Source organism: Coloeus monedula (assembly GCF_965178545.1).
Source record: "Coloeus monedula genome assembly, chromosome: Z".
NCBI classification, from domain to species: Eukaryota; Metazoa; Chordata; class Aves; order Passeriformes; family Corvidae; genus Coloeus; species Coloeus monedula.
Window position 1 is genome coordinate 34,732,123 of NC_138822.1, and position 113,379 is coordinate 34,845,501.

Here is a 113,379-nt window from a genome sequence, read left to right on the forward strand (position 1 = left end):
TTGCTTCTGAGAAACGCCCGGAAAATTACTTTAGTTAACAGCGGACCAAATTAATGCTCAATTAATTCTTAATTATATCAGGCACTTATTGTTCTTTTCGAAGAAGGATCTCAGCCTACATTAGGCTTCTGCAGTAGCAGGAAAAGTCAGGGATGTGCTAGGTATAAATATTTTCCCAGAAATTTTCTCCCCGGAGTTAGGTGGCGGTGAAGCGACTACACGAAGGGGGCTGGCGAGGCGAGGCGGAGGAAACAGAGCTGCCCCGCGGGGTGGCCGCTGCCTTGGATGGCCGGGACGAGACGGTGTGGTGGTGTGGGTATGGCGTGAGCTGCCCCTCGGGGAGGCCGCTGCCCCGCGGCTCAAAGAGACGATACAAGAGCCGAACTGAGCCGCGGCCTGTGCCGGAGTCACCAGAAAAGCTGCCCCGAGGGCGAGACGGCGCTAGCAGAGCCGCACTGACGCGGTGGTGCGGTGGGAGCCGCTCTGGCCGCTGCCCAGGCTCTGACAACTGCACCGCGGTGCTGGCGGGGTGGCGGCAGAGGGGCTGCACCGGGGGCTCGCCCTCGCCGCGAGAAGCCGCGCCCGGAGGTGGCTGTCGCCTCTGGCAGGTGTCACCAAAAGGGCTGCACCGAGAGGAGGGCGAAATGTGACTAGAACGTATAGAGCAGAATAAAATAAATAGAAATGAAGCGCCGCAATGGGGATGGCCGCTGAGAGCTGCACCGCGGGACGGGACAGGCGCGGTTCCGTGGGGAGTCGCCGCTAATCGCGCTGCTTGTCTTGTGGGGTTAGGGGGTAGCCGAGGGACGACAGCCAGAGCCGGGGCAGCCGCTTCCAGCGGCGGGGAGGAGCGGGGCGTGCTGTTCCAAATCAAGGCCGCATCGTTTAGGCCCCGGGACAGGTCCGCCACACTGTACCCAGGGACCCGGACGCGTGTATCCCGCTGCCCCCTCGCTCACCTGCTGCCTCCTTCCTGTCCCCGCGGAACCAAGAAATACCTTAAAATCTAGCCTATGCATACACACACGCGCGCAAAAGGAAAGTCGGGGGTGGTTTTGCTATTTTTTTTTAATTAATGACCTACATGGTGAGCAGCAGCACAAGATTGGTCACTAAGTCAAGCAGCCGGGAGGGGAGCTGGATATAAAACTGCTTGTGTCCTAGGAATATGGGCAGCACCTAAGGCTCTGTTTGAGGATGCACAGGTGGCATCTTGCAGAGTCCAGCTACTGTGTCCATGTCCTGCGTCTCCTGGCAATGACCCCCTGACAGCAGCCAGCCGGCTCCTGGCCTCAACGGGGCTCTCTGACCTCATCCTGCTCCTCCTCCTCATTCCACCGCACACTTTTTCTCTCTGCCAAAAGCTGTGGGAGGGGAGTAGTGCCAGTCTCCAGAGTCTTCTTCGCTGTGTGGAGGCCCATGAGGGGATCCATGTCTGGGAGGAAGGAAGAAGGTGGGGAGTGAGTGGGTGCAGAGCCTGCTGCTGCTTTTCCAGTGGACAAGCTCTTCTGCCTCCTGAAATTCTTCTGACTTTTCCCCAGATAACTGAATTATCCCAAAATAACTCTGAATTCCTTCCCCCAATATATCTGAATTATCCCAAATACCTCTGCATTCCTCCCCAAAGCCTCCAAATTCTCCTAAAACACCTCTGAACTCTCCTAAAATGTCAGAATTCTACCTGAATACCTCTGAACCTCTCCAGGGCCTCCCACAGAGCATCACTTTGGCGGCAGCAGGAGCTCAGGCTCCTCTCCAGGTCCTTGGGGAGCCCCGAGAGGAGGTGGAGCCTCATTTCACTCCAACTGGGAAAAGAAACGACAGGGACAGATGTTATGCGACAGGTATATCAGCCAAGCCCCTCTCCGCAGTTGAGGTGACAGGGATGTGAAGCAACCAGTTGCCACATACCTGTTTAGGATGCTCCCAACATCCTAAAAGGAAAAAGGAAGAAAAAAGGGAGTTCAAGACCCCATAGGCAGCACTTTGAGAGAACTTTTGGGTAAGGAGGGCACTCACCGGGGGCAAGCACCTGGCCTCCAGCTGCCCAATGAGTCTGTAGAGTTGTGCAATCCCCTCGGCCACCTGCAATGATTTTTTGGCATGGGTAGCTGTGAGGCTGTCACCCAGCTCAGCCAGCCACCCCAGCACTGTGTGCTCCTGCTCCGCCAGCAGCTGGCACAGCCACTCGAACTCAGCCTCAGTGATGAAGAACCGAGGGGACCCCCTGTACCAGGTAGTCCTGGTGTCTCTTCCCTTTTCTTCACTCTCCAGTCCAGAAACTCTGCCAACACCTTCCTTAGAGATTGCAGGTGAGACTGGATTTTCTCCTGAATACACCAAAAAAAAAAAAAAACCAACCCCAAAAAGAAACAACAACCCCCCCCCCAAAAAAAAAAAATTGAAGTGATCAGCCCAGACTGTTGATATAATCCGGCCTTCAAAATCTTAAATTGTTTGAGGGAGGAAAGCAAATAACCCTCCTAAAAAGTCCCCTCGCTGCCTTCCCTGGAAGGCAGGGATCAACTTGCTTTATGTTTCTCCCACAACTAGGAGCAGGCACTGGAGCTTTGCTTTCCCACAAAGAAATTTAAATATTTTCACTTTGCACCTTTTTTTCAGGGGGAGGGAGAGGAGAAAGGCCTGATGGGTCATAGGAAGCTGATCTCACCTCACAGGTCTTGTCTGGTCCTCCAAAAATCTTCATGACCACAGCCCGTAGTGGCTCAACTATTGCCTCCTGAGGGGTTTTTGCCTCTTCAATACCAAGAGATGAAGCTCTGGCCGGAGTCAGCACAGGGGTTCTGTGCTGCTGCTGCAGCCATGCTGCCCTCCTGGTGGGGAGGAAGGGGTGCTGGAGGTTGACAGTGGCTCAGGGTGAAGCTGCCTGCCCTTCAACCACCTCTGGGTTTTTCATGCTCTCAGTTCCTGGCACAACCTGGCCCAGTTGGAAAAGCAAATTTCATCACCCACAAGTAGTCCTTAAAGATATTTTATCTCCACAAGGTTGTCTTATTTCCAGGCGCTGCTGTCACATTCCTCACCTGGAAGCTGCTCCCAGCTTTGCCTTGTTCAGCTTCATCGCATGTAAGGGGCCAGAGGCAGATTTGGGGAACTAGGGGGGCAAAATTTAACCAATTCCTCCCTTGTGGTGCCATGCAATAATTTTTTTTTTTCTTTTTTTTTGGCGTGCCTTAATTTTCCTCCCTTCCCTCCCCAGTGCCTGTGTTGAGAAAATAAACGGCCCTGAAAGGGGGGGAAAAGGGCAATCAGATGGTGCAATGGGTGTCCAAGCACGTCATGGCCCCATCTGCAGGCGAGAGATTGGAAGGCTCCTCCCTTTTTGGCTGATAAAAGCTGGCAGAGGGTGAGACAGGACTGAGCTTTGGCTGAGCCTGTGCCAGAGAGAGGAAGAAAAAAATCCCAAGAGGAAAAAAACCCAGTGGAGAAGCAGCCAGTGGAAGGAAACCATCTGGAGGGACCCCAAAACGGCACCAGCAACAGCAAGGAAAGCTCCAAGAAGGTTTGAGTGAGGGGGAAAATCCCAGTGCTGATGGGGGGTTACATCACCTTGATGTCTGTAGGGGGGGAAAAGGGGATTTTGAACCCCCTCCCCATCCCATGAACTCAAGAAGGGAAGTGGATTTACCCTTGCTTTGGTCTCAGGATCTCTGTTTCAGATTTAAAGGTGTTTTTGCTGTGGAGAGTCATGGTGATTATTTGCTTCTCATCTACTTGTAACAATCCAGCTGGGGAATTTGGGTGAGAAACAGCATGGCTCCTGCTTTTATCTCCTTTTGGGTGATTTTCTCACCTTTTTCCCACTTTTACTCATCACCTTGCTGCTTTAATCTCCTTATCTGCAGATTCACTGAGGAAAACGCATGGAAAAGAAGCAACCTGTTTATTTTCAACTGTCACAGCATGCTTTATTCAATCGTTTTGGGGCATTATTACTCATTTCCAGGGTCCTTTAGTACGTGCAACCCCTTGTTTGCATGCAAAACCCCACACAGAGTTCCAGAGGATGAATTTGAAGCCATTTGGTGACAGCTCTTATATCCCTCACACACATTTTCTCCAAGGTCAACAGCAAATTTCTTCACAGGATTTCTCTGGACATGAGAGGTGAATGTGGCTTATCTCAATTTAGGGACTTTCCTCACTCAAATAAACTTTGTCAGATTTGATTGATGAATGGTGGAGACAGAGATGGATTTAAGCTGGATAGATTCAGCCTTCAGCCAGCATGAGGAATGGAGATTTGGGGGTATGATAATATCTACAATGGAGATGGGTTCATCCCAATGTGCTCCTCATGTTCCCTTCATAGTCATCAGGGAATTAATTTATTTAATCCATCTCCAAGGGTTTCCCATAAATGAACCAAGCTCTGTTGCAACTGTTGAAGAAAAAAAATGCTATTTTCTTGAAGTATTTTGATTAAATGTGGTGATTAAACCCATTTTTTGACATAGAAAGGGGCAGAAGCTGAGATGTGACCGTTTGAAGGATAATAATTAGATTTTATTCTTTCTTTCCTTTACCTGTGCCTCCAGCCAAGAGGAGAGGACACTGTGGGTGCAATGGCTTTCTTCCTCAAACCACGGCCATGCACATGGGACCTTGCCCTGGACTACCACACCGCCAAACAGTTTGAAGGTAATCAGACGTGGCCAGAGAGGAGCAAAGTACCAGTTCCTGGTGTTTTCTGGGCTGAGATGTTCAATGGAGTTGGAGATTCTCCAGCTCCACCTTCTGTCTCCCCAGGGCCTCCATCTCCAACCTCCATCTCTTTGCTCTCCCATGTCTATCCTCAACTGGATATCCTCCATCTCCAACTTCCACCTCTTCACTCTTACATCTTCAGCCTCACCCTTCCTCTTCCTTTCTCCTTGAAAAGTCATCAGGGAAGGCATTTCAGGGGGTGTGTGTTTTCTAGGCTTAAATTCGGCTTCTAATTTGTTCTCTGGTTTGCTTTTCAGTGGATGTAACCCTGGACCCAGCCACAGTGGGTCCAGAGGTGATCCTCTCTGAGGACCTCAAAGAAGCTACATGGGGTAGACCTCAATGCCAGTGGCCTGAGGGTCCAGGCCGATTCGACACAGATCCGTGCATGCTGGGCAGCAGGGGCTTCACCTCGGGCCGTCACTACTGGGAGGTGGAGGCCAATGGGCGCTTCTGGGCTGTGGGGGTGGCCTGTGAGTCAGTTCAGAGGAAAGGCCGGGTCCTCTTCAAGCCTAACACTGAGATCTGGGGCTTGCAGAAGTATGATGAGCTCTGCGTTGCCCTCACAGCTCCATCCAACACCTCTGTCCCACTCCTCGATGGGGAGATTGGGGTGTACCTGGACTACGAGGTGGGACAGGTCTCTTTCTATGCTGTCAGCAGCCACCAACACATCTTCACTGTCCAGGCCTCCTTCAGTGGGGAGAGGGTCTTCCCCTACTTTTGTGTGCTTCTCTCAACCATTAAACTGTCCCCCAAGGGCTGATGCCCTGGAAGGATCCTCCCAAAAGCTGATTGCATCATGGTGATTGAAAATGCTCAGGTGCTCCTCAACTCTTTTTTTCCAAATCTTGGAGTCACTTCTGGTCCTAACTCCATCCTAGATGTCTCTGTTTTGGGTTATGTCCAGGGGGTTTTGGGTCTGAGCTCAGCACGACTCACATCAAGTTGTTAAGTTTGTCCAAAGTTCATTAACAGAAGCTTGGCTTCCCTATGCTTGTTTTGAGCTGAAAACTTTGCTTTTGCTCCAAATTTCAGCCTCCTTTGAAAGTTTCTTTTTCTGAGCTCAGTGCCTATGATTGGGTGGGTTTCCAGCACAAATTAAAAATCTTAATTTTTGCAGGCTTTGCATTAATACCAGCCACCACCTCATTTTAAAACTGATTTTGTCATCACAAGGATGTGCTCACACCCACTTCTCCCACTCTTTTCCTCTGCTGTTCCCCTCGCTTGAGATTTATTTCCAAGTACTTAGCATGTAAATATACTCAGAATATAATAAATCTTTTCTTCTCTAAGAAGCAGAAGGCATCTTCATTTGACCCATCACCAAGTTGTCCCAAACCCAAAAAGAGCCCCCAAGGCTGCCCTGGCTCCCCCCTGCATTCCCAAGAACTATCCCACATGGGTCCCCAAAGGCTGTCTTGTCCCACCAACACCTTGTTGGTCCCGTGGAAACCCCAGTAACCCCTTGCCCAGGGGGTTCAAAACCTCTTTGAGGTTTTCTTTCATATCCCTAGGGTGCAGCAGATATCTGGGTGTGAGAAGGCCTCCCTGCAGTACCCAAGGAGCTGACACAGAGGTTTGGAGGCCGTCTCATCCTGTTGCCCTTGCCTGAGCTCTGCAGCTCATGTTTATTACAAATCCAGCTCCTCTCAGTGCTGCAGTGGGAGGAGCTGAGCCCATTGTCATCCAGGTAAGCACAGAGCCCACCACCACGGATTTGAAACCTGGAAGGACAGAGGAGACAACCCCCTCAGATGGGGCAGCAGGAAAAAGGAGAAAACTCACTCATAGGCTTTCCTTAGCTTCAGTTCTCAGGCATCCTCATGGGTACCAACATGCCAAAATATCTCTATATATTTCTTTTATAGGAATAGAACTAATTCAACGTCAATATGCCAAGACTGACACTGATTTATTTCTATTTCTAATATGAAACCCAAAGCTTTGCAAGAAAAAAACAAACTTAAAATAAAAAAATCTAAACTTAGGATTTTCTCACCAAATGCACCACTCCCACCTTTTAGGTCAAAGGAGAAAACAAAGATCAGTTCCATGCAAAGTTGCCCTTCCCAAACATTGTCCCATTGCTACCTCTGGATGTACCTCAAGTACAAGAAGAAATGCACAATTTGTGGCTGAGGAAACACCAACCAACAACATAATAATGAAAAACATGGACTCACAGCTGAGATAGAAGTGAGTGGTTCACCCATTGCCACGGCTGCTCCTCATCCTCCCGCAAAAGACCAATCCAGTGCTCTGAGATGCCTTTGTATCTCATGACAAAGCTCTGAAAAAGAGAAAAAGGAAAGATTTTTACCTTCTTCCAACTAAAAATCTCAATTTTATGAGTTGCTCATGCTGCTTTAGGGCTTCTTTGGAGCTTGAACATTTCAATCTGCTACCAAAAAGTGTCATCTAGAAACAAGGATTTATTCCTACAGTTCTTTCAGCAGCTGGCTTTGGTGAGGAATTTAAACAGACCTATGATGACACACCCCCAAGGGCTTTTCCACAGCTTCTCACCCCAGATCTTCCCCAGAAAGATCCTGGAAGAACAGTCAAAGAAACCGAAAGATTTCAAATACATTGGTTTGGGGTTTTTTTCCCCATGCTGAGCATGTCCTCTTGTCTCCTTACCAAGTCCTCCATGCTGTCTAGAATGGCCAAGGAAGCACCTAGGGCTGAGCAGTTGTCCTGGCTGGATGTCCAGTTCCCCTCAACCTCCGAAAAATAGTAGCATTTTCCTCTGTACCTGATCCAGTCGAAGGGACACTGGAAGCAGGGCTGGGCATGAGGCTGAAAAGCCTGCACTGTCATTAAAAATAGAAGAGCGTTAATGAGCATCACCTTCCCCTTGCCTGTCTGGGATGGGGAGATCATTCTCTACCCCATGGCTTCCAAAATTCTTGCATCTGCCTCAGCTGTGGGCAAAGAGAAAAATTAAGATACCAGGAGAAATCCTGTGAGAAAACAAGCTCAAATCATGGCCCAGCTTGTGATGTTGGACAAGAAACATGGGTGCTGCACCTTCAAAGAAAGAAACAGGGTGTTAGACTTCAAAAAACCACATTTTAAAGAGAAATTTCAGAGTAGCCCTATCCCAAAACATGTCCTTGGGTGTTGCTCTCTGTGATTAATGCCAAAGTAGTGAAAATGACAGAAAAAAATTCTCTTATTCCTGCAGACTTCTTGACTTGGTGGGGCTCATGCCAACACCTCCAGGCCCCTTCTTCTTTGAAAACAATACTTTTGTGTGACTGTACTCCTGAAATGGCTCTTCCTGTTGATTTTCTAAGGGTTTCTAGATAACATCAGCTCCTACACCAAGGGGATGGGTTTGATCTGCTGTAGAAAGGATGGTCTGAAATGTCCTTCTCCCAGAGAGAACAAATTCTGGGGTGGGTTTTGTCTTCCCTGGGAACATGGACATAGACCTGTCACAAATGCAACGACCCAAAATATCTCAGAGACATTCCCTGTGAGACTAAAACCTTGACATTCACCTGCAAAAGTGATGGCTGTGATGAACAGAGCCGTGAAAAGCACTGCCAGCATCACCTGGCAGGCAACACGTGCCTCCGGCTTCATCTCCATGCTGTGACCTGCAGAAGAACAGACCTTCAGTGCCTCTGTGAGGGCTCCCAGGGCAGCAACATGCTACAGGTCATGCCAAGGTGATGAAAGGTTGGTGTCATCCCAAAGCCAGTGGCCTTGGTGTCATTTTGGGTGAGAAATACCAAAAATTCTTCTCCATGTGGAATAAAATTATTTATTTTTTTATTGATGGGAACTCTTTGGGGAGCAGGTTCCTCCCCAGCTCCAGATGCAAACTCCTGCAATGCACCATAATTTAAAATTTGCTTTAATTTCTGGGGTTTCCTCATTATTAAAGTTCAGTGGAGTTTTTTTCCACCAAAACTAAGACACTTCGGGTCATGGTGCCTCCATCTCTGGATCCTCTGATCCAGAATATGCACTTTCCCCTTATCATGAGCAAAGAAAATTATGTTTCCTAAGGATTTTACCTAAAAATCTTAGTGTTTTCATCCAGTGGGACTTGCCACATTTTTTGTTTAAGGTTTCCCCTTTTTGTCCCCATCACATGAACCAAATTTCATGGGAAAACCCCTCTTCTCCCCTTTTCTCCCTGGAAAAATATTAGAAAGTAAGTCAGAAGCCAAATATGCTGAATATTAAGAAAAAAGTTATATTAAAAAAATTTTAAACTCAACAAATGAAAAAATCAACAAATAAATTTAAATTTGTTTTTAAAAAATCAATTTTAAAAAAGCCACAAATGTGCTAAAAAAAAAAAAAAAAAAAACACATTCCTCAAAAACTTTAGTCCCCTGGTTGGGTAGAATAAGATGATGGAAAAGGCCCTAAAAGTCCCTTTTTTACCTTATTGTGTGCCAAGGGGATGATAGAGATGGGAGCAAAATCAGGAGAGCTGAAGCAGGGCAAAAGGGAAAGCTGATTTCTCCAGGGAAAGAAGACAATAATAAATACTTTCTGATCTCTCCAAATGAGATTTAAACACCAAATTTATTTCTAGGGCCTTTTACAGTTCAATTCTTAAAAAAAATTCTTTATTCTAATCCAGAATAAATCAGAAAATTGGAATATTCGTAGAGGGGAAAATACCTAAAAGAATCAGTTACTCAAGTGCCTCTGGAAGGGTTAATACTAAATTACAATAACCCATCATGTCTGAAATTTACCTGTTCAGAGCAAAAATTCTATCTGCTGAGTGACAAAAATTTTCCCTCAAGGGAAGTGTCAGAAAAAGCTTTTCCCCCCCGCCCAACCTTACTTCAGCTGGGTTTTATTCTCAAATTACAGAAGTATCAAAAAAACTCCAAACCCAGTGATTCTACAGTTCATTGCCCTGCAGTTACCTGTCCTCTTGCTCCTTTCCATGCCCAAAAATCCAGAATAAATCCTCATTTCCTCCATTTTTGGGGTTCCTCCAAAACAGGTGCTCTCGCCTCACCTGCCAAGCAAAGTTCCATCTCTCAGAGGTGTCATGAAGGCTGTCAGTCCCCAGTTAAAATTTTCTCACCATTTAAAATTTTCTCCCTGCACCATATTTAAACTTTGCTCCCCAGCTGAAGTTCTCTCACACAATTCAAATCTTGTTCCTGCAATTAGAATTTTCTTTCCCCCCAATTAGTTTTATCTCCCTAATGATACATTTCTCCCCTCAGTTAAAATTTTCTCCCTGCAGGTTTTCTCCCTGCAATCAAACTTCCACCCCAAATTAGTTTTCTCCACCAATCAAAATCTTCCCCTATTAAAATCTCCTCAGTTAACATTTTCTCCCTGCAATTAAAAGTTTCTGCCATAATTAAAGTTTCCGTCCTGCAAACCTTTCTCCCCATGAACGTTTTTCCCCCAGTTGATATCTCCTCCCCTCACTTTTCTCCTCAAATAGTATCTTCTCTCCAAAATTAAGGTTTTCTTGCCTAAATTAAATTTTGGGGATTTTTTTGGTTTGGTTTTTTTTTTCTCCTCCCACTTAAAATAATCTTCCCCCTATTAAAATCTCCTCAATTAAAATCTTCTCCCGCAATTAAAAACTTCTCCCTGCAATTGAAATTCTCTCCTCCAGCCAAACTTTAAGACCACCTCAGCCTTCAAGCTCATCCCAAACCCCATCACCTGTATCTGCTCTGTGGGAACAAGTCTGATGCCGAAGCACAACCTTCTCCTGTGAAGAGAAACAAAGTATTTTTTTTTTAATTGTCGTTTTGGTTTATTTTATAGTTTTCTGAGGGATTTTCCTGTGCCTCCTCAAGGGCAATGCAGAAAGGGCTGCCTGCCCAGGGCCACCTGCCCACCCACTGAACCAGGGGTTCCCCTCCAGCTCCACGTGGCATTACTTCACCCTCTTTTCCAGTATTTCCGGATTTTTTTTTCTCAGCTAGGGAGATGGATTCACCAAAAATGATTTTTTTGGTGTGCAGCTGGGGAAAACACTGCTGGGGATTGCTCTGTTCCAGGAAGTAAGGGGCACACCAGAACAGCCCTCAGGGATTCTACAAGGATGAAGTATAGTTCCCTTCAGCCCATTTTTTTTACTATAAAAATATAAAAAAGTAAGTGTTCTTGGAATTAAGCTACCCAGCTGCAGGGGTTTACCCTAAAACCTAATTTATTTTGTGCATTTTGGGGGTTTTTTGTAATCCCTGGTCACACACCACTGGTGCAGCTGCTTTTGCAGAGGGCAGGAAGGCTGGCTGATAGCAGTTCACCACAAAAACCTTCTGTGACAAGGAAAAAAGGCTGTGGGTGGAAAACAAACTAAAAATAAACATGAGATAATAAAAATATAAAAATAAAAATTAAATAAACCCAAATTTAAAACTAAATTTTTTAATTAATTAAAAATTTAAAAATAATTTTAAAATAAAATAATTCTGTGCTTTATTACTGGAACCTTTGGATCTTTGGGTTTATCCTCTTATTTACCTTATCTGTCTGCTAAGTATTGGGGCAAATTTCTGCTTTATTCCTTGCTTTTTTTTTTTTTGGGTGTCTGAGGAAAAAAACATCATTTTTACCTATATAAGAAGGTGTTGCTTTGGGATATTATGTTACTGGCTAAAACCTGGGATTAACGTCAAAAAAAGCCTAAGAAAAGGGAGGGGAAACGGTTATTGTAGTCTGGAAATTGGTGGTCGCTCCATGCAGTTGCCGATGAGTCCCAAACCTGAAGGAAACACAGGTCTAGATGATGTAAAAAGACACATCAGGAGTGGGAGGAAAAACAAAATAAAATAAAGTAACAAAATAAGCTAAAATTCATTAGCAGCTTGAAGGTAATCCAGATTCTCACATTTTCCTGGGCAGGAGCTGGGCAACCCCTGACCACATTGGATCTCTCTGCCTCAGGATAAAATAAGGCCAAATATTGTGTCAAAACCAGCAGAATAAGTCATATGGAACAAAAGACATTTCAAGTCACTCCCAGCCCATATTTTGGGGAAGAAACACCAAATGTCACCTGTCTCCTCCTCACCTGATTACCTGCCTGTGGTCACACTGATCCAACTCCTGACATGCTTCAGCCTCACACTCGAAAACCTTATTTAAAAGATTTTTGAAATTATTATTTTTTAATCTTGTTTTCACAGATGTTTAGCACAGACACAAACCCACAGATGTTTCTACACCTCCAGGTGTGCCACCTCTTCCTGGCTGCAGGACACCCCTTCCCTCACCACCTTCGATTTACAAAGGAAGGCTGTAGAATACATATATTTATATACATATATATTTGCACAAACAAAAAAGCAGATAAAAGCCCCAGCCAACACCATTTCCTGGAGCCGGATGCAGACATGAGTGCATAGCTCACAAGGCAGGAGGTTATCCACGGATGGTGTCACTTTTGGGCTGCTCCTGGGACCTTCTGAGTGACCATGGCTGGGGAAATCGTTTATGCTGATTTAAAGCATCTTGGGGATGTTTCTTCTGCTGAGAAGCATCGTGGTAAGTCCTATTTTGGGGAGGAAATGCTTGTTCCAAGTTTTGGGAAGATTTTCAGATGTTTACTTTTGGGTTTGCTTGCTTCTTCACCTCTGTGTTGAGGTTCCCATGACCATGGAGAACATCTTTGTGGGTTAAATGTCTTCTAAGGTGGAATCCTGGCTTGAAAAGAGGAGGAAAAAGAGAAAGGAAGGGAAGAGAGAGGGTGACAGACATCTGTTTTGCTTCCAGGATTCTTCACCTGGGGGGGCAAAATGGGTGCCAAGAAGCCCAACATGAGCCAACACAGCTGGATGGGAAGGAAAGCTCCTGAGGTAGTGGCTAGAATCCTTGTGGAGATGAGGGCTGGAGAGACCTTTGTCTCACCAACACCCAGCTCTACCAGGAGCTCTAAACTAAGCCAGTTTCAGAAGGTTTCCAATCCTTATTGGATCCCCATGGGCTCCATCACTGGGTGCCCAAGGGTGCTCCTGAGCCTCCTGCAGCCCGTCCACCACCTGAGAAACCACCCTCACTGTAGACCTCATCAGTGGTGATTTACATTTTTGGAGGAAGCAAAGAAGCTGTAAACTTCTGCTCAAACTCACCAGTTTGACAGAGAGGCTTTTTTTTCCCCCTCTAAACCCCCAGCTTTTTCATCTTTCATTTTTTTAAAGCAAATGTGGCCTCTTTCAGCACCTGCCTTGTGTCCATGGTGGCATGGGCTCCTCCTCATAGCCGGTGGGCTGGGGCAACTCATCCTGCTGGTCCTGGTGGTGCTGCTGAATGTGCGGGGTGAGTAGCCAGCTCTTATCTACATCTCACACCCCAGTGAGCAGCCAGGGAGGGGAAACTGGGGTTCGTTTCAGCATTTTCAGCCTTTGGAGGGGACAAGGGGGTCCTGTGCAGATGCAACATCACCCACCATGAATAAACCCCTTCTGAGTAAACTTAGATTATACTCACAGCTATCATACAAGGGTGGAGGATACAAGCCATGTTTTTCAGGCTGGCTTAAGCAACTGTATGAGAAAATGAAACCCAGTTTTGTGGGCTTTGTGGTTTTTATCCCTAAATGGCTGCAGCGTCTCACTCTGGATTACTGCTCCAAGTTTTTCAGTGCTCCCTGCAGCCAGCAGTGACAAGCGTTCCACAGCTAGGCAGTGAGATCCAGGGAAGGAACCAGATGGAGCAGTGCATGTTTTCATCCCTGGTGCAGTATTTCTGCAAGCCCCGAGGTGACAGCCCCACAGGTAATCCCCCTTCCCACCTGTCTCTGCTGGGAGATGCTCAGGTGAGACTTTTGTGGGGGTCTTCTACTGCAAGGACAGAGACCCTTAGACCCTTGGGGTTGTGAGGCCACCAAGGGTTATTTGGCAAAGAGGAATGTTGCAAGGAAGAATCCTCTTTTCCATGCAATTTTTGCTGATCCCTCCCCCATGGAGCAGTGTCAGCCCTAGGGAGGAGGTTCCTCACCACTCTTCCTCCACCTCCACCGGCCAATAACATCCTTGAGGTCACTCAACCTCAGTAACCCTCCTTCTCTCCGGTGGATGTAAAAACCACATCAGTGTAAAAAATTCAACAATGGGGAAAGAGCTGGGGTGTGGGATGGGGAATCCCTCAGTACCTTCAGCTGGTGGCTGGGGAATAACCTGACAACCCTTCAGAGCCTCTCATGGCTTTCTCTCCTCTTCAGCCTATGCTGGCTGCAAGCTGTGTCCCCAGCACTGGCAGCTCCATGGGGAGAGATGCTACTGGCTTTCTGAGGAATTGGGAAACTGGACTCGAGGCATGAAAAGCTGTGAAAATCAGGACTCCCAGCTGGTGGTGCTCCAGGACAAGAAAGAGAAGGTAAATAGGGAGAAGAAGGCTTGAAAAGGACATCAAAGTCCTGATTTTCAGGTGGGCAGGGAAGAAAAAAGTGCCTAGCAACAAGAGGGTTTGGGGAAGCATTCAACATATGGGGGACATTCATGTCTCATCAATTTGGGAGTCAGATTTACCCCATGAATTTGCTTGCCATGAAAGCCTCCATAGAGAGATTTCGGGAGAAACTGGTCACCTCTATTTTCCAGGAGCACATCAAGACTATTGCAGGGAAAAGCCCACCACCGGTGTGGATTGGACTAAGGTCACATCAGAAGGCATGGAGATGGGTGGACAACACACCTTTCAACCCCAAAATGTGAGTGTACCCACAGTCTGTTGGTGTAAACAGCAGCTTTGCTCCATTTCAGACCCAGTTCATGCCCTGACCCATCTCTCCAAGATGTTGGAGTTTATGCAATGGTCTCATATTCCCCCCAACAAAGCTCTATAGACCAAAAGTTGGGGAATTGTACCAGAGCACAGTAACCCCACAGCTCCCACCAGCCCCGTGGAATAACAAGGCTTTTCTTGCTCCACACATGCTCCTCACAGATCTTACTGCAGGCACAGCAACTCTTCTCAAATCTGGTCACCCTCCAGCAAGAATCAATGCATGCACAGTGAGATGGTGCAGTAAAAGGGCAGGGAAACTCACCCCCACTTCTTCTTTTCTGCAAGACTTGGAGTCTCCTCTTCTTCAGCAATACAATTTTTGTTCTACAGGCTTGGCACCTCTCTGCAGGAGATGGGTGAAGGGTGCGGGACCCTGAGAGCCAAGGACTTCGAAGTTTATAGATGTGATGCTGAACACAAATGGGTTTGCAAAAAAAACCCTTTCCTACTCTGCTCTGTTACAGCAGGAGATGAGGAGAAAAGCAATGCCTCCATCTGACCCACCGCAAAACGCCCATCCCACAAGACACTTGCTGCCATTATTTGGGGTGAAATAGCCCCATCCTCACTGTTACAGCTTTGTGGGAGATTAAAGGGTTTGCAAATCCTCTTACCATGAGGATCAAGACCAGTTTTGGGGGCACAGATGAGCTCCTGAGCTGGAGAATCAGAAAGGTCTGTGCCTCAGGCACAGTGTTGATAGAGCTGTGGCATCAATAAAAGCTTATCAAACTGGCTTGCTGCAATTCATTGAAATAACATAGGCAAGAGCACAGATGGCACATCATATATAATATATATATATATCATATGTAAATTATATATATATATCATATATAAACATTGCAAATTTCAACTCAAAACAGCTTTTGTGAGTGACAGATGTTACCCATACGCATCTCTCCAGGTACAGCTGAGAGTGTCAGCACACTGATGCAGGCAGCTGGGTTTTGCCCAAGTTTTGAGGATTTGGAGGGGTTTGTTTTTCTTCTGAGTTGTTTTGTTGTTGTTGTTTTGGGCTTATTTGTTGCACTTGTTTTAGAGAGGGTTTTTTTGTTGTTTTTGTTTGTTTGCTCGTTTTTGGGGTTTTTTGGATGGCAGGTTGGGGTTTTATTTGGTGTGTTTTGTTGTTTTTACCAAATTCCCTCCCCATCCGTTTTATTGATCTCTTTCAAATGGTAGAGGGAGAGGGAGAGGGAGAGGAGAGAAGGTTCTGTGAGATTTGGTTGATACTCAAGGATCACCTTCTACAAGATCAAAAAGCTCCATCACAACAAGTAGGAAATGAAAGGCAGCTGAAGACTGGCACAAGTATGTTGCTCCTAATTGAACTCAAAAGGGAACACACAGGAGTGAAAGCTGGGACAGGTGATGCAGGAGTACAGAGTTGCTGTGATAGCACCAGGAAAGCCAGGAGTTGAATCTAGCAACATTTCTGCACGTGAAGGGGAACAAAAGAGGATTCCATGTGTAGTTGAAGAAAATAGCAAAAGGAACAAAAGGACAACTAGGGAAAATGTAAACTCTTCCTGAATGGGGTAGGGGTGCTGATAACAAAGCACATGGAAAAGTCTGAGTGTCTTGGGGTGACCTTATGATGTGTATCCCATATCGCTGCCTATGCCCAGAAATTAATTCCTGTGCCTTTCTATGCCTCTAAACTGAGCCTGAGAGGGGGAAGGAAAAAACTGAGCAAAACTTTTGCAAAGCAGTTTGCAGCTTGTTCAAGGTCACACACAGATAGCAATTGGTTTTCCCCACTGCGGTAGGGGAGGGAGGAAGCACCCAGCTTGCTGCGCCCAGGACAGTTCTTTTTTTGGCCAGTGGTTCAGCTGCTTTGTTCTCTGGAGAGAGACTGTGAGTTGAGTTTTTCCTTCTCTGGAATTCTGGATTTCTCCCTTTTCTACTGGACTGCTTGATTGCTTTAACATCAGAGCACATCAGGAGGACTTTCCACTGAGCACAGAGGGCCTGGCCCCGGCCCAAGCTCCAGCTCCAAGGAGACGAAAGGGAGGACTTGAACACTTCCCCAGGTTTTTCCTCCACAGCGAGAGATTTTATTATTTAGCATTATTTTCCTTTCCCGTGTGTTTGTTAAATAAATAGTTTTATCTCCTTCACTTTCCTTCAAGGAAAATCTATCTTTTCCCGAACCTGGTGGGGGAGGGGTGGTTGTGCCTTCTCTCAGAGGATATATTTCTAAATTTGGCCAAACCGGAACACTGAGATACTCAATACTTTCTTTGTCTCCATGTTTCCTAGTATAATTGTCCTTTAGGAATCCCAAGCCCAGAAAACTGAGGGAAAGTTTGGAACATGCCTGAACCTCCATGGAAGGTAAATCAGATTAAAGAGATCTTAAACAAACTTTACATACATAAGCTCATGGAGCATAAGATGTTGGACCCACAAGTGCTGAGGAATGCCACTGCAAGTCCACTCTTTATTATCTTTGAAATGCCATGGCAAGTGGGAAAGATTCCTGAAGACTGGAGGAAAAAAATTGTTACTCCTATCTTCAAGAATGGCAGCATGGAAGATCCAGGGTACTATAGGCAGGCCAGCTTCACCACTATCTCTGGGAAGATAAAGGAACAACTAATCCTGGAAGCCGTTTTTCCAAACAGGTGAAGCACAGTATAGTAGTCAGGAATAGTCAACATAGACTTACAAGGAGGAAGCCATGCTTAACTCACCTGATAACTTTCCACAACGCAGATGATGTAACTGTTTTAGTGGATGATGGGAGAACAGTGGAAGTTGTTTACCTCAACTTTAGTAAGAATTGTGCCACTGGCTCCCCTAACAGCCTCACAGAACAGCTAGCAAAATACAGGTTAAATAAGCATACTGTGAGGTGGACTAAAACAGCCTACCTGCCAGGCCCAGAGTGTTGTGGTCACTGGTTTAGAGGCAAGCCATTAGTGGTGCATCCCAGGGGTCAGTGCTGGGGCCAGCATCTTCACCAATGACCTTGAGTACAGCTTCAGCATGTACACAGTACACAGCTAGGAGGACTAGCTGATCTATAAGATGATTGTAAGATCAGAGATAAGATAAGATTCAGAGGATCTTGGACAAACAGAAAAAGGATGTTTGAGAGAAATCTCTTAAAAGTCAACAAGGATGATTGCAGAGGTTGCATCTGAGGAGGAATAACACATGGCACTGTAACATGCTGTGGCCTGACTGACTAAAGAACAGCCCCATAGAGAAGGTCTTGAGAGTCTTGGTGAACAACAAGGTCACCATGAGACAGTGATGCAAGCAGATGGCAAAGGCAGCCAACAGCCTCCTAGACCACATTAGGAAGGGAATTGAAAGCATGTGGAGGGCCGTAGTCTTTTGTCTCTACTCAGCACTGGTAAAGCCACATATGGAGCACTGTGTCCAGCTACAGGTTCCCCAATACAAGAAAGAAAAGGACTTACTGGACCAAGTCCAGTGAAGAACCACAAAGATGACTAGGGGACTGGAGCATTTTCCGTATGAGGAAAGCTTGAAAGAGCTAAGACTGCTCAGCCTGGAAAAGAGAGCCTCGGTGATGTCTTACCCATGTGTTTAAATACCTGATGGGTTGGAATGAAGAGTACAGTGCCAAGCTCTTTTCAGTGGTGCTCAGAGACAAGAGTCAATGGGCACAAGACAAAAACCGTGAAATTCCATCTGAACACAAGAAAACAGTGTTCTACGGTGAGGTTGGTCAAACACATTGCCCAGAAAGGTCAAGATGTTCAATAAGCAACTGGGCATGATCCTGAGGAAACAGTTCCAGCTGACCCTGTGTGAGCAAGGGGGTTGGATTAGATCGTTTCATGAAGTGTTTTCCAACAGAAACAGTTCTGTTATTCTGAGATTGGGTGGTTGTCTATGACTATCTAATATGAGGATATAGGGAAGACTAAGCCAGGCTTTTTTTCAGAGATACTTAGTGGAAGGGTAAGAATAAACGGTGTAACCTTTAATTAGATGGAGGGGAAACTTTTTTTACCATGGTGGTGGTCAGTCCAGAGTGGCTATGAATTCTTTGTCCTTGGAAATATTCAAAACTCAACCACACAAGGTCTCAAGCAGTTTAATCTGACTGGACCTGCTTTAAGCCGGGGTTTGGACAAGGTGGCCTCCAGAGGTCCATCTCAAGCTGAATGATTTCATGATTCTCCATGGCTGGATTTAAAGACTGTAACTCATAACAGCTTAACATATTTGTGGTAACACTTAAAATACACATGACTCTTAAATACAGGGTTGATAAAACATGCATACAAGACCAGGACCTAGGCAAAGCCAAGTTACTCTAGATAGCTATCATTTTAGACTGGAAGTACTGATCACCTGAGATATCTGTCTCTCTATATGGAGATCAGGTAAATAGTCAGAAGAACACTGTCCTGGTAATTTTTAGTGCTTTGAAACATTCAGACATAACACCCCACTGGCTCAACTCAAAGGCTTACTGATGAAACCCCAGAAACATTTTCCGCTAACTTCAATGACTAAAAAAAGCATTTGGTTGATCTAAGTAGAACCAGGGGGACTGATAAACACTGCCATGCCACCAGGTACCTCAGCCTAATTGGCCTGTCAGTAAGAACAAACAGCCCCAGAGATTTTGGAAGGAAGCAGAAGGCCTTGCTCAAAAATATGAAAAAAACTTGCCCATTAAATCCTTACTAAATATTGAAATGTACAGATTGGTTGATGTCCAAAATAAAAGGAAAGGGTTAAAAAGAAATTTATTTTTGTGTCTAAATGTGTCTTTTGAATTTGATATTCAGGAATATCTTTTCCTTTCCTGAATATTCCTAACTCACTAACCTGATTTCCACCAGAAATTTGCCTAAGATACCTAGATACAAATGCAATACTAAAAGTAGATTCAAACAGACTCAGTCAAAGCTTGTAAAAATTGCAACCAGATCTGCATCCTTACCATAAATGCTTACCTAATTTTTTCTTTTGTACTGAAGTGGAAGATCTCTAATAGTTGTCTTTGTGCAGAACTCTATTTTTGGTGCTAATCCCTTGATAATAACAGTTAATCGCTGCATATACATCACTCTTATGATCAGAACACTTCAAGTCCCCCATTGAAACTGCAAAATCAGAAGTGACTAAAGGAGGCACTTCGGCTAAAGAAGACTTGCAGGAAACTCACCAGCAAATAACAGTGGCAAAGGAGTTTTCCTATGAAAAGCAACATTCTGATTTTAGTCTGCTCTCTTAATTGGTATAAACTGTCCCAGAAGGGGAACATGATGCACAGGGCCAGCATGTTCCAAACGTATGCTTGAGGCAGTGACCTAGACACTTGGTACTGACTTTGACACTTCCTCATAAAGCCAGTATTGTGAAGAAAGGTGAGAAGAAACCCTTGATCTACAAAGAAAATATACAGATCTTTACTGTTTAATTAGCAGCTCCTTCTGCACAGTGGTGGACCAGGCTAGCCCAAAGGACACTTTTCTAAAATGATGTGAAAAAGAAATTCAAGTTTGCCTTTCAAGGCAGGTAATGCCATGAAAAATACTGTAAAGACACTAATGATGCCTGTCGACAACAACAACAGCAGTATCTGTTCACTTATCTTAGACTTTGAATTGTGCATTTCTAGCAGTTCCTTTCTTCTACATGAGTGACACAGAAATCACAGTGCAGTACTTTCAAACTACATTTGCCCCTACCCTGATGCAAAGAGGATAAAATATAAGCAGTAGTGATAAAGAAGGAAAGAAATAAGGTACATCTGGAAGGAAATATAATGATGCCATATTAGTAATTTGAGTGCAGCATCTGGCTGGCCCAGATGCAGCTACAGAAATGAGGTGGTGCTGCCATTTCTCTGTCTGGATCCAAGCTAGTCTGAGGGTACCCACAAATCACCTGTTCCTTTACCAATATGTCACCACCTTGTCTTCATCGGGTTCTTAAGGACCAAGTTAAAGAATAGTACAATGTTACACTTAGTTAACCCAAGCATATATTTCTAAATTTCTATTCCAAATGTATAGAAAGTATTCCTGTATTGGGCAGAACTTTCTAACAGATTTTTTTTTTTAAGTCTAGTATTTCTATACTTGCAATTTATACATAATACCTGATTTTTTCATGTGAATAATGGCATTACTAGTTTGTAGAGTAAGCACAAGAACCTTCTGAATGAATCAGTGCAAAAGTGAATCTACAGGAAAGATGACCCTCTCCGTTCATAGCTATTGTATGCTCATATTAATTAAACTGAAGTGAGTTTTATTGCTTCTTTAGCATAATCTAATCCATAATGCAGTGAGAGGGATGAAAATATAATCATTCTAGGCTGCTTTTGCTCCTTCAGGAAACAATGAACCCTAGAAAGAATAGGCAGTGGGAGGCTTTACAAAAATATGAAAATAAAATAACTTCCAAGAGAAGAGAGAGAACAGGCAGAGTGAAAAAAACAAGGTGTGTACGTGAGATAAAGAAAATTGACAGAAATCTGGCATCCCCAAAGGCCACTGGTACAAAGAATCTTGAAAATCTTTTAAGTGACTGGAGTTTTCACACCATCTGTGGATGAAGGTATATAGCTGAACATACGGTTTTGTTATTAGAGCTTCTACCTGCCTACAGTCTCTGACTAACGAATTTACTTGTTAGGATAGACCTACATTTTGTACATTCTCTGAGAACTTCTATATTCAAAAGAGCACAGGAGCATCCCTCTCTGCTCAAGAGGATCAAACTGATAGTCGAACTCCAGTCCTCACAAAATTGCCACTAAGTCGTTGAATTCCTTCCTTCTTCAGACAGGTATGATAAGCACCAGTTACTTACTGGAAAATGAGAAATTGTCACCACTAATTCTCTATCCATCCCACAACAGGCAGGAGTCAGCTTGCATTCTGGGAACAGAAAGTCTCCTGTACTCTCTCCATAAAATGCACAGTCATCCCCTACTGAAAGAAGAAAGAGACGCCCACAAAAAATACTTGTCAGGGTTGTTACACGAAACTGTCATTGCTGTGCAATGAAAACTTTGTAATTTTACAAATGTGAATGAATGAGTGAATGTTCTTGACAGAATGCTGCTTGGCTCATGCATAGGGATGCTTTTAGTAGCAGCTGGTAGTTGGAACATTAGTGGGCCTAGGAAGCATGGTACAGGAATGGCACATATTCAGCATGATTTAGAATTATTTGATGTTGGAAATGTTTAAGACAGAAGCTACTTTTAATATACTGTCCTTCTCTGTTGTCAGAGAACATTTCAGTTTGCATTCCTGAGGGCCACAGCAAACAAAACCACAGAAATACACCAAACCCAAACCATTTGGCCCTGTATTTGTATATAGGAAAGAACATAACAACATCAGGGGGTTTTTTTGCCTGCTTGACTAAAAGAATGACTGCTTTTCCAGAAAATGGCTTATTCACTATATCCCCTGTGCTCTTACTTTGCTTCACCTGATTACTTTGTTTTCTGAACAGGAAATGAAGAGGATGAAAGGTTGGGAAACCATTTATGTTTGCACTGGTTTTGGAAGATTAGGTTTAGCAAACCAGTCCAGGAGTTTGATTTTGTCATTAACTTTCCAAGCATCACAAATGAGTTGCAGTATGTTGGGGATGGACACAACTGCAAGACTTGAAGGCAGACTACTTATTTATGTTGTAGAGAATGTCCAGAGCTGTGATAGAGGATATTATGCTAGTGCATATTTTATAAAATATGTATAATGCACGTGTTTGTACACAGATGGCTAGATCTTGATCAAGTTGATTTCTCAGTGTTTTCAGCACAATCAGGAGTTGCCTCATACAGGGAAAAGAACTAAATATTCTAATCAGCATCCTGCAGGAATAAAATTAAAAATTTTATATTAAATTACAACATTCCAATGTTTGTTCAGCGGATGTGTCATCATAAAGTAGTGTTGAAAGACAATCATCATAATTTTTGAAGTGCATATCCTCCAGAGAGCCAGCATGTAATAAATGAACACTGTGTAACTTGGCCAACAAATCATACAGCATGCAAGCAGTGTCCTACAAACTGAGGGTGTAAGTATCCATGTATTACAAGCAAAAAGGTGATGCCAGTCTCTCAGGGACAAGGCACAACACTCAGCAGCTGAAAGGTTCATCCTTGACTAAAGCATGGCATTACCAGTATACCAACCCTCACCAAATAGGGAGACCAGTGGAACTGCTTGGGAATACAGGTCAAAAGATAGCACTGCAGGGGTGGATAATAAAAATTGCACTGATTAACTGGCTTGCATTACATATATGTGCAAAGTCCTGTTTTGTTCACTAGTGATCTCACTGCTTTTTGTCTGAATTCCAAGACTGGCAGCTGGCCATCACACTGGCACCTGTGCAAAGTTGAGTGCAGATGATGGAGGAAGCAAGCTATTCTGGGTTACTTTCACGAGACAAAACGTGCTTGGGACTCTACATATGTAGATGGGAAGAAGTAAGATACTCCAGGTTACCATGACAAGATATGATGTGCTTGGGGCAGTACGTACTTGGATGAGGGAGATGAACTATCCTAGGTTACCATAGCAAAGTCCTGTTGTCATAGGTTAGCAAGCATAGTCCCGGAAGGGATGTCCTTGCTAAGGGGTGCTTACAGCTTCCTCTGGGAACTGACAGAACCTATCAGCTGGCCAGTTTGAATATGGACAATTCTCTAAGCCACTTAAAGTTGTGACCACCTCTGTGATCCACATTTAAGAATAGGCAAACTCCCCCCCAAGCTCTCTCTCGTTTCTGGCGCTGGCACAGGTGGCTGCGGGGCCCGTGTGGGGGCCAGCGGGCCCGGCCAGGCCCTGCTTGGGCCAGGCCGGGCCGGGCCACGGCCATCCTGGAGCCATGGACCTGTTCCAGCCGTGGAAACCCCCCCCACTGCCTTGCCGTGGGCAGCCGGAGCGGCTCGGCTCTCCCCCCTCTCCACTGCGATAAGAAAAATTCAACATTCCAGCTGCAAAGCTGCAAGGCCGAGGTGAGATTAACCCTTTTATAGCTGTGAAGAGCTGAAAACCTGAGGGAAGAGAGAGAGGAGATGCTTAAAGCTGAAATTCTGTTGTGAAGCTATGATATATCAGAGTATCCCGTTGTAATTTCATGAAGATATGGGGGGTGGAGTGTTCAACTTGTAAGCAAAAGCACCTGCACTGAGATAGGCAGATGCTGACGCAGCTGTAATTTCATGAGAAGTTTGGACAGGGAGAGATGAACCAGATGAGGACTTTTGCTCCAAACGGGAAAGGAGAAAACCTCAGTCCCTAGAGATGAACCAGATGAGGACTTTTGCTCCAAACGGGAAAGGAGAAAACCTCAGTTCCTAGAGATGCTCCCAGAGATAGTCCTAACGATGAAGATGATGAAGACCCTTTGCTCCCAGGGAAGGAGAAGGGTATCTGTTTTTGTTTCTGAACGGCTCAACCTTAAAATTGTACCCCAAAAAACTTCAAGAGTGGACCCTCGAAAGCAGTTGCGGGAAAAGCTGCAAGTCGGGGGAAAGGACTCACACGCAGGCAGAGAGACTCCTCTTCCTAAATGGACTGAACAATATTTGGAAGTGGGCGGCTGTCTCGTTGTGATAATGTTTTCATAGCATGAGCAAGAAGAGACTTCTCTTTCTAAATGGACTGAACAAGGTTATTATGGAAGTGGTAAACAGACTGAACATCTCAAGGGTTTCTTTTTACATTGTCAGTGGGAGAAGGGAGGAAGGTGGGGGAGGAGGAGAGTTCTGAAGGTGGTATAATTTTTTTTCTTCCCTCTTTTAGGTCTGTTAATAAACTTTATATTCTTTCAAGTTTGGTGCCTGCTTTGCATTTCTCCTAATTCTTATCTCACAGCAGATAAACAGCAATGAGTATTTTGGACCAAACCACTACACTAAATTGGTGTTTCCGCCCGGTTACAAACCAAACCCGCGACACCTGTCAAGCCCTACATCATGCTTGTCTTTAGTTCTTTTCTTCCTTCAAAAGCCCATTAACTGTGTTCTGAATAAAGGAGGCCAGCGCTGCTCCATACAGGTGGCACAGCCAGAGTGAGAAGATACTGTCGTGAGCTCCCAGCACAGGAGGCAAGCTCTATGGCACACTGTCAAGTATCTGGCTTAGACACTATAGCAGTGGTTTTGCTGTCCTGAGGTGAGACATTAAGATGACCACAATGGATACGCTGCTATAAAAGCTGCTGCTGCCTTCACTTGGACAGGTTCTGTGTCTTTACAGAAGCAGGGACATGTTCACTTCTAATCAGATGAAAAACAAACCCTGCAAACCATGCTACAAGGTTGTCAATTTTCAGAAGTTGTTAATAATGAGACTACCATGTTTGATCATATTCAAAGTTTCATCTTTTTTAGTCACACTGCTTTTCTGCCTTTCTAATGGATCCCAGCTTTGCAGCAACCAAGAAAAACTTTCGTGAGCTTTCGACACTACGAAAAGAAAGCAGCAGTCAATTTTGCCATATGAGGTCTGATTTCTGATGTAGCAAGGATATAGGTAGGCACTGGTTCCTCTTGTGAGGAATATACTTTGCTTTTCTCAATAAATTTTAAATTCAGAAAGTTGAAAGAAGATAGTATACCCCACAATACAATAAGTAAGCCAAATCTCTAAGCTGCATATTTTTGTGGTGCCCAACAAAAACAAGAAGGAAAACAGCTGAAGTTTGAGGGATGAAGGATATGTAGGTACTATGCAGAATAAAGAATGGATATTCTATAGGGCCAGAATATGCTGATGAGATTATTAAATCCTTTGGCATTACTTAAAACACTCTCACCCCTTTTAGAGTTATTACTGAACAGTTTTTCTGTCCTGACACACAGAAAAAATCTGCTATGCCCAGGGGACAAACAAGACTTATATACTACACCTAGTTACCTGACAGCACGATACCCACAAAGCTCGCATGAAAGTAATCATACAAGAAAATGAGCACTCTGTACTAACCCAGATCACCTTTTTTTTTTTGCCTTGTTTAGGCTTTTATGTAGAGATAATAATAGATTCTCTCAATTTAGTCTTTGCATCCTCCTTTTCCAATACCACTGATGCTTTTGAACCAGGAATGATATCACAAATTATCCTTTAGTATATCAGCAACCCTTAAAAGCATAAAGCAAAGAAGAAAGGGAAAGATGACTATCTGGTGCAAAGTACCTTGAAAAATAAATACCAAATGTACAAGAAATATTTGTTACACAGGGAACATAGAGTATACTTTTAATTTGCCATAACAGAATAATAACCAATTTTAGAAAATTGCCTGCAGTTTTAGAACATACATGAATGCTCCGTAATCAGTGACCTCAACAACAGCACTCATCTGCCACCCAGTGTCCATTTGCCTTTTTCCCATAAGAACACTCAATATGAAGCCTGAAGATGATTATCTAACAAGATGAACTCTACATTATTATTTGTCTTCTAGTTGAATGTAACCATCAAACTAGACTGCTATCAGAAACAAGAAAATTAGGGTGAAGAAACTAAAGCATCATGACTGATTCTAACAAATTATTCAATGAGTGTAATCAGAATTTTTTTTTTTTCTACTCAAGTGTGTACCCACAATATACCAGAAACGATGGAGTAGAAAGAAATAGCAGTGGAGGAGGTCCTTAAATTTATGAGGGAGAGAAACCTGGGGCGCATGACGTAAAACTAACACATACTAATATCCTTTACAGTGTCAAATCAATTAGCATATAGAAAAATATTGACTTGCCTGAAGACACAGGGTGACTTAATCCAAACTTTATTACATTAACTGGGAGACAAAAACCAAACTATAGCAGAGTGGCTAAATAATTAGAATAGATTTACTGTTTACACCTGGGACAGTAATCAAAAGCTACCTTTACAGAAGGAATGGAAGAAGGACAGGCAAAGAAATCAGAAGAGTGGACAAATGATAGATGAGAAAGGAGATAGATGCAAACCTACTTTCTACTTTGGTTCCTTGAGTATTTGTTCTAATATTATTATTCTCAGAACAGAAACACACATGAAAGAAATATCAGGACAATCAGTCTCTGTGATTGACACCTGATGATTTACAATCCATCAGGACAATGGGACAGTAAGAGGCTTCTGCTTGACCTTCTGCTGATTTTACAGGAATGGCTTGCTCCAGAAGGACAAAAACCTGAAACCCAGCTAAGACAAAGGAATTCCAAGTGAATTAAAGCTAAGGGATGAAAATATTTTAACAAAACACGTGCTTCTGTAGGTACAACTGAAGAAGTCTGGCCAAAGCTTATGAGCAATGACAAAACAGAATGTAGACAGGCCATTGTTATAAATAGGTTTTTTTCTCTCCCCCATTCCCCAAAAAGATTTTGGCTTTTAAAAGACTGCCTAATCATTAAATGTGACATGACTTGTCACAGACTTCAAAATACAAAATTGCTAATAGAAGAATAAAAAGCACAGTGTCAGGTTAGCCTAGTGTGTCACACTAGGTGTTAGAATACAGCCTGTCCTATGAATGGACAAATCATGTAATTGATTTGAGGGGAGCTTGCTTATAAAGGCAGACATTCAAATGGCTGAAATTAGAGCAACAGAAAGGGGGACCAGCATGTACCAGGTCATGTACTTTGGAAAGCCAGTCAGAGAAACAGACTCACTATGTGAATACATGGACCTACTTTTTCAGTATTAGTTATTCACCTATTCAAATGTTTTAAAACTCATACTTACTTTCTATATTTTGCTTTCTGCAGCAGATCTATGCCACTTTCAAACACCTTTGGTAAAACAGTAAAAAGTAAATAAATTCATTATAACAGTAATTAAACAAACTAGTATTCACAGGAACCCTTTAATATCTATTCAAAATAATTCCCATATTTTTTGCCAAGCTGCCACTGAGCAAAATCACTTAGCTAATATTATATATTACTGTGTGCTTTAGGATGTGATTTACATTTTAAAAGTTATGCAATGTTTTGGAAAAAAAAAAGCTGAAATTTCATATTCATTCATATCTACATCAACTTCAGAACAGCCTGTACTTTGTGGGGGAAAAAGTATCAGGTTTACAGTACAACGGTAAACTGTAAACCAGCAGAACCACAAGTACAATTAGGAAATATATGTTTGAAAAACACTTGAATTCTTGGACAATCCTATAGGACACATCCCAAAATAAAAGATTAAAAGCTGTAACTCTAAACACCTTAAAGGACAGTAATTTTCCACAGATATTATGGGCAAATGAGAAAATGTAAGGAAGTTTCCTTTATGTTACTGTGTATTATGTAAATGATACTACAATGAATTACGTCTTATTCAAATACTCTTTGCACACCTTGGAGTGAAATTCTGACCCCTTTGAAGTAAATAGGAACTTTACCACCGATTTTATTTGGGCATTAATGCCGGGCATTCTACCTATTTAGAGAAGCTGCACTCAGCTACATTCCACTTGTTTTATTAATATTTACTGGTTTTTTGGTTTTTTTTTTAATGCATCAATATCCTTCTTAAAACGACAGCAGTGTTTTCAGACAATATTTTAGGAATAGTGTTTTTTTAAGAGGGCTGATCTAAGCCATTTTTCTCTAAGAAAATGTGCTGCTTCACTGTTTGTCAACACCTGCTAATGAAGGTCACAGGCACAAAAAAACCTTAATGTGTGGTAAGACAAAAGATGAACTTATCTAACAACATCTACTTCATGTTGATTACTTTAGTCTTAGGGTAAGTAAACAGATGAGAAACTTCTGTTCTGTGGAAGTGGGTTGTATTTCCCACTTCTGGTCATAACATGGCTGTGGGGTTTTATTGCATAGACATCGAAGAGTCACGTATTCAGAGTTGCATTTGCCTTGAGACAGGGAAAAGGCCTTAATGAGAGCTATACTTCATAGCTTCCATGTGTATCAGGAAAACCACAGTCAAGGACAACCACAGGGGAAAGGAAAAGCCATCATGCTATTCAAAGAAAGGCCTCTTGCAAGCCAGATGTAAACAATTTTAGAGAAACACACAGGTAGTGAGAGTAATTTGAAAAACAATCAAGAAGACTTTGGAGCAAATAGATAAGAAATATCCTATTCCTCTGATCCTCTTGCTTTCCTATTTTGCAATGGCTTCAGCATGGGCTTGCTTGTCAGTAGACATGGCCATTCTCTTACACCATTTTTTAAAAAACAATCTTCAAACACAAAATAACATGCATTAACATACAGTAAGATACAGGAAAAACACTAAAGACTCCTGTTCTCATCAGTTTCAGGTGTTAGAGTGACATGTAAAATGGCAGTAAAACCACTTGTCTATCATTTATTTAGATCTTCATTTACATCACGTCTTCTATACAGACAAAAATCTTAACAGATGATAGCCATATTATAATTAGGCTGTCATATTGATCCCAGATCGATCATATCTGAATCAAAATAACTTCAATTACCCTAACATAAACTGTTGCTGTTACTGAGATTAGGTAAAAACTGTCCATGTGGGAGATGATCTCTCATAACCACTTCTGTCAAAGCTCCAGATCATAAAATCTTAAAGAAATATGAAGTTCTGTTTGAGAAATGGCCCTAATAATGCATCTTACTATGTTGAGATACATGTGAAACAAAGAGTAACTTACCACTTGTAAAGAAAAATAAGATTACACCCGAATTACATCTTGTACAAGACTTGAGACATCAGTTTCTAGCCGAAGGCATGCAACAAACCGAAGTCACCTTTACAAAGCACACCTTATGAGACAAGATAGGGAAAACAGGAGGAAGGCATTAATTCTGCCTTTTTGTGTTGATCCAAGATGCACAAACTGAGAAATATGTTGGTTTCTCAGCTAGAAACACACCAGGAAACACAACCTTAGGAAAGAAAAGGGTACGTTCACATGAGACTCCTTGATCCAGTCTAGGCACATGCATCAGTCCAAGTCTGCAGGACCCTATCTCAGACGGGACTCAGTGGCCCTTGGCTTTAATACTGATAACCTCAAAAGGGTGCCAGGTTAAGATCTATAATTGGGAGTTCTTTCGTTTAGTATTTTTGGCTTTTATCATCCCATATAACAGGGACTGATTTCATAGACCTTAGCATAACACAGAAACATTTGATTACTACAAGAAAATGACTGATGAGAACTGTTGTCTGCAACATAGTAGTACTATCCCTTTGGCCACAGCAAGCCCCCTACCTTCCCATTCAACCTAAAATTTTCTTGGCATATTTTTCTAACAGACTTTACACCTGCGACCTCCAAAGAACCAGTCAGTGCCTCCTGTTTGGAGGAAGAGCTAAATAACCAATCCATGGGTAAAACATTAGGACTACATCGAGGGCACGTTTTAATCTTTACAGGGGTATTACCACAAAGGTATGGCCTCATTTTATGCTAACTTCCATTCCCAGATGAGAGCCAAGCTATTAATACACCTCAGGATAGCACCCCAGGAGCTCTTAGGACTGAAGGCTCGTACATACATGCACACACACGCGTGGCTTGCCAGCGCCGCGCTGCAGCCTGCAGGAAGGGGACCAAAGGCACGGAAAAGGCAGGGGCAGGGAAAGGCACAGAGACAGGGAAAGGCGCAGGGACAGGCGCAGGGACAGCGCCAGGGTCAGGGACAGTGGGGCGGGCAGGGACAGGAGCAGCCACAGGACCAGACGCACGGAGACAGATAGCAGCAAGGAAAAGTACAGGCGCAGTCACAGAGTAAGGGCAGGGGCGGGGCAGGGGCAGAGGAGGAGCGGGGCAGAGGCGGAGCCGCGGCAGTGCCCGCCCCCACCCACCGCTGCCTTCATTACCGCCCCTGAGGCGCGCCCGGCACTCGCTCCTCCCGACGCGCCGAGGGCGGGTGCTGCCGGCCGCGCTCCGATCGGCGGAAGTGTCGCTGCCCCAGTTCCGGCGAGCGGGTCGTGCCGCCGGGACGGCACCGGGCATGGCGCTGTGGCTGCCGCGCTCCCACGACGGCGGCGCCCCGGAGGAGGAGGACGACGAGCGGGCGCAGGCTGCCGCCTTCCGGCAGCGCTTGCCGGAGGTGCAGGTACGCCCGTGCCCCCGGCCCCGCTGCCCCGGCCCCTCACACCGCGTCTCGCCCCGGGGGGCGCGGTGTGAGTCGGCGCTGGGGCGGTGCGGCCCGCGGAGGGGCGGCGGGAGGGCGGGCGCCGTGTCGGGACGGGGGCGTGCGGGGGAGCCCGCCGGGGCTCTGAGGGCCGGCGGGGACAGGTGGGGTCTGGCGCCGGCAGCCCTGGGTAGCAGCTCCGCCGCGGGCGGGCGGTGAGGAAGGAGCTGGGTTGGAGTTCTCCCAGCGTCCCCATGCCTGAGGAGCAGATAGGTAGGCGGTGTGTTTTTCTGGTGGCCAGGGCGAGGCGGCGATTTATAAACGCCTTGTAAGGAATTCTGTGTGTTCTCGCAAGAAGCTGCCATTACGGTACTTTTCTAACGTAATTTTCTAACGGTGGAATTTTCTTCTTGTCAGTGCCGGAATAAAAATGCTGTAATTCCCAAACAAAGTTGGGACAATAAGTTTGATTTACCTGCGTTAAAGTTTCCTTCAGATAATCTTTCACAAATTGTCCTTCGTGTGCCCCGCCAGAGATTATCAGCACTGCAGATTTCATAACGTGGCAGTGGAAGGCTGAGGAACTAATGCATATGGATGCTTTTTTTCTTCACTCTTGGTGGGAAACACATGACAAATATTATAGAGGATAATTTCTTGAATTACTGAGTGTGAATTCTGACCACACACCTGGAAGTAATATAAACAGAGTTGCTTACAATGTCCCTTTTCTCTCCCAGCTGTGAGTGGTGACATCTTCAACAGATTTGAGCAAAAGAGCACATGTTTGTGCTGGGCCTTGGCTGCTTTATAACTTAAACCCACACTAGAAGTGTCATATAAGGGAAGATGTTGGCCATCTGTTTAGGTACTAATACTGAAATGCAGCCAGCAGCAGTTACTTTACTGTTGTGATCTGACATCTCAAAACCAGTAATTTCTTATCAGAAGTGTATATTCAGAGTATTCTCACACTTGGGTGCAGCTAATGTTCCAGCCCTAAGATAACCAGACGGGTTTCAGCTGTGTCAAAAGTATTTTTACAGTCTGGAGACTATTACTGATAGCAGCACATGATCCATGATTTTGCAAGTATACTTAAAGTTAAGGTGGCTTGAATGGGAAATCTTTCTGGAAGACATAGTTGTATGTTGCCATGCTTCATCACTCCTGCTGTTATAATGCTGCATATCTAAGGTGCCTTCCAGGTGCATTATTATTATCTTTGGGATTCAGGCTAGTCTGCTTCTATAGAAACTGTAAACCAACAATTTTCTCTCCATAAATAGCATGTCTGATTTTCCTCACAGACATACAGCCAAGGGATTGAATTAGCCTGCCAAAAAGAAAGAGAGTTTGTGAAGCACTCTGTAGAATGCACATGGAACCTAGCAGAAGCCCAGCAAAAATTTGGTAGTTTAGCACTGCATAATTCAGAATCCTGTGATCAGGAATCTGCTCAAGCAAGGACAGAAGCTGCTGAGTTGAGATGGCGAGAGGAAGAATGGAGAAGAAAAGAAGAAGCACTAAACCAGAGGGAACGACAGAATCTATGGAACTCAGATCCTGTTAGTAAAGAAGTTTTTAATAAGGTATGACCTACATCAGTGTGCATGGAAACAAGTGCTAACCTCTTTGGTTCATTCCAGTTCTTACTAGTCTCTGCGTGTCTTCTGTGTCTTGTACAGCACAAAACCATGAGATGTCCCTCATCTCTGTGCCTGGGAAGATCACTGGAAGATCCTCCCAGAAGCTGTGCTAAGGCACACGTAGGACAGGGCGGTGGTTCGGGACAGGCAGCACAGCTGCACCATGGGCAGGTCCTGCCTGACCAATTCAGTGCCCTTCTACAATGGGGTGACTGCATTAGTGGGCAAGAGAAGGGTTACAGATGTCATTTATCTGGACTTCTGTAAAGCCTTTGACATGGTCTCCTACAACATCCTTCTCTCTTAAATTGGAGAGAGAGGGATTCAATGGGTGGACTGTTAGATGGATAAGAAAGTGATTGGTTGGTGGCATATGGCTCAGAGTCCCAATGGACATCAGGGACAAGTGGTGTCGCTCAAGGGTCTGCACTGGGACCAGTGTTATTTAATATCTTCATTAGAGTTAAACAGAGGGATCAAGTGCACTCTCAGCAAGTTTGCAGATGACACCAAGCTGAGTGGTGCAGTTATCAGACCTGAAGAAAGCCTTCCAGAGGCACCTGGAAAAGCTTGAGAAGTGGGTCTGTGGTGATCTCGTGTGTTTTAACAAGGCCATGTGCAAGGTGCTGCACCTGGGTCGGGGCGGTCCCCAGTATCAGCACAGGCTGGGGATGAACAGATCAGAGCAGCCCTGCCCAGAAGGACTTGGGGGATGCTGGTGGGTGAGAGGCTGGACATGACCCAGCCATGGGCACTCACAGCCCAGAAAGCCAAACGTGTCCTGGGCTGCATCCAAAGCAGTGTGGGCAGCAGGGCCAGGGAGGGGATTCTGCCCCCTCTCCTGAGACTCGCCCCCCCCCAAAGTGCTGCACCCAGTTCTCAGGTCCCCAGTACAAGAAAGACTCCTGTTGGAGCGGCTCCAGAGGAGGGCCACAGAAATTATCAGAGGGCTGGAGCACCTTTCCTATGAGGAAAAGCTGGGAGAGCTTAGGTTGTTCAGCTTGAAGAAGAGAAAGCTCTGGGAAGCTCTTACTTACCTTAGTGTGGCCTTTCAGTACATAAAGGGGCCTTACAAGAAAGATAGAGAGAAACATTTTTTATCACAGCTTGTAGTGACAGGATGAGGGGGAGTGGCTTTAAACTGAAAGATGGTAGGTTTAGACTGTCTATAAGGAAGACTTTTTTTTTATTGTTAGGGTGTCAAGACACTGAACAGGTTGCCCAGGGAAGTTAGTTGTGGGTGGCCTCATCCTTAAAGTACCAGAGGTCAGAGTGGATTGGTCTTGAAGCAACCTAATTCAGTGGAAGATGTTCTTGCCTGGGCAGGGAGGGTTGAAATTCCATGATCTTTAAATGTCCCATCCAACCTAGAATATGAAACTTAGTTTGCCTCTAATACTGTCTACTGTAATACAAATTATTTAGCATGAACTTTTTTCTCATCTTTGTTTTCACAATTTAATTTCAGCTGATATTGTTGCCTTTTTCTGAGCCTTAAAATCACAAACCAGACACAGTCAGATGATAAATGCAGTTAAAGCTTTTATGAAAGGTCCCTTCATAAAAATGAAGGGGCACACCAAAATACACACAGAAAATGCACTGAAGGTGGCTACGTGACATAGAGCAAGTACAGTTTTATAAATTTAGCAACTTGACAAGACTCCCCAACTGGAAACACAGATGTTGAAGTAATTCCTCCTCTTGGTTCGACTCTCTGCTGAAGCCCCCCTTCCTCACTAGTTGTTTATGGAAGAGTGTCTTGTCCTTGGTCTCAGAAGAACCAAGATTAGCATTGGGCCTTTAGGAATGTGTTTTGTCTTTCTTGCTAACCGAGTAGGTAAAATGCTAGCTATGGATCTCTACAGTTTGCAGTAATAGGCTACAGAGCTACAAATATACATGAAGAATATGTGAAAGCAAACATTAGTTTGACATCACTATCACATCTCCTAATTTCATTGATTTGTCTGATCCAGGCTGCAATGTACATGATTCTCATGACTAACAGATCAGTAAGTTCCTATCTGAAAACAGAAGTTTTTCATACACTATGATGGGACTTTGAAATTCTGTTGCTAGGTAATGTACTTTCTAAAAGAAAACCTTCTCAAATATGAGATGACTCTAAAATTAGAACATAGCTGTTTAAATAGTAGCATATTAAAATGTTACTCCTTTATATCACTGAACAGTATGTGTGGCATTTATGTGATAGTATAATCTTTCTCTTCCTCAGAGTTTTATTAATCAAAAAAGAAAAGAAATTGAAGATGAAGCTGTGTCTGAACCACTTATGCAAAAACATGAACAAAAGATTAGACACTTTGGTGAGTCTGTTTTTCCAACATCTTGCAGTGCCTACAGAATTTGTGTTGGTTTTCTCCTTCTTGTACAAAATGAATGCTAATAAATGAAAGACCTAGGTGACAGACTGTTCAGTTTTATTTTATCAGGACAGAGGGATATTCCACACCAGTGGGAAAAGGCAAGGACGTTCCTGGAAATATAAGTCACGTATATAAAGGTGCATGGGTTGTCCATGACTCCCTGCTTTTATTAAAGGAGATTAAATGTTTTATTAAATGGGTTTTGGTCACCTGTTAATCTGTAAGGGTAATGGCTGATTAAATGGACATGTTTGTAAACACCTGCACTGAGAGTATGTGTGCTCAGAATTGTGTGTTTAAAACTATACTTAATTATCCACTAGGTGTCACTTTAGCTCTGTCATAATTGTTAAACTTGATTGAGCACAAAGCTAATCTTGTAATGTAATCTGAAATTTTGATGGTTCTCTGAAGTGCTTGCCATTCAGGCTGGTTTCACACGATAGTACAGTGTAGCTGTATTTAGAATTCTGGAACAATCAAGAGTAAGACTAGATTGGCAAAATTCAGTTGTTCTTACAAACTTGTTTTTAATAAGCTATTTGGCTTCTGAGGGTCTTAAAGCTGTTTTAAAGAAAGGGCTTTGAGCTCTGTTAGCCTTAGCAAGCCTTGCAAGTATTAAGTTGAGGTACAATGATGTCAGAGTGTGTAAACAGCAGTAATAGGTACAGGTTCTCTCAAGTACCTTAACTGCTCAGTGTAATGATACTGGAATTAGAAAATATCCCCCTGCTGTGCATTTCAGCAGGTAAAAAAAGAAGAGGCTATCTTGTAGGCTTCCTAGCTGAGAGTTGGACAGAACTACTCTTTGTCTAAATTAAAATTAAACTGTTACAGAAGCAACCTTATTAGAGAAGCTAAATTTTTTTGTACTTTGTAAGTTCAAAGCCATGTTACTATTTTAATTTGAAATGCATAAGTCCACTGTCGAAAACTACAGTACATTAATGCTTTCTGAAGTCACTTGTTCCATGCTAGCTGTGGACTTTGCTATATTGCATGAGTCCTGTTTCTGGATCCTGCTCTGACTTCAATAAAGAATTTACACAGAATAACTCGAAAACAGTCAAAAGAAATATAAACTGTTGCTTTCTCTTTCGCCATTGTTTGCTAGAATTCAGATTAGCTTAGGTCATTACCACTGAATTATCTCTAGCCCAGTTATAATTGTGCTGATAGATGGGTGAAACTGTACATCTGGTACTTGTTGCCAGTAATGACTGTCAGTGATACTTGGAGGGCAGTTTTGAGAAATGCTGTGAGTATTGAGTTCTGATTTTAAATTCAGCTTATTACATGAAGGTATTGCCACGATACCACAATTCAAAGTTCTGATTAACTTTCTGATATTGGTGTAGCTTGTTTTTTGAGATCAAGCTGTTTGTATAATTAATTTGAATTTTTCTAAAAATCTAGCAAATTATGTGTTAGAAGCACTTTAATTTTTGATAGAATACAGGTTCTGTTCTTTGCATTTTTATTTGCAAACATTTAGAGGATTTGTGTTTGTCAGAACCACTTGGTGTAAATCTCTATCCATAAACTTTTTAAGCCAATTGATACTGTAACTAATAGATACCTACACCGCTTTGTGTATGAGGACTGATTAAAAATAACTTATCAGCATTGCTAGAAATGCATAACTGTTATAATCTACTTTTAGTATTTTCAAAGTCTAATTATGTCTTCTGGTAATGCTCTTTCAGCATTGCTTAGATGTATAAATAAACCCCCCAAATTTAGCTGCATGCTGTCATTTTGAGGTTGGTAAATTGCCAAGTTGTTATATACTGGGTATCAGTGCAAGTAATTTCCTTGCTGCATCAAATCATTTATCCATTTAGAGTATCTTAACTGTGTTTCTCTTATTAGGCATGCTGAGCAGATGGGATGATAGTCAAAGGTTTTTGTCTGATCACCCATACCTTGTATGTGAAGAAACATCTAGGTATCTCATGTTGTGGTGTTTTCATCTAGAAGCTGAACAGGTATGAAGATGTTTAAATCTTTGGAAGCACACATTTTCCCACTTGCACAGTAGAATGGTAACCAACTTCGTTAGCTGTTGAACTGTTCTTCCAATCACTTTTTTGATAGTGCATTGTCACATTTATGTTTAGTTATAGCTATTTATGAGTCCTCTTGGTTCTGTAAGCATCAGTTCTCATCTGCTTAGGAATTGGAGCAAAAGGAAATTCTGCTGAATTTTAGAAATATAATCATAGGAACTTCTTTAAATCAGAACTTCAACTCTTTTTTTTTTTGCTCCTTTTTTCAGAAAAGAGCTCTGATGGAGCAAGTAGCACACCAAGCAGTTGTAATGCAGTTTATTATAGAAATTGCCAGAAGTTGCAATGTGGATCCAAGAGGATGTTTTCGTCTCTTTTTCCAAAAAGCCAAAGTAAGTCAACTTGGATAATGATGTGAGAAACTCTTGATGCTTTACAGGAGACCAGTGTTCTAGAGGGGGTTTCTTCCTATGAGGCTAAATAATGTGTTGACTGATTTAGGCTTGTGGGAAAGTGCTTTGTTAGCAATTATTTTCTAGACAGAGTACTTTGTTATAATTGCAGTTCTGAAAATGAAAGTGTCTCAGTTTTGGAGACAAGTTTCAGGAGAAAAATGCCCTGGAATGAGTGTTTCCTCTCCACACTGGAGAGAGAGAGATTGAATAGAGCCTGTGCCTGGGGTTCTCAGGCTCCAGCCCCATCCCCGGGTTCATCTTAGAGATAGCAGAGACATTTTCTAGGCATAAAGCAGATGATCAGGGAATAAAGTAGCATCATAGAATCACCCCAAGCCCTTACTCCATACTGTCAGCTTAATGCCCAAATTAATACATTTCAATTCTAAGCACACACATCTATACATATATACATGTAACTATATACAAGTAGTGGCAGTCACATTCAGCAAACAGTGGTACATAGGTATTCCAACATTACAAGGGGTTCTCACCCAAAAGCAAATCTCCCTGAGGTACACAACGTGTTTCCCCATCCTTCTGCATTACCCACCATGTGCACCCAGGTCCCTGAGCAAAGACAGCCCCACTAATGGGTTTGTCTGTACTCGAGGCAGAATTGACCCAAGCACTTTTGCCCAAAAGTCCCCTGACATGCACTGCTGGAACTTTGTCTCCATGTGCTTCTCACAGGTGCTCAGATTGGGCAGGGCCTGCTTGGTTGGTGGAGCCTTGGGTGTTAACTAACCAGGTGGCCTTTGCTAAAGCATCTCCCAGTTTTTGAAAGTTCCCCTGCCCAGTGCCTTCAAGGTGGTTTTGAGCAGGCTGTTGCACCGCTCTACTTTCCCAGCCTCTGGTGCATAGTAAGGGATGTGGTACACCCACTCAATGCCATGTTCTCTAGCCCAGGTGTTTATAAGGCTGTTCTTGAAATGAGTCCCATTGTCAGACTCGATTCTCTCAGGCATACCATGCCTCCAAAGGACTTGCTTTTCCAGGCCCAGGATGGTGTTCTGGGCAGTAGCGTGAGGCACAGGGTAGGTCTCCAGCCATCCAGTGGTGGCTTCTACCATTGTGAGCACATAGCGCTTGCCTTGGCGGGTTTGAGGCAGTGTGATGTAATCAATCTGCCAGGCCTCCCCATACTTGTATTTGCACCATCGCCCACCATACCACAGAGGCTTCACCCGCTTGGCCTGCTTGATCGCAGCGCATGTCTCACAGTCATGGATAACCTGGGAGATACTGTCCATGGTTAGATCCACCCCTCGGTCTCGTGCCCACTTATAGGTGGCATCTCTGCCCTCATGGCCTGAGGCATCATGGGCCCATTGAGCTAGGAACAACTCTCCTTTGTGTTTCCAATCTATCTGTGACACTTCTGTCTTCTCAGCCTGATCTACCTGCTCATTGTTTTGGTGTTCCCATCAGCCCTACTCTTGGGGACATGGTCATCTACATGGCAGACTTCCACAACTAGCTTTCCTACTTGGGCAGTGATGTCTTTCCACTCCTCAGCAGCCCAGATTGGTTTTCCCCTATGCTACCTGTTGGCCTTTTTCCACCTTTCCAGCCATTCCCACAGAGCATTGGCTACCGTCCGTGAATCAATGTAGAGGTAGAGCTTTGGCCACTTCTCTCTCTTAGCAATGTCCAGGGCCAACTGAATGAGTTCAGCAAGTTGGCTTGATCTACCTTCTCCTTTGGTAGCTTTGGCAACCCGTTGTGTAGGACTCCATACAGCAGCTTTCCACTTCTGGTTCATCCCTACGATGTGACAAGAACTGTCAGTGAAAAGAGTGTAGCGTGTGTCTTCTGATGGCAGTTGGTTGTACAGTGGAGCTTCTTCAGCACGTGTCACTTGTTCCTGCTCCTTGTCATCAGTAAGACCAAAGCTTTCACCATCAGGCCAATTGGTGATTATTTCCAAAATCCCAGGGTGATTCAGGTTTCCAATTCAGGCGTTCTGTGTCATAAGAGAAATCCATTTGCTCCATGTGGCATTGGTGGCACGGTGGGTAGAGGGAACCTTTCCTTTAAACATCTACCCCAGCCATAGTCGGGGTGCCAGGAGGAGTTGTGCCTCTGTGCTGATTACTTCTGAGGCAGCTTAGATTCCTTCATGGGCTGCCAGGATTTCCTTATCTGTGAGAGTGTAGTTGGCTTTGGACCCTCTGTAGCTTCGGCTCCAGAATCCCAGTGGCTGACCCCGAGTCTCCCCAGTCTCCTGCCAGAAGCTCCAGGACAGACCATTGTTCCCAGCTGCAAAGTAGAGCATGTTCTTTACCTGTGATCCTGTCCTGACTGGGCCAAGGGCTACTGTATTAGCAATTTCCTGCTTGATCTTGGCAAAGGCTTGCTGCTGTTCAGGGCCCCAGTGGAAATCGTTCTTTTTGTAGGTGACCATGTAGAGAGGGCTCATGATCTGGCTGTACTCGGGAATGTGCATTCTCCAGAAACCTACGGCACCTAGGAAAGCTTGTGTTTCCTTGTTGTTGGTCGGTGGAGACATCATGGTGATCTTATCGATGACCTCAGTGGGAATCTGATGTCGTCCATTGTAGGTACAAAAATGCTGTTAGCGAGGACTTCTTGTTATTTTCTAAGTCCGTGAGAGATTTGTCTCTCTCACAGAAGAGGTAGCAGGGAATGTAAACAACCAAGCCACCTGCAACCTTGGAAAGTCTTGTTTATGGTATAGTAGAAAATATTTTGATAATGGATGTTTTAGGATTTTGGCCAATCACTCCCAAGGGGTGGCTGGTCCTTTGTCCAATTAGACTATGAAGAAAAAGTCTATAAAAGTGTTTGTAAAATAATAAAATAAATCAATCTTGCTGCACAATTCCTGCCTGCTGGATCTTCTCCTCCTCCTCCTCCCTATGGCTGCGGGACACGGTGATATACCGTAGGAACCAGGCCTGCGGTAATAGTCCATCTTGCCACTTTACTCCCAGGAACTGGATCTCTCGGGCAGGTCCCTTGACTTTGCTCCTTTTGATGGAGAAACCAGCTTCCAGGAGAATTTGGATGATTCTCTCTCCTTTCTCAAATACCTGCAATGCTGTGTTCCCCCACACAATGATGTCATCAATGTACTGCAAATGTTCTGGAGCCTCACCCTTTTCCAGTGCAGTCTGGATCAGTCCATGGCAGATGGTGGGACTGTGCTTCCACCCCTGGGGCAGTCGGTTCCAGGTGTACTGCACGCCCCTCCAGGTGAAGGCAAACTGAGGCCTGCACTCTACTGCCAGAGGAATGGAGAAAAATGCATTGGCAATGTCAATAGTGGTGTACCATTTCACTGCTTTGGACTCCAGCTCGTACTGGAGCTCCAACATGTCCGGCACGGCAGCGCTCAGCGGTGGAGTCACTTCATTCAGGGCACGATAGTCCACAGTCAATCTCCATTCCCCGTCAGACTTGCGCACAGGCCAGATGGGGCTGTTGAAGGGTGAGTGGGTCTTGCTGACCACCCCTTGGCTCTCCAGCTCGCGGATCATCTTGTGGATGGGGATCACAGCATCTCGATTTGTCCGATACTGCCAGCGGTGCACTGTTGAGGTGGCCATTGGCACTCGCTGCTCTTCTCCCTTCAGAAGCCCAGCTGCAGAAGGATTCTTGGTCAGCCCAGGCAAGGTGTTCAATTGCCTAATGCCCTCTGCCTCCACAGCAGCTGTTCCAAAGGCCCACCTGAGTCCCTTCAGGTCTTTGAAATATCCGCTTTGGAGGAAGTCTATGCCCAGAATGCACGGGGCCTCTGGGCCAGTCACAATAGGATGTTTCTTCCACTCATTTCCAGTCAGGCTCACCAACAGGGTTAACTGCTGCAATCCCCCTGTCACCCCAGCAATAGAGACAGGTTCTGCCCCCATATGTCCCTATGGGATCAGGGTGCAGTGTGCACCAGTGTCGACCAAGGCCTCGTATTTTTGTGGTTCTGATGTGCCAGGCCAACGAATCCACACAGTCCAAAAGACCTGATTCTCCCATGCCTCTACCTGGCTAGAGGCAGGGCCCCTCTAGCCTTGGATATTATTCAAGACTAGAGATACTTTCCTTCTGGTGGAACTCCCTCTCTGGTTATTGCCCTCCTTCACTTCACACTCCCATGCTGCCAGGGCAGAAGTGGGTTTTCCATCCCTCCTTTTTATATTTTCCCCATGGTCACACAAGAAAAACCACAGCTCAGCTTGTGGTGTATCCTCTCTCCCTAGCTGGGGGATGTCTGTTTCTGATAGCAGGGCCTCTGGTCTGTACTGATGAGATATGAAGAAGGCCCTCTGTAATCTTATCTCTGAGTTTCTTATGGGTCTCCTCAGTCTTGTTTTCCATTTTCCATATGCGATCTGACAGACTCTTTTCCACAGCTGCAATTCTTGCTTGTGTTGGGCCGTGCACAGTGTCTGCATACGCCCAGAGCCTCCTCACCATAGGACTCACTGTCTCATCCCCATCATTCCATGTCATCATTGCCAAAGCAGGGACATATTCTGGTGGTGCATGTTGTGCAAGTTTCAGCCACATCACTGGTGTGCATTTTACCATGTCAGGGCTCCTAATTGCTTGGTCATCTGAGAATATGATCTTTATCACCGCCAGTTCTCTCAGGCATTGAATCCCTTGTTCCATGGCCTTCCAGGGGTTTTGCTGCAGCTGGAGATCTACTTGGTACAGGTATCTTTCCTTCACGCTTCTTAAGAGCCGTGTCCAGAGACTGAGAGCTTCAGGGCCCCTTGTCATCCCTTGGTCAATACTTAAATCACATGGCAGGGACCCCAAATGCCTCACTTCAGTGCCATCCAGAACTGTACCATCGCCTGCAGCGTCCCAGATTCAGATCATTCAACTTAATACTGTTTCATAAGGCTTTTCTTGGGGTGCAAAGGCTTTCTGTGGACAGACACTCAGTAATGATTTCTGGTTCAGATTCCTCTGCTGGCTGTGAAGGTCCTGGCTGCCCATCATCATCCACTGGGTGAATGGATTTGGCTTTGTGTTTCCTTTTCTGGACAGGAGCAATTGCTATTGGCTTAGGCTACCTATCTGGTTTAGCTGCAGCCAGAGTGACTGGGGTGTCTGCTGATTCATCTTCCTTCCCCTCTGGCTGTATCTTCTGCCCTACGGTGTGCGGTAAGTGTTAGCCAGGACCTAGCACATTGCAGTGAGTTTCTTCTCACTAGAGTTGCTATTGCAGTTCTCTCTCAGATATTTCCCCAACTCAGCTGGATTCTGAATTTGTTCAGGAGGGAAGTTTGGGTCAGAGAATTCCTTCAGGGTTTGGCCTGTGTCCTCCCACATCCCACACCACTCAGACTTTTCCACAACTGGGGTAGGTATCTGTACAACTCTGAAAATCTCAGCCCTCATTTTAGACAAGCCACAGACCATACAGAGGAAACCTACAAGATAATGCAACAGGAGGGTGGTATCTTCAACATCCAGGGGAAACTGAACATTCTCAAAAGGTTACATGCCACATCTGAGGGGAAAAAGGAGATGAAGCACTGGGAAATATTGTCCCCCACTTTTCCCCTAAAAGACTGGTGTAATTACTAAAAAAACCCAAAAGAAGGCTCCTGAGGCCAGGACGGAAAGACAATGGTTCTCAGTGGTTCCCATTATTTCTGTTAAACTTGTGTAAATCACTAGCAGCAGGCATATTAACATGACAATCCTAATTTGTGTTCCTGATTTGTAAAAGGTATATGGCAGGGACCCAATTCCCCATCTCTGCAGACAGGTACACATGCCTAGGTTCCAGAGAAACATTATTAAATCATGCAGCATGGTGACCACTGACTGCTGTGCCCTAATACAAAGTGTTTCAAACCAGAATGTATTTTTTTTTCACTTTCTCTTGCCCTACATTGGGTGCCAAATTTTGTCTCTGTTTTGGAGACAAATTTCAGGAGAAAAATGCCCTGGAATGAGCATTTCCTCTAGAGAGAAAGGACTGCACTAACTCCCTTTTCTTCTGCCCGTGAGAGAAATGGATACCAGGGGATGAAAGTGAAAAAAAAAGGTAAAACTGTTTATTAGCAAAGCAAGATACCCACAAAGCACAGGAAAACAAACCAAAAATTGAACCTTACACCCCACCTCCACCTCACCATGTGGCTGAGCAGCACAGCTGGCTGCTGCCCTTCTTTGTCTTTTGGAAGTGGAGAGAAAACAGTTCACGCAGCAGCTGGGAACCTGTTGGATTTCTGGCATGGGTGTTCCTTGCAGCAGGTGAAGTTGGTGGAGTTTAATGTCCCTTCTTTCACTGGTTCGGTGTTCCTGGGGTTTGGACTGGCTGGGGGTGCCCCATAGGCTCCCTGGGCCAGAGAGAGGGGGAAAAAAAAAAAAAAATCTTGCTGAAAGGATTTGCCTGTGAAAAGCCACCAGGCCAGGGTGAGGAGGTGGGGGGGGGGAAAGGAGAAAAAAACCCAGAAGCTTCTTGCCTAAGTTGTCAAAATTAATTCACTAAAAGGCAATGTAGCCACTGACCACACTGGAGAGAGAGATCGAATAGAGCCTGCACCTGGGGTTCTCAGGCTCTGGCCCCGTCCCCTGGTTCATCTAAAAGATACCAGAGACATTTTTCTGGGCATAAAGCAGATTATTAGGGAATAAAGTAGCATCATAAAATCACTCCAAAACAGAAGGCTTAGTGGATTTTGCTTGTTGCAGCAGGGGGACAAGCAGGTGTGTTACAGACAACAGCAAACACAGATTGGTCTTAAACTGCTCTGACTTTTGACTAATTGCACGTGTTTTCAAAGTGTAGTTACGTATTGTCACAGTTTTTCCATTTCGTCTGCACTTTACAGTGGGGTGGATATATAAATAGTGTCCCTTTCTCATTACTGAAATAGGGCAATCCAGAGCTGTGCAGGAAAAATGTGGGAAAACTGAAACTGTGATTTGCTGTAGGCTGTGTTCAGTTGTTCAAGAGTTTAAGGGATCTTAATAGTGCTTAAATGAGTGTAGTTAAAATGTGAGTCAGTTTGTGCTTTACTTTTGACCAAAGGGCTTCAAAAAGCACCTGTTGTAAGGATACCTTCTGAGTTGGAATAAATGAAAGGCTAAAATTAGATTTAGTTTTACATGTCCTTAGATAAATCAGTTACTTTACTTATACATATAAATGCTACAGGTTGTCTTAAAAAGAAATCTACCTGAAATATAATTTTAAATTGACTGACATTATTCCTGAGTTGTTCCCAGTTGTTATTCCCCAAAATTCCATGTCATTACTGCATGGATTTTTTTCAGCACTGTGTATGCTTACAATTCAAAAGTAAATCTGGATGAAGAGCAAGTATTTCATTTTTTTCTTTGCAGACAGGAGAAGGCTACTTTGAGGCCTTTAAAAATGAACTTGAGGCATTTAAGACAAGAGTGAGAATCTGGTCACAATCACATGGCTTTCAAACTATGTTACTCCATGATCTCAATGTTAATCCTGGTTGCATGGGAGAGTGGACATCTTTCTTACAGGTAGGTTTATTATTTCTAAAGTTTAATTTAACTAAAGCAGGATTAGGTCCTGCCTAGAGAAGCTGTACCTTTCTGAGATGTAAAGAGGAGTATTTCTTGAATTGCTAGTACTTGGGATATATCATGCAGTATTATTAATACACAAGGCATATATGGGCTTTCTTTTTCCTTGCTGGAATTCACACAGCATCAGCATAAGATCAAAAGCATCTATTTGTTCAGTGCCTTTACGTTTTCATGCCTGAAATAAACACTGCATGATAGAACGGATCAGATCCTAGAACTGTATTCCCAGTCATCACCACGAGCAGTGTAAAATCATGGGATCAGTCAAGTAAGTCACAGAATCATAGAATGGTTTGAGTTGGAGGGGCCTTTAAAGATCGTCTAATTCCAAACCCCCTGCCATGGCAGGGACACCTTTCATAGACCAGACTGCTCACAGCCCCATCCACCCTGGCCTTGAACACTGCCAGGTACACCACAACTTCTCTGGGCAAGAGAAGTCAAGCCTAAGGAAAGTCTCCCTTCGTGATGAAAGGAAACTGAACATACTTAGGTGTTTTTTACAGTTCCAGTTATGGCCACATTCTGGATTGAAGAAACAACTTAAAAGATTGTCAAAAAATATGTATTAGGAAAGGAATCACAACTGAAAGTACTTGTTTGAAATAATTGGATTAAAGTACCTCTCAGAGGTAAGATCAAACAGCTGAATTTTATGTAAATGTGCAGTTAGGTACTAGAAATATTAGGACCAAATACAAGCTATGCTAGGAAATTTTAAAAATTCTTGAAACAGTGATGTAATAACTGGTTGATGATGTTTTCAGACCTTATTTCCTTTCTCTTGCAAATTTGTCTCATCATAAGATGGACAATGCAAACAGTCTTCTCTGTTTCTCTCTCACTCTTGTTTCTCCCTCCACGTGTACAGTTACGGAGCATTAAACTGTCGGTTTTTCATCTGTTGCAGAACACAGGAGATCTACAAGGTTCCATAAACACGGATGTCTGCAGTTTTAACTCTGTGATACAAAGAGATGAAGAAGAATCCAAAATGATGGACACATTATAGTACTTTCAAGCCTGAGGCCAAGTACTCTTCTATTTCCCCTTTGGTTTTTTTTTCCCAAAGAAACAAACATGGCTATTTTCTTGACACTTATTTTTCTGGGTACTGCACTTTATTTTTTTGTGTCAGATTTTTGTTGTTTTTATTTCGTTTTGGGGGGGAGGGACTTTGAAGGGTGAGTAATTAAGAAAAACTTGTAATATTGTTTGAAATGTGCTGCTAGGTTTTTAGTTGTCCTTGAAGAGCAGGGTTCTTACATTGCCGAATGTGAAACTGGATGTGTTTTCTGCTACTAACCTTGCCTTTCATGATTTTAGAAATTAAACATCTGCACAAATACAATGTTTACAAGCAGCAGATTCTTGTTAGAATCTGCTATTGTCTTACTACAGATGTGGATATGTTTTGCTCTGAATATTGGAGATTGCAACTGTATTCATGCTACCTTGCTGACAGTATAAGCTCTCAAATTTGGTTATCACTAATAGCAATAAATCAGTATCTGGTATCAGTATTTCTGATCTGAATGGATTAGATTAAAACACTGGCTTTCTACCTCTACTAAGGGGATTTAAATGTTATATTGTACTTTCATTAAACATAACTTGGTTTAATCCTAAGACATAAGCAACACTTGTTTGCAAATGAGTGCTGGGTTGTATGATTTCTGAGAGTCAGACTCTCTTCTTGCTCATCTGGCTGACTTCAGATTCTTCTTTTAAAACCAAATCTTGTGGTAGAAATAATTGATGAAGGGAACGTGAGGTACAAGGGTTAGGCTAAGACCTCAGTTTAAACAAAAAGCTTTGTCACAGGCCGTATAGGATGAGGTATCATGCAGTGTTTGAAAGGTACTTCATATGCTACTAAACCAAAGTGGGGTTTTGACATGGTCAACTCAAGCAAAGTGGAAAATCATTAAAAGCTTCTTGTTTGAGAAGCTGGAAATCCAAATACTTTTTCTAGACAAGGCCTTCCACAGAACGTTGCACTCCAAAACTCTACTGTGCTTTTCTATCTTGCTGCTGTTACAGCAGGTCTGTCTATAAAAATGTATACTGCAATGGGAAGAGTAGTGAAGACAGTTTATGCCTCAGATAATGGTATCAGTAAACACTCTCCAGCCTTTACTGAAATGTTCTGATTTTACCTAAGGTCTAGAAGGCTTACTGATTTCAAAAGTTCAGTGATGACAGCCTACTCCAGTTCTTAGTTCAGGCAAAACAACCCCAGGCAGTGCCACAGGCTGGGGCAGAGTGGCTGCAAAGCTGCCCACAGGAAAAGGACCTGGGGGTGCTGGTGACAGCAGCTGAACATGAGCCAGGGTGTGCCCAGGTGGCCAAGAAGTCCAGTGGCATCCTGGCCTGTACCAGCAACAGTGTGGCCAGCAGGACCAGGGCAGGGATTGTCCCCCTATACTCAGCACTGGTGAGGCCACCAGTGGTCAGTTTTGGGCCCTTTACTCCAAGAAGGACATGGAGGTGCTGGAGGAGCATGTCCAAGAGGGGCAGTGGAGCTGGGAAAGGGTCTGGAGCACAAGTACTGTGAGGAGTGACTGGGGGAGCTGGGGTTGTTTAGCCTGGAGAAAAAGGGGCTCAGGGGGACCTTATCACTCTCTGCAGCTGCCTGAAAGGAAGGTGTAGCCAGGTGGGGGTTGGCCTCCCAGACAACAAGTGACAGGACAAGAAGAAACGGCCTCATGCTGTTCCAGGGGAGGTTCAGGTTGGACATCAGGAGGTCTTTCTTCACTGAAAGGATTGTCAGGCTTTGGAAATGGGCTGCCCATGGAGGTGGTGGAGTAACCATCCCTGGAAGTGTTCAAGAAATGACTGGACATGGCACCTAGTGCTGTGGGTTATTTGACAGGGTGGTGATGGTCAGAGTTTGAACTCAATGATTTTGGAAGTTTTTTCCAACCTTAATGATTCTATGATTCTGTGAAATAGAATCCAGTAATTTTCAGCTTTGCCTACAGCCAAAATATGGAAAAGTCTAAGTCTGGAGAATGTACCAGAGTATTAGTACCAACACAATAGCAGATCCACTCAGAAGTAGTTTTTCATATGACTTCAGCTCTCTAGCCACCTTTTGCAGACAGACTGAAGAGAAGAGAGCAAGGAGCACTTCTGTCCCACAGGCAAAGTGGAGATAAAAATTACAAATTTCTACTGAATCTGGTTAAGTTTGACAGATACTCCAGAAAGGATAAGTAAAAACTGCCTTCTCTTTAATAGTTAACTATTAAGGGAAACTTAAAGGAAAACCAGTAACTTCAGGTTGTTTTTTAACTGAATGTTGTATGCAAGGGTATTTAGGGAAATGTAGTACAGTGACTCGCAACTGCTACCCTTAGCAGTAGAGCCATTGATCTAGCAACTGTTATACAGCAGAAGTTCTTTTTTAAGTTTCTAAGGGGATAAAACTGGATGGTGCAGGTGTCAAATAATGAGATTCCCTCCCCCTGCACCTTCTGGCTCACTGAAATTTATGTATGCTGGCAAAAAAAAAAAATTCACTGTTTTTTATTGAAATCAAAATGCAAAAATACAAGCAGCAAGTCAGGGTTTCTCACTGTAATATATAAACATTTCCTCAAGAGGACAGTAGAAGTGGCCAGCCTTCTTGGCAAGGTTTCTTTAGATGAAAGGAAGACCGGCTGTAGTGATAGCTGCTGCTCATATTGTTCATTTGTAGCAATGGGAAAACTTTACAGTAAATTCTACAGAGACCATCTCTTTTTTAGACTCAAATGTGTCTCAGTATTCATAATGCTAAAACTGGGTGTGCACATGCAGTCCAAGGTAGGTCAACACCCCAGCTCTGTAGCTGTTGACAGTCGCTGCTAAAGAAGATTGAAATCTGCATTACTAGGACACAGCTACTTCAGACATTATCTAGATGTAGTTGTTTGTTCTTCAGGTTTTGCTGACTCTTAAAATTCCCAATCTGATGAACATTAAAAAAAGGCTGGGTGAATTCACTGAAAAATAGCAATGGCTGCAGTACCTGGGCTGTTAAAAAGTGTGGACTGTGGAAGTTTGTCTTTCCAGTTATCTAATGAATAAACACAAGAGCTGATCAAAGACAAGAATCTCATGAAAAACAGTCCAATTGCTACAATAAAAATTGCTACAGGAATATGCCAATGTTAATATTTTGACCACTGCAAGTCCTGGCACTGGCATCAGTGAGCACTTGTTTTCAAAGATAGTAGAGAAGATACATTCGCTGGTCAAGATCATCTAGCTACAGGTTTACTAGATTACACTTAATCTGTTACTGCTGTCTTTTTCCTGATAAAGTCTTACAGGGTCACACAAAGACAGAGGCTTTACCAAACATGTTACACATCATTGAAACTCTGTTTCCATGCCTGCAAGATAGTTGCTCTGAGGGCAAAGTATAAACATACTTGTTTAGGTAATTTTCCCTGGTGCTAAGTGTAATTTAAGGTGAGCAAAATCAACTCACGTCTGTGCAAGCAAACATATAAGAGGCTAACTCTTCCATAAGGTCAATTTCCATACACACCAGCTCTGGTCTGAAATGGCTTTTTGCAGACCAGTGGTCATGGTTCTTCACAGCTTCTGGCTAGCTCCAGCTAGGCACATGTTCAAGAAATGCGCTTTCATGTCCTTATCATTGCTTCATTTACTGACTGAGGAAATAGTCTATGTGCTTTCTAATTAAGCTGTATTTTGAAATGTGTTTCCTTCACCAGTCAATATTTGCAAATGTATTTTCCAAATAAGAGACACAAGAGTACCTGGTTTTGTTAAAGACAGTTATTGTATTTTTAAAATTAGGTATATTTAATATAAAAAAATACAGCATTAAAGTGATAACCACAGGCAACAAAATTTTACCATAATGTAAGTTAAGGACAACATTGGACTTTTAATTATTGATGAGTCTGGTAACTACGTGGGCAAATTCTTGATTGCTGAGTCTCATGTAATCAGTAGTGAGCTATGACAGATGAGCAGAAGTTTGACCTATTTTCACCTGGGAATGGCAGCATCTTTCTGGCTCACATCTGGCAATCTGGTTTGAAGGAAAGCATAGATATGTGGCCAAATCTTATTGGTTTCTGTTCCAGAAAAGGATTTCAATAACCCTTTTTTCCTAAGGAAGAAAAAGAAGAAAATATTACAGTTGTCAAATTGTTTAATTGTTCCTTCACCTCACTTGAAGATTACCCTGTCAGGAGTGTGAAAATGTTCATGTGGTGTAACATCAAGAATGGCTGTGGCATTGGAAATGCAGGCTGGACATTCATTACTCTGTTCCTCAAACAGCTGGCTCTTGGCCACATCAGAACATAAAACTGATATCTGTCTGCAGAGCACTTAATCACAAGTAGGGTAAAGATAAGTAGCAATGTTATCACATAGCACGTGGTGTACAGCTGTCATCCAGATGACTGTGACTAACCCAAGTGTTGTAAAGTTGCACCTCATGGATCAAGGAATGTGCATCAGGACAAGCAAGATAACCAGGCACATGTAAGTTACTCTGAATTAGTTGTAGGAGCTTGTTTTTTTCTGTCAAGTATGTTATTATCAGTAATAACAGCAGCTTAGGCCTCTATCTTGCTGTGGTGCTCTGAGGCATTTTCACCTCAGAAATCTAACAAAATTAGGAATATCGTTGTCAATCTAGAAAAACTTCTTTAAAACCTGACCACACCAAAGATGGAGCTTCTAGTTTTCTGCTCAACAGTCCTGGAAGAATACAATGAAGAGTGGTGAATATGGAAATACAGAAAGGGTGGTCACTTCACTGATGTTGTCAGAGTCTGATTTCTTTGTCTAGGCAAGGTAAAATTAAAGCTCTACATGGTGACCTACTAATATCTGTATATTAGCAGCGTGATACTTGCAGCTTTACCTTAAGAGAACCATTGTGTATAATTTTGAATCTTAAGAAAACTAGTAATTTGTTGTCACTCCACAATGCAAATGATAATTCTGAATTAGCTGCTTATTCCTGAAGAGTCTTGCTAGCTGGGTCCAATCACAGTCCTGTTCTTAGAACAGCCACATTTAAATCCTCATTTACAGCTTCTCCATTTGTGTATCACTTCTTGACCCCTTGCACTTGTTAGTAGGGCTTCTACTTACACATCCAGAAAACAAAATACTGTAAATTCTTTCCAAAAAAAAGGAACTGTCTCTGTTACCTTCCCACTAGAGCTGTTGTTGGTCAGAACAGTGCTATGATGTATTGAACAATGCATAGCATTTTTTATAAAGCTAAATATGGCTGGCTGCAGTAACAGGCTATTTTACCACACAGGGTCCAGAAGGTCTCGTACAACGGTGGAAAACCATACTCATTCTACTGAGCTGATTTCTTACTGAGTTAATGAAAGCTACACAGCTACTCACACCATGCTCACTGTTGTGGTATAATATATTCTGTAACTGGAGAGATCTGTTCTTCACTGTGCTAATGCACAGTAATATTTTAGAATGTGGAAGGACAGATTTTACTACTTACCGATAATATTCTAGAACAGGTTTTGTTTGTGCATCATAAGCCTGCAGCCTCTTGCTGACAGTCTCTGGCTTGTCATCATCACGCTGAACAAGTGGCTCCCCAGTAACATCATCAATGCCCTAATCATGGTTAAAAACAAACACTGGAGTGTATTTCTTACTTCTGTTTAAGCATGTTTTGTGTGATTTTCTATTTAAATTATGGTCAGTTTCCACTTAATCAGGGTGTAGATTTCTGCTTATAAAGAGATAGGCTCCTACCTGTGTTCTTATCTTGAATGTAAGTTCTTGACTTTCCGGTAAAACAGTCTGTAGTTAAAAATATTTTCTCAGTATTGCCAATGACCATTAGATCATAAGTAATGTGACTAATTTGTCCTCTGGAGCATTCGTAGAATATGGGGAATATGTAGAAAAAAACCTCATGTACAAGGGAAAACAATATTGTTGGCAATACATTCCTGTATGACAGGTGGTAAGAGACCAACTGGACCTTCATTTGACAATACTAAAATGGGCAAAGGAGTTAATGGCCTTTGATTTTAAGTTGCGAAATGGAAGAGTTATCATTTAGCAACAGCTGTACAAAAAAATTGCGTAAGAGTCAGCTTGAGCTTTCCCTACAGAGGTAGGGACCTAATTTGTGAAGTTTTGTTCCTACTAAGTAAGTAAACATTTTGCAGGTCTATTAAGACAAAAGAGACAACCATATTTCACCTGTTTAGCTCTATTTCATGTTTTCATTTAAATATTGCAGTCCACTGTGTTGTGGTAAGCCTGCTAATTAGTGAAAGATAAAGCAGTTCCCAGTAGCAAAGCTCTGGCAGCTGAAGCCTACTCTTTGATAAGTCTGATAATTCTTCGTTCCATCTTGCCTGTGCTCTTCTACAATTGAAAATAACCATGATTTTAAACGCTTTGTTTTAAACAAAACAAAGACAATTTTTCAGTTGCGCACTTCCAGTGCTTACCTGGTATTTCAACATTCGCCTCTTTTCCTGCAACACTGAAATCCAAAAACTACAGGGCCTGCTGTGCTTCTGATGTTACTTAATAGAGCTTCCAGGTGAAATGTGATGCCACAACAGCTAAGTTATTTGGACTTAAAGATGAAATCCAGTTTAAGCTGAGTTGCACTAAAGCAAGTTCTTGTTCTTAAAAAAAATTAAGGTAACAATGTACAGTCTTTATCTTCAAATTCCTCTTTAGGAGATCTCAAGCCATAAGCTGTTAAATCTGTTGAAAACCTTCCCTGACTTGAAAGTTTCTACATCAAGTTTTGCAGTACAGCAGCTCTTCCCTTGAAACTATCCATCCTGGTTAAATATAAACACAGGAAAAGCATTCAGTGGATTCCTCTGACTGATGATTTGGTGTTTCCTATATATAAAGCATGACTCCTCTAGAGGAGGGAAAAAAAAGCTGCAATTTGTACTGTACAGGCTGCAAACAGGCTTAGACCATACCCAGATCCTGTGCCAGTGTGCAATGCAGACAGTATTCCAGATCAGTGAACAGCTTTAACAAGAGCTTACAAAACACCATGGCATTCTGCTCTGCAGGGGACAAATATGTTGTCCACCAGCTTGAGGTTCTACCAGGTCACTACCCTCATACCAGCAGCATATTATCAGAAAGATTCTGTGCTCCCAAGAAACAAAATGAGGCTTTTCCTTCTGAGCTGCTGAAACAGTATTTTACTGCAGCTAGCAAAAGCAATGCAGCACTTTTTTAGTGCCAACACCAATGCATATTGCTTACCTGCACTTTGGGAGGACTGAATTCAAGATTGTAGACTCTGCCACTGGCAGGGTGGATCCAGCGTGCTGTGAGCCGACACTTTATGGTCTCAAATGGCACATCTAGGTCAATCACAGTATCTATGTGACATTCTTTGTCAAGGGCTTCTGCCTGAGCAACTGTTCTGGGGAAACCTTTTTAAAAGAAACAACTTCATAAAATTCCAAAAGGAGAGTTATAGCAAAAATTACTTGGATTGAGTCATTAGAGAGAATAATTGTTAGACAGAAAAAAAAAACCCAGAATCATTGTCATATTGTTTAAAGACTGAAGAGAGATCAGATTTTCCAATATTTTTCAGTGTGTCATGGCATTTAAAGTTGTTAAATGTCTCCCAGCTTTCATTTCTTCATTTCAGTTAATCATCTTCACAAAAGTGCAGCAATAATTGCAGAAAGACCCCATATTCATATGTACCACATACCACTACACTGCATAAAAGCACTGTGTACACATTTAGAATAATAAAGGCTCCAGTGAAAAGTTTCACTCAGAAGTCTGAACAACCTAGAAACATTTGTGACATCTCTTACTTTCATAGCTGTGTGGGTCTGGGTTAAGGTGGTGGCCATTACAAACCCCTTCTATTCAGTCACAGTAAGCGAAATGTATTTACCAGAGGCAGTCCAGGACTTAGAAGGGTTCTAAAAGTTTTAGTATACCAAACTGTTCTCAGATATGATGACTGTGAGAATACTCAGGCTGATTAGGAACCTGTCTCTTCACATTAAAGATGCTGCATTTTGCCCCATGAACTCTGTGGCTCCCTACTCTATGGCTTGAACTTAGGAGGGGTGTAGTGGGAACAAAACAAGAAAGCCAAAGTCTCCACAAAGAATTTTAAATGAAAAATTGAGCACAAGACCTTCAGTGGTCAAAGCTCCTGCAGAACATGCTATTGCATCCTATATTCACTAGATCAATGCCTCTCCTCAGAAAGCTCTAGCATAGTTTCGATGTTCTTCAGTAGCTTGTAATTTGCATCATGCTGTACAAGTAAACTTCTGCATAAAGGCAAGTACCAATATGTACAAACTTTAAAAACACTTGCATAACATTGGTTGATCTGTCCATTGCATGAGTAAGGAAAAGTGTTACAAAAAGACAGAGTTAATAAACTCAGACCAAGTGCTTGCTTGTGCGTTAAGTCTCTTGCACCTGGTTTGCATCACAGCCATGAGCTGCCCTCATCCTATTTCTCACACATTCACATTATCTCATAGAAGTGCTTCTAAATGTTAAGAGCAGAGGAAGAGGCAGGTCTTCAACACTGCTTTTGAACACTGTTACTATTAGCAAGCCACCACGCTTGCTATTCAAGAACTGCAATTCTTTCTTACTATTAGCAGCCACCACACTTCTAAGTTATGCAGCTGCAAAATGAGTTTGCTTTGGGACTGAGTAATGAGAAAATTCCTCAACGAATTTAAGTGTCTTTACAAAAGCATTTCATTGAAATTGAACCAGCATTTTCTACATACAGTGTTTTCTCAATACAGAAAAAGATCTGCAAGATGTGTTGAATTATGAAAATTCCAGGAACACAGAGAAAAGTGCCCTAAATTATACAGCACATAAATCTAAATAGATTATACCCACAGACACATACAGCTAAGACTGCTATGTCTGCTATGACTCTAGAAGCCACCAACCTATCTTGAGGCAGTAAACAGGTATTTGGCTAAGTGAACATACCAGCAGTTCAGAATTGAGCTAGCTGACCCCATCTATTTGTTCTGCATTGCAGTTACCAAACAAAAGATTTCAGGTTAACATATTTCAACACAACAGTGTTGTTCCTGCAAAGTCCATTATGCCAGAGCTATCCCCAGTGCAATTCACTGCGTCTCATTACAAATGCTGATGCAGACAAAATTTCTGCTCCAAAAGTTTAAAGGCAGGAGCATGTTAACATGCAACAGAAATTGATCTATTCTCGTATGGTCTCAACACAATCATCCTGCTGAGGGGTGCCAGTGGGCACAGCTGTACTGCTGCACGTCCAGATCCATAAGACTGGAACTATGTGTACGTTGGACCTGGAACTAAAGAAAAAAAAAGTATCTGCAGTTTGTTGCTTTATTGTTTAGGTTTCATTGTGCTGTTCACTGTGGGAATGAAGCCTTTATCTCAGGGAGGAACCCAACTGTGACAAAAGCCACCAGAACAGATCACTGTATGTAGGAGCAGCTATAATAAAGCACTAAGGGACAGAGATCACTGCGGACTTTTCACTCCCTCTAAATAAAAATGCCTCACCAATAACTTTCTAGTTTTAACTACTGAGACAGGTTGGGACTAGAGTCTGATGAAACACGCATCCAGCCTAGATGCTATTTTTGTGGTATGCATCCAACTGTAGTCCCAGGGGCTGGAATAACAAGAGCCATCCAGTTCATGAAGACAGCAGCAAATGCATTTTCTCTCTAACTGTGAATGCTGAAACAATGATCTTACACTGCAGAACTGTGAAACAGTTCACTCTGGAGAACAGAATCAAACAGCAAACGAAGGACACCTTTTAGGGCATTTGAGCAATGGTTTTTATTACACTCCACACTGCTACAGTACTTTTCCATACTTACCCTGTTACTGCATCACATGCCTACCTTCCTATTTAAATAATTCCAAAGCCCCATTCTTCAAAAATTTTCCGTTTCCTACGGACTTTGATAAGAAAAGTCTTTAAAAAAGAAACTTCTCAATGCATATTTCAAAGGGGAAATACCATATAAATTATCATAAAAAATACCAGAATTGCCAGAAATTTTACTGAGGTGTTGAACTATCCTTTTCAACATGAGTTAAATATCGCTGTAATGTTCTGAAGGCAGGATGCACCCAAAGTATATTTCAGCCAAAGAAACTGGGGCAGACTGTCTGCTGAAAGTTTTACAACGAGCTGGCAGCAAGCAACCAAAGCAGTTCCAAGTCTTCCAGAGCAGTTTTTCTCTCCACATGTAGTGACATCCAGCATGCTAACTTACCATCCAATAACCAGTTGTACCGGTCTAGACCTTTTAGCTCATTCAGCATTAGTTGTGTCATGATGTCATCTGGAATAAGCTGCCCTTGATCAATGTAGGACTTGGCAAGGATTCCAACTTCTGCGAAAGTAAGAGAAGTTGCATTACACTATCTCTGACCCCCAGCAAGTGAAAAAAATCCCACAAGCCTGCAAAAAAGTTGTTTTGATCAGGATGACACAGAAAAGTTGTAAAGAAGACAGACAGCGTGCTTGCCTGTCTTTAAAAAATGGACAATCAGCTAGGATCTGACCATGCAAATATTTATCAGATTAATTTGATCCATCTATAGTTTCACAGACCGTAACAGGACAAAACACACCTCTATCCTCACATTCTCTGAGTAAGTTTACTAGTATGTATTCATAATATTAAGTTCCAAAAACTAAAATGAGGAGAGGCACGAATCTTCAAAATAGGAACTATAAAGAATAGAAATTGATTAAGATATCAGCCCTCAGACTTCTGAAAAGAAAGTTATTTTCTCAGCTTAGTGGCTAGTTTCTAACTTATGCTTAGGCTTCATTACAAAGATAAATGCCTTTGGCATTTAAGAAAGCAGTCTGCAGTGGGGCACACTTGCCAGATACGTATTTTTATGATTACTAGAGTTACAAGAGGATGTTTATAGATACTGTACACTATTTATGGGAACACACAGACACTAGTATTTTCCCATTGAACTGCCTAACCTTTCGTACCAGTCATTTATCCCACTGGCTCAGAAAAATTCCATCTATGCATCATAGTTCCAGATATCATGCAACACTACTATGTGGCAGGCAGTAGCGTGCTGTAGTTCACCCAAATCATGGGTATAGCCAGGAAGAAATTCAGTTGCCTGGGTTATGTCCTAGGAACAAAGTTTCCGTATCTTCCATTTATAAAACAATTACCCAGTTATGTTAAGTCACCCAGAAGAGCAGCTAGACTGGTTTCGTTGTGAATCTGCAGAAGCCTTTACTTGCAGTCAGTTCAGATCTAGTTACAGAAAACTAAACAGAAGAGAAAATGGGGTGGGCTGGCACACCCACACAAGATATGACCACTTTCAGCAGAAAGCAATGACAAATGTCAGTCCCATCACTCAGTGCATTGAATGTGCAACAGGACAGAGGCCCTTCCTCAGATGAGGCAACTGAAAAGCAATACTTGTCCTCAAACAATAGCTTTGGTGATGAGAAAAAAAAAGGCACTAAAGGAGCAATTTCCCCTTGCTGCCTGTTCACATCTGTAGTCAGGCTTTGAAAAGTACAAAGACCATTTAGAAATAGGCACTATGCACCTTGGCCAGACTTCAAATAATGCTCACTATGTGGAAAAGAGTCAGTCAGTGGTGTTTGAGTCCTCCAGCACATCACAAACTGGAAAGAAGGTGACCGTCTGCGTGGTTACAAAGTGTCTCTTCTTTTCGCTACCTCTCTTCTTCATACCTCTTCTATTACTCTACTGTGCTTTGAACCATGTACCCTGCAAAAGTAGGTTGGGAGGAGGAATAAATCACATCTAGATAGTTTAATGTGTACTTGATGCTTGGCTCTGCTACTGATTTATGTTGCTCTAGCCACAATGATCTAAAAACCTGCACCAGGCAAGGTTCACAGGGAACGATTCTAACTTTCTTTGGAAAGATTCATGGGTTTCTGGGCCCAGAGAGGTTTAGAATATGGCAAACTATTTTTAGACCAGCAGAGCTTGAAAAATGCTGATTTTTGGCCCTCTCTGCAGAACTCAGGTCAGTTAGAAAGTCACAATTACAGAAGGAAAAAAATAGGCACAACTGTACCCAAATAGTCATATATAAGGACAAAAGGCTGGTATACTAGACCATAACTTTTTTTCACCCCTGCTGTTGGGAGTGGGATTTCATGGGGTTTTGTGTAGGTTTTATTTAGTTCTGGGCTTTTTCACGTTGGGTCTGAAACCACCATGGGCATGGTAGTCTTCAGAATTACAGGTAATACAGATTTCTTTCCAGGTGATGACAGGTATCCATGTTCTACGGTTTTACTGAAGATTGGCACGTTCTAAACATATTACAGCAAATAAGCTCTAGCCATAATCAGACAATAATTACCTTAGCATTAGAGAGGTGGTCACAGACTCTCCACTCTCCCACAGAACATGATAATAACTGCAAATTTTCAACAGGACTTTTCAACAGTGTCCATTTTCACAAGACAGCAAATGCAAAATTTGCACTATATAACTACTATTAACCGTATCTAATTTTCCAAGGGCTTTAACTGCCCATCTTAGTGTAACACATTTCCCAAAGACTTGGAAATTGCAGGACACTTCTATTGTGACCAAAACTCATGAATCTTTGCCTTGACTGAACTTATCAAGGCTCTCTGAGTTGCCTCTCAGTTGTTCTCCTGTTTCCAGTGTACTACCTCGTCCTGCTACCTCATACATCATCTCAACCCTCTGGAAAACATTTCTGCAACTAGTGACTGATTTTCAATGAAATTGCAATAGTTTCGTCTGGGTTTACTTGAGCAAGAAACTCTATAGGAGATTCTGGTAAATTTTGCTCTAGCTAATTTAGAGCAAACTTCACTTCTAAACCGTCCACTGACTTCTTTCCTCATGGTCTGCATTTTAATGTGGCTGCTAAACTTCCATTTCACACCTTTGCTCTCCTTCACAGTCTTTCATCTATCCAACCCACCTAGAATTCTTTGTGTAATCACTTCTCTCTCCATCACTTCAGGCTCCTTTCTCAATTCAAGCAGTATGATATTTCCACTTGCAATTTCCTCTTCTCACACAACCTTCAGCTTGGTTCTGGTGCTCTATGGTCTTGCACAAAACCTAAAGTATTTAGCAAACATTGAAAACCTCAAAGCACTTGGTAAAATAACATATTTCCTTCGTTTTTTGGAATGGCTGTCCACTAGGTCCTACACTGAAAGTTCATAACAGAGGTTTTGTGACCCCCTGCAAATAAAAAATTATGACTGTGCAACCAAATAGAAATAGCATGAATATGATCAGATATGTCTGTGCAGGTGTGCTCCTAGCAAATTCTTAACTTATGGATATCAACTACAGTAAAGTCAGTCACTGTACCAAAGTCATTATCCTTACTGAGTAAACAGAATTTCTGTGAAGACAGATGCAAATCATGTAACAATTTATTTCAAAATAGAGATAAATTTTCACCTTCAAACATGCTTATGAGTATTCCAAAACTAAGACTGCCAGTTACCTAAGCATAATACTACAGTGATACAAGTGAATGTAGAACTTTACAGCTTGAAGTTGCTGGAAATAACACTCTCACTTCATCACATGCAGTCTGAGATGGCTCTTACAAGGTTTTTCACCCCACCACATAGAAAAGCAGATGTGGACATCAGAAGGGAACCTTCCAACATTGCAAAAATCCACCAGAGAGAGGGACTGTGGCATCTCAACTGAGGCTAGAGGACAAGCTAGGACTATACAGCAAGAATAATTAATATCTTTACCTAGTATAAGCACCACTGTATGTAAGCACAGACCACGCTGAAACCTAAGCATGATATGAACTGGTAAGACAATAATAATTTTTTAAGCTATGCAGTTTGAAAATTTTGCCCATTGTTTTTTTTTGAAAGCACCACTATGTTATGCCTACCAGCTCAGGACTAGGCCTAATTTTGGAATTAACAATTAACAATTCTAAGTGCCTCTATTTCTAGCCATCAAATGAATACCTGAAAAGATCTGATTGTCCAAAACCCCTCCTCTTGCCCTGCCTGTTAAAAAATATGAATATTTTTCCCTTTTAAGATGCTTCCAGCTGGAAAAACCATAAGAAACTATCAGAGCTACTAGAAACACCTACAAAAACCACTGGGTGCTTACAAAAAGCAGCAAGACAAGGAAAAAATTAGGTGTAACAAAACACGAATAACGGGATAACTCCAGATAACCCCGTTCACCTTTTTCCTGAAGAGGCTGGCAAGTGACAGCTCGTGGAGGATCCACGGCTGCAGATATGAGGCCCACTTCAGTGGCCTCTGGACTCCAGAAGAGCTCTCTGAAGATATCCAACCTCTGTCTGCGTGGGAGGGGCACACGGAGGTGGGACTGGGAAGCAGCAAACCCCCTCAAAGAAGCGCCCTCTCTTCTTGGAGGGCGAAGGGAGGGAAGGAGGGGTTGGGGGCAGGAGCGTGTGTCCCTTCCCCGGAGCGGGGCTGTGTCCCGCGGGAGCTCCCGCCGGGCTGCGTGGGGACCGTTCTCGCGGGGCAGGGACGGGAACAGGGGTCGTCGTCGCCGCGCACACATCCGCACCCGCGTCCCCATTCCCACCTGTCTTCTTCTGCATATTGTCCCTCAGCAGGTCGCCGCTGGAAAGGTGCTTCATGCCGAAGTGCTTGATAATCCGAGCGGAGACGGTGCCTTTCCCGGAGCCCGGCGGCCCCATGATGACGGCGCGCAGCAGCGGCGGCACCACCATGCTGCTCCCGCTGCTCCTGCCCCTCCTGCCGCGGGAGGAGCGCCGCCTTCCCGGGGAGCGCCGCCTCGCACCGGCGGGGAGCCCCGGCCGGTCCTCCCAGGGAAAGGCAGTGGCAGCTTCTCCGGCTGTCAATCAGAGGCAGGAAGGAAAGATCCTTTACGTAAATGCACGGGAGGAGGGAGGGATAAATGAATAATGATAATAAAAAGATAACTAGAGCAAATTGCATCTCAGAACGTCGCATCAGACCGCGTTCAGACATCACTGTTCAAACCGGCCCTGACCAGCTGCCTCACACCCCTCTGCCCAGGAGGCCCGTTTTTGGCTGCTCCCCGAGCCGTCAGCCCCTGCCGCCCCCTCAGTCATAGAATCGCTTAGTTTGAAAGAGACCTTGAGTGTCACCGAGCCCAATACGTAATCCAACTTTGCCAGTCCACCCCTAAATCATGCCACAAATTGATACAAGTCCACCTTTTAAATATCCCCAGGAATGGTGACTCCACCACTTCCCTGAGCTATCACAAGTATTTCCCAAACCGAGCTGGGACATGGCTCCTTACCTGGCTGTCACCTGATGACGGCTTGACTACTGACACGTCTCATTGCTGCCACTGCCCTGCCCAGGTGCCCTGAGGCTGTAGCTGACTTTGCTGAGCTCATCCACCCCCATGCAGCAGCCCTGCTCTTGCTGATCTCTCACAAACAAGCTCTCACTGCCTGGCAGCAGGCAGCTGCTTTCGTAACGAGCTGTGCCTGAGTTTTGTTTAAGATACTTGAATGCGAACGACTGCAGGTTGTCCTTGTTCTGAGTACTGTTCTCCCAAACACCCAGAGGTCCTTTCCCACAGATACGATTCAGTGATTCTCAGCTACAGCAGAACACAATGTTTTGGCCGAAATAGAAGATTGTCCCATTTTCTGAGTGTTCACTGTCGTGTCCACAGAAGGAGAAGTGAGCCTTCCTCCTAAAGGTTCTGGAGACGCTGATGCATCTCAACCACTGTTCCAGAAGGGCCACAGTGAGCAGAAAGTAGAGCTACAGCCAAAACATTAATGAAATTTAGATTCCTGTTTTTAAACCCCGTTTCATTTCAATAGTTTTACATTGGGACAAGTAAAGCTACTAGAAAATATTCAAACGGTTGTTTGGTACTTTGGAACAGTAAGGAAATGGGAATATAGCCCCAAAACTCCCCAGTCAACAAAATAAATTACCTTAACCATTAAGTATGAAGGCACTTGCTTAGCACATAGAGTTCTATGAGCATAAAGTTCACTACATTGAGAAATGTGAACCTTCATAAATGAACCTAGTAATACCTCTATTCCAGATTGTAGTAGTCAGAAACAGTGAAACATTCAGGGCTCCAGCAGTGTTCCCAGGCAACAACTCAGTCTGCCAAAGCACCACAGTCTTAAACAAAATTTGGCAACAAAAGGCATTTGGATGTTGGAAGCTACACTATTTGTTTTAAGCTCCACAGTTCAGAGATTTCTGAATGGCAGAAGTTCACAAGAAGTGATGATAAATCTTCCTAAAGCAAATACATGGGAAAATGGACGGTATTATATGAAATACATATCCAGCCAATACGACTTTTCAGAGAGATAATTAATCTCCAATGCCACCATGTATAAAAAGCAGCAATGATTTATCTGCCTGTTTAAAGAGAAGCCTAAGGTTCAGCCTCTCTACAGGCACTATTGAGCAGCTCAGAACTCCAGACAGGAATACTAAGACAATCCCTTTGTTAAAGACTGTTTAGAAACCTCTCTGAACTTCATAACAGATTCTTGAAGAAGGGGTGGAAATGGATAGGAAGGCACTTCTCATGCATACACAGGTTCTTACTAGGATACGGCTTTTGTAGAACAGAAGTGGGCACTTAGATTACAAAAAATAGAAAGTAACAGAAATTATTGTTCCCCTTTCCTTGGCTATCTTTGCTGAAGTCCAAACCTTGCCCTAGTAGTTTTGTGCAATAGTTGTAACATACTCAGAAGTGGAAAAGGAAATAATGCGTCAATGATTCACTAGTTTGTATACAAATCTTTACACAGCTATTCTGTGTAAGACAGGCAAGTGCTTTTTTTGGCAGCTCTCATTTTGCTGTTTCGAAAATGACATTTTATCCTCTTTGTTCAGACTTAATTATTCACATCTTAACAGAGTAGTCAATATTTATGTAACACAACTTGCGCTGTATTCTGATTAATCTTTTTGGCACATGTAGCCTACAGTTATAAATTAAAATCCTAACTCTTGCTTAGTGAGTGTAGAATTAACCCTTGTGGTGACTGAACAGTAATCAAAACCTTGTTTCAAACAAATCCAAATGATCTTGCTAATAAATAATCTTTCATATTTCTCAGCATTCTTTTCAAACACTATAAATTCTTTAAAGAGGCTTTTAAAGCCTTAAATTGTCAAGAGAGTTGCTGTCAGGTATGCTCCTTGGAGATCTAAATCCTTTCTTCTGAGTTTGATACAGAATTTCTTTAGTACTATTGGGTAACTACTTCCCAAGTGTAATACTTTGTATCAAAATGAAATGGTTACTCACAAGAGGAAGAAGTTATAGCATGCTGACTTCAGCAGGACATCTGACATGGTCTCCCACAGAATTTTTGTACCTCCTCTGGTATCTCATCTGGTGGATGGGTGGACAATTAGGTGGGTGAAAAACCGGCTGGAATTGAAGTGTAGTGCTCAGTGTTTTGTACCCTACCAAAAGCCATTAAGGAGTGTGTTTTTCCAGGGTCTATCCTGGCGCCTTGTTGTTTCTAGCGTCTGTGAATAACCCTGGTAGCAGAGAGAGTGCACCCTCATCAGTTCTGTGAGTAACAACAAACCGTGTGGCCTGAGTGGATGGCCTTAGGGGCAGGAGGTGGAGTTCTGCAGGAACAGGTGGGGAAAGGGGCTAAGCAGGATGCTGACAAAATTCAGCAAAGGCAGGTACAAAGTCCTGCACCCAGGACACACCAGCTGCTTCCAGTAGTGGAGGCTGGGGACAGACCAGCAAGACAGAAGCTTTGCCAAAGAAGACTGGGAAGAACTGGTCTACAGCTAGCTAAGCACCATCCAGCATGTGGCCACTAACATCCTGAGCCATATTAACAGGACTGTAGCCACTACGTCAGTGAAAACAGTTGTCCCCTTGTATTAGGCACTTCTTAGGCCACATCTGCATACTGTGGCCAGCACTGGCCCTCCAGTACAAAACAGGCATTGATCATTTGGGGCACGCTTAGAAGGGAGTGACCAAGATGATCGGCGGCTGGAGAAGAGACACTGCCACAGGCAGAAGGAATCATGCTTATTCAGACTGGAGAGAGGGTGGTTCAGGAGTACCTACTAGCAGCCTTCTAGCACTCACAAGAAGGTTACTGAGAAGGCAGTGACAGGCTCCTTACTAAGATGAGTGGCAAGACTCAGTAAATCAGGCAGTGGAATCTAAGTATTAGTAGAATCAGCTCTCTGAGGTTTTTAAGATCCAACTGGATAAAGCCCTGAGCAACCCAGTCTGACCTTGCTTTGGTCCACAGATTGGACTGCAGATCTGGATTCCAAACTGGATTAGACTGTGATGTTTGATTTGTTAAACAAGATACCCCATTAATCATGTTTTCTTAAAAAATGCATGAAATACCTATCCAATGAAGTCTAACATAGATACACAACACAGCTGAAAACTCTCCCTCAAAAAAAATGTATACCATCAAGAATATTTGAGGAGGATATTTTTAGTTTTGAAATATATGGAATGAAATGTTGTTGAACTGTTTCCTTTAAAGTAGCAAATACAGAGCTCTTTACAAACCAAACATTTAGAGCTGTGATTCTTTATTTAGATTTAAATAGTGTTTTATTACAAAGAGCGCTATAACAGTATCATTTTTGTGGTGTCACTCCTACCTTAATTAACCAGCCTAATGAATTATTCCTCTCAGATGGCTGAGTATAGCAAATTAACACTTAAACATAACATGGGTTGTTCCGAAACTCCAAGTTTCCTAGTTAATGTGTATTCTTCAGACAGAAATTTATTGCCAGTACACCAAGCTTGTTAAACTTAAAACCTTATTTATGACATAGACGAAAGCACCTTATTTATAAAGTAGAAAATCTACTGTTAACATAACTGAAATCCTAACATTCTCATTCAATAACTATTAATTCAGATGTAATTATTACAGAAACTACATGTTTATGCTGAATTACCATTATTAAGTTTTATTATTTATTATACAAATAATTAATTCCTCCGCACACACGTCTTAGTTTCTACCATTCTCCTGGTATTGTGTCACCTCTCTTCCCTCCTTCCCTAGGCCCCAAGGTCATGGTCTCACTCAGGTGAGGGGGATGGGTTTACAGTGAGTGGTCAGCATCTGGAGTCCCTCACCAGGACGAATGTCATGCTTGTGTTGACAGCTGCTCCTTCACTCCTCTGTGGTTTCCTTGGAGTTATTTTTGTATGCTTGCTAACACAACTTTACACCTTGCTTTTTCTTCACTAATCTGCAGCTCTTACATCTGATTTTACTATATACAGTACCTGCCACATGTATTAGGTAGTCTCTTTGCCTTTTTTGCTAAACCAGTTGTGTCCAGCTCCAGGTCTGCATTTTAGAAAACAATTAATACAAGAAAAATAAATTAGCCATAGGAAACCTGTCAAAACTGCTCTCACAATTAAAGGAAGTGAAGCAAAGCTGCAAGCAGATCAAAGAATATTCAGGCAGTGCAAATCTGATAAGCTTCTGTTCTGATGCCTTGGAAACTTAGTACAAGGCTTATGTCCCATTACTAGCAGTGGCAATACTTTATTGCAGTCACAGATTGATAATAATCAAACACAGAATTTTAATTATTTGAAAAACATTTCTGCTCTCCCAGTGGTTCTTTAGAGCTGTATTTGGACTTCGTAATTGTAGTCCTATAAAAACCACTCAGCACAGATTGTTTAGATCTCCCTCAAAATACACATAAATAGGAAAAAACATTAAGTCACAGTAAAAGAGAAGTTACACATCTGTGTTTCTGAGACTGTGTGAAAACTCTTGGGAGATAATGTAAACTAACAGAAATTCAGAAAACAGTGTTAATTTTTTTGATACTTTGAGCCCTCATACATTAGCAAATGGCAGAGATCTTTTGGAAATTTCTGTAATGACCTTTTCTGTATTATCTATTGCAAGTGATTAAAACACCAGCAGACTGTCATGTTCTCCAACCTTTGATTAAATGAAAATTAACATTTCCCCTGAGTATTAAAGGCAAACCAGTAACAGCTTTACATTTTGAGATTAAATTGTAACAGCTGCCCAGATCATGAAATGTTATGCATCTGTGAGGTGCCACTCAGTCTCTCTGTGCCACCCCTAGGACGTTGATAAAAAGCTTTTTCCTGAGTCCAGAAATCCTTGAACATCTAGGACGGCAAGCTACCAGCACTCCCAGGGAAAGAAAATCCCTCTTCTAAGTCACTGGGTATTTTTACGACAGATAGACTTCTTATTACAAGAATACTTACATTATACCAGCAGAGTAGTGTTTTGCAGTCTATCTACCAGTGATTCTTCACAGAAGTATCTTATTTCAGTTACATAAGAAAATTCTGGAGGGGTTTTGGGCAATCAGACTTTTTCAGGTATTAATTTGATGGCTAGAAGTAGAGGCCATTTTTGGGGAAGAGTGTTTTCCCAATTTTGTTTTCTCATGCCTTGACATAAAGCAAATACTTGCAAATTGTTAACAGATGATAGCAAGTAATTGGAAGTCACAGAAGAAGGACAGGATGGGCAGAACTAAAAATACATGTGTGGGAGAGCAGGGGCGTACACAAAGGAAGAAAAATGAACCACAGCAGAGAGTTCATTTAAAGTAGACATATTTGACTAGATATTTTCAATGCAACTCTAAGATATGGAGTTCAGACAATGCAGTGAAAAATATAGTTCCAGTTGCAGCACCTGAAAGCCTTTTACACAGCCGTCTTCACAGAAGAAGACCCTCTTGATTTCAGTGGGAGTGTTCATTCTCTATCATATCCCATACTGACAACCTTACAGCAAACTGTTCTTTAACTGCTATCCTGTGATTATTCTGAAAGGCCTGTGAATGACTGAAAGGAGACAAAATTGTTCCCTGAAAATAGGAAATGGTAAGTGCCAGATTTCTTCTCCATTAATCATGAAGTTTAGCACTCTTTGTTCTGGAATTCCAAAATACTCTCCAAACTCTGAAACCCAAAGGAATTATGCAGAGACTTGACTGAATTTAATTGTTTGTAAGCAGGAAAAGAAACCACTGATTTATCAAGAAAGTTTTAAGAATTTTTGTGAAGGTTGAACATAGATTTACTAGCTCTTAGAAGATATGTACGTTCTTTACCTTCCTCACACACACAGTTTTCTCTTTGTTCTGCTCAGTGCATTACAGAAAAGAATTTCTGCTGGCCAAGGCCCACCCTCTTTTGTCTTATATCCTAGATCAGGGCTGCAACTGGCAACTACTTCCTTACTCTCAGAAAGCTACATTTCTTTGATTCCACAAAACTCTCCATAATAAAACTCTCTTTTTCTAAAAAGATGGAGAGGTTTATCTGCATACGAATCATTAATAACTCTAGACATTTTTGCCCATATCTCAGAAATCTTGGGTATTGCTTGTGTGAACTAATGCTGTTTAACTGCTGTCATTTTTTGATCCTAACTTTCCACAAGTTTCTCAAACTGCTTCCTTTAAAAAAAATTCTTGGGCTTAGTTTCTGCACAGATGTGGTCTTTTGATTTAGATGTATAATTCTTCTGGATTTGGTTTTTTACCTTAGCACTGTGTCGGGGAAATCCACACCATCTGTACAGGCTGGATGGTAAACGGATTAAGTGGAGAAGAAATTTGGGAAACTGGTATGTGAAAAATTGGACTTGAGCATATAGAGCAGTGTCCCAGCTGATCAAGGGACATGATTGCCCTTTTCTACACCACACTTGTGAGACCCCACCTGGATTTCTGCATCCAGCTCTGGAGTCCTCACTTCAGGAAATACAAGAGGACACAGTCTTAAGTTGTGCCAGGGAAGATTTAGGTTGGACATTAGGAAGAATTTCTTTACAGAAAGGGTGATTGGACACTGGAATTGGCTTCCCAGGGATGTGGTGGAGTCACTGTCCCTGGAGGTGTTTAAGGAAAGACTGGATGTGGCACTCAGTGCCATGGTCAAGTTGACAAGGTGATGTTTGGTCATGGGTTGGACTTGATGATCTCAAAGGTCTTTTCCAACCTAATAAATTCTGTGATTCTGACTCTGTGATTCTGTGACATGGACCTGATTAAGCTAGTCTAGATGTGGGCCACAAACATTATCGATGTGCTGGAATAACTTCTCCTTGAGGAAAGGCTGAAAAAGCTGAGATTGTTCAGCCTGGAGAAGAGAGGGCCTTGGTGAGAGCTCACTGCAGTCTTGCAGTATTTAAGGGGGTTTATCACAGAGACAGAGGGAAAATTTTTGCTAAGAAGTAGTGACAGGACAAAGGGCAAGAGTTTTAAACTGAAAAAGGGTAGATTTAAATTAGACATAAAGAAAAATTTTTCTACAGCGAAGGTGGTGAGGCACAAGTTGGCTACAGAAGTTGTGGATGCCCAATGGGGACCTGTAAGTGTTGAAGGCCAGGTTGGATGGGGCTTTCAGCAATCTGGTAGAGTGGAAGGTGTTCCTGCCCACAGTATGAGGGTTGACTAGATGATATTTAAAGGTCCCTTCCAAACCAAATCATGGTTACTCTGTGATACGAAGCTTGCAGACAGGTTTATCAACATGACAAAAATCCTTATGCATGCTGATCACAAAAGTCAGCAAGCAGCTAATAATAGGTGGTTTACTTCATCCAGTTTCTGTAAAGCGTGCCTATCGTGGATTAAAAAAAAAAAAAAAAGTTTTAGTATCTGAAAGACAATTTAGTAAAATAAAAAATGGTTATTGTTTGTAAGGAAAACAGTCTGACTTCTGCTGTACCAAACTGGAAGGTGCTGTAGACTCTCTTGAGGGACAAGGGTCCTTGCAGAGAGAGGGATCTGGATACAGTGGAGCACTGGGCCATCACCAGTGACATGCAAATGACAAGTCAAAAAGCCAGATTCTGCACCTGGGATAGAGAAATGCCAGACACGAGGCTAAACTGGGAGAGGGGCAGCTCTGGGGCTGCAGAGAGGGCTCTGGGGGTGCTGGCTGGCAGCAGGCTCCGCGGCAGCCAGCAGCGTGCCCTGGCAGCCAGGAGGGCAGCAAACCCATCCTGGGTGCACCAAACTCGGCCTCACCGGCCGTCCAAAGAGGTGACCGGCCCTCCGTGCCCAGCGCTGGGGCAGGGCCTCCCCCTGAGTGCTGGCTGCAGGTCTGGGCTCCACCATTTCAGAATGATGGGAAGGTCCTTGAAGGTGTCTGCAGAAGGCAAGACAGATGGTGGAAGGACTGGACACTGTGAGGAGCTGCTAAGGGCTTTGTGCTTGTCTAGGTTGGAGAAAAGGAGGCTGAGGGGCAACGTCCTTGCTCTCTACAGCTTCCTGAGGAGGAGAAGTGGAGAGGGAGGTGCTGATCTCTCCTCCCTGGGATCCAGTGATAGATGTGTGGCAATGGCTCAAAGCTGTGCCAGGGGAGGTTTGGATCCACCATCAGGAAGCATTTCTTTATAGAGAGCCTGGTCAGGCCTGATGATACTCTGAGCCTGTCAGTGTGTAAGGGGCATCTGTACAGTGCCCCCAACCTGCTTTACCTTTGGGTCAGTCCTGAAGTGCTCAGGCAGCTGGGCTAAACGATTCTTGTAGGTCCCTTCCAACTAGACTATTCCATTCTAAGAAACTTCTTTTTCTGGACACGTAAATATAGCCTAACATTCGACATTGTCACACCTCTACTATAATCCACGTTTCTCTTAACATAAGAGACTGAAAGCATTAGTCAGTCTCCTCCTTAAGGACAGGAGGACCCTGTCACTGTCATTAAGCAAACAGGCCGTCCCAAGGACCGAAAGCAGGACTCATTCCACCGCTCAGTTTTCCTTAAGGTAGACAGGGATGAATTACTGAAAAGTACTGCCTAAGGAACGTGTTCCCAGAAACTGACTCATTTCGATGTGGGGATAGTACCCTCGTGCAGGCCCCACGTTCCGCTCCGGGCCGTCCTTACCCGCCCGCCGAGGGAGAGCCCGCACCGCCCGGAAGAGCAGCGGGCCGGGCACCGGGCTTCGGTCAGACACATTTCCCGACACTTCCACACTCCTTAAGTTTCAACTAAAAACACGCAGGCTGGGAGAGCAGAGGAAAAGGCAGAAGCTACCACCCCTGTCGCGACAATCAGCCCGAGCCTTCTCACCACCGCCCCGCCGCCGAGCGCTCCCGGCCGCGCCGCGGTCCCCGCAGATGCGAAGCACGGGGGCGGTGCGACCACTCCCAGAGCCCGCCCGCCCCCTGCCCTTTGCCCCCGCCGCTGTCCCAGCGCTTCCTGTTCCAACCACGTGGGCGGCGGGATGGCGGGCGGCGCGGCGGGCGAGGCGCAGTGCCTCAGCTACACGGGATGCAACTTCCTGCGGCAGCGCCTGGTGCTGGCCACGCTCAGCGGGCGCCCGCTGAAGATCCGCAAGATCCGCGCCAAGGAGGAGGACCCCGGCCTCCGCGGTGAGCGGCGGCACCGGCGGCCGCGGGGGAGGAGGTCGGGGGGCAGCGGAGCTCCGGTGCCGGCTGTGCCTGGGACCTGCTGCCGAGCAGGGCCAACCCCGCAGCGGGAGCTGGGACAGCCCGGGCTCCATCTCGGCGGGTCCCGCCGAGGAGGGGGCACCCAGCTAAGTACCGGTGTCTCCCCGTGGACGGGCTCTCCCCTGGGCACTCCGCACACCCATCTCCGGTGTAGCTGTCACACGTGGGTCGCGGGGCTTTGGGAGGAGGAGGAGGCCTGGGAGCGGGCAGGGACGGTGAAGGAGGCCAGAGCAGGGGAACTGTCACACACCCGCCGGTCTGTGCCTCGCTGCCCGGCGGGGCGGGCGGGGACGGGGCAGTACCATCCGCGTCCCTCTGATTCGGCTCGGCTCGGCTCGGCAGCCCTGCCTTTCCCGAGGTCACAGCTTTTCTCCAGAGTGGGCCATCAAGGGCCGGTGCGGGCGGCCGGGGCTGTGCTGCCCTGCCGAGCCGTCCCGGTGGGACGGGGCTGGCACTGCCCGTCCGCCTCTCCCGCCCCGCGGGGCAGCGCCGTTCGCTCCGCGCCTGCCGGGGCTCTGACCGGGTCGCTGGGTGTGCGTGAGCCTCGCTCCGGCCCCGGTTCTCGTCCCCGTGACGGTCGCTTCACAGTCGGGATGGCAGAATTAATTCCCTGACTCTCGGGCCGTCGTTTCTGCCACGTGCCTGTGCCCAAGCGTCGTGTGCTCTGTGTGTTTGTGGGAGCTGACGTTCACGCAGTTTTAATAGGTCACATTTTATGCTTTGATTTTTGTCAGGGTTTGCCGAAACAGTAAAGGTGAAAGAGGTGAAATCCATTGATTCTCATTTCTGCAGATTTGTTTCTTAGGGAGGACCCTCGTCATTCTTGTACAAAGCCTTTGGCATACCAGGATGAATTCCATCATAAACTGAAGTAGGAAACAATAGGATAGAGTTTGAGGAAGAAACATTATTGTTCAGTTATTTTTTGGGCAAGGAGCCCTGTTGTGAAGTTCAGAACAGGAGTAGATGCTTCTCTGCCTCCTGAGGAGCCTTCAGTTTGTAGCTAAAAAATCTACTCAGAAACTGCCAAAGCATTCTTGTGTGCTTGACTTAACATTTACCATGACCCAAAGTATTTATTATCACCGTGGAGCATTTGGTGGTGGTGAAGTTTGTAGATATTGGCATGTTTTTTAGAGAGTATTTGAACTGCCTTTTCAAATTGTGGCTTCAAGTGTAAACTGTGACTGTAACAGAAAAATAGTAACAACAAATCCTGGTTTATGTTGATGAACATGCAGTTCTTTTTTACTTTTCATTACTGGAGCATTTGTAAACTCTGCTGCTGGTGTTCTCGAAGAGTGAAACGTGCTCAGAAGGATACACTCTTGCACTGGAAGATGCTCCAGTGCTGTCATATAAACTTTATAAACATATAAGCTGTCATAGTTTAGAAATTGTCATAACAGAGAGCAGAACCAGTATTGGTTCTGAGGCATCAATCATGTTATGCAAATATTGACAATCTGTTAATTCTGCAGGTAGCTCTGTGATTTAAATATCTGTTACATCCTGCAGTCACATATAGAAAGAAAAATCTGATTACTGTGTAAGAAATAACTTGGGGTTATTGTTAAGGGAGTTTTGCAACCTATAAACAATTATGCAGATGCTGTTGGCTCTTAAAATTACCTGTGTTTTGAATTCTGCATATGTTCACCTATCTTCCTTGATATTGGGTCTGTACCATGTTGGGGTGCTGGAATACTAGCATATTCCTCCTGGGATGGCTTTTTTTTAGTGTTGTTGTTGTTTCCTTTTTGGTGTTGGTTGGTTGGTTGGTATTTTTTTAGTTTTGTTTTTGGTTAAATTTGCTTATCCTTTCCATTGCCTCTGAGTAAGAGTCCACACAATCAAGAGAAACTGAGGAATTACTTCCGCAGCAACTGCTACAGTATAGTGAACACAGGAAGCAAGAAAAGAGGCAGTGGGAAGACTTAGTTTCTCTAGCCCTAAGTATGTCCATAACTGTTTCGGAAATGGAAAATTTTAGACTCTGCAGACAATTTTGTGGAACAGCTACGCAGCAGCATCACTTCGCGTCTAAATGTCCCCTTCTTTTAAGCTAAGACTTTTACAGAGAATAATGTGAAGCTGTTATTAGCTTGTCATGCTTCAATATATGGGATCCTGTTTGCTATGATTTGTATGTTTTGCTTTGTGCAGAGCAAAATGTAAATTGTCAAAGATTTTATCCTGGGCAAGAGTGATCTCTCAAGCCGCTGTGGTCAGAAATGTCCACTTGTATTATGTGCTGTGTGCCAGAGAGAGGAGTGTGACTAGTCTAGCTGCCTCATCTGAGGGCATCTCAATTGATTTGAGATGCTTATGAGCGTGGAGGCTCACATTAACATCTCTGTTTTTACAGATGCCTTTTCACATGTGGTAGCATTATACCACAACTTGAAGTTTGAGAGTAGCCTTACTGTCGTGGAAGGCAGGAAAGGGCAAAAATACAAGTAAGGTGATGAACTTTTAAGAAACTTTGTAATTCTGTCTCTGCTCTTACTCCTTAGATTTTGAAGCAAGTTTTATTCGCCTGATTGACAAAGTGACCAATGGCTCACGGATTGAAATAAACCAAACAGGTAAGATCTGGTTTTTTCTGCTTTGTCTGTTCTGGTCTCCAGGATTTATCAGTTTCTGCAGTGGAACCGAAGTCTTGTCTTGACAGAGGTAGGTGTTCAGATATGATTGACTGAGAAGATCAGAAATAACAAAGTTGACAAGTTTTGCAATAACTGGTCAGATGCAAGAACATCAGTGCTCCACCATAATGTAGAGAGCTAAGGAAACTGTACTGCCCGAGAATTAAAATTAGTATTTTGTTAGGCATGCAGAATTTCATAGTGGGGAAAGGTTCCTCTGTACCAGAATCAATTTTTGTAGAAGAAAAAGAAGATTTACCCTCTACAGAGGCAAACTTCTTAGCCAGACTGCTTGCTTATTCATGCTTAGTAAAGGGTTTGATTAGAGTGAGAAGCATCCCACATAAAAACCTCTCCTGGTCTGAGGGGTTTTTTTGTTTTTTTTTTTTAAGCATCCTGATGATTTTCAGTTGGTCGGTAAAGCAAATGAATTACCATCAAATATGCCAAGACACTAATGACCTGATGAACTAATGAAGGTTTAGCTTCTGTGGAGGATAGCAATTGCTTGTATCAGCATCTTGGAGATTGCTAAGAAATCTCTTGGTTTTGGGGGAAGGGAAAGGAGGAAAGTGATGTGCAGGACAGAGAGACACTCATGTGTTGACCCATTTATTAGCTGCAGACATGTAGACAGTGTGCTGGAACTGCAACCATTTTCCATATAGTCTTCTGCCTCCGATTTGCCCACATACATTGTTGCAAAGTGTTTTTATGCTGTAGTAATGGCTGGTGTTGTTACAGTGCCCTCATTTGGTTTGCTTCCCTGGCCTCTTCCCCAGGTACTACCTTGTATTATCAGCCTGGTCTTCTGTATGGAGGCTCGCTGGAACACGACTGCAGCCCCAGTCGTGGTATTGGCTACTATTTGGAGAGTTTGCTCTGCTTGGCACCTTTCATGAAGCACCCATTGAAGATTGTCTTGAGGGGAGTAACAAATGATCAAGTAGATCCTTCGGTAAGTACTAAAGTTTAAGTATCAGAGGAGGATATTTTTTCCCCCTAAAATAACAAGATTAGGAAGAAGTGTCTAAAACATGTTGCATTTTTATCATCTGTCACACCCAGAAGTATCCATTGTTGCAGCATTAGCAAACTCTCCCAGTCAAAGAAGCACCTGCTAAACTGTATCACAGTAAACTTCAGTTTGTAATCGCCCTTATGGTTTTCAGTTCTGTACTGCTCCTGTCTTCTCCCCTGCAAACTCCTTTTAAATGCAGTGTGGGGCCCTGCCACACGTGTGGTTCTCCTCTTCTCTTAGGATTTCAATGGATTATTTCTCTTAACCCACATGTGTATTTACTGTATAAAGAAGAAAGTGTCTTTAAAATTTGAAAAAATGCAAAAAGGAAGGAATCTTTCTTTTCTGTTGGATGTGGACATAGTCATATCACTGCTGCTGTCAAGCCTTCTTTCTATTAGAAATAAAAGTCACATGGTGATCAAGAAATTACAGTAACAAAAGTATGTAATAACTTTCTGGTTCTTCAGAACATGCCAGAGGTGTGGTAGGTCAAATGGCTATGAAATGCTTGCCTTGATTTCTATTACTGATCTGCAGTCCTTTGTTTTGTACCAGTGTTGTTACAAAAACTAATTGTGGGAGACATTCAGAATGCTGAATATGATTAGTGGTTATGCTCTTTATTTATTTTTCTCCAAAAACTCCCAACATAAACTTGTTTTTAGAGAACAGCATTACTCTTTCCTTTTTGACTCGTGATTGGACGTTGTCTGTTTTCCTCTGAGTAGGTTAAGGACACACAGTCATCTGAAAACTTAACCAGTTTAAGTGAATACAAATACCTGTGAAGTATAACTACAATACTACACGAGCCCCTGAGTCCTGCTAGAATTTATGACTTTTCAGCTGTGCTTCCCTGGTCATTTAAAAAACTCACTCTCTCACCTGCGTCTCTGTAAGACATCCATATGAGTCAAAGGATAATCAAAGTGGGTTGTACACAGCACTAAAAGAAAAAAAAGAGGAAGCATTTTTTGCTACCCTTTCAGTCATTGTGATTAAAAGTACTTAATGTAACTGGTAAGTAGTAAGAATCAAAGAAGTCCTTTTTTGTTGACTATTTAATCACAATGGAGAAATTCTTGCATAACCTGGAGATGAAGAGTTGTCCAATTTCATATTGCTTTCAAGGAAGTTCGGACACTCATCTAAGCAACTGAGTCTTGATTCTGGAAATTATCCCCTTTTGGGCATCAGTCACATGGGCCTGAGGTTAAACTATCTTAGTTCAAATCGGTGCAAGAATTAAGGCCAGTTTGTGTTGGAAGGGTGCTCACGCTTGCGAAAGCTCAGACAAGTGGGTTGGCATACATCAGCTGACTCCAAGCTCCTGACACTAATGTAAAAAAAATACATGTAAAGAGTTACATCTTAAGTTCCTTGTGCTGTAGTAGCAACTACACAGTAGTTGTTAGTGACAACATAGTAACAACTTCAGTTACTGTGACTCATACTTCTTAACTTTTTAAGTGGTTATCACAGAACACCAGCTCCTAAAATAGGTTTAAACCTGGTTTGTGTCTATTTAACTTGCCTGAGTAAACATTAATCCTGGTGCACACCAATAAGGACTTTAAGGACTTTTACAAGTTGTTTTGTATAGAATGTGGCTCTGCTGGTTGTTGAGACTAAAAGCACAAATTTAAGTGCTACATTAATTGATTTGTATGCATAAGTAAATGGAAACTGGGTTTTAATTTGATTTGGGCTTTTATTTTTCAGTAGACAGAGGGTGTTTATAAACTGGGTGAACAATTGTTACCTATGCTTGCCCAAAAAGGGATGCTTAAATTTGTTTATCCATCTGTATGCTTTCTGCTTTCCAAGGAGAAGATGGAAAGGCAAACAAATGTGACTACATTGTGGGAGTTTAAAATGAGCTAGGTGTTTTCCCTGCTGCTTTTCATGTAAGAACATCTCTATTTCAACTTGGTGGGTTGTACTGGATTTGCATGGCCAGGTTTTGTTAGCTGGGAGGCTACAGAGGTGGCTTCTGTAAGAAGCTGACAGAAGCTTCCCCCTCATCCAACAGAGGCCAGGTTGGCTGGCTCCAAGACAGACCCACTGCTGGCCAAGGCTGAGCCCATCAGTGATGGTGGTAGCACTGCTGGGGTAACAGCTTTAAGGAGGAAGAGTGGGGGACTGGAACTGTGGAACCCGCCACTGGAGAGAAGAGTGAGAATATGTGAGAGAAACAGCCCTGCAGACAGCAGGGTCAGTGAAAAAAAGGAGGTGTTCCGTGTGCTGGAGCAGAGATTCTCCTGTAGCCCATAATGAAGACCATGGTGAGGCAGCTGTCCTCCTGCAATCCATAAATGTTGACAGTGGAACATATATCCACCTGCAGCCTGTGCAGAACCCCACGCTGGAGCAGGTGGATGCCTGAATGTGGCTGTGAACCCATTCACTGCACTGGAGCAGGGTCCCAGCAGGACCTGCAGGCCCGTGGAGAGGGGAGCCCATGCTGGAGCAGGTTTGCTGGCAGGACTTGTGAACCCGTGGGGAAGTGGAGCAGTTTATGAAGAGCTGTAGCCAGTGGGAGGCATCAATGAGGCAGGTATCAGGAATATGTGTGCAACCAGAGGAGTGTGACCTTTCTCTCAAGGTAGCAGTGGACAGTCGGCTGACCCACTGGGCTTTGTGAAGTCCACTCTCAGCACTGAGATCTTGGCTTTTACACAGCCTCAAAAGTATTTGTGGGATGTGATTGCTGTGTGGTTTGAGGTTGCTCTTTACCAGACACCTCCTTGTCAGGTGGATACAAGGGAGTATTGTGGATCTCCTGCTGTGAGGAGAGTAGAAGAGGTCCAGGTGAGAGGAAGAGTGTTTCTGAAGGACATCTTGTGGAAGGAAAGACTTAGCTGAGTTCAGTGAGGCACAGGTCAGGCTGGGTTCCTGGAGTATGAGTGTGTGTTTACTTTAGTGCTTGTTTACATACATTAATAGCCCACCAATAGGGTGCTACTGGCATAAGTCCAAAAGAATACTGTGGCCACTGAACATGCACTTGTTCCAAGCGGGACTGTGGTGACATTACTACTGATAATATTATACACATTAATGGGAGTGTTATTAGACAGAACAGATCGGCCTGAGAAGTTGTGGATGCCACAACCCTGGCAGTGTTTAAAACTAGGTTGGATGGGGACATGGTCTAGTGAAGGTGTCCCTGCCCTAGGCAGGGGCATGTGGGACTAGATGATCTTTAAGGTCCCTTCCAACCCCAAAACATTCCATGATTCTATGATAATATTGCGCAGTATTATTACTGTGTGAGTGACACATCCTAAATGGGTGAGAGAAATACTACTTTGCTCATGCTTGTCAGGAAGAGATAAGCCTTTGGAATACCAGCCTGAACTGTTCATTGGCATCCTACACTTGCATTATGTTCTCCTGTGCAGTCACTGATGAGATCTGACCCTGGGTAGCTTGTGGAACCAACCATGTGGGACTGGGTTGAGGCACTTAAAAGTTTCTCTGTGTAGTGATTATGTATGCAGGGGGTGTCTTTGTAAAGTGTGTTTTTGAAGGAAATGGAGGTGGCACGCAAATGATAGCTCCTATTTTCCTTTCTGTCTCTGTGTGTTGTTATTCTGACATTTAGATACAGCTGCAGTAACCTGTTTTAGAATAACTGTTCTTAATGTTTGTGTTTCCAAGTATTGAAGGTTTTTTACAGCTATGCCATGGGGCTTTGAGTTCAAATGACTGTCATGCTGACATGAGACTAGCGTATGAAGTTTTACCTTAGGAGCAGTAATCTTCAATCTTAATCAAAATTCAACAGTTGTCTGTAGAAAACAAGTTTTTCCTACTGAGTTTTCTTCTCCCTTCTTTTCTTTTTTCCTTGTGAAACTCTGTTGTTTCTCTTCCCCCTTGTCCCAATGTAGGCCCTTTTTCATGAAACATAACACTTATGTACAGTGGGGCTCAATGATCTGTGCAATGCTAATGGATATGCAGGCCAACTGATGCTTTTCCCTTTCTTAGGTAGCCATGTGCTGTAGTGCTATCTGGGTTTTTTGTTGGTTTTTTTTTAACATCTTTGCACTGGATAAGGGATTCTAAAAGTTACTTTTCTTCCTTTTTCCTAGCTGTTGTAGATTTCTTTAAAGGGAAGTGATTTGCATTTACACAGCTTTGTAAATAAGCAGTATCTATGGGACTTAGCATGTTGTCATTTGTGGTGAGGTATACCCTCAGTTTTACAATCCATCTGTTTTGCTGCAACTTGATGTTATGTTGTCTGTTCTGAAATGGAAAACTGCCCTCCAAGGGGAGCTGAAGGATGGGGTTTATGGCTGAGGATAGGCAAAAGGCTAGAAAAATGGGTTTACAACTCAGTTGAGCTGCTGTTTTCTGATTTTTGGTGAAATACTTCACATCCTGCCCAACTCCCCACTTGTCTGTGAGGCAGAACAGCCCTTTCCTGTTCTTCAAATACTTCTGGTTGCCTCCTCTATTTAGGCTGCAAAATTGGAACAGTCAGTCTTATTATTTGTCTGTCTGGTACCTATAAGTATTATGCCTGGAATTTGAGGACTGAAAACTGTGACAAGTCTTGAAGTTTTTTGAGTTCTTAACCTACACAGTAAAGCTTTTCTTTTTTACTGGTATGTTTTGTTTCATAAGCAGGAGGCAGATATGTTGTGTAATTTTAATTTGAACCAGATCGCTTGTTAAAACTTCTGCCAGTGGTATTCACATGCTTGTGCACATGAATGTTAGTAAAGGCTTTGCTCCAAAAGTCAAATTTGTATAGTTAATGAATACCACTGAAGGGCCAAATCAAGGTGGCCTGGCTGTAAAACACCATAAACGTTGTAAGTATTAAAAGTTAAGCATTAGCTTACAAGTTTGTTTTTTTAAAATGAAGGCATTCAAATACTGATACTACCATTAAAAACACCACCAACTGCCTCTCTGTAAGAAAGGCAGTATGTTGTCCAGCAGGATTTGAAGAACAAGAACTCATAGCTCCTCAGGTACCTCTAACAGAATGTTCACACATTTGTGCTACTATTATGTCAGTGGCTTGCACTCTCTTCTAAGCAGACAAAAGGTAGCTCAAGAATTGTGAATTCTGGCTGAAGGCATGGAAAAGAGGGTGCTTTTTATCTGCCTCCTCAAATGCTGTCTACATCATGACTGTTTCCTTCATCTGTGTTTAGTTTCTTTTTGGTCATGCTGTCCTGATCCTGTCAATCCACAGCTGTTTGTCTTGGGTAACTCCCTGTGCTGTTGCACAGCTAAATAATTTTTATCACTTTTGGCAAAGCTACTGAAGTTTCAGAAGAGGGAAGAAGAGGGCAGTCCCTGTAGTCTTAGGAATTAGGAAGAGCAATGGCAAGGATAATTCTATTCAGACCTAAAACTGGTGAGCACCTGGCTTAAAAGGGAGTACATTGATTATGTGTTGCCCACTTCAGACTCTTTTAAGTGCTTCGATAGAAGCTACCTATAAGCGTCTGTTTCTTAGAAACAGGTAAAAAGAAGTTGTTAACAGAAGATTGAACTTTCTGCCAAATCAAGGGCCTGCTCTTGCAGTGATATTTGAAAAAATGCAGTGGTTCTTGCATTAATTTATTTAGCTATAGGAATTTTGTAGTAATAACAGAAGAATATTATTTTCTCAATAATAGAAATATTTGGAGAAATGTTTCAATGTTCAGAGAAACAAGTAAGCTGTTTTACATAATGGCATTCAAAATCAGGCTGAGGAAGAAAGCCAGAATAGGAAATTCCATCTGTCAGTAATTTGTTCTAGGAAATTGTTTTAGTAACGATGTACTGTGGTAGTCTAACTAGATGAAGCTCTCTGTGCTGCATTCCTATGTCTTCCCATAAAATACCTTCTATGAAGAAGACTTGTCTTTATTAGTTACTTCATAATTTAGTAATTTTTAAAATTACTGACTAACCTAGCATCCAATAGAGAGTCTGTTTACTAAATTCTGTGTTCCATAGGTTGATGTCCTTAAGGCAACAGCTCTACCCCTTCTGAAGAAGTTTGGAATTGATGGTGAAAGTCTGGATATCAAGGTAAGACAGTTTGCTCCTTTCTTTTCAAGCAAGTGTTGAAATGATACTCCCGAAGTAGACAGGGCTATGTGCTTGCTGTGGATTTCTGTCTCTAACAACAGATAATTAGTTGTGGCTACGAGCCACACAGTGATAGAGAGGGTAAGGAGAAAGTAGTGACTTTTCTTAGTCTCCAAAGAAAACTAAGAAACTTTTTGCTTTTTGTTGCTTTTCAGTTCATTTATTATCTTTTTATTTCTACTTGTTCATTCTGCCCCATGCTTGGGGCTAGGGAGTAAATATAGAATTGTTAACCTTTTTCACCTGTAGGAGGGCTGGATCTGTATTTGGGTAGTTGAGGTTTGCTTTCAGTTTGGAAAATACAGCAAAGAAGCTTTTCTTAAAGACTACAGTCTTCAGAGGCCCAGTAAATCCGGATCTAAAACAATGTTCAGGTTTCTTTTAGATTGGAGAAATGTGTGAAAAGCCTGGCTGCACTACTGGGGCCTGCTGGTGCCTTGCTCTGCAAAACCTCACCCAGGGGTGCTTCCCCCCACCCTGCCCATAGCCCAAGTGCCCGTGTCATTGTCCTCACACTGTCAGCCTCTACTCCTGTGACCCTGCAGCAGGGCTGGCCTCCAGCTCCCCACAGCCCTGCCCTGTCTGGCTGAGGGCCTCCTTACCCAGACCCACTCACTGGCCCATGTCTCAGCTCCACCCTTGGCTTGGAATGGTGGGACTGGGTCAGGCTAGACCGACCTGTTAGTGGGAATGATTTCGTTCTAGTCCCTCACATACAGAATATTCTGAGTTGGAAGGGACCTGTAAGGATCATCAGGTCCAACTCTTAAGTGAATGGCCCATATGGGGATCAAAGCCATGACCTTGGCATTATCAACACCATGCTCTAACCAACTGAGCTCAAATCGAGTAGTTCTAGTCTCCTCAGCAGCAAGGTGCAGATTTGCTATAGAGACAAGTCTCAAGCCAAGGTTGTTTCAGTAGAGATGTTTTTGTTTGGTTTTGCACTGTTTCCTTTTGAGAAGCCATGCCTTACTATATGTGAGAGTGAAAAGGAAATCAATGCCTGCTTTTAGTTTTGGTGCGAAATCCATTTTTGCCTATAGGATGTAGTTTTCTTGCCTGTATTCACATAATGTCCCTACAATGTCCCTACTTAAAACATTTTGTATTGTGGATACAAAAATGCTGCTAGCAAGGATTTTCTTGCTATTTTCTAAGCCCGTTAGAGACTTTTCTTTCTCACAGAAGAGGTAACAGAGTTATGTAAACAACCAAACAACTGCAGCCTTGAAAAGTCTTGTTTATAGTATAGTAGAAAAATATTTTGACAATGGACTTTTGACAAAGGACTTTAGCCAATCACCCCCAAAGGGTGGCTGATCCTTTGTCCAATTAGACAATGAAGAAAAAAGTCTATAAAAGAGTTTGTAAAATTATTAAATAAATCAGTCTTGCTGCACAATTCCTGCCTGCTGGATCTTCACCCCTCCTCCTCCTTATGGCTGCAGGACATGGTAATACACCCTAGGGCAATTTTTTTTTTAATATTGTACTATGTGAAATAAAGGTGTAATTTTGGGGTGTGTAGATACATAATTTATACTACTTAATAACTTGCTTTTTTCCCTCTGTTATTTGTTCTAGATCAACCGAAGAGGAATGCCTCCCAAAGGGGGTGGAGAGATACTGTTTGCTTGCCCAGTGAGAAAAGTCTTGCAGCCTGTTCAGTTCACAGACCCTGGAAAAATCAAGCGCATCAGGGGAACTGCGTATCCTTTTTGTTTGTTAGTCAGTTTTTCTACTTTTAAATGAGTTTGCATATTAAAAAAATGTCCCCTAACTTGCAAGTCGCAGAAGTGCACCCATGTTGCTGAGCATGTATCTGGGTAACACAGGGTAACATTACACGGAGGTGTCATACAACTGGATTTCAGAACCATGTCTCAAAACTGCTGTGTTCAAAACATTGCTGTTCAAAAATATCTGTAAGCAAGTAAATAAATTTAAAACTGATTAGCAGTATTTAAAATCTTTTCAATAGCAAGAAAAAGTTAAAATACCATCACATAATGTAGCGGCACTAAAAGAAATTGTACCTTGTGTGTAAATTCAGTAGTAACAAATGTAGTTTAGTTGTGCATTGAATAGGTGACATCTTGGCAGTTAATAGTTTAGCAGAAACTGGATGGGAGTTTAAATCTTAGTTCAGTTTACACCTTGCAGCACACACTGAGCTTTTCGGTGTGTTTTGAAAGGAAGTTCTTTGTCTCTTTGCCTTTGGTAGTACCATTGCAGATGGAAGAGGAGAAGGTTTTACTTCCACGTGAAGATAAGGGCACAAAATACTGTTGTGAACTCCTCACTTTTTCAAACAACTGCAAATCTAGTCAGTTTTGGATGGTTTGTTTCTTTTTGGTTTTATTTTTCTCTTGCAGCCTTTGAATGGTATCTGTCATGAATCTGCTGTCATTTTAGGAAGAAGGTAGAAATCTCTTACACACAACTGTTTTAGGCAGTGGCCAACATGTAATTTAATTTGTGATTGGGAGTCCTAAACATGATCTGGCATTGATTACTCAAAAAGAAAGCAGGAATGAGGTCAATTTTTGTGCCAGAGGTGCAGATTTGCAGCCTGTTTCTTCTTTTACTTTATGGCACACCGTCACAACTGTGTATTTAAATGAGAAGACTGTAGAAAGCACTTATGTGCATATGGTTCTCTAAGTACAGGAACATGGACAAGAGCCCATGAATAGATGTATAAAACACATTTTCTGAAATAATGCACTGGGGTGTCTTCACTTTTGTCAGTCTTTGCTTTCAATTTCTCTGTGACCACAATGGATTTCTTAGCTCAGAAACGTAGATACTCTGTCCGAGTGTCACCACAGATGGCAAACAGAATGGTGGAATCTGCAAGGGGCATCCTGAATAAATTCCTCCCAGACATCTATATCTACACAGATCATATGAAGGGGGTCAGCTCTGGAAAGTGAGTATTCAGAATTTACAGGAAACAGACACGTAATTCTGCATTTGTTCATCTGCTAGGGTGTCCTGATCTAATTTTACTGAGTTTTAGATCACAATCTTCTATTTTGTTGACTTGAAATAAATATTTCTCACAAGGAAAAAAAAAAGGGTGATTCACTAGATACATTTGTTTTATTTATGTAACAGGGATAGAAGTGTGTTTTCTTAAACAAGGAATGCAATATATAATTACTGCCACTAAAGGCAAATTGAGCTCCCTTCATATTTAAATCTGTTGCTTTGAAGAGAGATTAAGATCAAAGGTATGTTGAGGAAACCAACACTCAAAGCTGACTGTACACCTTCTGATGGAAATGGTAATATTAAGGATGGGACCGAGGTGTATTAAGGAAGTGTTAAAGCAGTATGGGTTGTCCTCTGCTGAATGGCTGAAGGAGTGTCTTCTCACTAGTGAGGACTGAAAAATTAATTTACTGTAGTTCCACTGATTTTGTTTTCTGGCAGAAGACAGAAGTGGTGGATGCAGTTCAGACAATTTTGCTGGTATCTGTCATCTCTGTTGTCCTCTTGTCATTCTTCCTTGAGGTTAAAAGATTCTGGATAACTCATTTGTTTGCATTCTGTCTGTATGGTCAAATGCAGGCATGCATGTTTTCTTTCACTGTTTCTGATTTTTGAAATATTACCTTAAAATTTGTTAGATTCAAAAGTTTACAAACCTAGGAATTGTTAAATATTTTTTTAGTATTTTTTGTCTTTTCCAATCCTTCATCATATTTAATATCCCAGGTTTGTAACTAATGGCTCCAGACTGTTTAATAGGATCAGAATTGCAAAAAATTTTTCTGGAAGCTGTGTGGTTTTGGGGTCTCAATTTTTTGTTCATCTGTTTATAAAATTTAAAAAGTCAAATGAATTGGGACAGCAACATTATTTTTACTACATGTAGCTCATGAAGAGGGATAAACAACAGCTTGGGAAGAGGAACTGAATCCATTTCAACATGGCTGGATTTCTGATGCTACTGTGTTGTGACATTCATCTTAAGTATGAGTCCAGTATGACAGCAGTATCCCTGATATTAATTGGTCTAATCTTGCTAAATATTGAGGTTTAAGGAGAAAGAGCTGAAGACTTAAAGGAGGGTCGTTTTGGTTTTGAATGTCACAGAGAAGAAACACCAGATGCCTTTGAAATGTTTATCAAACACAAATAAATGTGAAAGATACCCTCCTTTATTAAAAAAAAAAATAGCATTTCTGAGATGGATGGCTTTTTATTTTCTTTTTAGTTTTTCCTGTTTGAAGAGTTTGGCCCAGGAAAAGCCAGCATAGAGGGCTTTGTGGCAAGTGGTACTGGGTTCGACTTCTAAATACTGCTGTTAATTTTCTTTTTCCAGAGTGAATCTATTCTATCAACCAGGACGTTTGTCATCCTATAGGAGGAGCTGTTTATGACTTGAAGTTCTTGGCTCATTACTTCAGTTTCATCCTTAAATCAAATGCACTTTTTCCCTTTCTTTCAGATCACCAGGTTTTGGCATGTGCCTTACTGCAGAAACCATCAATGGCACTATTCTCAGTGCTGAGCTAGCCTCAAACCCTCAGGGCCAGGGAGCAGCTGTGCTTCCTGAGGAACTGGGCCAGAATTGTGCTAAGCTGCTGCTTGAGGAGGTCTACAGAGTAAGTGGCCAATGTGTTTTGCGTATATAGATGTAAGGGAAGGAGGTGATAAAATTGGTAAAGGGATAGGTGGTTTGGTGGTACCCTCAGACACGCTCAGATCCAAACAGACAAATGATCTGATGCTGCCAGTGTCTTCATCCAGGTAAAAAGCAGTTTTGAATGGTTCCTTTAACAGTGTAATGACTTACTGGGATAAGTTATTTCCAGTGTCTAATATGTGTTATTTTGAAACATGGGACTGGGAAATTCTTCTTCTGTTGCTTTTTGTCTGCAATGGAATTCAGTTAGCTTTGTGTGGGCTGCTAATTTTTTAAATAAGATAGATTGGTAATATAGTCAGTGCTTCTAAACTAGTGGTTGGAATGGGACATTATGAGTAGAAGAACATAGGAGGGAGTAGAAGAACATAGGAGGGAGCAGAAGGGGGAAAAAAAACCAGCAGGCCTCCATGTTGACCACTTTGTGGTGATGATGACAAAGTCAAACATGCTGAGAATTGTTGGTTGTATGAAGAATTGGCTGAATGGGTTGTTGGAAGGGAGCGAGGATGGTGTTTACTTAGGAATTCTAAGTGCATTGCAGTTTTCTTCAGCATAGCTTTTTTCCTTTATTAAAATGATTTTCAGTTGTGGCACGAATTTTACAGATGAGCAGCTTTCAGTCTTGCAAATGACTTGGCAGATAGCACCCTGATGAGTTTCTAATTTAATAAAGAACCTTCCAGCCACTTTGTTTTGTATCTCCACAAATATTAAAATAACTGTTTTTCAGTATTGATAAAATACCTTTGGCCTTTAGGAGGCAGTCATCTACAAATTTTACTCATTATTTTAAAAACCAAGTAGTTACTCTGTACTGTAATAACCTGTTTGACTTTGCAAAGCATTAAGACTGCCATTATTGAGATTCTGTATTAGGGAATGTAGTTAATTACAAAAATGCCCCTCAGCCTCATAAATCACATCCATACCTGTGACAGATTGTTCATCTGTGCCCATATTATTTTTCCCTTTCCCTGCTGCAAATCCTTCATCTGTTTGAATTATCATCAGGTCACTTTTTCCAGTCTTCCATTAATATTTTTTCTTTGTTTATACAGTATATGCACTGTGTTGCTAAAGAACTTTTCTAGCCCAGGTTTCTTATCTCATAGAAATGCCACCAACAGAATCTTCTTCCTGGGTTTCTGGGTACAATCTAGACGCCCGGCATTTGGAAGTCCAGCATGTGTGGAGAATGTAGTCACAACTAGTGACTGAAACATACGTCTGTTTCTGGAATTATGTGGTGTCACGTAGTTGTTTTTATTTCAGGGGTAAATTGTACAAATCTTTTGGTACATCTGTTGCTTCGTGTAAATGTCTCGGAAAATATCTTCAGGTAGTCAGATGTCCAGAGACATCAAAAATCCAGCTTCCACATACTTTCATTAGCAGCAATAGGTATTTTTTTCCCTTTGGAAGCAGTTCAGCACTTGACAGATTAAAACTAGTGGGGGAATTTGTCCAGATATTATGCTTTGCACAGAGTCAGATGTCAGAGAACTTATGAAATGAAGAGGGCTGGAAAGGCCTAAAGCAAGTAACTTTCTCCTTTAGTGTACTGCAGCCATTTCAATATGATGAGTCAAATTCTGCAAAGGGTAGTAAGGCTCTCAAGGCAGCAAGAAAAAAACATTTGAGGAGGAAGCAGGGTCAGGCAAGTCTTTGAATCATAAAGTAATAGGCTACCAGGTTTCGGTGTCTTTGAGGATCAGATTCTGAGTGAGTGGGGTTGTTAGCTGTGGCTTGCTATGATACTGCTGGTGCTTCTGGAAGACTCTTTTATCTGTGGGTGTCTTATGTGTGGGTGACTGAAAAATGCAGTGCAGAGTAGAGACTGTTTGGCCTTCACTACAGCAGCTCACTGTGGAAAAATTCTAGTTTGCTAGCATTTTTGGCTATTGTGCTAGTTATCCATTGGAGTGCTTAGCCGTTATTTAGTGAATTCCCCTCTCCCTCTACCATAGGCAATATGATGGGTTTCGTTACGTAGTTTTCAGAATACACACTTGAATTTATGTATGATATGTAGTCATACAGTGCTAGCCTGAATGTTGAAAGAGAAGGTTACTTTCTCATTTTCTTTCTTTTGTATTTTTGGGGGTTTAGTTTGTTTTTTGTTTTGGGATGGGCTTTTTTAGAGTGTTTGGGTTTTGGACATTTGGTTTTTTGTGGGGGTTTTTTTTGTTTGTTTGTTTTTATTAGGTCAGTTTGATTTAGTGTTGAACCCAGAGAGGATATAAAAACATGCTGCAAAGTGTGCAGTGTTTGTTTAGGTTTAATACACTATTTTTTTAATGTTTGCCTAGATAATATGTTTAATGAAACTAAAAATTTGAGAAAGCAAGAATAGATTGCTCTGAGTGGGCAGTCTCTATATCCCACGTCTTTTTACGCTACCTACTTGTTGAATACAGGGCTCAAGGGAGAATTTATTTTCTTGTGTTTAGATCTTCTCTTTATGAGATTATTTCATCATCTGTGTTTTTGCCAGTAGGTACTACGCTGTGGGAGCCAGGGAGGGTTGACCAGACAAGGGCAGCCTGAGAGCACTGGAGACAATTCTCTTTAAAAGGGATCACCTTTAGGTGTTGGGATCACCTAAATCTGCTGGAGTTCATTACTGTTGAAAGGGGTCCAGGGATGTTTCGTAAAGTGCTTGCTATTGTGTAAACTTTACCACCTAGGAAATCTAAGGATTTGAGTCTTGCTAAATGTTCTTTTATTAAACCTTCAAAAGGAAATTAAATAGGTTGTATGATTCTTGGAATCAGCAGAACTTTTTTGATGCACATTTGTTGATGGAAAGATGTCAGAGCTAATTGACTAATGATAAGTGGCACAGTGCCTTAATTGCAGTGGCTCTGCAAGAGGGGACAATGGAGTGACTGATTAGCATTGTCATTACAAATCCATATGCAGTTCTTTCTGAAGCTTAATTGTGGAAGGCCAGTACGGATTTTAACTCTTGTCTTTGAAAGGCATTGTTTATGGGAGCTTTATGTAGAGAGTAATTGGCAGAATGGAAAGGCCTGGAAGAACTGGAAAAGGATTTAATTTTTATATTCTTTGTAATCATGAAAAATAGGGGAGTTTGTATACCTGTTTGAGGCTGAATTCTTTAATGAAGAAAGGCCGAGTTGCTGGGGGATCTTGGAAGGGCAGGAGGGCTAAGGCTGTTGGATTTATTGAACTAGAGCTAAAATGAGTGAAGGATTTCACTGATGGCGTAATTTTCAAGATGGTCTTACTTCAGTGTAGTAAGGTTCTGCTCCATTATTCTGGAAAAAAACCCCAAATCCCAAAAACCTAAATACAAACCCTCTGCAATAATTTGTTACCCTACACATAACAAATTACTGAGTCCTGCAAATATGTACCGCACAGGTAAAGGGGGAAATTTCATGTATGCCAAAATATAACTAACACTCAATCAAAGACAGGCTCAAGCTCAGAAGAATAAACCTTTTTGAAACACTGTTGTCCAATACACAGAGTTGTGATATTTGTATGTACATGTCAGCTGTAGTATTTGTATAACATGTAAAAATGGATGGGATTTTAAGTGATCTATGTCTAATTGTCACAACTAGCTGGATCTGGCTCTGTAGTCAGTGTAAACAATAATGGAGAAACTGCCATAAACTGAATTAATACAGTCTAGAAGCTGCGTTCTACATTGGTAATGAGTGCCAGCTATTTTGGAACAAATGTTTTTGGCTCCGACATTGCCCATCCCATTTCTTTTGGGAGTGTTGTTTTTAATTTTTCATTCTTGAGTAAGCAGGTGGATTGATAGAAAAAGGCTTGGCCTCCTTGTGAGTGTTAAGTCCTTCATTTGGCAGAAGTTACTGTTCAGTCATTAGATTACAAGTAATCACTTAATGTCACTGTCTAGGAACTGCCTATGTAGGAATGGTGTTACAAATGAGTGGTTTAGATCACTTAAATCACTGGCAAAAGTAGCAACAAAAGCAAGTTTTTGTATAAATTTGTTGACGTGCAACAAAGTTTGATGGCAAGGTTCACTATTGCTTACTATACAGATGAAGCACATAAAGAAAAATTGGATTAGAATGAATCTACAATGATTTATGCAGAGAACGGGAATGCAAAAGGGTAAGGATGGAAAAGGATGATGCTGCAGAAGGGGTAAGGCAGATCCTCCCTTTGGGTCCCAAAAGTGGACCCCTTGCCAAATGTACCCTCAGACTTGATCAACGATTTGTCTAAAGGATGTAGCAGCATTTAATCATTGACTACTGCAATGTTGACACAATCAAATACTTCTGTAAAGTGCATGTGCACCAGTACACACAGTATGGGGAACAAACAAGATGAGCTAGAGACCTGCATGTAGTCACAGGCCTTTGATCTTACTGTGATTACAGAGACATGGTGGGATAGTTCATGTGACTGGAATGTTGTCATAAAGGAGAGACAGTCCAGGAAGACAGGGTGTCAGACTTGTCCCCTGTGTGAGGCAACACCTGGAACGGATCGAGCTCTGTCTTGGGTTGGATGATGAGCTTATGCATCAGGATAAAAGGGCAGACGAGTAAGGGAGACACTGTTGTGGGTGTTTGCTGCCTGATGAGAAGGAGGAAGCAAATGAGGCCTCCTACAGGCACCATGAAGCAGCCTCAACATCACAGGCCCTGGTTCTTTTGGGGGACTTTAACTACCCCGACATCTGCTGCAGAACCAGCACAGTGAAACACAAACAGCCCAGGAGGTTCCAGGAAAGCACTGATGACAATTTCCTGACACAGGCAATGGAGAATCCCACAGGGAATGGTGTGCCGCTCAACTCATACTAACAAACAGGGAAGGCCTTGCTGGAGGTGTGGAGTGTGGAATTCAGTACCTCATCCTCAGCAGGATGAGGGGGAAGCAGGGCAGTAAGTTTACAACCATGGACTTCAGGAGAGCTAACTTTAGCTTCTTCAGGGAGATCTTCATGGATAATGTCATGGAAACAAGCCCCACAGGGTCCAAGAGACCTTGAGGGGTCCAAGAGAGTTGGTTGATATTCAAAGATCACTTTCTCCAGGCTCAAGAACAATGCATCCAAATGTGCAAGATATCAGGCAAAGGGGAAAAGAGACCTGATGGATAAATAAAGAACTCCTCTCATTATCAAGGGTAAGCAGGAAATACACAGGAGCTGTAAGCAGGGTCAGGTCACTTGACATGAATATAGAGAGGTTGTCAGAGTAAGTAGAAATGAGACAAGGAAAGCCAAGGTCCACCTGGAATTAAGTCTGGCAAAGAATGTCAAGGACAACAAGAAGGGCTTTTTCAAATACATCAATAACAAAAGATAAAAGGATAATATGGGCCTGATACTAAAAGGGAGGGGGACTGTGTTAACACAAGACACAGAGGGGGCAGAGTTAGTGAATGCTGCCTTTGTACAAATGCCTCCTCAGTGAGTTCACTGATGACACAAAGCTGGGAGGAGTGGCCGATACCCCAGAGGGCTGTGCAGACCTTCAGAAGGGCCTTGACAGGGTGAAGAGATAGACAGAGAGGAACCTTCTGAAATGCAACAAAGGCAAATTCAGGGTCCTGCATGTGGGGAAGAAAAGCCCTGGGCACCAGCAGAGGCTAGGGGCTGGCCTGCTGGGGAGCAGCTCTGTGGATCCTGATGGACAACAAGCTGTCCGTGAGCCAGCTCTGCATGTCCTGGTGGCCAAGAAAGCCAGTGGTATCCTGGAGGGCATTAGGAAGAGCATTGCCAGGAGGTTGAGGGAGGTGATCCTGCCCCTCTACTCAGCCCTGGGGAGGCCACATCTGGAGATTTGTGCCCGGTTCTGGGCTCCTCAGGACAAGAGAGACATGGAGCTCCTGGAGCAAGTCCAGAGGAGGATGACAAAGATGATTAAAGGACTGGAGCATCTCTCTTATGACAAAAGGCCAAGAGAACTGGGCCTGTTTGGCATGGAGAAGAGATGACTGACAGGGGATCTTTCCAATATATCTAAAGGGAGGATGCCAGGAAGATGGATCCAAGCTCTTCTTGGTGGTGCCAGGCAATAGGGCCAGAGGCAATGGACAGAAACAAATGCACAGGAAGTTCCACCTGTATATGAGGAAGATATTTTTACATATCCTTTACAGTGCAGGTGATTGCACACTGGAACAGATTGCCCAGAGAGGCTGTGGAGTCTCCCTCACTGGAGATATTCAAGAACTGTCTGGATGCAATCCTGTGCCATGTAGCCTGGGGTGATCCTGCTTGAGCATGGAGGTTGGACCAGCTGATCTGTTGTGATCCCTTCCAGTCTTTAACATTCTGTGATTCTGTGACTAACATTTACAAAATGATTCAGTAAGATTTACTATAAGCACAATAGTAACTTAGTTGTAAATTAAGAGATGGCAACGTTCATACCACACTTGCTGTAATGTACTAAGATCAATTCATACATGCACAGACATAGACACAAAGAAGTATATGAAAAGGATAAAAATTCCCCTCAAGTTTAGTAAAATATTTAGGTCAGATGCCTCTGTACCTGTCAACAGGTGAAGGGTTAAGCTTTGAGGGTTGAGTGTATCAGCCCAGGCCCTGTCAACAGCTTTTGGTGATTGTCCTCCAAGATTTGGAGACTTGGGGGTTGTTGAGCTTCAAGAGCCGTACCACTTAGAGGGAGGCGCTGGTGCAGCCTGCTGTGGTCCAGGAGAACTCAAGGACCCTCACTTAGTACTGCTGCCTAAAGGGTTGTGAGATGCTTGGCTTTAGCCTTCTCTCTCCATCCTGGCCGCAATCTGGGTCAGTTGTTACTGAAATTTTCCTCAAAAGGTGCAGTAACAATAGTATTGTTCCACCTGGGCTATGATTTAGGCAAAAATAATGTTCCAAGGCTGTTCATTAGAAAACAGCAGTTCGTTAGGCAGAAGTTCCTAGGAACAGACTGTTTCTGATAAGCTCAAGATGAGCTTAACTGCCCAGGAGCCATTAATCAAGGTCAATGTCTAATGAGAATTCCTGAGGAGATCGTAGAGTGGCCCAAGGGGACAGGGGGGAGTGCACCACCACAAATGGGGATAACAGATTGCTACTGCACAGCAGTACTGGGGATGACTGACTCGCTGCAGCAAGAGAGCTCTTGCTGCATGTAGGACATGGTGGATGCATTGTGTTTTGATATATTGCTTAGGACATGTTTGTCTCCATGCTGACTGAAGCTTTTGTATAAATTTGATTACAAAAACATTTTATAATGTCTTCAGCTGTAGAGAAACAAAAAACCAAGCACAGAAAATGTAAAATTTTCATCCAAATAATGAGCATTTTTGAATTATTAACTGAACTACGAATACAGACAGTCCGGTGTCATGAATACTCCTTACCAAACTCTTACCTGCTTCTTGTACATGTTTCTCATTGGCAAATACAACTGGTGAGATCTGTGGCTCTAGATTGCACCACCAAATTCTGCATATACCCTGTTCACTCAAGATAAAGCACAATTTTTATCGGTCCCATAGAAGGCATTAGGTTGAGTACGTGAACTTCATTTTGATATGGCAAGTTCACACAGTTAAAAGGGCAAGTACTGCTGTAAGAGAATGTTTTGGAGTTGTGTCATGGTAGTGAATGTTATAAAGCTACTTATTTCGCTGTGGTGTAGTCAGTTGTATGAAATGCAGAGACTTTTTCAGAAGAATGGAGCTGAGGCTTGTCACACAGAAGCAAGGCCATCTTGAAAATTCAATCTTCAGTATCTCCCCTTGGAAAGGTTCTCCTTTCTGCCTCTCACTGAGTAAATGTGCCAAGGTTGTCACATTGACTGATTTTCTTAATCTATCTAGTGCAAACTTTATTGACTTTTTGGCTAGTGTTATCTCTTGAAATTATGATAGGTTACCTTCCTTGTCGACAAAGGTAACTGTCAGTTTACCTCATTACAGAACTTGGTTTTAGAAAGATGAGGTTTTAGTTTCATTCTCTTCAGAGACCCTATTCAGAGGACTTAGCATTAGGCCTGATGCAGCAGAAAACTGTTCATAGATTTCATGTGGCTGTGGATCAGTATGAATATAAGGACAGTCCAATATAATCAGGTATTTTTTCTGTTTTCAGTGGTTTTGCATAGCAGTAGTTGGTAAATTCTCTCTACAGCAGTCTTGACTGGAAGTATCCCTTTAAATTTATATTCCAGCTTTGTAAACAATTCTCATTTCTAGTTCTAGTCTTCTGGTTCTAATTAATGTATGCATCATAGTAAACACCTTCCACATACAGTACAATTTACCTTGCATATATGACTTACTACAGTCAAATAAGAGTATGTGTAGTTCTACTTAATTTTATGTATGGCTCGCTCACTTAGCAATAAAAAAAATCTTCCATTTTAATTATGGAGGGGAAATGTTTTACAAATGTAAACCCACAAAAGTTAGCAGCAAGTGTTTTTGTGGATAAGTGCTAAATAACTTTTAACTTGCTTGTTTGCACCTGCTAACACTGAACTATTTGTCCAAAGGTAACTATCATTATCATAAAATGCTGGAATTCATGGTATCTTCAAAGGCATATGAACTAGAGCTAATACCTCTTTTCAATTTACTGCAAAGAAATTCTTCAGTGTCTACACTGGGATGTTAAAACAGGTTAGGAGGGATGTTTAATGTAACCTTCTTACTGGGTTTTGTTTTAGTTCTGTTCCTTTCCCAGCCAGCCATGTGAAATGAATTTGTCATTGTTAAAAAATCTAGATTTTTATCTTCTTGGCCCTTAAAAATTGGGAGTGGTATTTCAGCCTTTTAAGTGTATATTTTGCCTTTGTTACTCTCCTCTCATCTAAATTTCTGATTTGTACAGAGATTAATTATTAAAACATTTTGGTTTGCAGGGAGGCTGTGTAGATTCAACAAATCAGAGCCTTGCTCTGCTCCTTATGACCCTTGGACAGCGGGATGTTTCCAAAGTCCTGTTGGGACCTCTGTCTCCATATACGTAAGTTGTTTTGTTCAGTTAAATTACACAGTTGTGTTTTAATTCACTAGTTTTGTTGCACACAGCTATTTTTATATATGGAAGACTTTGCCTGTGGTTACAAATAGAACAACTTGTACCTGACTTCAAATGAGACAAGTGGTGTAAGTTGCCTCGAGTTTGTTTCTACGTGTTAGATGAGTCCCTTACTGTTCTATATTATTCCTGCTTCTGAGAATTGCAGAGACAGGATTTATTGATGGTTCTTGACCTGGAATGTATGTGTACATCAGTTTGCTTTTTGTTGCCTAGTATACACCACTATGTTTTCCCTAGTACTCTCTCTGTAGCTGTCTCATTAAATGTCGTATTTCAAAGGGCTAGTCAAACTCTAAAGCTGTGATTTTTCCTATGAAACAGCTTAAGACTTCAGTTCATGGAGCTATGTGCTATTTCAAGGTTTTATCGGGCAGCAGGTCCTTCAGTCTCAGTTTTTACTAAAGATTTGTCTGCAGCTGTTAGATGTTCAGAGGATAGAAAGAAATAAATTTCTTATATTGCTAGTTGTAAACACAGGTTACAGAATCACAGAATCATCAAGGCTGGAAGAGATGTCCAAGGTCATCAAGTCCAACTTTTGACTGAACACTATTTCTCAACTAGACCACAGTGCTAGGTCTGGTTGTTTCTTTAACACTTCCGCAGATTGTGACTCCACTACCACCATGGGTGGCCCATTTCAATTCTTAACAACGCTTGCAGTGACAAAACTCTTCCTGATGTCCAATCTGAACCTTCCCTGGTGCAGCTTGAGGCGAATTCCTCTAATCCTGTCACTTGTTGCCTAGGAGAAGAGACTGACCCCCACCTGGGTACACCCTCCTTTCAGGGAGTTGTAGAGAGCAGTAAGGTCTCCTCTGAGCCTCCTTTTCTTCAGGCTAAACACGCCCAGCTCCTTCAGCTGCTCCTCATGGGACTTACTCTCTAGACCCTTCACCAGCTCCATTGCCCTTCTCTGGACACGCTCCAGCACCTCCATGTCTTTCTTAGAGTGGCCCAGAACTGACCACAGGATTCAAGTGTGGCTTCACCAGTGCCGAGTACAGGGGAACAATCCCTGCCCTGGTCCTGCTGGCCACACTGTTGCTGTCAGGATGCCACTGGCCTTCTTGGCCACCTGGGCACACCCTGGCTCATGTTCAGCTGCTGTCACTGATGCCATGAAGATTTTTTGCCTTTTCTTTTATACCCCTGTTATACCTTTTTACAACTTCTGTATTCCTAGTGCTTTTTGCCTACATTTCTTGGATTTGTTTGTCAAGCTAAGAGACTAAACATTTTAGAAGCTTTGTAGCTAGGGATCAATGTGCCCCAGACCCCAAGGTCCTTTCCAGAACACATTCTGTATACCAAGATAGAACCATCCAGGGGAAGGTTCCTTGGGGAGGGGGGCTCACTTGAGCCTCTCATTGGGGAATCTTTGATAGATATGTTAATCAGTTAAACCTATAATGTTATACCCGATCTTTGGGGGCAGACTAGGGCAGGGTGCATCTTGATGCATATGACCTGGACGTGTGCATCTAAGGATCCTTAAAATAAAGGTAAAATCCCTTTTCCACTTCTAACGGTGTATGACTCTTGATTTTAAAACCAGGAAAAGGCATCATCACCAGCACCCCCAGGTCCTTTTCCTGTGGGCAGCTTTGCAGCCACTCTGCCCCAGCCTGTGGCACTGCCTGGGGTTGTTGTGGCCCAAGGGCAGGACCCGGCACGGGGCCTTGTTGAACCTCACACCACTGGCCCTGGCCCTTGATCCAGCCTGTCCAGATCCCTCTGCAGAGCCTTCCTACCCCCCAGCAGGTCAACACTACCACCCATCTTGGTGTCATCTGCAAACTGACTGAGGGGGCACTCAATCCCGTCGTACAGGTCATTGATGAAGAACTGGCCCCAGTACTGAGCCCTGGGGAACACCACAGGTGACCGGCCACCAGCTGGATGTAACTCCATCCACCACCACTATCTGGTCCCAACCATACAGACATACCCAGTGAAGAGGGCACCGATCCAAGCCATGAGCTGTTACTATAGTTCCCTGGGTCCTCCTTCTGACTCTTCTGATAAAAGCACCACACTGGCCAACCTTCAGTCCTCTGGGACCTGCTCATTTAGCCAGGACTGATGCTACATAATGGAGGGCAGCTGGTGAGCGCTTCTGCCAGCTCCCTCAGTACCCTTGAATGAATACCATCCAGCCCCATAGACATGTGAGTGTCTAAGCTGTACAGCCAGCCACTAACTGGATCCTCCTGGGGTACAGGAGATCTATTCTGCTCCCTGTACCCCAGCTCAGGGGGCTGGTTGCCCTGAAGATAACAGTCCTACTGTTAAAGACTGAGGCAAAGAAGACATTAGGATCTCAGCCTTTTCCTCATCCGTGATGACAATGTTCCTCTCCGCGTCCAATAAAGCATGGAGATTTTCCTTGGCCCTCCTTTAGTCTTTATTGTATTTATAAAAAGACTTTTTATTATCTTTCACAGCAGTGGCCAAATTGAGTTCTATGAGAAAATGGTTAGGGAAACAGCAACCATTATCAAAAATTTAATTTATCAGACTTGCAAGTGATTTACTAGATCACAGTTATTTCTAGAGACTGAGCAGTTATTCTTTAATCAAATGAAGGGAGGTTTGTTTATCTGACAATGGCATCAAATAATAAGAGTATGAACTGTCCTTTTTCGGTTATCATGGTACCGGTGCTGTATACGTGAAAGGTACAGTACTGTGATAACTGAAGAATGGTGGTGCCATCACATGAGAGCTAAAAATTACCTAACTGCTCTTCTCAACTCCTGGTACCTTGGAAACAACATTCATCAGATTTTGAGGGGAAGACAGGGAAGTGTCCCATTGCACAGAGGGGAAGTAATCCCCTGTAAAGTAAGTATTCATGTGGAAGGTTTTGGAAGAGTAGATATTAGTGTTTGAAGTGCACAGTTAAGCATATGAGACAATCCACTCACTCGTCATTGTGAGTATTTTAAAATTTTTTTACCCTTTTTTTGTTCTGTGAAAATCAAGCAAATGCACTAGTTTATTTTGTAAGCAGGCAGAGTTCAAGTTGGTGTGTTGTCACGTTTCCCAAGCTAGGTGTATGCAGCAGGGATAAAGGTCAAGAGTACACATACTGAAGCAGCAGGTCATAAAATCTGTCATTCCATGAGAATCTGTGACTCATCAGTCCCATGAGGATCTGTTCAGATAGAATGCAGCTTTTTATGCAGCACCCGCATGCCCTCAACTAGGGCTGCTTATAAAGGACTGGTATATTTGGCTCCCAAGCAACTCATTTGATACACAACCTCATGAAGTAAATTGCAGTACGGTCATGTTCCCCATCCTTGCCTCTTCTTTTCTCTCTCAGAGCTGTGACATCTCTGCATTTAGCACTTACACCCTACAGAATCTGAAGCTATTTAAAAGCTGTGTTATGCTAGATTGGCTTCCCTGTCCAGCATAATATAGGATGAATGTGGCAGTTCAGTTGGCTGCTGAGAACACCAGGGACAAAGTGCTTTGGAGTATCCCATCAGAATGAGGGAATTTCTTTGAGATCTTTGTATTTTCATGGGATACATCTGTTGCCTCAACTAAGGATGGGAGGTGGAAGGGCAGGCAACACCATGAGCAGGGTTGTCCTGAGTGGCATTGGGGCTACCAGTCTGTATGACCAGCAGCTATCTGCATTACCCCTTTCTTAGCATCCATATTTCACAGAAGTGAGTGCCTTTCTGTCAAGCTGGGCTTAAAACTGCATGCAGGGTGCTGGCCATGCCACTAACTCACAGAGGTCAGTCTGGCAGGACAGACCTGTCTGCATGCACGTGGATCAGCATGAGCCAGGGTTACGGGAAGGACAGCAACAGGAAAGCCTGAGTGTCCCAACCCTTGGCTTTGCAAGGGTTTAGGAGTTTCAAGAGGTGGGGTTAGGGTGCCTCTGCCCAGCCAAGGTGATGGTTTTAGTTGTTCCTCTGACTGGGGGTGCCCAGTCAGTTCCTCAATCTGTGTCCGCCTTGGAAGGTCTCTGGCAGGACTCAGGAGAGCAGTGCTGGGGCTGCCAGTGCTGCCAGGCAAAGCCCTGTGCAGGCCCCAGGGCAACTGAGCCAAGAATGCACTGCTGGTGCACAGGTCTTCTCTCACATTGGTCTGTTAGTTGGTTGCGTTGCCCAATACATGAAGTTCTTGTGTACTTTTGGGTAATCCTTAGCAGGCTTTGGGGAAAAGACAGCACTTAGATAAACAGGCTTTTTACACTTCTTGTTGTTGGCTGTAAGACCTCCAGTGTGGCTCATGTAGCTGTCTGTGCACCTAAGGAGCAGTGTTCAGCTCTGCCTTGTTCTTGCCTGAACACACAGCGTAAATTTTCAGCAAAATAAACCTTCTTTGTACTTTCCACCCCCTCTCTCATTCCTCCAGCCTGTGCCTGTGTGGTTGGTACAGCCTGCACTATTATTTGAGGTGCTCACCTGTGACCCAGACCAACCTCAGAGCTAATACAGACTTGCCTTCCGTCACATACCCCTACCTTCCCGCCTCTTTCTCTCCTATTTTCAGGGCTCATACCACTTGTGTTTCTACTGCTACAAGACAAAGCTGGCCTTTTGCTGGTTCTACATTCTCCCCTGATGTCCCCAGGCAGCCTCCCCTTCGCTTGCACTCCAATGTACATGGGGGCTGATACTTTTCTCACTCTGCCTTTATTCAAAAGGGAGAAGAGGCAGAGATGCAGGGTAGCCCAGCTATGTGCAAAGAGAGGTATGGACTGAACTGATCCCACAAACATGTTGCAGAGTTTGCTGATCACTGTTAAGGATTATTCTCTGAGTCTCTGGCTCCACACTGTCTCTAGGATTTGTATAGTTTATTCTGTGCCCTCCTTGCAGTTCAGCATTCCACTCCTGCTGTTTTGGGCTTGGCTGCTTTCTTGTCACGCTGCCAGAGCCCTGTGAGAGGACCCAGCTAAGGAGAAGGCTGATACAGAGTTTGTTGCCTGTCAGCTTTATTGAAGCAATTATGCCAGCATATGCCCATTTGCCTATTACAGCTGCAACCAGAAACCTTGCAATTGGGGAGGCATGGAAGAAAAGGCATTTTTCAGTTCTTCCTTTCAACTGTTAATCCGTTTGAGAAATGAGAGAGCTGGTGTCTGTGCTGAGGCAAGTTATCAGTCCAGAAGGTGCAGTAGAAAGTATACATAGCATTGGGAGCAATGTTCCCACATTCACCCCGCAGAGGAATTCAGCAGATTGCCCCAGAGATGTCAGATCATCCGAAGCACACACCAGTATAGGTAAAGCATCCTCTCTTTTTCTGGGTCCTGCCATTTTCCTCTCTTCCTGTGCATATATCTGATTGCAGGAGCAGCAGCATGCCCAGCTGAAGTGTATAAAGCAATTTTGCTCCTGCAATTTCCATTGTACTTCTTCACAATTTCTGTGAATAGGAGCTGCCAGGAGGCTTTCAGAGGTCGCATGATGTCATAGTGCGGACAGGCCTACGCTTTTGGTCTCCTGCTTCCCATTTTGTGGGTACTTTCTCTTGATTTGTTGTAATGATATATGTGTGATTAGCTTGCAATTATGCTTTCAGCATGTAGAGCAGACAAGCCAATGTGTGAACTGGATGTCCACATTCCCTTTCTTTAAACTAAGAAAAGCACATACCAATTGCTTTAGGAGATTAAATCTTTGTTCAGAACTGCAGACTTGCTTGTGGCCATGACTGGAAGAGTCCAAACTTCTGTCTGGAGCAATTACAAATTTTCTTCTGTAATCTTTTGGTGTAATTGTTTGTTCCCTCTTTTGGAGAAGCCAGTAAAAATGTTTTCTTGGCTGTTTTTGGATTTGTTCTTTTTTTATAGTTTTTTGTGTTACTCACCCTCCAGTCAGTGTTTGTTTAGGATCAGTGTGATTGTTTAGTTTCTTCGTGCCTTTCTTTCTGAAATGATGGAAGGAATTTTTTTTCCTGAAAATGAGAAAACAGGAAGAATTCTGAGTCTCAGTATAATTCTAATGAAACATTTAACTAAGAAGTGGAGAAGTTAGTAATACAAATCAAACATATGCATTAGGATCTCTCCTAAAGTATGCACCCAGCCTTTTGGCTATCCCTGTTTAAGTTTTGTTTCTGCTTTAAACATTTGGCAGGGGAAAGGAGGAGAGTCACAGGTTGGCATGGGGTTCACATAGCCCTGATGAAGAGTCAGCATCAGGAGTAAATGACCTTGCCCGGGTACATTTCTCTCCTTTCTTTGTTCTTCCCTCACCATTTTGTCTTGCTGTATTACCAGCCATTCCTCTCTCTGCTTATACAGAGAGTGCAGAGGTTTCAGTAGGGGTCACTAGCCACTTCTACAACACATGTGAGAAGAGTGTTTGGAGCTTGTAGCCTTGTTTCTCCAATTGAACTAAGCAATATTTTTGTATTTCATTCACCATGCTTATTGCTGGAATCTGTATTAGTACATAATGCTAAAAGGCTTTCTGGTTTTTTTCTTAAACTGTGTCATTTTCTCTCCCTCAGAATTGAGTTTCTGCGACACCTAAGAAGCTTCTTCCAGATCATGTTTAAAATTGAAACAAAGACCCCTGAGGAAGAGCACGTGGGGGGGGAGAAAGTCTTAATGACGTGTGTTGGCATTGGATTTTGCAACCTCAGTAAAACTATAAGATAAAAAACATCTACAGACTTCAAGAAAGACAGAAAATGCTCCAAAGATCTAATAAAATCTACCAGTGTCTACTTATTCTGGCATAGGGAGACCTGTGATGATTCCAGTGCGGGGGTACCCAAGCTCACTGCATGTAAACAATAAAGCTGATTTCAGACTATTTAGATCTGTGCTATTTATAAATGCAATGCCAGTATTCTGTGCTGCTTGGAATGGCTCTCTGGAGTCTCAGCTGACTTGGGACTCTTTGCACTGTATTCCACTGAATGGGACACAAGTGCCTCATGTCACTGTGCTCTCAAGCCTTAATGAGGTGAGTGCTCTGGTTTAATGTATTTACTGATTTCATTTGTAGCTTCTTCTGAAAGGTTTAGATAGAGAGGGAAAAAAAATTGATCAAAACAAGCTTTGCATTTCAAAACAAGTGATCACAACGGAAATATTAGATTCTTTAGGTAATTGTGGAGATAATATTGGCATGAAAATAAAAGTAAAGGTATGACAGTAATTTGCATGTGTGTAGAATTTGGCAGATGCTCCACTCCTGTTTTCATTTACTAAATTCACAGAATCACAAAATAGTCTGAGTTGGAAAGGACCCAGAAGGTTCATTGAGTCCAACTCTTAAGTGAATGGCCTATAGTGGGATCAAACCCATGATCTTAGCATTATTAGCACCATGCTTTAACCAGCTGAGCTCATCTCAGGGTTGCAGTTTCACAGGAAGAATAAAATATCTGTCTGTTATTTTTCCTAATGTTTGAATATTGCAGAAGAGATCACAGCCTATACTGACTTATTTTAGCCTCTTTTGCGAAGATGGGCATGGGAGATGGGCACCCTCCATGACAGCTTTTGACTTACCACCTACATTCTTTTTAGGTTTGTTTGGCATGCTATACATGTGGTTCACAATTAGTTGTGAAAAGTAGCAAAAATAACTGTAGGCTTTGAGGGAGAAAAATGTATTCTGTTACACCATCATATTCTGTGTATCTGCTCCCTTTTTAAAGTGCTGATAGTGCTGTATGGGCACTACTTGGATTGATAGATACAAAAAAGTTTCTACTAAATAAATATTTACCCATGAAAGGCTTTTGGTAGATTCCAGGCAAACCTGTTTAAAGTTAAGGCGGAAGTCCTGACACAAGGGAAGAAATTTATATTTGACTCCAGACTATGTGTGTCTGGAGGAAAATAAAGCTGTGTCAAAAGCTGGTACATAGAGCAGATACTAGTGACTGTGTTATAATGGTTTTACGAACTTTATCTGATGCCACTGTAAAGTGGGCATTACCTCTGTAGTATGAAGAATGTATATTGGACCCAAAAAGGACTTTGACAAAGGTCTGATATTTGCTTAGTGTTTTGTTAACTATTGCAGGCCGTGTGAGTCATTTTTTTGCTGTACTTTGTTCTTGTTGCAATCTGTCAGACATCTTTTGGAAAAATAAAGTATTTTTTTCCTAAATAAGGTTTTATTTCCCTTTAAAGCAAAACAGACAACAACTGGAAAAAAGAAAGCCTGGAAGGCTCTTTTCTGAGCCTTTCATAAGATAAATGGCTATCTTGAACTGACTCATTAAAAAAAAAAACAGGTTTGGGAGTTGCCAGAGAGGGACGCAGGGAAAGGGCAAAGCCATTCTTATAATTTACTAGCTTTCCAAAATTTGACTTGCAGCTGAGGAAACCCTAAATAAAACAACAGGATGTGAAATAAAATAACTTGACTATATTTTTTACATTGCAAGTTAGAAAAAGATAGGTAGTATGAAAGAATTTACCTTGCTCTCTTCAGTCACTATGTAATGAAAAAACTAGAAATTATGAATTAGAATTACCCAAAATACAAAGAGCCACTGATCCAAAAGGTGAAATGTACACGCTAAAATTAATTGCCACTAGAATAAAAATATTAAGCCTACATTAATTAAAGACTCGAGTTTGTGCCACAGCTCAGATTTCTGAAATTGGCGTAAATAAAATTTGGAAGTATTGTCACAACTTCAAAAATGAAAAGCTTTATTGTTTTTAAGCTTAACTATGAAGCTGTGAGAGTTTTTCCAAATGTTTCCCATTGCACCAGACATAGAGAAGGCAATAAGTTGCCCAGGCAGCAGATTTTTCAGCAATAATTACGTCACACAATTACCTGTACTTAACCTCAGTGTTAAAGTTAGGCTGGTAACCATTAGCCCTGCTGCAAATTGCATAGCTCTGCAGCACAATGCTTGCTGCAACTCTGAATTTGCTTGTTGCTTTACAGAGATTTTATTTATGAAATAATATGTTTTTCCAGAACAGTCACTCTCTGGAGAAATATTAACAATTCCGGAGGAGGTTTTAAGCACTTTCTTAAAATTATTTGGCCTTCTTATCCTGGGAAAAGTACTTATTAGAAGGAAATCCTGCAGATAAAAGCTGTTTGTTTATCAGCAAAACAGCAATTAACATCTGTTTTGGTGGTCTGATCATAAAAGCAGTAAGATAGTTAATTTTAGAGCTGGACTGAGGAAATTTTTGGTGAAAAATAGTGTTGGTAGCCACAGACTTTTTGGTAAAGATGATAGTTACTAGGAGACACATCTTTCATCTCAGTCCATCCATGGCAGAGTAATACTCAGTTAACTTAAATTTGAAGTCATTAGCTGTACATGAATAATCCTGTACTCTTTGAAAAATCCATCAGCAATTTAGTTTATCCCTCTGTGTGAACAGCTCTGATCATAGAATCAGAATGGTTTGGTTTGGAAGATACCTTAAAAATCATCTGGTTCCACCATGCCCCAACCAGGTTGCTCAAAGATCCATTCAGTCTGGCCTTGAACACTTACAGGGATTGGGCATCCACGACTACTCTGGGCAACTTGTTAGAGCAGCTCACCACCCTTACAGTACAGAATTTCTTCCTACTATCTAATCTAAGTATACCCTCTTTCAGCTTAAAGCCATCACCCCATGTCCTGTCACTACATGCCCTTTTAAAAAGTTCCTTTCCAGCCTTTAGGTTCCACAGGTACTGACTGAAAGGTGCTATAAGGTCTCCACAGAGTCTTCTCCAGGCTGTACAAACCCAAATCTCTCAGCCTGTCCTCATAAGGAGGAGAGGTGCTCCAAACCTTGGATCATCACTATGCCCCTCCTCTGGACTTTCTCCAAGAGGTCCAGGTCTTATGTTGGGGTCCCCAGAGCTGGATGCAGCACTGCAGGTGCAGTCCCACAAGAATGGCAGTCATAGTGGTGATGTGAAAAGTATTTGTAAAATATGCTTTTACGTTGCATCTCCTGCCAATTTTGTAATACCTGTTGTCAAACTTTCTTCTATGGTGCTGTGATTGTAGTTTAACTTCGGTGTTTATGTCAGAAAATTCATGCTAACTTGCTGTAGGGCAGCTTCTGGAGTCAAAGAGATTATACTGGAAGCAAAATTGTTTCATTCCAAGCCAGTGCACTTTCCCAAAGGCATATGGGTAGAAGCCAGTGCAATAACTCTCTGGGGAAGTACACAGTAGGTAAATTATCTAGGCCAAAACAGTAAGTACATGGCTGTCCTGGGTAATGTTTTCAAAATCATGTTTATGTTACTGCCAGAGCATAGATATTTTCTCTCTTCTTCTTCTTCCCCATGGGTGATACGGATTTTGTTTCAATCCACAGAGGCGTAATTCTCTGCTTGAAAACTCTGACATTCACTTCCCTATTTCTCTCAATCATATTCTTGAGACAGAAACCAGAGGAAAAAAAAGACAAACAAGAAAAGAATGAGTTTTCAGGATGCATAATTTTATCTATGAGTTTATTTCCTTTTTTTTTTTTAATATTGTATGGCCATCTCCACACTTTTATTTTGTATGTCTGATGTATGTCCACTTCTATTTAATCTGGCTCCTGAGGGATCCCAAGTGAGACACACAACTGTGTCAGGGCAACTCTAAACAAAAGAAAAATGTGGAAGGAGTATTGCAGTTACTGCTTAGGTCTTGGTAAGCTATATCTTAAAAGATCACTCATGATGGGATATATAGAGTCTTCCTTATGCCTGATCTATGAGCAACACTGAAAAGCTCTGAAAAACACCTATAACCTGTTGTCAGTGAGAGGGATAAAAAGACAGAAAGTCCTTCAGGGAAGATAGCGTGTGGGCTGAATTGCACAGTGACAGCATTGTATGAGTAACAGGAGTAAGTCATGCACTGTGTCAGAGCATCACAATGTCCAAATAGCCCTTGGACTAGATATAAATTGAGTTGTGACATTGTTACAAGACAGATCTATTAGGATGATTTGTAGTAAATCTGTAGCAATAGATGTCAGGTATTAGTGCTAATCTCTTTCCTGGAACAGTAAGATTATGTATATGCAATAAGAATAGTGCCCAGAGCTGTATTCCCTGTGTGCTAGAGAGTATAGAAATAACTGTGTGTGTATGTAGCAATAAGGACACCCGCAGAGAAAACCTGGTTTAAAGTGGTATTGATCGAAGATGTAGCCACAAGAAAACAAAGGCCAAGATAAGCTCTACTTGAGGGTGAGCAGTGGCTGGGTGCCCATGGAAATGAAGTAGCAACCGCTCTCCACAACTGAGCACAGAGGTAGGCCATGTCTTTGCACATTTGTTGCTTTAGCAACTTTTTGCATAAATGTAGATATATTTTCTAAACTTTTGATGAATGTGGATATATTCTGTTCATTAAGACTATGGTTCTGAATGGTCATCCCTCAGCACATCAGGACAGAATTTTCTTTCATGTCTGGAAATACAGTTTTGATTCCGTATAATGCACTAAACATCTGCAAGATACATCTAGATCAAAATATGCCTGAGTTTTGATTATTTACTCTTTTTTTTTTTAACGTCATGAAAATGAGAAAAAAGGAAGAAAACCCCAGCCATATTGGTTTGTGTGTCAGCATTCAGAAGGTGCCTGAAGCAGCAAGGCTTCCTGAGATATTTGTTAAAGTATTTGTATTTAGAAATACATGTAAACATTCAGAATGTGACTTAGGGAAAGAATTTCTACTGCAGAATGTTTTTGACCATTGATTGTAAAAATCTACTTCATAATTCATGCCACAAGTTTATATCCACTATTTTCACTTGATTTTTAGGACATAAGTAATCTACATAATATGTTTTCAAAGAACACATCCACAATGAATCAGGGCTAAATAAGACAGACTAGGAAATGGCATTGCTATTTCTTTTGGAAATGTGTTTGCCAGGTTGTTAGCAAAAATACTGTTTCTTCATCCTTCACCATTAATGTTAGCAGCAAGTTTTGCCTTGAAATAGTGTCAAGATCTTGTTCTAGAATTTTCTAAGCAATGATGTATGAATTCAAAGTGAAGAGAGATTTTGAAAGATCAGTCTTTTTCTGTGCTATGTAGAGCATCTTAGAAGAATAGGGTGTTAGACAAGCACAGGCTTCTTAACAGTTTCTTACTCAACAAGAAAGTGAGGGGGGCTAGTCCAAAGCTATATCACCAGAGGCTGGATGTGGCAGCTGCCTAAAAAGGTTTTCTTAATTTTAGTTTAAAGTAAAAATAAAGAATGAACATCTGTTTCAGTTTGCAGATTTAAATAAGCATTGTTAGCAGATTTTTTTAGAACATGAAATTTACAGTAAGAAGCAAAAAGAGAGTGCAACTAATAGCCAAGGAGAAGGATATTGCAGAATCTTATTATCCTTCTTTTCCCTCCTCAGTCTCACAAGTTTGCACAGAAGAGAGCAATTTTTGTCAGAAAATGTTGAATAGCTATTGAGACATTGTAAGGAAAACACAAGAAATTACCAAAATCCTCACTTGCCTGACTGACACATGGAGTGAAAACTTAACTATATTTATGTTCATGGCATTTTCTTCACTGAACCACTTTCAAAGAAAGAGCTGCTATGAGAAAATTTGTCTGAAACTTCTCTTTTCACACCTTTCCAGATTTCAGTGAAGTCTCTCACTGATTTCGTCTGCCTTACGTCTTCTCCAGACAATAACAATGCTATTAATACGATTTGAATTGTTATTGATAAATCATAGGCATATAAATATAAAAAGGTACATTGTTTGCATTCCTGTAATGTAATTTTTGGCTTCATGCATTTATATCCTCTGTTCCAGAGTCTGTGTTTTGGAGAACTGCTTTTGAGCCAGTGGTAGAGAAGAATGAAGTGACTCATTTGTATCCCACAGGGAGCTGGACTAGAAAATACCAAGATTTACAGAACCTCAGGTCTGTGCAAACATTTGCCTCACTTTATGATGGCTATAACCTTGTCTGGGTTCTACAAGCCTGAATCTCCCTGGCTTATTTTTGCTCTTTTTTAATGTTGGTTTTGGCTTGAGGGTGGTGGGGTTTTTTGTTTGTTTTGGTGAAGTTTAGGTTTTTTCCTTTGTTATGTTCACAGAATTTGTTTGGTTTATTTTTTCTACCTCTAAAGACTAAATTCTGCTAGTTTTACTTGAGAAAGCTTTCCACTGTGGTACATCCCTTCCTCTGCTGATCCCTTCTCACTCCTTCTGTTAGATCCATGGTCTTTGCTCTATTGTATAAGCTGGAAGAACAGCCTCCACCATGCTGCAGTGGGACTCCGAGTTGCTACATTATTTTACTTCTCTGTTCCCTGTATGTACAGAATCCTCTGCAGGCTGTTCTCCTGGCCACTCACCCAGACAGCTTCCTCTCTTTTTTCCACTGGTCACTTATCTGCCTTACTACAGGGATTTTCACCACGGTTTCTGAAATGGAAGAGTGAAGAGACAGACTGGATTTCTTCTAACTAACTCTAGTAGTTCCTGCTGTAGAAACAAAGCATTGTCCTCATCTCTTCCATCTCAGAGGTCTCCTTGAAGGCTTGTCATCTTGAAAAGCAGTGGTCTTCTGGCTGAATCCTCAGAGTTTTAAAGTGGAGCAAGAAAGCAAACTAAGTCTAACAATCAAAATCAAAGTTTTGATTTTGATCCCACTAATATATATGGGCTGCCTTAAAACCGGTGGAATACTATGCTATTAAATTGACAACACATTCTTATAAAGTCCTGAGTCTCTAAATTGCACTAGATAAAATCTTGATATAAAGCTTCAGTCTTATTGAATTGAAAGACTTAATTCTTTTAGGACCTTCTGTTAAGGAAGCCAACCTAATATTGTGTTTGCTCATCAGTACTGTGGGGGTTTCTCTCATTACCTTTCCACTGGTGAAAACCCTTATGGCATTTCATCACATAAGGTATCTACCACTGCTACTGCAAAGACTATCTCCAACACAAAGTCAAGGTTAGCTAAAGAGAAGGAGTTCTGAGGACTAGATACTACTTTTTACCTTCTTGCTTTTCAATGAAGCAGCGTGGGGAATAGAAGTCATGAAGATATAAAAACACAAAATTGAAGAAACTGATGTAACTGTGCTACTCTTTCAATTATCTGTTTATATTTAAAATGTTTAAGGCTATTTTTAAATATTGTTCTTTAGTCCACTAGCCTTTTATAGGGAATAAAAAAAAATCCCAACCCTTGCCAGCATATTTTTGCAGCACTAGCTCATGTAACAAATCAAGAAACACAGATGCTAAGGGTAGTAGTTCAGTAGCTGTATCTCACTCACCATTCTCATGACAATCCACTTCTGCTGTTACTGCAGCTGCTAGCCAAATATTAAACTCAACAAGCTCTGTGTGGGGCTTGTTAGTTTCACTTGGTTAGTTTTGGGGGTAAGCAGAACAGTGGCAGTTCCAAGTAAAAGCAGTTCCCTTTGCAATCTTTTTGATTTGCTTCCTCTGCCATTTACTGAAGGGTAACCTCTCCATAGATCAGTATTTATTTCTGTTGCCTGCTGCAGCATCTCTTAAGCACAAACTGGGTCCTGTTGTCAAAATTTCTGCTAACCAAAAATATCTCTGTCTGGGTTTGCTGGTAGCTTTAGGCTTTCCGTCTATGGCTGACTCAATTCTGTAGCAGCAGAGGAAGCAGAATAGAAGACATCCAAAACCAGGAGGGTTGGACACTTGTGACTCATCTCAGAGAACTGGGATTCCTCCCCAGGTCTAGCTGTGTTGAAGGCAGTGCCAAGGCTGCAGAGTAGTCTTGTAGCTTCTCTGGTCCTGGGAATGTGAGATTCAAAATTGCTCGGCATTGAGCGAAAACCATGACAAATAGCTTTCCTTCATTTCTGTGGGCGAGAACTAGTTGTACTCTTTGAAGCAACTAGATAAACACACCTAATTGCTTTGGTCCTTCACATGAAAGCTATCTTGGGAATGACGCACTCTGAAGCTACTACCTGGGAAGATCAAGTTAGCTCCTGTTTCTGCCTTAGGTACAACTACCTTGACAGTATCTTTTATAACCTCACCTTTGAGGAAGCTTAATGGCAAGTGATACATGTTCTTTGCCCTAGGGAGAGCTTTTGTGCTTTATTCTGTATGTGTGCCTCAGTGTCAGGGAATACTTACCGGAACTGCTTATCTAAAAATCTCCCTCCTCCAAGAAAACAAGTTTGTGGAAGCTATTTCTAGATCCTGCAATGTTCTCCCAGAGAGCTCCAATATGTGGTTTATTTCCATTACGTTATAAAGAGTGGAACAAGGAATCAATGTTTTCAAATTTAATAGTTGCTGGGTGCTTTTTTTTAATATAGGAAATTAAAACAGCTGAATTTGATTTATTGTTTTAATTACAAGGAAAGATCTTTAACTGATCTGACTGGAATTCAAAAATAAGGGAGGAGAAAAAAAGAGTAATTTGACATGTATTTGATGTTGTTTGTACCAATGTAACTACAAAGCAAGAGTGAAAATTAGAAGTTAATTTAAATTATGTGGAGTCTGATCCCACAATTAATTAATGAAAACTGTGTTACCCAAGTAGTGGCCTGTAGGACAGGCCTCTCTCTCAGAAGTGCCTCTTAGCTGGTTTGCAGAGGTCCATAGCAGGGTATCTTCTTGAATCCAGACCAGGAATTTACTTCTTTATGAAACCCTTATGCTCCTCCTAGTTTTAACTGAAATTGGTCGAAAGATTCAAAAGCAAAACAGCTATGCTAAAGATACCTAATAATTTATTTTTAACACAAAATGTTTTAATGTTACAGTTTTGCCAGTGTGCACATTTGATACCAACACTGATATTTAGCTTTTTCCTGAGGTAACTGTTTCAGAAATATTGATAAAGCAAAGGGCGTCATATCCATTTTCATTTGAGCAACCATTACTTAGCACATTTGAAGAATCAGCAGACTGCATATTTTTATAATTTTATTTCAAACTGGAATGGGTTTCTGATTTTAAACTCTGCTCATCCTTTTCCAGGACTGTGAATCAAAACACAACTTGCTGCTACTGTGTACTATCAACCAGAAGGAAAACTGAGTAGAAACAAAAGTGAAATTCAGTGTCTTTGCTTCATTTTGAAATATTAACATGAGAATACCATGTGGAAAAACTAACTACAAACAAATTAAATCTTTGAGTTTACTGTAAGGAGTTTAGAGACTTCTAGAATCAGTTTGTAAAAGTTTCTTGTTTGTATATTTGTGTGTGTATATTAAAAGTTCTTGCTCTTACAGAATCACAGAATGGTTTGGGTTGGAAGAGACATAAAAAATCATCTAGTTCCAATGCCCCTGACATCTTTCACTATACCAGGTTGCTCAGAGTCCCATCCAACCTGACCTTGAACCCTTCCAGGGATGGAACATCTGCAATTTCTTTGGGAGACCTGTTCCAGCACCTCAGTATTCTCATGGTAAAGAATTTCTTCTCAGTATCTAATCTAAACCTACTTTCTTCAGTTTAAAGCCATTCTGTCCTGTCACTACATGCCCATGTAAAAAGTCTCTCTCCACTCTTCCTGTAAGACTCCTTTACAGGAAGGTTGCTAAAACTGGAAGGCTGCTATAAAGTCTCCCTGAAGACTTCTCCCTGAAGCCTTCTCTTCTCCATGCTGAACTCAAGAGCCTTCATTAAGGTCTCTGGTGATTGATGTGAGTACAGTAGGCAGTTAGGAAAATGTGCAAGATACATTTGGTTCAGTATTATGACATTGACTTCTGTATTGCATCCAAGTAGCTTAGTAGTTGTATTTTACATGCGTTTCAAAATGAAAAAAAAAAAAAAATTAAAAATATCGTAAAGGTTGAGCTCTCCAGTGCGGAAATTCCAAAACTTCAACAGTTGACCTTAACAGCATTTTTGTTACCCCATTGTGTTGTCTTTTGTCCTTTTAGTTTTTAGCTGTATCACACTCACATCCTGCTACACTAAAGCAGATTAAATTACACAACAGATTAAATAACACAAAAAGAACCCCAAACTCAACAGGATGAAACATTACTGATGGAAGTGAATTTACATAAACATTAACTTTTGAGGCTTCCTGACTTTCACAGATAAGTGTTGCCAAACAAGCTCAGGAAGGTTAACTTTCCATAATAATTCATGGTAAAAGAATCTGGACAGAGCTGCAGTTCATTGCATTTAAAATCAGGTATTATTAATCAGTACATATTCAGTTTCTATTTTAAATAGAAACATTAATTTTAAAAATCCATAACAGATGTTCTCATCTAAATCTCCATATACGTCTTGAAATGTAGGAAAAAATTCTAATACATGCACACGTGTGAAAACACTATTCAAAGAACAATCTTACTTTCCACAAACTGATACCAGGTTATTATGCAGTTCTGAACACTGTACACAACGAAGTCCTGCAGAAGGTATTCACATGAACTGGGCTGGAAACATGTCATTTTGCATTAGAGTACTTCTGGTCAATTTCTGAGTCCCTTAAATATCTGTAAACTCCAAGAATGAAGAGAGAAATATTAGTTTATGTATATGAGGGAAGCAGGCTGTTTCCCATATTTGACTAAGATAAGAAAGGCTGAGGTGATTTTGCTCTGATTTTTCAAAAGAAAAAATGGACCCTGGTCCCTCCAAAACCTGTTATGAGAGGTTTTCAATCTAGCAGACTTCCCTACTCCCATGGGATTTTCAGGACAATTTCTTTGTCATAAGTTATTTTCCTAGTGATAGGTGGACCTGGAAGGCACCTAATTTGTCCTTATTATGAATATGAATACAATTTGTGTAACAGTAGAACTGAAAACCTTTTGAATTCTGTGGAGGGTTGATCCTGGCTGGATACCAGGTACCCACCAAAGCTGCTCTAACACTCCCCTCCTCAACTGGACATGGAAGAGAAAATATAGTGAAAGGCTCATGATTAGAGATAAAGTCAGTGAGAGATCACAAACAATTACCATCTCAGACAAAACAGACTGAATTTGGGGATTAATTGAATTTATTGCCAAGAAAATCAGAGCAGGATAATGAGAATTAAACCAAACCTTAAAACCACTTTCCCCCACCTCTCCTCCTTCCTAGCTCTACTTCCTCCCCCAGAGGAGGGAGAAGAAGGGCAGAAGGGGAATGGGGATTATGGTCAGTTCATCACACATTTTTTTCTCCCAGTTCTCAGGGACAGAAGTCCTTCCCCTGCTCCAGCGTGGGGTTCCTCTCACAGGAGACAGTTCTTTCTTAATTTCTGCAGTGTGAGCTCATCCCACAGGCAACAACAGTTCTCCATGAACTGCTGCAATGTGTGTCACTGTCCCATAGATGCAATCCATCAGGCACAGCCTGCTCCAGCATGAGATCTCACAGGGTCTCAAGTCCTACCAGGAAACCTGCTCCAATGTGGACTTCTCTCTCCTTGGGTCTGCAGGTCCCTGCCAGGCCTCCCACAGGGTCACAGCCTCTTTTGGGCATCCACCTGCTCTGGTGTGGGTCTCCTCCAGGAGCTGCAGGTGGATTTCTGCATCCATATGGTCCTCCATGGGCTGCAGGGTCACAGCTGTCTTACCAAGGTCTGCACCATGGGCTTCAGGGGAAGCCCAGCTGCTGTGTCTGGAGCACCTCTTCCCTCTCCTTCTTCACTGACCTTCGTGTCTGCAGAGCTGTTCCTCTTACAAATTCGCACTCTGCTTTTCTCTGGCTGCAATTACATCTGCCCAATAACTTTTTTCCTTCTTAAATATGTTATCAAAAGGTGTTACTACCATTTCTGGTTGGTCCAGACTTGGCCAGCAGCATGTCCATCCTGAAGCCAGCTGACACTGGCTCTACCAGACATGGAGGAACCTTCCGGCACATTCTGACAGAAGCCAGTAGCTTCCCCACTACCAAAACCTGGCCATGGAAACCCAAGAAAAATTCACATATTATTGTATTTAGATATCAGTTAAGCACAGAAGATAGCCTGCTTTAAAAATTAAAGAGAGAACAAAGAAAAACAAAACCCATGCAAGCAGAAGTTGTTTAGGAAACAAACTGTTACTTGATGGAGGCCTGGCATACTGATGGACTCCTGAAGCATTTGTATTGCAAAGGACTTTTGACAGCAGAGCCACCAACAAACACTGCAAGCTGAGTCTGCAGTGTCTATGCTTGAAGGTTCTCCTTCAGCCTCAGGCTGCAGTTTCATTAATTTTGTTTTATTTCATTCTGTTAGCACGTTTTGAGGAGAAATACAGACTTACTGACTCTTTTCCTCACTATGTGGCACTAGTATACCTAAATGTTTACTCTGACATAAGTAAAAAGTCACAGAGTGATAGTAAATTTGTGGTTCCCTGTAATGTCATTTATACCAAGCCATTTCCCATCAGTGGACTGCATTTCAAAAGTTTATTTTGAAGTTCTACAGTTAAACCAATTGCTTGCACTTAGTTGCCTGCCTGCTTCTTCCAGCCGCATAACTGTTGGCTGTACACTGGATTTTATCCTCTAATAAGAGAAAGGCACATGCTCCTTAAAAGGAAATCCCATGCTGCTGCTCCATTGTGACTCAACTAACTTGGCAAGAAATTAATTTACTCCATTTCCATATCAGATCCACACCAACCTGTGCTGAGCCACATGGATTACAGTGTTCAAAGGATTGGAACATTTAATAGAGCCACAAGTGGTGTGGAGATCAGTGCAGGCCTTACTATTCACATGAGGCAATCAGCTTCATTAAACAGTAAATAAGCAAATAATTTAATCTTTATTTGCAGAAAACCTATCAGAAACTACTGAAACCCACAAAACTGGAACAATTCAATTTGAAAGGTACAGATGAAAATCTCATGCACTAC

General features: G+C 42.5%; 7 protein-coding genes across 7 annotated transcripts; 4 read left to right on the plus strand and 3 right to left on the minus strand.

Annotated features, from left to right (window-relative positions):
* Positions 1 to 1,237: 1,237 nt before the first annotated feature.
* On the minus strand, positions 1,238 to 3,129 carry LOC309584949 (uncharacterized protein). Its single transcript, XM_082301310.1, has 6 exons — positions 3,045 to 3,129; positions 2,672 to 2,938; positions 2,020 to 2,085; positions 1,912 to 1,934; positions 1,690 to 1,805; positions 1,238 to 1,435 (listed from the first exon to the last, which is right to left on the minus strand). Exons 2-6 carry the CDS (start codon positions 2,705 to 2,707, stop codon positions 1,293 to 1,295), a joined length of 384 nt encoding a protein of 127 aa, XP_082157436.1. The 5' UTR covers positions 2,708 to 2,938; positions 3,045 to 3,129; the 3' UTR covers positions 1,238 to 1,292.
* Positions 3,130 to 3,406: 277 nt separating this feature from the next.
* Positions 3,407 to 5,818, plus strand: LOC309584947 (E3 ubiquitin-protein ligase TRIM7-like). Its single transcript, XM_082301308.1, has 3 exons — positions 3,407 to 3,523; positions 4,560 to 4,662; positions 4,986 to 5,818. Exons 2-3 carry the CDS (start codon positions 4,587 to 4,589, stop codon positions 5,492 to 5,494), a joined length of 585 nt encoding a protein of 194 aa, XP_082157434.1. The 5' UTR covers positions 3,407 to 3,523; positions 4,560 to 4,586; the 3' UTR covers positions 5,495 to 5,818.
* Positions 5,819 to 6,244: 426 nt separating this feature from the next.
* LOC309585421 (C-type lectin domain family 2 member B-like) lies at positions 6,245 to 9,693 on the minus strand (the record flags this gene model as incomplete). The annotated part of the gene is made up of 5 exons (XM_082302126.1): positions 6,245 to 6,458; positions 6,918 to 7,024; positions 7,375 to 7,547; positions 8,241 to 8,339; positions 9,636 to 9,693. The coding sequence occupies 5 exons, from the start codon at positions 9,691 to 9,693 to the stop codon at positions 6,245 to 6,247; spliced, it is 651 nt and encodes a 216-aa protein (XP_082158252.1).
* Positions 9,694 to 12,161: 2,468 nt separating this feature from the next.
* Positions 12,162 to 14,971, plus strand: LOC309585333 (killer cell lectin-like receptor subfamily G member 1; the record flags this gene model as incomplete). The annotated part of the gene is made up of 6 exons (XM_082301991.1): positions 12,162 to 12,231; positions 12,904 to 13,002; positions 13,320 to 13,460; positions 13,907 to 14,061; positions 14,286 to 14,395; positions 14,803 to 14,971. The coding sequence occupies 6 exons, from the start codon at positions 12,162 to 12,164 to the stop codon at positions 14,969 to 14,971; spliced, it is 744 nt and encodes a 247-aa protein (XP_082158117.1).
* Positions 14,972 to 30,313: 15,342 nt separating this feature from the next.
* CDC37L1 (cell division cycle 37 like 1, HSP90 cochaperone) lies at positions 30,314 to 46,708 on the plus strand. Its single transcript, XM_082301492.1, has 7 exons — positions 30,314 to 30,508; positions 31,837 to 32,118; positions 34,415 to 34,505; positions 36,438 to 36,553; positions 36,844 to 36,966; positions 44,359 to 44,514; positions 45,491 to 46,708. The coding sequence occupies exons 1-7, from the start codon at positions 30,404 to 30,406 to the stop codon at positions 45,590 to 45,592; spliced, it is 975 nt and encodes a 324-aa protein (XP_082157618.1). The 5' UTR covers positions 30,314 to 30,403; the 3' UTR covers positions 45,593 to 46,708.
* Positions 46,709 to 49,434: 2,726 nt separating this feature from the next.
* AK3 (adenylate kinase 3) lies at positions 49,435 to 60,377 on the minus strand. The gene is made up of 5 exons (XM_082302112.1): positions 60,219 to 60,377; positions 55,878 to 55,997; positions 52,852 to 53,024; positions 51,092 to 51,210; positions 49,435 to 49,714 (listed from the first exon to the last, which is right to left on the minus strand). The coding sequence occupies exons 1-5, from the start codon at positions 60,364 to 60,366 to the stop codon at positions 49,591 to 49,593; spliced, it is 684 nt and encodes a 227-aa protein (XP_082158238.1). The 5' UTR covers positions 60,367 to 60,377; the 3' UTR covers positions 49,435 to 49,590.
* A 9,517-nt stretch (positions 60,378 to 69,894) lies between these two features.
* RCL1 (RNA terminal phosphate cyclase like 1) lies at positions 69,895 to 101,332 on the plus strand (the record flags this gene model as incomplete). Its single annotated transcript, XM_082301160.1, has 9 exons — positions 69,895 to 70,042; positions 72,637 to 72,708; positions 73,551 to 73,726; positions 79,763 to 79,837; positions 81,485 to 81,609; positions 82,707 to 82,832; positions 84,360 to 84,516; positions 93,425 to 93,528; positions 100,096 to 101,332. The coding sequence occupies 9 exons, from the start codon at positions 69,895 to 69,897 to the stop codon at positions 100,244 to 100,246; spliced, it is 1,134 nt and encodes a 377-aa protein (XP_082157286.1). The 3' UTR covers positions 100,247 to 101,332.
* Positions 101,333 to 113,379: the final 12,047 nt, after the last annotated feature.

What these genes read in the sequence shown, in the direction of transcription:
- LOC309584949 (XM_082301310.1), bottom strand. Translation starts at nt 2,707, where the DNA reads ATGAAGATTTTTGGAGGACCAGACAAGACCTGTGAG. An exon ending in GACCAGACAAGACCTGTGAG is followed by an intron (nt 2,086 to 2,671) that starts GTGAGATCAGCT and finishes AAATCATTGCAG; the next exon opens with GTGGCCGAGGGGATTGCACA. An exon ending in GTTGGGAGCATCCTAAACAG is followed by an intron (nt 1,806 to 1,911) that starts GTATGTGGCAAC and finishes TTCTTTTCCCAG; the next exon opens with TTGGAGTGAAATGAGGCTCC.
- LOC309584947 (XM_082301308.1), top strand. Translation starts at nt 4,587, where the DNA reads ATGGCTTTCTTCCTCAAACCACGGCCATGCACATGGGACCTTGCCCTG. An exon ending in CACCGCCAAACAGTTTGAAG is followed by an intron (nt 4,663 to 4,985) that starts GTAATCAGACGT and finishes TTTGCTTTTCAG; the next exon opens with TGGATGTAACCCTGGACCCA.
- CDC37L1 (XM_082301492.1), top strand. Translation starts at nt 30,404, where the DNA reads ATGGCGCTGTGGCTGCCGCGCTCCCACGACGGCGGCGCCCCGGAGGAG. An exon ending in ACAAAAGATTAGACACTTTG is followed by an intron (nt 34,506 to 36,437) that starts GTGAGTCTGTTT and finishes TTCTCTTATTAG; the next exon opens with GCATGCTGAGCAGATGGGAT. An exon ending in AGTGGACATCTTTCTTACAG is followed by an intron (nt 44,515 to 45,490) that starts GTAGGTTTATTA and finishes CATCTGTTGCAG; the next exon opens with AACACAGGAGATCTACAAGG.
- AK3 (XM_082302112.1), bottom strand. Translation starts at nt 60,366, where the DNA reads ATGGTGGTGCCGCCGCTGCTGCGCGCCGTCATCATGGGGCCGCCGGGC. An exon ending in GTACAACTGGTTATTGGATG is followed by an intron (nt 53,025 to 55,877) that starts GTAAGTTAGCAT and finishes TCTTTTAAAAAG; the next exon opens with GTTTCCCCAGAACAGTTGCT. An exon ending in TCAGTCCTCCCAAAGTGCAG is followed by an intron (nt 51,211 to 52,851) that starts GTAAGCAATATG and finishes AACCATGATTAG; the next exon opens with GGCATTGATGATGTTACTGG.